Raw genomic sequence first — 144,179 nt, forward strand, 5'->3', positions numbered from 1 at the left:
TAGTGCAGAGCCGCTAACTGGCTGGCAGCTGAGCACATCTGGGAGCCCAGTGATGGCAGTAGAATAGGCTGGCTCCAACCAGCCCAAATGGAAATGTGCAGAATAGAAGCTAAATGAGCAGTAGTTGTCTCAGGCCATAAACTTTGGGGTCATCAAAAGTTAAAACTACTGCTATAGTCAGTATGTTTGGTCAGAACTCAGAAAAGCGGTTGTATTCATGGTTATTATAGTTCATTAAAGAAAATGGATTGAGAATTTAAACCTGCCAATGAGAGAGTACATAGGGAGGGGCCCAGGAGAGACCAGGCATGAGCTTCCAGTCATCCCTGCCCAGATATTGGCACAGACAGCGCTTAGTTCCTCCAGCTATGCCATGTGACCACGAGAGCAAACGGCTGTCAACCAGGCTGGTTGCCTCAGTGCCCAGGATTTTTACTGGGAGTTGGCCATGGAGGCAGGATGTACCTGTCAGCTTCTGGACCTCACTTGCTGGAGGTCAGACTGACTGAGTACAACCTGAAGCCTCAGGCAGACGCAGTCATTAACAATAAACCCCACCGCTAGCACGAGCCATGTGGCAGGCCCAAAGCCCAAGGCATGCCGAGACACTCTTATAAGGCCAGGTCTTATAAGACCTTGGCCATGCCAGAGTCTTGGTAGCCACGTCTGCCCTTCCCTGCACAAGGACCCAGGTAAGATGTGTCCTGGTTAATGGCAAAAACACTTCACTAGCAGGAGAATAACTTGCACACAGCTCAGCAGAGGCAGGTGCATGCATATGCCTGGACATGGTGGCTGGGCACAGGTCTCAGGCCACATCGCCCTTGGCCTTGGTCTCCAGTGCTGAGTGAGAAAATCAAATGAAACCACTTCTGTGGCTTCTTTAGGTTCATGGTGCTATGACCTTCTGTATCTGATAATGTCACATGCAAGAGGCATTGACTTGGGGCCCAGACTCCTGACAGTGCCCTTTAAATGTCATAGATTGAATTTCTTAGTCATTACTCTAATGATCTTCTTGTCTTCTCGTTCATTCTAAATGGAGATACAATCTTATTCCCAGGTCTCCAGATAACCAGGTTTTTAACGTAATTGTGGAAGAATGACCCAGAAGCACTAATTCCTCCGCAGCTCTGCCATCCCTTGATGGTGGGAGAGATGTGATCAGCATGTTCATATATTCATTCTTTCATTAAATGAATAAATAAATATTTAGTACCTGCTGTGTGCCAGACACAGAGTTGTATGAATGTGGATGAAGGGACAGGACTCCAGGTTGCTCATGAGATAAAGGAGAGAAGAGCGAGTGTGTAGCTAGGGCACAGGGTGGTCAGTGCTCAGCTCAAGTTAGCATTGGGTGCACTGAAGAGCCCAGAATAGCTGGCCACCCATGCTGGGTACCAGGAAAGGCTCCCTGGGAGAACGAGCTGAGGGTGAAGAACAGGGTGCCCCAGTGGGGCAGATGGTAGAGGTGGGCAGGAGGGGACACCAGACAGGCAGGAGACATCAACAGCACCACTGATCACACTGAAGTGTGTTGGGCTGATGCTGCGCATTGCAACGCTCTCTTCTCCTCACTCACCCTCTCTAATGTACTTGCAAGAGTCCCCCGTGACCAGAGCTCTTGTTAGCCCATCTTTTTTTTTTTTTTTTTTTTCAGCTCTGGGGATGTAACCCAGGGGCACTCAACCTCTGACCCCTTGCCCTATTTTTAATTTTTTTTTGAAACTGGGTCTCACTGAGTTGTGGAGGGCCTCACTAAGTAGCTGAGGCTGTCCGCGAATCGCGATCCTCCGGTCTCAGCCTCCCGAATGCTGGGATTACAAGCGTGCGCCACCACGCCCGGCTGTTAGCCCCTTCTTACAGAACCATCAACTGAGCTTGGTGATGTACAACACAGAGCCCCTAGAGACCAGCTAACATAAGTTAAACGTGGAACTTGATACTAGGCCTCCTGACTTCAAGTAGGAGCAAGGTAGTGAAGTTCTTGCAGGAGACCAGAGATGGACTGGGAAGAGAGAATAAATCTGGAGGAGCTGTGGTCTAAAGACACAGCAATGTTTGGGGCTCCTGGAGAAGCCAAGTGCAATGTTTAGTTTCATGTAAATGAGAAGGAAGCTGGGTCCACCTGCAGCCCCATCTGGAGCCCTTTGGGCTGGAGTCTCACTATGGCCTTGCACAGGTCACGGCCCAGAAAACAGAGGATTCCTGGAGGAGTCTAGTCATCTCTCAAAATGTGTGGGCTTTCTGAGCTTCAGAAAGAGCTAATTTGAACCCTTCATGCCTCCATTTCATCATGGATCAATGAAGTAGAGTAGGATCTCCATAGAGTTTTTGAGGTTTACTCTAGCTGAGCTGTTCAGCAGGGGATCTGTTGAACAGTGGAAGGATGATAGAGGACAACTGAATGAATTCATAAGCTTGTGAGGAATGAGTCAATAAGTGAACATTGTTAAGGGAAAAGGACTAAAGATAGTCTCTGGGCCACACTACTAGAGACCTCTCTCCAGGTCACCACCGGTACATTGTTCAATATTTTACTACTATTATTTTTTCTTAAATTTTACTTGCAATATAAAAAGGATGCCTTGGTATTGTGTATTGTAGGCCAAGAGGCTTCCGTTTCTTTCTTTTTGTGTGTGTGTGTGGTACTGGAGATGAAACCCAGGGCATTCTACCTCCAAGATACCCCCAGCCCTATTTTTTTATTCTTGATTTTGTAACGGTCTCACTGAGTTGCAAAGTAGCTGAGCCTCCCAAATGCTGGGATTGTAAGCTTATGCCACCATGCTCAGCTGAAACTTCCATTTCTTTCAAACTTACCTAATAGGTTCAGGGTCAGATTTACCTACTGATTCTTGGGAAGTGGTAGGATACGTGTGAAGTGTAGAGCACAGTGGAGCCCAGAAATTCCACGTCTTTTGAGGACATAAAAATGCTTTCCCTGACACGAACTCATGTGGTTTTTTTTATAGGTTCTCTTTGCTGTGTGTGAATCAAAAGTTTTCATAGATGAAGAAAAACCCAGAAACTAGATATTTGGGATTTTGGGGGGGGGGGTGAGGGTTACTGGGGATGAAACACATAGGCATTCTACCTCCAAGTTATACCCCAGTTATTTTTTGTTTGTTCATTTTGTTTTGAGAAGGGGTCTTAATAAGTTGCTGAGAGGGTCACTATCTTGCTAGGTTGTTCTCCAACCTGCTATCCTGCTATCCCAGCCTTCCAAGTCCTGGGATTTCAGGCATGCACCACCATGCCCGGCCATAAGGTCTTTGGTTCTCTGATTCCACCTCAGTGTGCCTTTTGCATTCTTTTCCAGATGGGCAATGCACACACCCTGCCCTTCATTTCAGACAGATCCCTCCTCATCTTCTAAGATTAAAGGTCTAGAGTATTTGTTTTATGAAGCCTCCCATGACATCTCAGAAACAATTAAGTGATTTGTCCAAAGTTCACACAGATAAGCTGGGGCACCAGGCATGGAATTCACATTGTATTCCTCTGTAATCAGTGCACTTTTAACAACACACACAGAAACATTTCAAAAGGCTTGGAAATGGGCAATTGGGCAATTGGGTATTCCTTTAGTGGAACACTGAAGGTCATCTATCAAATACCTGTGGGATTTAAAAAAATTTTATAGGCCGGGCGTGGTGGCGCACGTTCATAATCCCCGTGCTTGGGAGGCAGAGACAGGGGGATCGTGCAGGTTCGAAGCCAGCCGCGCTGGCTTGAGACCCTGTTTCCAAATAAAAATATAAAAAAATAGGTCTGGGAGTGTATCCTGGAGGTAGAAGGGTTTCCAGGAACCCCAGTACCACCAAAAAAAAAAAAAATTATAACATAATTTCACTAGGGTCTTTAACTGGGCTATTTCACGATGTTATAAGTTATTTTGAAAAGAGTAAAAAATGTTTTTCTATGGAGAAATAAATGGATTTCCTCTGGTGGTGAAAACAGCTGATTTCCCTACCCTCATCCTGGAGAAGACCTTACTTCAGATATGATTTTTTTTGGTATTTTGATAGTGGCCAATTTTATGTCTATTAGCAAATTCACTTAAGCATTCCTAATTCCCTATTAGAGGTATTTCTTCTTGGAAACATTTTAACGTCTTGTTGATTCTTTCATTAAGTAATGAATGTATTAAAATCTTGATGTGTTCAATCCATATTTATAGAAAAGCCACAATTTGTATCATTTTGAAAATCATCCTTTAACATATCATACCTTTCTAGGGAGAGAATAATGGAAATAAATGTATATAGGTCATCTCTGTTGAGGTATGGGTCATGTCAGAGACCTGTACTGAGACAGAAACACTTATACACGTAAATTATTGCAAAAGGAACGTATTTATTTGTGTATAGTACTAAATGTGTTTCTTAGATTGAAGTATATCTCTCTAAATATATGAGCATACTAAATTTCTGCTTATTATACTTTGTAATTTAAACATATATGCATATATGTGTGTGTTCTCAGTTGAAAATTATCAATCTCAGAAAACATAGAAACATTTAGATTATGTTTTTAAATATATTAATTTTGGAGCTTTTCTTCCCTTGATGTCAATAATTCTACTACTTATCAATAAATTTATTTCCTTAAAAATTGTATATATTTTAACATAAAAGTGATATTGATTTAAGGGGGGGCCTCTTTATATTAGGATAGCAATGGAAAAAATGCCTGCTTTCTTGCACCTTTCAACATTGATTTTTGTAATTAAAATGATGTTTTCTGTGTGTCTGTTTCGTTTTTTCAGCTCTATTTAAGAGCCCAGAAGCTTTAGCTTGCAGGCTCTTTACTGGTGATGTATTTGGAAACACCTGCAGATAGTCATCTCCCGTCGGCCTCATTTATTTCCCTGTTCTGAGACTTCACGAAGACTCTTCCTGCCTTTCAGGTCAGGAGCTGCTCTCAATTCCTGCAGCTCGTGTCCATTGGAACTCACCTCCTGGCCTAGCTCCTGGCCTAGCTGCCCCTGAGGAAAGCAATTAGATGTAACTAACACTGTGGTCCAATTAAATTCTGAGTGAAGTCATGAGACAAGGAGACACGGAAGGGCAGGTCTGTCTCCATCCGTTCTGTCTTTATGGCTGCTCAACTCCACCCACAGGTGAGGGGGAGTGTATCTGTCCACACAGGGGCTTCCACAGCCTCTGGACTACTAAAGGCAGGCATCCTAGCTCTTTAGGACACAGATGTACAGACCGAGTGTTGAAACTTTGACAAGCATCTGACTATGTTAGAGATAAAGTGCAACTAGAAAGAAACCTCTTTTATTGTCCGGCCTCTGAGGCCAGCCTAATTGCAGATACCAGCAAAAGCCACGCCCTCTCAGCATCTCCATGTAAATTCTTATTCATGCAGTCCACAGGCAATATCTCAACGTGAGAAATAAGCCCCGAGAGAAGGTGTGGTCGCTGGCCAAAAGCATTCTCCACTTTTAGATATTCTTTCATAACTATTATTCTTCTAGTATTCTTTTAACTCTCCACATGAATTGCTCCGGTGGTGTAAGATCAGGACTGTGAGAGAAACTGAGTCCATGGAAAATAAAATTTCTGGTAATTTGTCCAAACCTCTAAATGTCCTTGGCTTTGTTCAGATGGAAAAAAAAACTTAGTTAGAGATTAGATGCAGTGGTAGCGGTCCAGTCAGTAATTACAAATACAGATTTCCTCTCAATCTCTGACCTTCAACCTAATTACTAACTAACCTAGAGGGGGAGGCGACCCAATGCCTCCATTTACCTCTCTTTGTGATCCTGCCCAGATACGGGAAGACAAACGTTGGGTGTAACATCAAAGCAACCCAGTTTATGAGCAACTGATACTGCAACTGATACTGCCTGATACAATGGAGCTGAAGGCTGGGAAGATTCTTGACCTTTACACCCAGTATGAGCCCTGCCCGAGATGGGAGGGGCACCACATGGCCCAGGAAAGGATATTGCAAAGGGTCTGGGACAGGAATATGGATTATTTATAAGATGAATAGGTTTCTAATAAGCCTATCATTTGGGGAAAAGTGTTTCACAGCTAAGGAAGTATATCTGACAACTAAATCTAAAAACTACATGGTATTTTTGGTGTTTGTCTGCCAAACTGTGTTGTGAGTTTGCTTAAGCTTTCAGATTTAGAAGGTAAGATGGCAACACCTGAAGAAACTCTATCACATCCACCTGAATCACCACATCTCCCCGCACTTGCCATACAGACTGAGCCCAAAAGATGGAAAGTTCCAAGAAAGTTAAAGAAGATTCCCCGAGAAGCCTCCAAGCCTTGGGAGTGCCCGTTCCCTCTGGAAGATTGACCTTTGGAACTGCCTCTCTGCAAGATCTGGGAGAAGATCGGAGTTAATCTCTTGAAAGCCAAAAGCCCAGACCAGTCCTTTTTACCTTTGTTTACATGTTATTCACTATTGTTTCACAGTGATTGCATTCACCTCCTTTTCTCTTATTATTAACTTTACTGGTGAAGGGTATACATTTTTCGGGGTTCTTGTAATAAAGTGTCATTAGCTCAAAAGGCTCTTGTCCATATCAGGTTCTTTCCAAAAGCGTCGTCACTAGGGACTTAAAGAAATTTAGTCCCTAGAAGGGAAAGAATCGCTGCAGATAAGAGGCTGCAGTATTTCACTCTATCCTTCCCCATCTTTGATGAGATTCTCGACCACGAGTGGACTTGCGCCCCGATTGGACTAAGTTGGCTTACGGCACCTAATTCTTATATATCTTCCCAGCACACCCTCTCACCACTTAGAGATGGGACACTCCAGTCCCTGTTACATAGATGATGGTGTATCCATGTAATACAGCATTAGACAGCCATGAAGAAGTCCAGATTGTAAAAGCTACTTAGTGATATCTGAATGCCCATGAAATTGTGGATGGCAAATAAATTCATGATGTAAGAGTGATAGCTATAATTTTCATGTTATAAAATATGAGTAAACAAATAAAGACCAATCCCCCTTCATTCCTCTTTTACATCCTTTTACAGGACTGAGAGAAGGAAGGCTTTTTAAACTACCCCTGTCTAATACACTCTCCCCTCTGGCCAAGCCTAAATGGTGGGGAGGAGATAGAATTTTAGAAAAAATTTTAAGAGTGAAACACTCCAATTTCGGTTAATGAAATACAAATAAGATCATATGGAAATTTTGAACAAAGCTTTCTCAAGAAAATATCCTAGCTGATAAGGGTATTATTAGGGTGAGTTATCATTTTTTCCTAGGTGAAAGCTATTACCTCTTAGGTCTGTGTTCCTTTCCCTAATCTAACAGGAAAGGGCAAACTCAGGAAACAGAGAAAAATAAGTTAGTCTAAAGGAATGTTTTTATTTGTATGCACACTTAGCTTTTCTTTAATTCAGCTAATATTGTCTCAGCACCTGAGATAAACCGGGCATTAGATTTGAAACTGAGAACATAAGAGTTGAACTTCATGGTGACCACCTCTTGTGCATCTCAGAAGCTACTGGGGCACAGAGAAGGATTAGGAAAATTGAGCACACCTGGTGAATGTCAAGACAAGGTTGGGAGCAGAGAAGATTCTTTATCACTCTGGAGAGGAGAGCAAAACATGCTCCAATAAGATGTCACATACACAGAGACCAGAAGAACAGTCATTCACAAGTGCAGTGTGAGTGGGCTAGAGCGTGTGTACCAGATTTATAGAATAGCATGAGCAAATACCTATGCACGATAAATCGGACTTCATTTCTTACCATATAAATAAACCCCTAGAGTTGTTAGCAGAGAGCATTGTAGGGGAGGCAGAAAGAAAGGGAATTGTAGAAATGAGGACATTCATTGACTCTGCATTGTGAGAGACTGAACCATCCATGGGACTTTTCTGGATATGTGGCTGAATATGGCAGAAGAAACATCTTCATTTAGCTCTCCTCCAAAGGGAGGCGGCAGTGAAAAGGATAATAAGGGTCTAAAATGCTATAAGCCCATAAAAACAGGTGACTGAGCAGGGATTACAATCAAGAAATTTCTGGAGGAAGAAAACCAGACAGTTGAGTGGTAGCTGATGTGGCAAGATATGGACACCCAAGGAAACACGGCCCCAAAGGGTACAACCTGCCCCTTCAGAAGAGCACAGGGAATTGTGATACTGAGGTGACAGATGTGGAGAAAGTCAGGGTGAGACAAGATATGAAGTCAAATAGTATTCCTCGGCATGGACACCCAGACAGTTTGTTTCCTTTTCATAGGAAGTTGCTCAAGTTTGCCAGACAGAGATGCAGGGAAGAAAGCGAAGAATCTGGGAAACTGGTCCTAAACACAGGAGCAATCAGGAGAGCTACGGGAGCAAACCGCACAACCCAACAGGGAACAGGAGCCAGCCTCCAGCGGGGCAGACTCTTGAAAGAGGAGTCTTATTTAGAAGGATGCTAAATGAAAGAACCAAAAAGATATGGTTTGGGAGAATCATCAAAAGGAGATTCAATAGAAAGAACAAATTTCAAGAAAAAATGTAAAAATGGCTAAATGAAAAGGAAGCATTATCACAGTACACTCTCCAGTTCTGCTGTGAGCAGCATTGCAAGTATAAACATAGACACGCTGGGAGTGGCGACACACAACTGCAATTCTAGTACTTGGGAGGCTTATGCAGGAGGATCACAAGTTTGAGGCCAGTTTCATCAACTTAGAAATACACTCAGCAACTTAACAAGACTGTATTTCAAAATAAAAAATAAAAAATGCTGAGAGTATAGCTGGTATAGAACACTCTTGTGTTGAATCCCCAGTACCAAATAATAACAGTGATAAATAATAGCAATAAGAGCACCATTCAGCAACTTAACAATAGTACTAAAGAACTGTTAAAGGAGCAGAGAGAGTGATGTGGTGTACCGTAAGAGCCAAACACAAACTCATCTAGAGTTTCTCCTCTGACCCGTTTGCTCCCTAGCTTCCACATGTTAGTAAGAGTATCTGATTTTTTACTTTTGGTGACTGGCTAATCTCAGTTCGCCAGTTCTCTAGACGAAAAAGGAGAAACCATAAATGAGCAAATAAGGTGACATAACTGAGAGGAAAGGGAGGTGGAAGAGGGAAATTCCCTAATGCCCATGATGTACATTCACAGCCCCCTCAAAGTCAATCACTAAGCCAAACATGAGGAGGAAGGAGGGGGAGGGAATGGGAATGACTGGGAGAAGGGCTAATGAGTGATCGTCCATGTATGCCTAGTCTACCGTCTTATACCCTGTGAAGATGTATGACTATAAAGCACCAATTAAAACGAAGAGAACCAGCCGGGCATGGCAGCGCGCGCTTGTAATCCCTGCACTTGGGAGGCTGAGACAGGAGGATCACACAGGTTCAAAGCCAGCCTCAGCTACTTAGTGAGGCTCTCAGCAACTTAGTGAGACTCTGTTTCCAAATAAAATATAAAATAGGTCTGGGAGTGTAGCCCAGAGGTAGAAAAACTCTGGGTTCCACCTCGAGTACCACAAGAGAGAGAGAGAGAGAGAGAGAGAGAGAGAGAGAGAGAGAGAGAGAGAGAGAGAGAAAGAGAAAGCGAGCCAGCCAAATACTTAATGAATATTGGGGCAGACATCTCATCATCTCGTTTGTATAAATCAAGGGAGAATAAGCAGTTTATTATAGGTGAGTGCACATTTATCACATGATCCTGCAGTCCCACTTCCAATTATCTATATCTAAGAGAAATGGCAACATGTGTCATTAGTAGCAGTCAAAGACTTGACAATGGCCCAAATGTTCATAACTGATGAGTGAGTGAACACCCATGTTGTGCTTATTCAGTGAAAAAATTATTAGAAATTAAAAGCATGGGTTATCGACACATTCAACAATAACAGGTAAATCTCCAAAGAATTATGCTAATTGCCAAGTTCAGATGCAGGTGGCCATGTCTTGCATGATTTTTTTATGTTAAATTCCAGCTAAGGCAGACCCGGGTGGTACAAAGCTTATTCATACAGCCAGTTGGTGGGGAGGGTAGAGGTCTTGATCACAAAATGACAGATGGGGACTTGCTGGAGCAGTGGTGGTGAGACGTTCTAGATCTTGAGGACCTGCTGGAGCAGTGGCGGTGAGATGCTCTAGATCTTGATTGTGGTGGTGACTCTATAACAATAAACTTTTGTCAAAATATATGGAGTCATACACTTAATATTTATTAATAAATGATTTTTAAGATCACCATTAACTCAACAAAATTTACAATGGAATGATCAGGGATGAAAAGACACTTTCTAAAATTAAATGACAGATTAGGCACCACTAAAATAAACTAAGAGACTTGGATTAGAGATTTGATGGAATGGAGCCACAGGAAGGAGGGAGAAAATATAAAAGGAGTTCCTACTCTGAAAGGTAATTAGAAATTCTAGTGCACATCTAGTCAGATTCCCTGGGCAAAGAAAAATGTCAAAAAAAAACATAATCTGGAGGCAAAATTACTGAAAACGTTTCTACAGTTTAACCACAATGACATACACATACAGAAAGTATAATTTACAAGAAATAGAAAGAAACTCATATTGAAGCACCTTGCATTAAAGTCACACAAGAGCAACTATGAGATTCATGCCTACAGGACACGCAAGTTACAAAGAGATGACAATAAGGTTCACAGCAGCAAAACTGAAAGCAAGAGGAGGTGATAAAGTCGGCTGAGAGGAGAAATAAAGCCTTCCGACTGAGGACCCAGTCCTGACACAGCTGCCTGTCAAGGGCAGGCACAAAATACAGATGTTCTTGGCTCTTAGGAGTTGAAGAGTTCATCTCTACTCAAACTTATAAAGCAAATACAAAAGCACATATTTCAGAAAAGAAGAAAAACTGACCCCTGAAAGACAGTTTAAGATATGAGAGAATACTGAATATATAAATAATGAACATATAAATAACTTTCAATTAACATTCTTTATGATAAATAACAATCATGAAGATATATATGGTTAAAGGGGACATAGTAAAATACCATCATACTTGGATGTAAGCCAGTAGGGGTCAGTGAGAATCAAACTGTTACAAAGCACTTGTATTTAGGAAATGAGGGTGTGCTTTTGATTAATTTTAGCATTTTAAAGTAATTTTAAGAGCCTAATGTAACGAATAACCTTGAAAGAACAGAACACATAGAAAAAGTGTGAACAAGTTTCAAGGAAACTTAAAGAAAGTTGCTGTGTGCCTCTATGTTTCTATAAACATGATTTCCATTATGATGTGAGACTGTAGTGCACCGGTAAAAGCATGTTAAAAAGTAAAAAATAAGATATATTTTAGGGGAAAAGCAATAAAGGACAGGTTTAGTAAGCAAAGAAATAACAGACAAAAATATTTGAGGCAAAAGTGAGTCTTAGGGATGAGTCTTCCATGGAGCAATATGAAAGCCCACTGGGTGGTAACTCAGCAATTGCAGTCCTAATTGTGCCCAACAAAATAGCTGCCAAGTATCTGCAGTGACCATGGCTATTCTTCTGGGGGTGTCCAGGGATTCCTCTGACTGACATGCCAGAGGCTGCTTCCTTCCCATGGCCATTTAGGTTATGCTGCATTCTTATTCCTGTTCAGGACTAAGTATGTTTAATTTCGATTTATTAGGATCTTTATCTTAGCCAGGACCTCATTTGCCCACAAGAGTGTGGTACTGATTATATATATATATATATATATTTATAATCAGATATATATATATAGGTATATAAAGACTGATTTTTCAGTGAAACATTACTGAACATCCAGAAATAAGCCTTTACATTTATGATAAAACCACAAAACTCTTGGACTAACATATAGGAGTAAATCTGTGATGGTGGGTTAGGTACAATATCAGGATCTTCTTAGATACAATATCAAGAGCTCAAGTGAAAATACTGAATTAGACTTTATTCAAATTAAAAAATGCAAGAAAAATTTTGCTTCAGAGGATGCCATAAAAACAGTTAAAAGATAATCTACAGAATGAAAGATGCTTACAAATCATTCAGATATATATGTTCTATATTCTCTATATATTATATATAATATAGTCTATAGTCTATGTGTATTATGTTATACATCCTATATTCTATGTATATTCTATATTCTCTCTATATACATGGTATGCAGTAAGGCTAAGTATTATGTAGCATCATTTCCATCAGATGGCTCTATAGGTACAATGGTATCCATTATGGCCACAGCATTTCTTATAATAGGCATGCCTACGGCTCTCAGCAGACAGTTCTGTTATAGCACCTGGCCGCCTTGCATGATGGGCCATAGTTCATGATTTCTCTTGTATAGTATTTTTAAAGGCTTCTGAGGCTGCCTCTGGTGGGACGGCAGAGGCATCCGTGGTTGGATGGTGCCGTCTGGCAAGGCAGAGTGGGGAGCAGCCGCATGTGCTGAGGTGCAGAGCTCCTGGCTCATCGGTGCCTCCCTCTCTCCCTTCCACAGGTGACCTCACCAGCTGCTGCCTGAGCGGTAAAGGGCAGCTCCTTGCTCAGCCACGCTCAGAAGACTGACGACGGGAGCCTAATTAACTGCAAGATGTAACTTCTGAACATCCAACTGACAAAAATTAATAGGACCTATGAAATTCATGGTTGGTAAGGGATTAGAGAAAAAGGACTTTTTCAATACAGCTGATGGGATGATAAATGACTATAGTCAGATCAGAATGTAATCTGTTCCAGGAACATTAAAAATGCATCTAACTTTTGACCCGGTAATCCACTTTAGGCAATATATACTATGGAAATAAAATCATCAGCATTAAGAATACAACTTCCAGCCAAAAATTTCCTATCCAGCAAAACTTTCTATCAAATTAGATGGAGAAATAAGAAGCTTCCATGACAAACAGAAACTGAAGGAATTTATGTCTTCAAAACCAGCGCTAGAGAAAATACTCAAAGAGATTAACTACAAAGAAGAAATAGGTAACACTCACCAGAACCAGAGAAACAAGAGTTTCCATCCAACAGACAACTAAGATTGGTTATCTGTGGAGATTCATTATTTATGTTAGTCTTTTACCTATCTCTAAATTGTATTGTTTGCCTTTATTGTTGTTAATTTTTAGGATTTCTAGTTGGAATATTAATATACCTTCAGATATAGCATTTGGAAATATTTTATCCAATTCTATTAGTAACTTTTAACTCTGTTTACATTGTCTTTGGATATACAATATTTTCTTTTATTTTTTAGGGAGTTTGTATATTCTTCTGTTGCCTGTGCCATTGAAATCATATCCAAGAAATCACTGCCAATTTCAGTGTTGTGAGGTTTTATGACCCAGATTTTCTCCTAAAAGTTTATAGTCTTAAGATTTATATTTAGGTCTTTTATCTAGTTTGAGTTAATACTTGTATGTGGGATTAGGTAAGGGTCCAATTTTATTCTTTTCCATGTAATTATTATTTTTCAACAATATTTAGTTAAAAGATTATTATTTCCACCACCAAATCTTCGTGGAAACCTTGTCAAAAATAACTTGACAATATAGGGAAGAAGTTAGCTCTAGGCTTGTATTTAACTCCAATGGTCTATATATCTGTCTTTAGAATAGTACTACACTGTTTCAATTATTGTAGCTTTATATGGTTTGAAATCAGAAAATATACATCTTCTAGCTTTGTTTTTGCTTCGAGATTGTTTTGGGTATCTAGAGTCCATATTCCATATCAGGATAGATTTTTTTCTGAAAAATAAATATATGATAGTTTCACCTAAAAAAAAGAAAAAAATATTCTCTGGTAAGAAAGAAAGCAAAAAGAAATATTGAAATGTTATCTTTAAGTCATCAAAAGCTTGGTATCAGACAAATGAAACTGTTATGTGAGATTATCATTTTTAATTTTGGATAAATTGCTATAATACTAGATGTCAACCACTAAGCCAAGCATGGGAGGGAGGGATGGGGAGAGAATGGGGTGGGGATCGGGTGGGGGCTGACTGGGCGATGTGTGCATGTATGTCTACAAAAGTTTGTATCCCACTATGATGTATGAATACAGTGCACCAATAAAATAAAATTAAAAAAAAAAAAAAAAAAAAAAAAAAAAAAAAGAATATATGCACAAGGATGTCTTTGAAGAATTTTTGTGGCAGAAAAAGATTATCCCTGGAAAAATGAGATTTCAAGACACTTGTTACATTGCAACTTACTTATCTTGGTAGAAAGCAATGGAAAAATTGCAAAAGAAAAAAGTGTGTATCATAACATATTGTGATTATAGGTCAGTTATGTAATTATGGAGAAGCCTAGAAGGTGCACAGACATCTACCTGTCAAAACTGGGCACCAGAAGACAGTGCTCTTGGGTTGACTGTAATGAGTTTTTCCTACCAGAGGTTCGATGGCAAGTTCAACCCCGTGTATGCGATTGAGGAACGTGTACTCATCCCAGGAGCCTCCGAAAGAGAATATGATAGGTAGAGTAAAATTCTTGGCAACAAGACGTGGGTAAAATCCTAAGTCAGTTGCTCAGTAAAAGATGTGCCACCTACTCTCCTATAATACCCTTATGGGTTCACCAATGAAAACTCAAATTCATCCTTGGAGACCCAGCCTAAGGACACCTTTCCTTGTCAACACCCCCAATGACCTGTCCCAGACAGAGATTGTGTGTCCCACAGGAGGCTCCCTTCAATGCAGTACTCAGTCAAAGCCCTGGATTCAGGACAAATCTTTTAGGCCAATCTATGAGGTATTTTGCAAGATATATTATTTCTTTAGTAAGAAAAATACCAGATACATTATTTGTAAGATACGTTATTATTATCATTATTATTTTTTGTGGTAATGGAGATTGAACCCAAGGACATTCTATCTTCAAGCTACACCCCCAGCCCTATTTTTTATTCTTATTTTTGAAACAGGGCCTCACTGAATTGCCAAGGGCCTCACTAAGTAGCTGAGGCTGGCCTCGAACTGCAATCCTCTGTCTCAGCCTCCCAAATGCTGGTATTACAAGTGTGCACCACCATGCCCAGCCAGATATATTATTTTTAAAAGATATTTGGAGGAATAAAATTATACCTACCCCCCAAAATAAAAATAAATCAGTTTGGAAGTAGGAACTTTCCTCTCCTTTCTGGATCAGGATCTTCTTCCCTGTGTGGCTGCAGATATAAGGAGGGTGCATTATTTTTCAGATATAAGTGCAGAAATTAAAACAAAAATTAACAAATGGGATGGCATCAAACCATTAAACCAAGAGCATTTGCTTTTATCCTTAAAGGAAGCATTTGATGGCTTCTCTTTGGCTGCCCAATTGCCAAGTTTGCAACTCGCGTGCACTGGGTCCATTATTAAATAAAATAAGGTTCACTGGAATGCAAGCAGGCCCATTCTGCAACAGTAAGTCTACAAACCAAGATGGCTACTAAGTGACTGATGGGAGGGTAACATATACAGTGTGGATACACTGGACAGAGGGATAATCCACATCCTGGGTATGAAGGTAAATGCTTTCATCACACTACTTAGAAAAGTGCATGATTTAAAAATCTATGAATTTTTTTATATCTGGAGTTTCTATTTCATATATAACTTTTTAAACAACAGTTTAATGTGGAGAACTGAAACTGAAAAGCAAAATGCTGTGTGAGAGGGGGTGTTGTACTCCCACTGTGGCCAAATGCAAGCTCCTTGTGGGCTATGGTTGCTGACTGTGGGACTGTGAAGAGCTGCACACAATCAATCAGTGCTCCGGAGCCCAGGGAGCTGGCTCATCTCACCTCTGCTTTCCACAGCCCATCTCGGTTCTTCTCCATGCTGCAAGTGTTTGTCAAGAGCCTTTCCCTATCCTGGAAAAAGTGAGTGGGCAAAAATCCAGGCAGGCTTATGCAATTTGTCAAAATGATTGATAGCGCCCAGCCAAAGGGCCAGGGCAAAGGATGCTTGCACAGCAAATGGGAGAAAGAGTGATATCTATAATACGAAGAGAGACGTGCAATTTAAGAAAGGAGATTTATTGTTTTCTTAAACAAGAGTGATGAGTAATGCCACTCCATAGCCTGGGACCTCTCTGAAAACCCCAGGCATTCTTATTATTTTTTCTCAGAGCTCACTCTAGAGAACTTCATCACAGGGGCAGCTCTGCAGAGAAGCCCCGACTCCCCTCCAGCCCTGGGTTCTTTACTCAGACCTGTCCTACAGGTGGGGGCATGAAGTTCTGGGCAGCTGCCCTCTCATGGCAGGCTGCAGGGGATTGAGGTTTTAACTTGTTGGCTTTGGGGTTCTCACCTGCAGGATGGAGATGGAAACATCTCTCTCACCTTCACCAACTGGAAAATATCCCTGATACCTGTTGTGCTGCTTCCTGAGCTTCCCAGTTGTGAACAGGAAACTATCTGATGACCTATGGCACATACCAAGCACATAGTTGGTGCTCATTACACAGTGCTCTCTTTCCTTCTCTACTTTGCTATGATAAAGATCAATTTCATTGTTTTACAGCCCCTGTTGGCTTCTTCTCCCATACAGGGAAAGTCTCTGCTGCTCTATTGATTGGATACTGATAGCTAAGATACTCTAAACAAAAAGCTGTCAAAATGGAAGCTGTGCTTACCCTCCGACCAAGTAATGTCATTTTTTTAGTAATTTATCTCAGAGACACACAACAGAACAATACATACATGGATCTTGACATAGTATCATTTGTAACAGAAAAAAATCCATGGGCATAGTAATGATGAAATAAATAAAATTATATTAAACTGTATGAGAGCAGCTTCCGCGTGTTGAGTGCAGTAGTTTGCATGTAATAGAAAGTGTTCAATAATTGTTGGATAAATAAATGTGCAAATAAATAAGCAAACTACAATGTGACCGTTTCGAACAATAAGATAGATTTTAAACCAAGCAAAATAGAGGCCTAAGATTGTTAAGTGAAAAGGCAAATCGCAGAAGAGTATGTGTAATTTGTTTGTGATTTATAAAATAAATTACTTCTCTCTCCCTTCACTTTCATTCTTCTTCAGGGTCTGTGTCTAAATACCTTCAAATATACTGAAAGTATCTGTAAAGCTGCAGAAAAAGAAACACAATGGTGCTCACTTCTGGATGGTGGTGGGGGAGACCTGCCCCATAATCTGTCTTTTTCATTCAGTGAAACGCATCAGGAAAATTTACATGAGAATAAGCACAACTCTCCATTACCAGTCCTCATGACTGCCTAATACATCACTGTAGGAATTTTCATTATTTGTGTGGAATTTAGGCTATTGCCAATTTTTCACAATTATAAATAGTGCCAAGATGAACACGCTGTGCATATATCTTTGTCTTTGGAGACTGTTTAGTAGGTGCTAACTGACAGGAGAGTTTTTTGTGTTTCCATTTGACGCTTTGTGTTTCTTTATTAGTTTCCAAACAGTGAAACAGTTCAGATGCTTAGCCAGCCACGGGACTGCGGGCCAGGCCGCCTTCACAATAGTTCTTTTCCTCTTTGGAAATAGGAATGTCCATCCTAAGGGGCTATCTTGAGAAGAAAATATGTGTAATGAGGTGAACTGCTAAGTTTGCAGAAGGGTCAATGTAGTCATATTGGGACCAGAACCAGGTGAGAGGCGGATCACAGGGAGCTCTGGGCTCACGAAACAAGCTCATGCATGCAGCATATGAGCAGAGAGCAGAGCGGGTGGGGGCACTCCTCCTCCTGCCCCCTAGACAGCCTTTCCTTTACACACTTCTGCGGAGGCCTGGGGGTCACAGGGATGAGCTTATCACATGTGGGGATGATCTTGTCACAGTGTGGGGATGACCTCATTACAGTGGGGGATGACGTCATTACAGTGGGGGATGATCTCATCACAGTGTGGGGATGACCTCATCACAGTGAGGAATGATCTCATCACAGAATAAAGATGGTTTGATCATAGCATGAGGATAACTTCATCACAGAATGGGGTTGACCTCATTATAGCATGGGATGACTTCATCACAATGTGGGATGACCTCATTGCAATGTGGGGATGATTTGATCACAGCATGGGGATGACCTCATCACAATGTTGGATGACCTCATTGCAGCATGAGGATGATGTCATAGAAATGCTGGACAACCTCATTGTAGTGTGAGGGTGGCCCCATAAAAATGCTGGATGACCTCAATGCAGTGTGGGGATGACCTAATCACAATGTTGGATGACCTCATCACAGTGTGGGGATGACCTCATCACATCATTTGGATGACATCATCTCAATGTGGGATAATCTCATCACAGCATGGACATGACCTCATCGCAGCATGGGGTTGACCTCATTGTAGGAGGGGATGATCTGATTGCAGCATAGGGGTGAATCCCCCATTTGAGATCTTGGCCATTGGAAGTCACACTGCAGCCAGACTGGCCCCCGGTGCAGACTACAGCCGACAATGAGAACACTACACTGACCCATGGACATGGGTAGGTCACCGTCTCAATTCCTTCTGTGCTGGTATAACAGAGACTGCAGGCTAGGTGATTAATAGTGAACCTCAGGTTATTTGGCTCCAGTCTGGAGGCTGGAAGCCCAAGACTGAGGGGCTACATCTGGCAAGGATATTCCTGCTGTGTTGTACCATGGCAGGGGGCACTGCATAGAAAGAGAGCCAGAAAGTGTTAAACTCGCTTTCCTAACAAACTCACTCTTGGAGTAAAGACCCCATGTGATAACAACATTGACACATTGAGGGGGATCTGTCACCTGCCCCTGGAACCTGTCACCTCACAATGCTGTTGCACTGGGAATTGGGTTTCCAACATGTGAGTTTTGGAGGACAGGTTCATACCCCTGCAGCTGCCTTCTGGAAGTAGGCAGGGAATTAGATAAATGGAGTGGGGAGGGGGTACAGGAAGTGTGAGCCATTTACTGATATTGAAGTCACTGTTTCCTTCTCCCAACGCATCCAGGTGGTATAGGAACAAAAAGACCAGTGTGAGTGTGTCTGGGTGTCTGTGAGCAGGCTGAGGCAGGGAGTCTTTTTGGCTCACTTGAATAGAATGGGCAAGAGGAAGAGACTGCATCTTCTTGTGTTCGCCAACTGCTGACTCTTCTGCATCCTGTCTCCACGAGCCTTTTGAAAACTAAAGCCTCCAGAACAGAAAGAAGACTTGTCACACATTGCTCACAGGGGGTGCAGTGGTGCAAATCTTTTGGCAGCTGAAGGACCAGAGCTGGCCTCTGCCCCTCCATGGACAAGCTGCCAAAGGTCTTAGCCTCAGTGTCCTCTTGTATAGAGCACAGCGCACTGTCAATCTGCCAGGGATACCATGAGTACTGGTAAGAGAGCAGAGAGACAAGAGTCCCTGGGGTGTTCCTGTGATTGTCCTTATTAGTTTCTCCCCCTTGGAGACTCTCAGAAGGACACAGGCAGACACTCCATCAACTCCATTTATTCTACAAGTATTTACTTAGTGCCCTCCACATGTCAGGTAGCATCTAGGCCCTGAATGGCCAGTGCCATCTCTCACGGATTTTGCATTCAGCAGGAGACATCCAGTGCTTTCAAAATGGATGGCAAAGGGTATTTTCTTCCTAGAAATCATCACCTCTTTCCTACTATACTTATTTTTGCAGAGTTTACTTACTTAGTTTACAGAGTAAGGAGATAAGAGTGTGTTATGGGCATTTGTGGAAAAGGCCGCAGCAGAAGGACTAGGAAGGTGGATCTGTGCAGATGTGAGTGAGGTGAGGACCAAGGATATTTGAAGAGTTCAGCGTGAGGTACCCCTGGGTGGGGGGAGTGTACCAGAAGAAGAATGTGGGTGGGATGGGGTGCGAAGGGCTGGTGGAGGAATCAGCAGGATTCCTTGGGATCTGATTCTCTGGTAAAGAAAAGGCTTTGTGGGGTGTCCAGGAAGCATGATGCTATTTGATTTGGATTTTGAAAGGACCCTTCTGCTGGGGGAGGTGGGAACAGAGCTTGGGGTAGGGTGAGGCTTGTCCAGAATCCCAATGAGGCCATCATCACTCCAAACACTCCTCACTCACCCCTCCAGAAGAAAGTGAAACACAGGGATCCTTTTACCCTTTAGGCAGAAAGGATGGCATCTCAGCTCCCTGGAAGAAAGCACTGCTATTCAATCTGCAGCCATGACTGCTTATGCCTCGCCCTGACCTCACAGAAGACACAGGTGTGTCTGCTCTCATGTGGGGCTCCCTTGGCACAGTGATGGAGCTTCCCCAGAGCCAGGCTTGGACATTGTCACCATGGGTGGCCGCCATGCTGCTCTAGCCTGGATATGGAACTAAGGCCCGAGCAGGTGCTGGGTGGCTGCACAGGACACCAATGACCCCAGGCAACTGATAGTAAACTCAAACAGGGAGAGTCTGAATTTTAGGAGCCAGGAGGCATTGCACACTAGACTCTGTTTTGCTAGACACAGAGGATACTTCTTCAAAGAGAAGTTTGTGATTTTATGGCAAGAAACACATAGATTCTGACCCCACATCTCATTTTTGTGTGTAATTTTTTGTACTCTTGAAATGATAACAGAGAAAAGAAGAAGTTGTTTACTTTGTAGAGTATTGAAATAATGGTTCTTTGAGGGCTTTGTAAAGGCCTCTGTATTATGCCTGTTGTATGAAAGCATAATTGCCAAAGCCTCCACAGAAAGACCACCGTGAACACAGGTGGGTGGAAGCCAGGCTTTGGGTCATTGCCACGTGGCTGACATGTCTGAACTCTCTGAGGGCAGGGCCGAATCTGCAGATCTGGGTATAGAGGGCTTGGCTATAAAGGGTTTGGTTGTTGAGTGGTTTAGACATGTATTGGTTGGACTTAGCAAAGTAGGCAAGCAGTTGATCAGTGGTCTTAACTTTTGAATACACAAGACCAAGGAGAGCAGTGGTACCTGTGGTCTTGAAGCATATGGGATTGTAGGTGTTGATAATAAAACAATTCACGCATGCTTTGTGTATGTATGTATGTATGTATGTCCCTCGCCTCCTTCCACTTGTTCTCTCTCTGCTTTGTCCCCCATGATGTGAGAGCGGCATCCTTCTACCTGCCCTGCAGCTTCCACCATGTATGCTTTTGAACCAACCCCATGGACTGGAACCTTTGGAACTGTGAACCCCATAAAGACTTCCCCACCTGAGTTCTGCTGTTGGGTATTTAGGTTAAAGCAGGCAGAATGCCCACTGGAACACTAAGTAACATGGGCCTAGGCTCCTCTCTTCTCCTACCTAGATCTCAAGTTCTGCAAAATGAGAGAAACTAAAGGATTTCCGGGGCCCCCTCAGCTTGGCTGTGCTTAGCTCTCTGAGGGGGTTTATGGGATCCATTCTTAGATAATGGGGCAGAGTTCCTGCTTTAGAAGCTGTCTCCTGCTGGGCGTGGTGGTGCACGCTTGGAATCCTGGCGCTTGGGAGGCAGAGACAGGAGGATCACGCAGGTCAAAGCCAGCTGTGCTGGTTTAAGAGACCCTGTATGAAATAGGTCTGGGAGTGTAGCCTGGAGGTAGAAGGGCTTCCACAAACCCCAGTACCACCAAAAAAAAAAAGAAGAAGAAGAAGCTGTCTCCTGATGGTCTCCCAATGAACACTTCCAGGGGGCATGAACCTGTCTCCTCTGCTTAATTCTAATACGATTTTTATTTCTATTGTTTCCTTCCCTAAGAAACTCATTAGGTGTCTTAGATCCATCTAAGAAATGCATTCCTACAAAATTTCAAATGGCTGAAAAGCGAGGCTCTGTAACAACCAGAATTTTAAAGAGGTTGTCTGTCTCCAAACACACATGGTGAAAAACAAGCCCTGCAGTGTAGAGAGGCTGGATACAGCAGTAGGACAAAGTCCATCTGTGTCATTAAACATTTATTAATATATGAAAATTGTCCAAAAGCCTATTCTACAAGCCAAAACAAAGCTTTACTCTTGGGTAACGGGATCAGGGTGGGCAGCTCTTTTTCATTTCTCAGAGTTGTTTAATTTTTCTATGATCCATACATATCATTTGTAAATAGACCAATGAGTTAAGATAATTTTAGAAATTTCACATGTCTAAGTTTTATTGCTGACAAAACAAAAAGCTTAGCCATGCCACTCGCACATACACACCCATACATCCCACCGCTCCACACGGGCAGCGTGACTTGCCACCAGCACAGGTCCCCTGAGGCTCTCTGGGGCTTTCGTCTCGCGATGAAGTGTTTCAATAATACTAATTTTGCTTCCTGTTTCTACTATTTTAAAATGAATCTAAAAAGTGTTTACCTTGGAACCTGGAGGAAACAGAAAAAAACTAATTTGCGCTTCTTTTAAAAATATGACATATACTTTTAAAATATACTTTTAAATATAACATATTATAGTGAGCTTTGGTGGCACATGCTTGGAATCCCAGCATTTGGGAGGCTGAGACAGGAGGAACTGGGTGTGCAGCCTGCCTCAGCTACTTAGTGAGGCCCTCCCAACTCAGTGAGACCTTGTTTCAAAATAAAGAATTGAAAATAGGGCTGGGGGTGTAGCTCAGAGGTAGAATGCCCCTGGGCTCCATCCCCAGTACAGCAAAAAAAAAAAAAAAAAAAAAAAAAAAAAAAAAAAAAAAAAGAATTTAGGCTACTTAGAAATGTACCTGTACACAGCACTTGCTGTTTCCCTCTGGATCCCACGCTGCTGCCCCAGCCCTCCCTGTACAGGTTAGCGAGGTTAGTACCGAGTGAAACCCTCATGTATGGATGTTGTCTTTGAAAACGGTTTCCTTTATCAAACACTCACTTCCCTCCCCAACCCCCTTCCACTCTTCTACTGGTCTCTCTCCTCATTTATCTGAAGTCCATTTTCTTTTAAGAATAAATAGTGGGGGTTTTTTGGTACTGAAGATGGAACCCAGGGGCATTCTACCTCTGAGCTTCATCTCCAACCCTACATTTTATTCTTTATTTTGAAACAGAGTCTTACTAAGTTGCGGATGGCCTCACTAAGTAGCTGAGGCTGGCCGCGAACCTGCAATCCTCCTCTCAGCCTCCCCAGTACTGAGATTATAAGAGAGTGCCACCATGCCTGAAAAGAATAGGCCTTAAGTGTGCAGAAATACATCTGTGTAAATGATATTGTTGTGTTTTTCTTTATGGCTGAGTAACATTCCATTGTGTACATATCACAGTTTCATAATCTGTTTATCTGTGGATGGACATCGTGGCAGTCACAAAAAATAAGAAATCAGATGCTCTCCCTAATATGCAGAAGCTAGGGAGAAAATGGGTCATGGGAAGAACTCTAGATGAAGAAGGAGATACTATAAATGAGCAAATAAGGTGACCTAAAAGAGAGTATGGGAGGGGGAAGAGGAACATTCTCTACTGTTCATGATGTACATTGATAAACATATCAAAGTCAATCACTTCGTCAAACATGAGAAGGAGGGAGGGGGACGGAATGGGGAGAGAATTGGGCAAGGGCTAATTGGGTGATGTGTGCATGTATGCCTCCACCATCTTGTTCCCCATTAAGATCTGTGACTACACTGCATCAATAAAAAGTAATGAAAAGAAATACATCTATGTATCAGTGTGTGCGCATGTGTGTGTGGGTAAGTGCGCGCTTGCAAGAAAAAAACACTACTGGTTTTTTAACTGGAAGCCACCTGGGAGGAGGAATGAGGTGCTGAGGCTGGCAGGAGGGCATGTGGCTGTGCTCCTTGTGGTGTTTCTCAGACACAGACACACACCTGCCCTCCACACCAGCAGGAGGCTCCCGGGCACCATCAGGCTGGAGGCTTCTCATCTCAGCTTCCTGTCTTACCACCTCTCATCTGGGAAAGACTAAGGCGAATAAAACAGATGTCTCCGACAGCTGCTGGGCCCTTTCAGACCCGTGGCTTCATTTTTGCCGAGACCTGGGGCTCTACCCAGAGCTGAGCTGTTTGTGCCTCCTTTGCAGTTCAGGTAAGGTGGAGCTGAGTTAACAGAAATGCATCTGAGCATCTTGTAAATGGTTACCAGGTTGGAAATCTCCTCCAAATTTCCAGTAAGAAATGTTCAGTAAAATTTGAGAGATGTGCCAAAAGCACTGGGCTCTTCCAGGTTTTGTTTTCTTAATGTGCTTTGTGCAGTTTCTCTAACTCGTCCCCCAAAGAGATACTCCCGACCGTGTCCAGGCCCAAGGTCTTGCCTGTCCTTTCTCTAAATTGCCTTTTTGTGTGTCTGATCATTCTGTCAACCAGTGTCACTCACAGGCACAACACACCTGCTCTGCTGTTCCCTTCCCACTCAAGGTAAGACTTCTGGAATGACCCGCAGGTGCTGGCCCTAGGAGTCCCCAGGATGGGATGGTACAACCTTGCTTGCAAATTAATTCTTAAAGAGGCTGAAAAGTCATAGTGCAGTAAGAAATGTCCTTAGTGACCCTCTCCCCAACCATGGCCTGCCTTTCTCCCCACCCCAGATTCTTACTCTTCCTTTAATAATAATAAAATGTGAGCATACACACTGTGCCCTTCCCACATGCCAGACCCATAGCTTCAGCCCATGGCAGCTTTATGGCATCACGGAGGTGGACATTGGTACCCGCACTTTTTAGATGTTGATACTAAGGTTCCAACGGGTTACCTCTCTTGCCAAAGAGCATTCTGTGGGTGTAGGGAATGAAGGCAGAATCAGTTTTGAGTAATACTGATTGCTTGCCCAGAAAATCCTGTGCTTAAACAAAATAGCAAGCAAAGAGATATATAAGTTTATTAAAGAGAATAGTGGACTGCCATGGTGGAAAAAGCCATGAAGATGATCAAAGGTAAAGGAAAAAAACAAATCATCATCAACAACAAAACAAAATGACCACACTAACCAAAATCTAACAATAAATACAAAGCTGTGATTATATATATATGTGCAATACTCAGGATTGACCCAGGGGGCATTCTACCTCCAATCTACAACCCCAGCCCTTTTTTTATTCTTTATTTTGAAACAGGGGATCACTGAGTTGCAAAGGGCCTCACTAAATAGTTAAGGCTGGCCTCGAACCACTATCCTCCTGTCTCAGCCTCCCAAATGCTGGGATGGATTACAAGCATGGGCCACCATGCCCGGCTCTGAGAGAAATATCCTGATGAAGATGTCACTTGACAAAAAGCCAGATGCCTGGATAATCCTGCACAAAACAGGGAAAGGACGGCAGGTATCAGGGAAGTCTCTGGAAAATGGCGCCACCTCCACCATGTCCACGAAGCTGTGCTTCACCTACGTCAGTCGGGATGACATGGGTACAATATTCTTTAATCTCCTAGATTCCAGCTCTGTCACTTGACCTATAATGTCCCCTGCAGCAATTTCTCTCTCCAGTCCAGGCCGGGAAGTGTACAATGTTATCAGCCCTTGGCTTCTCTGGGCTTAGTAGATTGAAAACAGCCTTGCTGGCTGCCTGTGCATCTTTACCCATGTTCTGAGAACCATCTTTGTAGCTCTCCTGGGTCAAAGTCTGTGGCTTGCTACTTATCCTGAACATTGTTTTGTGCCACCTTTCTGTGGCTGCTGAGCACTGCCCCTATTATTCAGCATCTGGCTTCTATTAGTTAAGAATCTTAAGGGTTTTCTTTCTTCAATATACCAGCTTTCCTACTATCATTCTGGATTTAGAGGCCAGAAAAAAGCTCCTCAGTGACACTGGGCCCTCTCTGCCAGTTCATATTTCAGTGGTGGACAAAGGGACTGTCCTCTGAAACAGTGAGTTTTACAAACTTACACTGTATATTCACTCCAGCCCTTCTACTTCATGTCTGAGTCCTCATTTGTTTAAGGTCCAAGAGCATGCAGAGGGCAGGGTCCTTGACAGTGTTCAGTGCCACATCCTGAACATGTTGGTTTCTCCTATGTAGCAGTCCTCTTACCCAGCCTGCCATTCCACCCTCCTTGATCCGGTACCCTCAGCACCCAGTTCCGTAATACTCTCCTGCTTCCCACCTGTGAAAATCAACAGATCCTGCGGCTTCTTTGGGGATACAGCTTCTCTCCTCTCCTATCCAACTCAAAGGTTTTCCAGCTGTGTCATGCTGCGACTTAATCTTAGATGTTGGTCTAATTGTCATCAGGGCAGTGAAGTGCCCATTTTCTTGCAATGTAGAGGTTCCCGAGCCATATTCAAGCCTTAATAGGAAGGAGGAAGGCACTTCTGGCAACTCCAAGATTTTGAGCAATTTTGAGATTAAAGGTTTTCAAGGTATTAACCAAATTCTTCATATCCTATATCACACTGCAGTCGCCTACCTGTTAATCTTGGCCCTGGCATTGACGCAGAAGACTTCCCCAGGGGGAAATGCCTCTGGAGCTCTACTGCCCTTGTAATTAGGTCCTGTGCTTGATCCTTAGCATTTATTCTCATGTCTGCAGGAGAAGAGAATCTATCTACATATTGTCAAGGAAGCCCACTGGATTTCAAACTCAGCATTTGATTATTGACTGCTTATCTTCAGCCTTTCATTTTCTTTCTCTAGGGAAGTCACACAAGAGGGCCTGGAAGAATTCAAGAGATGAAAAGGTAGTCTGGCAGACGCTTCCCTGCTGTGCACCCTATCCCTGTGATTTCAGCACCAGCTGAGCTGGACAGGGCCATGTGAGCTTGACTCACCCTCTTCCAGCAGCAACCCACCTCAAGTGGACATCTAGCATCTTTCTGCTTTCTCTTTCCTGACTCCTTGTTTGAGACCTCCTGTGGAAGAAGCCATAATAATGCAGGTAGTGTATGTCCAGAGTCCATTGTATAAAAGTAGTGCCTGCCTTAGGTGGACTCTGGAGTTGGCATGATGTTGGTTAAAAGGAACAGAAAGCAATTAAACCAATATAAAATGTTATTTTGCTGCCAGGCATGGTGGTACATGGCTGACATTCCAGTACTTGGGAGACTGAGACAGGCAGGTTTCAGGTTTGAAGCCAGTATCAGCAACTTAGTAAGATCCTCCGCAACGTAGTGAGACTTTTTTTGAAATAAACAATAAAAAGGGCTGAGGGTGTAGCTTGGAGGTAAAATGCTCCTGGGTTTTTATCCCTAATAGATACAGATGCATGTGCACACACACACCACACACACACACCATGCATCCACATCCATCTCTCCAGCCAGCCAAAGCTCGTGTAATTCCAAAGTCCCATTGGGCTGCTGCGTTCAGGCAGATGTCGTTAAGGTGCACAAACGATCAGTCTCGTTTCTCTCAGTCTCGGCTTTGTCCTAGAGTTGACGTTTCCCTTAGGGTGGAAAGGTGACCACCAACATCGACAGCCTTAGGAACTTAGTAAATATATCTCTTTTCCTGAATTCCCCAGCAAATGATCAGAAATGTCTCTGACTGGCCCAGCACGGGGTTAGTAAATCCTAGTGTATAGGGGATAAATGTGCTTATCTGGTCTGTCCAGAGTCATATGCCCCCTGCCACAGAGGCGGGTCTACATATCCTGAATCACATAGTAAATAGGTGCAATATGGCTTTCCAAAAGAAGGTTGGTATCTATTACTCAAAAACAAATATCAGATTGGCAAAAATAGTGAGAAATGGAGAAGGCAGACTGTGATGTACAAGAACAAAATGGAAAATAGCTGTGAGCCATTTCCAAATGCTCTGGGTATTCCAGTCTTAAGATGCCTTAATAATCCAGTTGCATACATATTACACAGCCCACTGTTAACTCAAGATCATCTTTAAAGTCCAAAGGGCCCCACATCTCCACAGGTGGAATGTTTCTATATTCATGTCACAGAGTCAGGAACTAAAGGTCAGAGCTGCCACGTAAATCATGCAGTGATGGAGCATTGAAATAAGATTACTCAGGATGGAGATGTGCTGTCAGTATAAGATGCACAGATACTTAAAGGACTGAGTGCAAAAAAGTATATGAAATAAATTATTAATGACATTTATATTGAATACATATTCACATAATATACTAGGTATATTGAGTTAAATAAACTATATTGCTAAAATTAATTCCTCCTGCTTCTTCTTAGTTTTAAAATATGGCTTCTATCCTGGCAACTCAGGAGACTGAGGCAAAAAGACTGAAAGTTCAAGAATAGCCTCAGCAACTTAGCTAGACACTATCTCAAAATTTAAAAAATGAGCTAGGTGTGGCAACACACACTTGTAATCCAAGCACTTGAAAGGCTGAGACAGGAGGATCGTGGAGGTTTGAAGCCAGCCTCAGCTACTTAGTGAGACTCTCCACAACTTAGTGAGACTCTGTTTCCAGATAAAATGTAAAATAGGTCTGGGAGTATTGCCTGGAAGAAGAAAGCACCTGGTTTCCATCCCCAGTACCACAATAAATAAATAAATAAATAAATAAATATAAAGGCTGTGAGTATAACTCTGGTAGAGCATCCATGTATTACAAAGAAGCATATATATGCATATATATTATATACATTATATATGTATATATGTATACATAACATACATAAAGCATATATGTCACATATCTAAAGCATAAATGTCACATATCCTACATAGTATTTTTTGAATGGTGCTGGCTTCAGAGAGCAGAAATAGTTTGTCCAGGTATGCACAACCATTAAGTGGTAGAGACTGGGTTGACCCAGGCATATTTACTTCCTGGGCCGCCATATCAAAGTTCCACAAATCAAGTGTTCAAAGAAGAAGCTCATTGTCTCACAGCTCTGGGGGCTGCAAGTGTGTCCATCATCAGATCCAGACTCGGGTGTTAGCAGGGCTGGGTTCTGCTGCACACTGCAAGGAGAGCCTGTTGCATGCCTGTCCCCGAGCTCCTGCTGGCCTCCTGGCAACCTTTGCCAATCCATGGCTTGTAAAATACAACCCTAATATAACATTCTTCCTGTGTCTCTTCATGTCATATTCTCTTTGCATATTTTTCTGTTTACAGACTTTGCCTTTTCATAATGACTCCAGCCCTAATCATAGTAAATGGGCCAACCTAAAGACCCCACTTTAACTTGATGACCTCTGTAAAGACCCTACTTCCATGACTGGGATTTCCAATGCTTGGGGATAGCATTTCAACATATGAGTCAGAAGGACACAATTTATCCCATAGAACCAGGCTTCTGTGACCCCAAAGCCCATGCTTTGAGAAAGTGCTTGACACTGAGGAGAAGAGAGAAAGGACAAGGTCAGGGACATCAGAGCTGAGGAAATGAGGCTTAACAAGGGCCTCGTGCAACACGGGAGAGCCCCCAGCTCTGCTCATCTCCTGAGCAGCCAGCCTGCTGCTGCTCTCCAGATGTCCCCACTGTCATGGTCCTTTCGGACCACTATAACAAATACCATAAACGGGGTGACTTATAAATGACAATTTTTTATTTCTTATGGAGCTGGAGGCTGGAAAGCCCAAGACCAAGGCTCCAGCTGGTTAGGGGTCTGGGGAAGGCCACTTTCTGGCTCCTGGATGTACCTTTTGGCTGTGTCCTGTGTCCAATTCCTAATTATGTCACCTTGGAGCTAGAATTTCAGCATCTACATTTTGGGGAAGGTAAGCATTCAGTCGTTCGCACTTTCTTCTTGTGGCCTCTGTCTTCCACATGACTCTAGAGCCCAACACATTCTGGAACCCCAATCAGTCTGGAACTCATTAAAATGCTCATCCAATCCTCTCTCTGTAAACAGATGGATGGACATTCAAGGCAAGATGATCTGGTCACATTGAATTCCAAAGAGGAAAAACTTTCCTTAAATAAAATTAAATACCCTCATGATGACTTGCCTCCTTCCTGAATGCTTCCTAGCACGAATTCATTTCCACGCTTACTAAATGACAGAGGGACTGTTGGGTTGTTGCTATTTTGGGGCAAGATAGAGATGTGCGAGGGAACCCTGGAAAACAGACAATGCTATCTTTACTCCATTCAGACATTGTTCATTACGTACATGCTACAAATGATGAGCCTGCTGCAAAGCAACTTAGTTCCCACAGACAATTCGACTGTATTTTTTCCTGAATGGTGACAGGGTTTATGGCTCAAAAATCTTGTGGTTTTTCTTCCTGCTGTATCTGCTCTTTGAGTTATTCATTCATTTCATTCAGCAGGGCCGTGGGCTGCTGTAGTAGACTATAGATATACAGTGGATGTCAGAAAAGCACAAACTCTGCCCATGGGGATCTCCAAGTGACTTTTCCTCCTTGGGGGGGACCCTGCAGGTTGAATGATAGACACCTGTTCTGTCTTCCTCACCTCTTCTCCTGCCCACCCCCCAGAATTCCAAACCTTACCTCTGTTGCTAGATGGTTCTGTGATCTAGAAATTACTTGCTATCTCTGAGTGTCGGGTGTTTTTTAATTTAATTTAATTTTTGGTGCATTACAATTATATAGCATAGTGGGATTCTATATTACATATATGTGTACATGCACAGAACGTAATTTGGTCAACTTGATTCTGCAATGCCTTTCCTTTCCTCTCTCTTACCTCCCCCTGAATCCTTTACTGCTCTTCCTTATAAGCTGGACAGAAAGAAGGTTCTGGTGCCAGCTGTCCTGCGGGGCACTCCTAAGGTCTTAGACAGGGTCACCCATGGGCGCCACCTGAGGTGGTAAAGACCAGAACCAGCACAAGTGGAATGGCTCACCAGCACGCAACGCCCTCACAGCAGTTTTTGCAGTTTCGTTCACTGCTTCATCTCTTCTCCCTGAGAGCCAAGGGACTCCTACCTTCCTCTTCTATTGTTTCCTGCTCCACTGTTCCCATCACCCATTGCTTTCCTTATGCTTATGACCCCCCCCCCAGTGCCTCTGTCCAGGCCAGATCCTTCCTCCTGAGCTCCATATGCATTTATTTCTTCTATGGGATGTCCCATAAACACCTGGAACTCAGAGTGTCTGCACTCATTACGGCCTCTAACCTATCCCAGTGCCAACAGCCCACCTCAGTACTTGTTCCTCAGTCACCCAACCAGGTGTCCCAGCTTCACCCTGGGCATCTCTCTCAACCTGCTTCTCAGCACCTGGATGGTCACTATGTCCCAGATCTTCTATTGGAACCGGGTGCCTCACCCCCACCTGCCAAGTGTCTGTCTTAGGGCAGTTTTTCCTCTCCCTTGGAGACCATAGCACCTGATTTTCCCTGCAGTAGTCTGTCTTCTGTTAGGTTGCCATGGTCCTCTTTCTGGCAGCAAATCAAAGCAACCTCTGTGTGCTGCTTCCATGCCCACAGACTTCCTTCTCCTGATGTTAGGGATATGCCTGATAAGGTTTGAGCTTTTCTTTAGGTCCCCAAATAAGGCCCAGGCTTCCTTTACAAATGTCCTTTCCCACACATAAATGCTTTCTTCTCCTCCCACCCGGCCTCTTATTCCCATCACCCCCCAACTTTGAAACACTTTGCCTTTCTTTGCGTGCAGCTGCTTACAGGTTGCCTGTCCCCTGGCTAGCCTTCCCTCGGAGCTCGGCATGTGTGGCTCCACCCTCTTGGCTCCATTCCACCAGGTGCTGCTCTCTAGCAGAAAGTGGACGCGGCCATCGTTAATGATCTCCTTGCTCATCTGCCTCCCCTGCTGGACCTCATACCCGATGCAGGCAGCACCTTACACACCAGGCCTAGCAGAGGGCAAGTGCCTGGTCTGCATTGAGTATATGAGTAAATGACTGAAAAGCAAGATACTGCGAAAACCCAGTACCATGCCTGTATCCACAGGGCAGTGCAGATATATCCCTCTTTTTAATGTCATGCTATGATGTGACAGGAAGCCATCGTGTAACGAATCTTGTTTTATAAAGTCTCCTACCCCATTTGTCTCCTGTCATCCCCAGGCACCTGGGAGGCCGACTGAGTCCACTTTGTAGTGAAGAAAGTAAAGTTTGGAGAATAATGAAAATAATGGTCTGAACACCTAGATGAACACTTGGGTCCTATCTAAGCTCATGTCGTAGGACACTTCGTTGAATTCTCCCAACGGTCCTACGAGTGAGCCATCACCACCCTCCTCTTCAGAGAGTACACCCAGGAATGGTGCTTGTTTTACACACCCAGTTTGTCTCCCGAGTCAGTGTGTCAAATGCACTGGAAAGAAGCCATGCTTCTGGAATGCCATTTATGTTTGCTGAGTTAGTGCGGCTTGCTCAGAGTCACAAAAAGCTTTCCCTTAAATCCAGCCTTCCTTCCCCAACTCCTCAGCTCTTCCCAAGTAGAGGGGTCTGCCCACCCAAACTGAGCTCTGCTGGCTTGGTCTCCTCTTTCCCTCTCCAAAATAGCATGGGCAGTTTGCATCATGCTGGCACGGCTGGGCCGAGGCGATGCTCAGAGCCAGGGTCTGTGACAAGACTCAGCTCAGTAGTCTGGCTGCAGACAAATGAGGCATTCACATCTCAAAGTGCTCACTCTGACACCGCCCCTGTCCTAGCAGCACATCAGCAGTGCCTCATTGCTCACAGCATCCATATGCATGGTAGGACCAGACCTGAAACAGACAGAGCTCCTGGTCTGCCTGGTGGTCCTCCCCATGTGCTGCAGCTCATTGTCTCTCAATTGCTTTATGTTCATCTTTCCTTCTTACCCGGTTGATGGACTATGACAGTGGGCTGGGGATGACTTCTCTGCCTTTGAAAGGCAAGTGCCAGTGCTCTGCCTCCCAAGATTCCAAGGTGCAGTCTTCTGTATGCCCGCCTTAGCCCCCACTTCATTGGGAACAGCTCAGGGCCTGGCTGCAAGGGGATGCAACGTGGAGCCCGTCCTTGCTGGGCTGCAACTCAAGGATGGGAGGACAGAGGGTAGGCTGAGGATCTGACAATCAGCTCTTATTTGCCGAGCACCTAGTTTGGGCCAGGATTGTTGCTGCCTCCTTCCAGTACATTATTTTGTGCACCATTGAAACATCTCTGAGTCAGAATTATCTAGTTGCCCTCATTTTTCACATTAAGGAACCAAAGCTCAAAAACACATAATCACATAGCTAAGTAGCAGAGGTATGACTCATTCCCAGGCTTTTCTAACTCCAACTCATGGTTGTTACGGGAACGCTGATTATTCTTGAGTTGAATGCCCATTTTTTTTTAAATTTGGATGCTCTTCTTCGTGACTCTGGTGCTTTCCCTGTACACCGACCTCCTTTGATCTTTTACTGTCTTGTCCAAAACTGTCTTCTCCAGAGAGCCTCCTTTAGGGAACTAAGATTCCCAGTATCTGACTGCATTCCCTGACCATTGTCCCTGTGCCTGCCCAGGGGGTGTGGTGCTCGGCATGTGCTTTATCTGAAGTGTTGATATCATGGTAGTTCCACTTGCATTCAAAATTCAGCTCTTGCCTTCGTTCTTGGGCCACTTCTTCATGACTCAAGGTCATTATGGTGCAATGCTCAGCTCTTTGGGTTGTTGAAATGATAGAAATAACCTATAACATCACAGAAGTTTCCCACCTATGGGGGGGCTTCCCAGATACAGGGCTTGAATTCCCTCCTGTGAATCTGGAATCAACCAAATCTGAGTTCCAGCCCTCACTCTGGTTCTCATTAGTTCCATATATTTTTTTTAGCAATTTACTTAATCTTTCTGAGGCACTATGTCCTCTTCAAAATCTAGATTATAGTATTTAACATGTAGAGTAATTCATTAAATGAAGACTAAAGAAAATTGTCTCCACCACCCCAACCCCTGAAAATCAAGGATTCTATCTCATAACCTTGTCATTTCAAAAGCACGATATATATGGAATCATACAATAAAAGATCTTCTGAGGATTTTTTTTTCACTCAGCCTAACAACCCAAGTTCTTACATGTACCACTAGCGTGCTTTATTAGTAATGAGAACATTTTCAAAGTGTGGATATGCTACAGTTTGTCAAACCATTCATCTACTGAAGGACATTTTGGTTCTTTCCAGTTTAAGGGTATTACAAACAAATCTTCTATGAACACAGCATATAGATTTTTGTACGTGCATACATTTTCAATTCCCTAGAGTACAATTGTCAGGTTGTGACCAAAACTTAGCACTTGCCCCAATTTGCCAAATCAAATAATTGGGACAAGTGTTTGGGAGGAAGTAAAAATAAATTTTAGTTATTTCCTAGCAAATCAAAGAAACCAGTAAGTTTATGTTCAGGGCCAAAAGAAACCCAATTCTCCTCAAACAAAGAAAAAAAATGTCCCATTTATCTTTTTTTATTGGTGCATTATGATTATACATAATAGTGAGATTCATTGTGACCTAATTGTACATGCCCATAACAAAATTTATAAACATTATTCAATCATTATTGCCAGGCAATTTTCTTTAAATTGAGTAATATACAAAGTATGGGCTTAAGATACTGATTAGGAAAATAAAAGTATTCTAATTATGATTCTAGATGTATAATGAGTTGTTACAATTTTCCTTTACCATTTATTTTATATACTTTTATTAAAAATCAAGCTCTTCAGGGTCAAGCAGGTGTGTTTCTCAAAAACACACAATTCTAGTACCATGATCATAATCGGACTTCAGTTCCTTTGGAAAGAAACCCAGCACAATACACAATAGCCAAATTAGAGAACCGGCCTAGGTTCCATCAGCAGATGACTGAGTTACAAAACTGTGATGTGTGTGTGTGTGTGTGTGTGTGTGTGTGTGTGTGTATACAGTAGAATTTTAATCAGCCACAAAGAACAAAATTATGTCATTAGTAGGAAAATGGATGAAACTAAAGAATATCATGTTAAGAGATATTAGCCAGTGTCAGAAAAGGGTCATCTATATTCTGTCTCACAGGGGGATTTGGGGAGGGAGGTGAGAATCTCCCTCCTTAATGAAGGAATCTCAGTTCATGGAATCCCATGTACACTTGTGAAGTTATCAATACCAGTTTCAATATTATACCTAGACAGGGAGAGGAAGCAGGACATGATCCAGAGGGCAATACAATGGGTGCAGTGTACATGTATGTTATATCATGCTAAACCTCAATATGTTATGTGGTTATCATGCACCAATGAAAGTATATTAAAGAAAGAAAGCCACAACTCGTGTCTATTTCTTCCGTGAGTTGGCTCTCTCTCAGACACATGGGTCGTATCTATTTCTTCCGTGAGTTGGCTCTCTCTCAGACACATGGGTAGCTGTTCTTTATTGCTTAAGTCAGTAAACTAATAAGAGCATGTTATTTACTAACATGGGGAGAAAGGCAGGTGGGGAAGAGCAAAAAGAAGAAGGACAGAAAATGTTCATCGTTTTGAAACAGACCATCTGTCAGCTGCCAAAGTCAGAAGTCCCAAAGTGGGCCCCCATTACAAGGCCCTGACTGCCCTAATGGTGGCTCCACTTTATCTTTACTTCAGCGGTTTTGAAAGAGTCGCTTTCTCTGTGTCCTTCTAGCATTTAGCATCGCCACTTCTTAAAAAACGATCTAGCAAGTGTGTTGTGATATCTCAACATGTTCCCAATGGCTAGTGATGTTGAACATTTTTCATGTGTCCATTTGCCATCTGTATATCCTCCTCGGTAATGTTTCATTTTCTTCTTGTTTCTAATTGGATCGCTTATTTGCTTGTTTTTCATGATGAGGTTTGAGAGTTCTGTATAGACTCTAGATATGAGTCTGTTTTCAGATATGTGACTAATAAATATTTTCCCAGTTTGACTATTCATCTTTTTTTTATTGGTGCATTGTAGCCATACATCTTAATGGGGTACAAGATGGTGGAGACATACATGCACACATCACTCATTTAAGCCTTCCCCAATTCCCACCCATTTCCTCCCCTTCCCTCCTTATCATGCTCAGCTTAGCGATTGACTTTGATATGTTTGATATCATGTGCATTAGAGAGTTTTCCTCTCCCACCACCCTCATTGGAGAGCCTTATTCATCTTTTAATAGGGCCCCTTGCAGAATAAACACTTTACATTTTTATAAAGTCTATATCAATTTGTTCTCTTATGGATTCTGCTTTTGGAGTCATGTCTGAAACCTCTTTGTGAAGTCCCCTCAGTATTACCAGCATGGTGGAAGTCTATACTCCCCATAGCATCTCCATTTCTGTCTTGGGGCTCCTTACTGTCAGGGGGATCAGAGTCCTGGCTTCCTTCTGGATCCTCTTGACCCCACTCTGGTGGGAATGGGTAATTTGAACTGCTTCCTGATGTTCTGGCAAAGGAGGACAGTCAAGCCCTCCTTGGCTGGTGAAGGTTGAGGGGGCTGCAGTGTTTGGCTCCAATAAAGTAGTTTTATGTCTTCCTAGTCTCCCACACATGTATGCTTATAACTACTTCTTTGCTTAAAGAGGTCAGGTTTTCATAGGACTTTTTTTTCCTATTGATGGGCATTTTTGGGTTGTTAGTTTGTCTAGGATCCACTGTTTTGCATATAAAATTCAGGGTTTTCAGCTCTACTCAGAGGGAGGAAAACAGAAACATTCATTCTGCCTTTCTCAGAGTAGAAGTCTACCAGAGAAATTTTTGTCAAACAAATGGCTCAAAATGAAAAGTTTAGAAGACAAACATAACTGTGTACAAAATTATTCTGTGTACCTAATTTTCAGATAAGACAACATCCAATGAAATCATCTGATAAAAGGTATTGGCTTTGGTTCGCAATTCTCTCCATTTGCACCATGGCACTTCTACTGCTGACCATGTTTCTTTGGCCTAATTATTTTCTCCATGTTAAACAATTAAATGATCTCTAGCTATCAAATTGAGATCATAGTGTCTTCTGACCATAGAGTGGAAAGAAGAATTAACTTTGAGGTTCCATGTCAATCAAAAAAAGGTAAAAATATGTAGTTTGTCTTTTATTAAAACAGTGAACAACTATTTTTACCAAAATAATAAAATATAGCAATGGAACATGAGGTGCCTAGGAGATGCAGGACCCCTGATTTTGTATTTCTCTGGATTATATAGCCTTCTTTTCTCCTTCCCTTCTATCAATACCTTCCCTTCATTATTACAAATTAGCTGAGCAATTGCTCTGTGTTGGACCTTGGAGCTAGACATACCAGTGGAGCACAGTATCTATCCTCAAGGAGACAAGGGGCTGCAAAGGACCACGGAAATATGAATAGGCGTTTGCCACAGGTGTTATAATTTCCACAGATGCCTGCATCAGTACCAGATATGACAGTAGCTGTGTCTATGTGCATGCATGTGTGTGTTTGTGTTACCGGGGATAACACCCAAGGGCATTCCACCTCTAAGCTGTACCCCAAACACCATTTTATTTTTTTTTTTTTGTTTTTAAACAGGGTCTCACTAAGTTTCTGAGGGTCTCACTAAGTTGCTGAGGCTTGCCTCAAGCCTACAATCCTCCTGTCTCAGTCACCGACATACTGCGATTGCAGGTATGAGCCACCATACCCAGCTAGTATCTAAGAAAGAAACAAATGCTATAGTGAATTCAAGCCTGAAATGACTTTGCTTTATTTAGGTACATTCTTTTTCAAGAGGACATTAGGAATAATCTCTCAATATAATATTGACAGTCAAGTCCGTAAAAACGTGAGGAGGTAGAAAAAGATGGATTTTCAATAGGCAGAGTTCAGCCCTCTGACTTAGGCTTCCAGGCAGATGGGGTTGGGGCCCTTAGCTTGGATCCATTAGATGTCTGTTGCACCACCCAGCCAATTGTGTAAATGTGGATTTGAGGGAGAGCTTAGAAAAAACAAAACAAAGCCCAAACCAAATGTGTTTTGTTAAGGGCTGTGCTACAAATCAGAGTCTGGCAAACACACAGGGTGGATTTGGGCAGCAGGCTTTCATCTAATGCTGAGTAGGAGGGATTCATGGACTTGCTAGGAGAAAGAGGCATCTCCCTGCACTTGGCATGAATATTTTATATGGCTGTAATTCTATGTACTTCAGGCATATAAGACAAGAGTTTCCTATTTCCTATAGTTCTGTGGGTTGGCTTGGTTCATATATGTGGCTGTGTCAGCTGGAGGACCAGCTGGGCTGGACAGGCCAAGAGATTCCATGTCTGAAAGTCTGTGCTGTCTGCTGGGCATGTTGGTTCTCCTCCATGTCGTTTCCCATCCTCCTGCAAGCTGACCTGTTTATTACAATGTGGCCTCAGGCCCCAGTTTCAAGACAGTAGATGCAATACCTGCACTGGTTCAGACAGGCTCTGGGTGTGACCCATCCCTCTGCTACACCTCTCTGGTTCATTCTACAGGTCTGTAAAGGCAGCCAAAACTCACCACGGGAGAAACTGTCAAGCAAAAGACTGGAAAGGCTTGACTCCTGGGACAACTTCCTAAGACTGTCACCATACTAACAAACATTCTAAGATTGTTTTACTGATGTGCAGAGATGGTTAGTTATTTACCTGCTGCGGTCAGTATCCTCACCACTGTCAGCCAAATACCTGACACACATACAAACTAGAGAAAGAATGATTTCTTCACTCACAGCTCTGAGAAAGTTTAGAGGTCACAGTCTATTCGCTGTCACCTTCTGTCGTAGCTACACTTCCTCAGCGCACCCCAGCGTGGAGGAGAGAACTAGGGGAGGGGAAAGTGACATGTATAGTCTCCAGTGCCACACCCCCAGGGACCTCTCCCCAGCAACCAAGTTCTGTTTTCAACATGGCTGCCCCCAACTTGGCTGCCTCGGCAGACATGAGGTCTGGGGTGTATTCTAAATCAAGACCATTAACACTGCCCAGAGATACATAGCAAACTCGGCAAAAACTCCAGGTGCTATTTCTCTAAGTCCAAGCTTCCTCATTTGAATACTAAAATAAAATACAAAGTTCTTAGTTTGTGCGTGTTTTACAACTTATAACCTTTTTTATACTAATGCCATGATACAAGACACACTTCATAGAAGCCTAGGTAGTCACATATTATAAATATCTCTCTGCATCTGTTTGTTGGGATTACTAAAACAATGTCCCACAAAATTAGCTGGATTAACAAACAAATTTGTCGTCTTCCTGGAGGCTAGAAATCCAAGACCAAGACTACTTCCTTGGGAGGCAGGATCTGTCCCTTGTCTCCTAAGCTCCTGCTGGTTTGCTGACAATCTCTGATGTTCCTTGGATTGTAAAGTGTTACCTGGTCTCTGCCCTTATCTGTGGACTTCTTCCTATGTGTGTCCGTGTATAGGTTTTCCCTCCAGTCATGTTAGACAGGGTCCCATCCTACTCCAGCATGAGCTCAGCCTGACCAAGTGCCTCTCAACTGCTCTGCTTCCAGATTGGGCCATTACATCCCGAGGTGCTGGGTGCAAGGGCTTCCACATAGGTCCTGGGGGCTTCAATTCAGTTGATAATACCCTTTTATACTTGTGTGGGAAAGAAAGCTTTGCATTTGGTTTTGTGAGTAAGTTTTTCCTCACCCCTGATGCACAGGCACAGTGATACATAATCTTCAAAGCTACAAAGTCGGCTTTATTTGTAGAGGGAACAGTGGAGCCCTAGGGCACCTGTGGAGTGGCTGAAAGTCACACGCCCTTAAAGTTGAAAAAGGAACCACAAATCAGGGTACTTGATGGTCTTTTTGAGAGAGAGAGATGGTTCTTCTATATCACACTTATTCTCACATACAGTTTTTAAAATTGATAAGGGGCTCCTTAGTAAGACCTCTTGAACTCATAAACCCTCTGCAGCCTTATAACACATTTGCTCTAAGATTATAGCCACTGAGCCTAAAAGCTGCCTGGCTCTCATTCTCAATTATCCTGAAAGCACTGGAGATGTTTGTGTCCCTAACACACACACGCATACACACACAATAGCTTTTAGAGTAAAAAATAAAAATCCTCAAGAATGTTCTCCTAGTTCCACAACTGAACAAACACATTGAAAGTACTCTAATTCTCTTGGCAAACCAACTCTGCTAGGGTGGGGATTTGCTTTTGCTCTGTAGCATGTATGTAGATGTTAACATGGATTTGAAAATATTTACTTTCCACTGTAACTGAAAAAATGAACCTACACATGAATATAAAGGGGAAAGGGAGAAAGAGAAATTGCAAAGGAACTCAGCAGTTATGCTGAGTTGAAAAGACAGGGATGAGAGTTTTGGAGGTCCAGGGAATAGAATTTTGGAGACAAACTACCTAAAGAAAGGGAACTGTAGAAGGAGAGCCATTGCTTTGTGGGGGCAACCTCTTAATTTTTGGGCTGAATTCTGGGCTATGAAGGCATTTGAGGTCACTTCCAAGACAAGTGGCAGAACCTAGGGAATCAGAAGGTTCAAAAATACCAGAGCTCACGTGGGGTGTGGCGGTGCACGCTCATAATCCCCGCGCTTGGGAGACGGAGACAGAAGGATCGCTCAGGTTCGAAGCCAGCCGCACTGGCTTAAGAGACCCTGTTTCCAAATAAAAAAGTATAAAATAGGTCTGGGAGTGTAGCCCAGAGGTAGAAGGGCTTCCAGGAACCCCAGTACCACCAAAAAAAAAAAAAATACCAGAGCTCAAATACGGCTGGGGACAGGTCCAGTTTCTACTAGCACATGTGGAAGGGTTTTGTAATTCCTGGGGCATTTGGTATGGTAAACGTCATGGCACTGATTTAGCAGCATGGCTAAACCAGCTGTGCTATAAAGGCTGCTTTGAGCTTTCCCTGATAAAAAGCAAGCCAGATATGGTGGTGCACACTTGTAATCCAGTATTTGGGAGGTTGAGACAGAAGGTTTGCAATGTGGAGGCCAGCCTCAACAACCTAGTGAGGTCAAATATAGAATGCTGCTGGGTTCAGTTTCCAATAAAAACAAATAAAAGTATCGAATTGATCTCTAACTTAACTGCATCCCAGAAAAAAAGCCAAACATCATTTAAAGGAATACGCCGAAATCCAGCACCTAAACAGTGTCTAGAATTCAGTCAAACTTATCAACCTGGTAAAGAAGCAGGAAAATAGAACTGAAAACCAGGAGGAAAGTAACAGAGGATGTTGATGGAATTGGCAGATAAGGCCATTCAAATAGCAGTGACGAATATGTCCCCAATAATTCAACAGAGAATTATATGAATATCGGGAAAGAAATGGAAGATACACAGAGTTTTTTCTTTTAAAAAAATGCATACGGAGTTAAATGGAATGTCAGAAGTGAAAAATCTGAGTTGGAATTAACAACAGACACTGAACAAGAAAATCTTGAACACGCAGCAGCAGTGACTATTGAAAATGAAGCAGACGGAAGAAAAAGACATTGAGAGAATCAACAGCTCTTTATGTTGCACAAACTCAACATACATGTAATTAGCATCCTTAGAAAGGAGGGACCAGATAAGGTATTCGAAACAATTATTGCTGGAAATTTTCTAAATTGATGAAAACCATAGATCTAAAGAAGAAAGAGGTTCCCAAGTTTCAAGCAACAACAACAAAAAATTATATATATACATAGTCACAATAGGGGTAAGGGAATGGGGTGGGAATTGTGTAAGGACTAAATGAGTGATGTGTGCATGTTCACCTCCACCATCTTGTATTCCATTAAGATGTGTGACTACAATGCACCAATACAAATTAATAAAATTATATTAATAAAATTAATAAAATTAATAAATAAAATTAATAAAATTAATAAAATTATATAGGGATGAAGTGAAAACCTTCAGGCACCCAAGGAAATAAAGGGAATATTACCCATATCATACAAGTGAATGAAGAATCACAGAAGACTTTGTTTTTTTAATCAGGAGCTAAACAAACCCGATGACAACTGAGACCTTCATGAATGGAAAGAAGCCAGGTGTGCACGTCTGAAATGCCAGCGCTTCAGGGGCTGAGGCCGGAGAACTGCAGGCTCAAGGCCAGCTCACAGTTTAGCATGACTCTCAGCAATTTAGCAAGATGCCGTTTCAAAGGAAAAAGGGCCGAGTGAAGATGTAACTCAGATGTATCAATGCCTCTGGGCTCAGTTCCTAGTATTGAACTTTATTTTCTGAAAATAAAGTGCAGAAAAAGAATAAACAACATGAAACATCAGCTGGAAATGGTGGCGCACGCTTGTAATCACAGTACTTGGGAGGCTGAGACAGAAGGATCACAGGTTTGCAGTCAGCCTCAGCTACTTAGTGAGGCCCTCTGCAACTTGGTGAGATCCTGTTTCAAAATAAAGAGTTGAAAATAGGGCCGGGGGTATAGCTTGGAGGTAGAATGCCCCTGGGTTCAATCCCTGTACAAAAAAAGAAAAAAAAAAGGAACACCAAGAAACCTTGCCGACTTGAAATTATCCAAGGCAAATATATTTAAAAAGTAAAATAAAAACTTTTTTTCAGACATTTCACCAGAATGGCACTACAATAAGTGCTAAAAATTTTCAAGCAGCAGAAAAATGATAATAAGCAAAATCTGCATCTACACAAAAGAATGAAAGGATCACAGGTAGAGACTAGGTGGTGAAAACACCTGTTCCTATCTCAATACCTTTTAAAGATAACAGAACTGTAAAGCAAGAGTACTTTCAGTTATGAGACTTAAGTGTTGAAGTTAAATATATCAGAACCATGGCATACAGGCCCGGGAATGCATGTGGAGAAATGCCATCTCAAGGTTTTCAAATTATGTGTGGAGCCTTAGTGTAACCACTTAAAACATACAAACAACAACAAAGGGAAGGAGTCAAGTCACTCGTGGAGATAAAATGAAATAACAAATTATTCCCAAAGAAGGCATTCAGAGAAAACATAAAATAAAAAATAACCAGAGGGAACAAATAGAAAACCAATAGCCAGCTGGTTGATTTAGCCAGAGCACACTGGTGACCAGTGCCAGTGTCAAGGGCAGACAAGAGGTAGGCGGGTGCTCCTGTGGTAAATGGAAGCATCCTACACCAGGACGCCAAGGCTGCGTGACTGTAGAGATTCGCCACGGCTCATCAGATTGTTCAATTACACCAGTGGATTTTACTTGATGCAAATTATATCTCGATAGAGCTGTTAAGAAAAATCAGCAAAATGGGATGATGAAGAGGGTGAGTGAAGAATGAAATGGGCTCTAGACAAAATTGGAAATTCTAAGCACACATGCACACGCTTACGTACATTAACACACACTCACAGACACACACTCACATAGACACACTCCTAAACACACTCACATAGTACATATATGCACAGATACACACCTGTACACACACTCACACACATGTATGCATGCATGCACACAGACAAGTAAACAGAAATATGTACACATGTACACCCATACATACAGGAATACACACATCGTGTGTGCTAAGAGATTGCTTTTTCTTTTTTAAAGCAAGGTTAGTTGCATGACAAAATGGAAAATGTTAATGAGTATGAAAAAAATCTACTTTGTAGAATCCTACTTTTCTAGATAATAGCACTATTTTTCTCCTGCATATTCTTTTAAGCATAAAAACATGTGTACCCACAAAGATATATACATCTTTCCTAATAAAAATATTATATCTCATGCTGATCAATATAGAAATATAGATCACCATTTTAAAAGCTGTCTGGAATTCTGCTGTATAAATGGACTTGTGTGTGAGGTATGTATATGTGATATGTGGCCATGTGTATGTGGCTATGTAGATGTATGTGGCATGAATATCTGTGTGTATGTGTTGCATTTGTGTTATGTGGATATATTTGTGCCTACATGTTTATGTGTAGGTATGTGTTGTATGTGTGTGGCATATATGCATAATGTATATGAATGTATGTGGCATATGTGTGGATATGTATTGTGTGCATATGTGTGGTGTGTATGTGTGTGTGGAATGTGGATATATGTTGTATGTATGCACGTGCTGTGTGTACATATTTTTATGTGTGCTGTGTGTGGAAATGTGTTGCATGTATGGTGTTTATGTGTGTCACATGTATATGCGTTATGTGCATATGTGGTATATATGTGTGATGTGGACGTATGTGTGTATGCTATGTGAACATGTGTTATGTGCATACATGTGATGTGTGTACATGATGTGTATGTATATGTTTGTGCTGTGTAGTTATGTTTTGTGTATGAATGCATGCATGTATGTGTGTAGATGCATAACTCATGTATGTGTGTATGGTATATGTGGATGTGTATTGTGTGCATGCATGATATGCATGTATGCATGCATGTGTGTGTGATGTGTATAGCAGCTTTCATGAGGCATCTGCAAAAGCTTTTCAGCTGCTGTCATGAGTTTCAGCGAGGGCAAGGCCCAGGGAAATAGAGGGCTGATTTCCCTATGAGAACCTTCAGGATGTGTCTCTGTCATACCTCGTGGCTATGACATACTTTCCACTATATAATCTGTAAAGCAAGCATGATAAGGTCCACCTTGTGGGTTTTTGGATGAGTACAAAAATATTCTAATAGAAAACCCAGGAAGTACATCCATGGCTGACAGCTGGGGATGAGCTAAGTGATGCTACTTGGAAATGGGACATCTGCAGCCAGCATCCTGGCAATGCAGGCGTGGGTCCAGTGAGCTGGGAAAATAGTCACAAGAGATTGTTAACTGGAGAAAAATCAGGTTACATAGAAGCATGCATGGGTAATTCCAATTTTTAAAGTAACCTCTATGCCAAAATCAAATGATATAAAAACATATTTGTAATCCTGCTATTGTTTCAGGGTAGGTAGGTATACTTTGTAGCTTGTATGTTTCTCCAGAATGTTCTGCAGCAGACACTGTGCTGTTATAACAAGCAAAAGCTGATGTTCTATCCACAACCTTTGATGCCACAGTTACTAGCAGTGCCTCCAGGCATCCCGCTGATGCTCATTAATTGTCCTTTGACACTGTCAGCGTCTCTCAGTAGACACCTTTATTTTGTCTGTGCTCCATGTATGGCCAGGGAAGCTGAGGCTCCAGGGATTCACAAAATTGCCCCTCATTGGCTAGTGGATGGAAGGCAGTGCAGACATTTTAACCCACTTCTCTGACCCTAAAGTGCATGGCTTTTGGTTTGTCTGTCATTGCACAACCCATTTTTCATTAGTCTTAAGTCTTTTTTCTTCCACCAGCACCTGCTTGATTGCTTCTAGTGACAGGGCACTCACTCCTGCAGAGGCATCTTTCACTTGGAGGATTCTAGGAGGACTTTAGTCACACGAGATCTGTGGGGAACTAAAGCATGTGAACAGAGACAATGAGGCTCTAGGAAGAGATCCTTCCCCATGGCCGGCCTTGTGGAAAGCACTACTTTCCTTTTCTATCTTTTGTATTTGAAGGAGAAAACCATCCCAAGAACTGATTAGATCAAGTTGGATTCTGCTAACTACTCCATATCTTGGCAAAAGGAATATTTCTGCCAGTTCCCCACTGGCTGCCCACTGAGTCAGTGGCTGTTGGATGGCAGTGTTCCAGTTGCCCTAGAAAAGGAAGCATTTCTCTAAAGAATCAAAACACAAGAGAAAACCTGACAGGCTCTTTTGCTCACCTTGGAAATGGGGTTCCCAGGAAGCAAAGGGGCAGGGAGCTGCCTGAACACACACCTCAACTTCAGTGACTAACACAGTGGGGTTGGTTTGTTCTCTTACATAACAAAAGCCCAGGGAGAGGTGGTTGCTGATAGGGATTCACGTCAGGGGCCACACCTTTCTGAATCTCTTGATGTGTCTCCTGTGGTGAGGAGATGGCTGCTGGAGCTCCAGATGTCACATCTGCTTGTAATGCCTAGAAAGTGGAGTAGGTGCTGTGCCCAATCACTTCTGTTTATTTTTCATCAAAAAGGTAAGCATTCTCAGTACTGCTCTAGCTAATTAATCTCTGCTTATGTCTTATAGATCACATGGTCTCTCTTTTTTTTTAAGCTTCAAGAGAGGCTGAGAATGTGAGGAAGGGGTTACTGTGACTAGAAGAGACATATATTAACCATTTTGAAGAACTTCCAGTTCAGCGGAAGAGCCAGTTCCCATATGTCTCTTTAAAAAGTACTGATATTCAGAGCAGAGGGAGGTCTTCTACCTAGCTTGAGGTGAGGTGAGGTGGGAAGGGTCTTGGGGCCCTGAATTGAGTCTGTGAGGCAGAGAAGGAAAAATTTCATGCAGAATACCCTGTCCATCCCTGTGGGGATAGGATGTTGTAACAGCTGGACGTTATACTGCCCTTACATTTCCTGGGTCCATTGTCCTGCCAGCCCTCCTAGGGGACTGGCACTGAGGCTCCTGTATTAGCCACTCTACACCAGACAGGATGTGTCCGTGTATCTTGTAACCCTGCATCCTCGGTCCCATGGCAGGCATATAACTGAAACTCCATATTTTTTTGTTTGTTTGGATAAATGAATTAACAAATAAGAAATTTAAGAGTATATTATCTAAGTGTTAGCAATCTTATTTTCACTCTCAAAGTTTTAGCCAAGATATGTAGGAAAATAATATATAATTACAGAATGAGAGAGGCTTTAGTTATTGTATTAAAGTTACCAGAAAAACAGAAAAAAGATATATATACACACAAACATATACAAATATACATTAATGACACATATATAGACATGTATATGTATATATACACATATGACACATACACATATATAACCTATATATGACATATTTATATTACATATATTTATATACATGTATAATTTAATTGCATATACAATCTAAATAATTATATTTATATATAGCTACCTCTATTTATATGTAAGAAATTTTTTTGTGTGTGGTGCTGGGGATTGAACCCAGGGGCATTCTGCTTCTGAGCTATACCCCCAGCCCTATTTTTTATTCTTTATTTTGAAATGGGGTCTCACTAAGTTGTGGAGGGCTTCACTAAGTAGCTGAGGCTGTCCATGAACTGTGATGCTCCTGTCTTAGCTTCCCAAGTACTGGGATTACAAGTGTGTGCCACCTCACCTAGCAGAAATTTCTTGTAAGTATCTGGCTCCTGTGATTGCAGAGGACGAAGAGTCCTTGGGATGCTACATGTAGACTGGGGATCCAGAGAAGTTGATGGTGTTAAGTTCAAGCCTGAGAACAGAAGACCCAAGTCCCAGCTCTGCAGCTGGGCAAAGAAGTAAATTCTCCTTTCCTCTGCCCTATTTTTCCATTCAGATGGGATGGAGCCCACCCTATTGTGTGGAGCCAGAAGCTTGTGTTCTCCAGTTTAGATGATCAATGTGTCTCAGAACTCCCTCACACAAACACCCATCAATAACATTTGGCTAGGTATCTGGGTGTCCCCTGGCCCAGTCAAGTGGACAGACAAAATTAGCCATCACAGGCATTAACTAACTCTAACTTCCAGCCAAACAGCAGAATATCTGGAAACTTTGAAGATGTATCTCATGAGGCATTTGTTGTCACTTGTGAAAATGAATTGTAAGCTGTCTTTCCAGCTACATGAAGTTGAGAAATTTTTGCAAAGTGCTAGAAAAAAACTTGCAGGTTGACACAGGACTGAAACCCTACACGCCGTATGAGAGAGGTCCGGGAATGCCCGGTGGATCTTCCATCTCCTTCACTTTCCTGGAATGTGGGTTGAAGCCTCTGCATGAGAGTGTGGAGACAGCACGGGCTTCTTGGGGTGCGGGCAGAGCTGGGCCTCCCTGGTTTATCGCAGAACCAAATATCTAGCTAAAGGCTCTAAGGCTTTCTTTATGGTCAAGTCAAAGGACTTTCCAATGAAATGACTTTAAGTGACACCCGACCCCAAATCATTTTGTCATCCAGGCTTGGACTTTCACCATCAAACAACCAAATCCATTGGTTTGCCGGGCCCACGGTTTAAATATTGCTCTATATGTCTGAACCGTTGGCCCTGGACAAGCAGCTCGTTGCTGTTTTAAAACTGTGTTGGTTTGCGAGGGCTGCCAGGACAAAGTGAACTGGGCTAGTGGTGTAAACAAGGAAATTTCCTGTTTCAGGGCCCTGGAGGCACACATCAGGTCAAGGTGTCCAGCAGGTCTGGGCTTCCCAGGGGTGCTGGGAAAGGTCTGCCCCAGGCCTCTCTCCTGGCTCCTGCCAGCTCCTTGGCTTGCGGCAGCAGACGCCAGTCCTCAGTGGCTTTTTCCCTGTGTCCCTGTATCCATAGCCATGTTTTCTAAGGACATGAGTACTGGTGGGTGAGGGGCCCATCCTATTTGAAGACAAACTAATATGAGCTTGACTAAGTACCTGCAATGACTCCATTTTCCAATAAGGCCACATTCAGAGGTGCTGGGCGGTGGGACCTCAATAGATAGATTTGGGGGAGGCACAACTCAACTTTTAAGACAAACAAACTAGCCTATTTCTTGGTTCATCATACCTAGTGTTACTGTTTAGAGCAAAAGATGAAGATACCATTTAAAACATAAAAATGACCTGATCTGCTTTGTTTCTATTTATTTATTTAGGTACTGGAAATTGAACACAGGAGCATTCTACCTCCAAGATATACCCCAAGCTCTAAGTACTGGGATTATAGGCATGTGACATCATGCCTGGCTGACCTCATCTACTTTATCTGTATATTTATAAAGAGGTCCCAAACAGGTCTGCAGTAAAATAAAAATAGCCCAAAATAGTGGCCAAAGAAGGCCATTCCATGGGATGGACCTCTCTGAGAAGAGTAGACCGCTTCAGTTGCATCTGCTCACCTACTCTCCTGTCCCCAGATTGTGTTCTTTTTTACTTTTTTCCAGAGACCATCACTTCACTGATAGCAAGACAAAGGCTTACTCAGAGGTCCAGAGACTTGTCCAGGCTGCGTGTCCAGAATGAGGAGAATCAGGTCTTAATAGAACACCTTGAGCTCCAGAGTTAACACTGCTTCTGATTTTCTTGTATGCCAGGTGAAAAAGATTATGACTTATTTATTTTTTTAAGAGGAGAAGACACATAGAAGTGAAATTATGTCCTGGTAAATTCAGTGTGCATGGCTGTGGTTTTGACTTGTTCTATTGGTCTTCCTATAATTTAGAACCTTTTATGTAGCATAGAATATGAGAACATGAATTTCAGTGGATTAAAGTCTCACTGGTGGCCCTAAGTCTACAATATTTGTTATTAGCTTTCAAATAAGAATGTAATTTACTATTCCAACCTTTTATCTAATGAAAAGTCCTGATCGATTTGGATCAGCTTAGCTTATAGCACTTTTTTCTTGGAAAGGCAGCTGCCATAGACAAGAATCTTATCTACACCATGAATAATGAGGAGCTCTCAAATTGCCCCAGGCAAAAGTTTGTCTCAGCTCCCTCAAAGATTCTAATAGCAATTCTAATTACACTCATGATCTACAATGATGGATTTCCCACCCATTCTTCCAGGATGGTACAGAAAACTCCTTGTGGTATATAAAGCAGTTTCATGATCCAACTCTGAGTTACCCCTTTAGCCTCATCAACAACTCCAGCTTGAGTTGGAACTCTCATAGTCTGTATCTTTTCTTGAAACATCTCTATCCCCTTTCTTATCCTTGGGCTGCTGCTTATTCATCCTTTCAAACACATGCAGATGTGGCCTCCTGGGGAGGATGGCACTTTCTCCCCTCTCTGCACACTCTGTCTTCTTGATACTTAACCAGAGCACGTAGAATAGGTGGCAGCGTCCTCCATTTATATCACTGGGTTCTTGTGGGGCAGACTTTAGACTGAGACTTGCTGCCCACTAACTCTGAGACCTGACCTTAGTGCAATATTATTGATGTCGATGAGCCTCAGTTTCTCTATGGCCAAGAGCTGACCCTCTAGGCAGATGACTTGTCTGTGCTCAGAACTCCCTGTTTCTGGTTTTACTCTCTGTTGTTGCTATCTTGGAGTTCTTTTTTTTTTTTTCAGTACTGGGGATAGAACCCAGGGGCATTCTACCTTCAAGCTATATCTCCAGCCCTATTTTTTATTCTTTATTTGGAAAAAGGGTCTCACTGAGTTACAAAGGGCCTCACTAAGTAGCTGAGGCTGTCCTTGAACTCCAATCCTCCTGTCTCAGCCTCTCAAATGTTGGGATTACAAACAGGCACCACCATGCCAGACTGAAGTTCTTTTTGTAAGCCTGTGTTTGCAGCTAATGTCTCCTAGAAAGGCATGTGGAGTCCTAAACCCCAGCTCCTCAGTGTGTGATGGTTTTGGACACTTTGTGCTTACAGAAGCCATCAAATTCAGGTGAGGGCCCTGGGCAGATCTTATTCCAATATGACCAGTGTCCTGTGTAAAGGAGGGACTTGGACAGAGACAGATAGGCCTGAGAGAAGACAGTATGAGGAGACATAGGGAGAAGACAGCCACCCACCACTCTAGGAGAATGAGTCCTCAGAAGAAAGTGAAGGGGCCGAGAATGGATCTCTCCCCTCTGCCTTCAGAGGCCCCACTGGATGTTTAGGTTTCAGACTCAAGCCTTCAGAACCAGGAGAACACGTCCTATAAAGCCCCCTTTGTGAACCCTCATTATGCAGTCCTAGGAAATGGATGGTGCTCCAGTGGCCTAGGGCACAGTAAAGGATTGACTGGGCAGTTCTGCTTGCCCATACTCGAGATGGGCTCAGCCCTGGCCTGGTGTGAGTTAAATCCTGAACACACATGTGTATGTCCATAGCAGTTCTAAATCTCATTTAACACGGGCCAGAATTTTTCCCAGCACCCAAGTGGCATTCAAGGAATACATTAGAAGCAGGCCCCCAAATCCTCACAGGCTCTTATTTTTATTTATTTATTTTTTAATTTACTTTTATAAGTGGAACATATTGGGAGTGGTGTACATTTACATTGTGCTTCATGCCCTTCCCCTTCCATTTCACTTCCCCCCTCCCAATAGAGAGTGTCCAGGTTAATCATGTTGTATTTATGCTATTACACATATTTGTATGTAGCTCCTCCATTGAACAACCTCAGCCTTCTTCCTCTCCTATCCTTCCATTCAAGCTTTGCTGAGATTTCCCCTCCATCATCTGGAGTCCCTCTGGTATTACCACTACCCCCTAGCTTAGACATATTAGAGAAAACATATGTCCCTTCTCTTTCTGTGCTTGACTAATCTCACTTAACATAATGTTCTCCAGTTCCTTCCATCTTCTTGCAAATGCTATTATTTTATTCTTCTTTATAGCCGAATAGAATTCCATTGTGTGTATTTCCCATAATTTTGCAATCCATTCATCTGTTGATGGAGATCTAGGTTGGTTCCATATTTTGGCTATTACAAACTGTGCTGTTATGAACATAGGTATGCATATAGTAATGTAGTTCTCTGATTTCAACCCCTTTGGAAAGATACCCAGGAGTGGTATAGCTGGATCAAATGGTGGATCTATTCCCAGTTTTATAAGGAATCTCCATACTGATCTCCATAGTGGCTGAACTACTCTGCACTCTCATCAACAGTGTAAATCCCATTTTGACAAATTCCTTGTGTCCAGGAGCAGTAGTGAGGCTGCTTTTGGAGGGGGGCCCATATCCTCTAGGGCACTTTCCTATGGCCATTTCTTAGGTGAGAGTCCCCATGGCATCTGGGGCACAAGTACTTCTGCACAGACATGTCCCCATGCCAGTTTCAGGCCCAGTTTCTAGAGGACTGTTGAGGTGATTGCTTAGGTCTCCCTGAAGTTATCTCATTCACAATGAACTCCTATGTGTGGCCATCAGCTAGGCTGGTCTCTAGCCGCACAAAGGATGATGTAGTTAAATGCTACCAGGAGTTCCTCTGATGTTCCTGCTCGGCCTTGCATTGGTGACCCTCAGGCCAGACCCTGCTGCTTCCTCATCAGTCCATCCTTTGCTCCTGGGGGAACCATGCAGGTTTGTAGACTTTCTTGTGACTCTTCCTTCTGGGCCATGCAGCCCTCCCACCTGCCCTCCATCCTTACTCAGCATCGGTGGGCACCATGGGGTTCGTACAGGGCACTAGCATGCCAGGTACCAAGCTCCTCCTCAATGGACCAGGGGTCCCCTTGTAATCTCAGTGCTGTGCATCCTAGACCCCACAGCCCTGTCTTGATCTGTCTCCTGGGACCACTCCTGCTACAACCAGCTTGGTTAGGCTGCACTAGAAGCAGAGCCGAATGTAGGGATCGATTGAGGAAGAGCCCTTCAGGAGAAAACAACAGGTAACTGGGGCCTGAGCTGAGCAAGGATCCAAGGTAGAGCACAAGGGAAGAGCCCCAGACTTCTGTCTAGGAAAATGACCTTGAGGGCCGCACTGGAACTAGAGGTTTATCTCATGTGCCCTCTTGTCTGGATTTTTCTCCCCAGCTGCGTCTACTGTCATGCTCGTGATACCACGACTTCTCCTAGCACAATCTTCCTCCCAGCCTTCCTTCTCAGATGTGCCACTGGTTTTCTTGAAAATACAATTTAGGATAAAGCTGTGGCAGTTTCCCAGGATTCTTAACACCTTACTCCCCATGCTCCTCAGCCCAGCATTGAGGTTCCGCTGCTGCTAGTGAGCCGTGGTACTAAAACCAAAAGATAAGACTTGCTTTTATATTTCCTTTGTTATGTATTCTCTTCCTCTGTCCCTCACCTTGTCAATTTGGTGAATTCATACTCACACCTCAAAGCCCCTCTTGATAATCCCCATCAGACCATATTATGTTATTTTCTTCCCTGTCTCATGATCCAACCTGTAAGATAAGAACAGCATCTGCTCAGATATGAGCATTTGTTTTTGTGAACTGAAGATCTAGTAGAGCATTTTGCACTTGAGAAATGTTTATTTTTAAATGCATGCATGAATAAATAGACGGAGACACAGATGAATGGCTTCAAGGATGGTGTGGGAATAATCTCAATCATGAGTGAATGATAGAATGCATGATTCACCTGCTACATTTCTAGGTTTCAAATTTACCACCTTTGTTTCCCAGATCCTACACAAAGGTCTGGGGTTTGTGAAGACCCTGGTATAGATTTTTTTGGTGACTGTTTAGCAATGGGACTCTGAAGTTCCCCTTTATTCCCATCTGGAGGGGGGTCCTGTCTGTACAATGCTAGGCACACAAGGAAACTTCCATATCCACAATCTTCTCTCATTATAATCTAGGGAGAGAAAGCTCCAGGCTAGGGCTGGAGACCACTCCCTGACAATTTAAAAACAACTGAGTAATAGGTACAGTTTGTAGATATCAGGTAGGATTTGGTGCCCAGAAACATTCACATTTAGTTGTTTCCAGTAAATACCTGAAGTTGTATTTAGAGTGCATCTGGCCTGGAACAGAAAGATAAGATCCGTCTACTATAAAGGAAAATGCTGGATGCAATAATTGGTAGAAACAGGCCCAAGACTGGGCCCTGCTGACATTGTTCTTACTACTCAAAGTAGAACAAGCAATGTTCTCTTACTACTTAGTTCAATGAAATCCCCATCAAAGCACTAAAGACATTATTTACATAACTAGAAGAAATTATCCTAAAATTTGTATGAAATTACAGAACAATAATGAGCAGCCAAAGCCATCTTGAGGAAAAAGGACAGCAGAGAAGGCCTTACCCTACTTGATTTCAAAGCTACAGTAATCAAAAATGATACTGTATTAGCATAAAAACAGACAGATCGATGGAACAGAAGAAAGACCTGGAAGAAAGAACCTCACATCTACAGATGACTGATTTTCACTAAAGGGGCTAAGAACATACATTGAAGAAAGGATAATGATTTCAATAAACAGTGCTTAAAAAATTGGATTGGATATCCAGAAGTAGAAAAATGAAACTAGACCTCTGCTTCTCACCACTTATAAAAATTAACTCAAGATAGATTAAAGTCTTAAACATAAAACTTAAAACTATGAAACTACTAGAAGAAAACATCAGGGGAAATGCTTTAGGAAATCAGAACTGACATGTATTTTTTATGTACAAGACCCCAAAACACAAGAACAAAAGCAAAAACAAGTAAATGGGATCATATCATGCCTAAAACTTTCTCCCAAGCAAAACAAACAACAACAATAACAAAAAACAACCAGAGTAGAGAGATAAGCTAATTTATATTCAATAGAGTGAGAACCACTGGTGTGCTAGTGTACCATGGGTGATTACAGAGAACAGTGGTGTTCTCTATACCTAAAAATAGGTTTGATATATAATAAAAACTAAAAGCTGACATTGCACATTATGAAAATGAAAATGAAAATTGATGCTAATAACATATATATTTGTTTACCTAGAACAAAATTGCATAGCAAGTAAAAGACCCCAAAATATGTCAAAGGACCTCAGAAGAAAAAAATAGGACCGAGAAAGGCGGGGCTTAAGAGCCCCGCTAACAACCAATCTCCATTACCACAAAATCAGCGCCTTTCATAGCCAGAAAACACCATCACCAGAGAAACAAAAAAATCACCAGGCTCCAGAGAGTAAGCGGTCTGAGAACAGAGCTCAGAGCCACAGAGGAGATACACCGGCCTCACGCCAGAGGCCGCGGCAGCAGCACCATACTGCCAGCAGCAGCTGCGACTTCACCGGACGGCTACAGCAAGCCGAGGTGAGCCGCTGCGGAACAGCCAGGCGGGATTTTTCACCGCAGGTAAATTCTAAAGCTCCCAGTGGCTGAGCTCAGCACAGGCCGCAGGGATTCAGAATGGAAATCAAAACCAAGAAGAAATACGCCAGCCTCATGGCCTAGTGTGTAGCAGCGGCGCCATATTGCCATCGGCAGCAGCAGCAGAGAATTCACTGAATCCAGTACAGCTACATCTGCGTACTCAAGAACAGTGAGTCAAATTGCGGGCCACAGAGGAGAAATCCCAGTACTGTACTCCCTGGGACTTGACCCAGTGGGGGAGGGGTGGTGGCAGAGATATCACACCATAGGAAAACATGCAACCTGGCATCCCCCACAGTCTAAAGCAGCCTCTATGGACTCTCTGGGTCGGAGACTCTGTGATACAACCCAGTAAAGGAGTAGTGGGGTCTGAGATACTACTGACTCGAGATCCAGAACACCTTAAGTGAAGTCATAGTGACCCAAGGGAAGAACCCAGAGAAGGCACAAACTTCCGAAATCATGGGAAAGAGGAATAATACTGGAGCAATGAATGCCCACAACCCCACAACATCAGAACCCGATAAAACAGAAAATCAGAGATTTCTAGAAGATCAAATCAGGAAAATAACTGTAGAAATAATAGAGGTGCTTCGAAAAGAACTCAGAGAGAGCCAATAAGAGATAAAAGATGCAATTAATGAAGTAAAGCCCTCAATTCAAAGCACAAACAACCGATTAGACCACATGGAGAACAGAATCTCACTCTTAGAAGATGATCATTCCAAAAATGAACGCATAGTTTCTAATCTGGGAAAAAATATCTGACAGCAGGAATCTGATATTGAAGAAATATGGGCCCATTTTAAGAGAGCTAACCTAAGAATAATTGGAATAGAGGAGGGAAAAGAAAGTGATACCAAAGGGATCAACAATCTCTTCAAGGAAGTAATAGCAGAAAATTTTCCAAACATAGAGCAAGAGGTTGATACACAGGTCCAGGAAACTTATAGAACTCCCTTTAGACAGGATCGGAGAAGAGGATCCCCACGCCACATCATTGTCAAAATGACCAATGTGGAAGCCAAGCAGAGAATCTTAAAGGCAACAAAAACAAAGGGCCAAGTGACGTTCAGAGGCAAACCTATTAGAATCACTCCTGACTTCCCAAACCAAGTCATGAGAGCCAGAAGGGCTTGGAGTAACATATTCCAAACTCTAAAAGAAAACAACTTCCAGCCAAAAATTTCCTACCCAGCAAAACTTTCTTTCAAATTAGATGGAGAAATAAGAAGCTTCCACGACAAACAGAAACTGAAGGAATTTATGTCTTCAAAACCAGCGCTAGAGAAAATACTCGAAGAGATTAACTACAAAGAAGAAATAGGTAACACACACCAGAACCAGAGAAAAAAAGAGTTTCCATCCAACAGACAACTAAGATTGGTTATCTGTGGAGATTCATTACTTATGTTAGTCTTTTACCTATCTCTAAATGGTATTGTTTGCTTTTATTGTTGTTAATTTTTAGGATTTCTACTTGGAATATTAATATACCTTCAGATATAGCATTTGGAAATATTTTATCCCATTCTATTAGTAACTGTTAACTCTGTTTACATTGTCTTTGGATATACAGTATCTTTTTTATTTTTTAGGGAGTTTGTATACTCTTCTGTTGCCTGTGCCATTGAAATCATATCCAAGAAATCACTGCCAATTTCAATGTTGTGAGGTTTTATGACCCAGATTTTCTCCTAAAAGTTTATAGTCTTAAGATTTATATTTAGGTCTTTTATCTATTTTGAGTTAATATTTGTATATGGGATTAGGTAAGGGTCCAACTTTATTCTTTTCCATGTAATTATTATGTTTCAACAATATTTAGTTAAAAGATTATTATTTCCACCACCAAATGTTCGTGGATACCTTGTCAAAAATAACTTGACAATATATGGAAGAATTTATCTCTAGGCTTTTATTTAACTCCAGTGGTTTATATATCTGCCTTTAGAATAGTACTACACTGTTTCAATTATTGTAGCTTTATATGGTTTGAAATCAGAAAATATATATCTTCTAGCTTTGTTCTTTTTCAAGATCGTTGTGGGTACCTAGAGTCCATATTCCATATTAGGATAGATTTTTTTTCCCTGAAAAATAAATATATAAATATATGATAGTTTCACCTAAAAAAAATAGAAAAATAAATATTCTCTGGTAAGAAAGAAAGTAAAAGGAAATATTGAAATGTTATCTTTAAGTCATCAAAAGCTTGGTATCAGACAAATGAAACTATTATGTGAGATTATCATTTTTAATTTTGGATAAATTGCTATAATACTAGATGTCAACCACTAAGCCAAGCATGAGAGGGAGGGATGGGGAGAGAATGGGGTGGGGATCGGGTGGGGGCTGACTGGGCGATGTGTGCATGTATGTCTACAAAAGTTTGTATCCCACTATGATGTATGAATACAGTGCACCAATAAAAATAATAATAATAATAATAATAATAATAATAATAATAATAAAATAACCAGTTAATTTGAAAAAAAAGAAAAAAATAGCTTCAAATTTATATATTTTTACTGGATTTTTTTTTCAGGTTTTTACTTTTCTAACAAGAGGCCCATATTTACATTTTAAATAAGGAGCCATATTGGGTCCTGCCATTCTGCATCTCTTCCTGGGGCTGGGACAGATAGGAGAGCAGGTTAGAGGAGTCCACTGTAACTATTCATATGTGTATGGCTTGCCACCAATCATCTTGCACAACTGGCATAGAATGGCAGTGACTAAGTGCGATTGTAAGGTGGTGGGTCTTCAATCAGCTGCAGATATTCTGAGCTCCTCTCTACCTTTCCTGTCAAGTCTTTCCAATTTAACTTCTTGTTTCCACTCCCACCTATGCTCAGGAGAAAACCATCTTTATTTCACTACAAACTACTGCTATGGTGTTGGTGGTCCACCATGCTTCCCGCCTGGCCCTGTTGTCTCCATAACTGGTTCACTGGATGGCATCTTAAAAATGTCTCTCTGATCATACCCCTGCCCCTCTTGTGCTCACAATCCTTCCATGGCTCTCCAGTACCTGTGGTGGGAAGGGCTTGAGCACACCAATGTGGCCAGCAGCCAGCGCTGATCCGGCCTCACATGCCATCTGCTCCTTTTCTCCCAGAGGCAGTCCTGCCAGCTTCCGCAGCCTCCGCACCAGCTCCTGAAGTCACTGATTTCCAGGAGCCCATGAAAGTTTACTTTACCTGATCTACCGTCACCAGCCCCTCCAGATTCAGAAGCCTCCCTGACTTTGTGGCTGCGTGAGGACAATAACCCAGGTGCACTCTCAGCATCTTGGACATCCCCCACCTCCCCACGGGCATGTCCTGAAATGACATCTCATGGGTCTTGTTTCGCCTGTTGAGCTCATGATGGGCAGAGTTTTGTGTAGTATTATTGAAATCTACACAAATAGCAGAAGGTGCCAAGTAAGTGTCGGTCAGGTTCCCTTCTTCTGTCTCTACCTGCCTTCTCTCTCTAACTTGCTTTTAGCAAAGAGTGTCTCCATTGAAGAAACAGGAGCAAAGGTGTGCAGGTGTTTCTAGAGGTGAATGAGAGCTCTGGGCCTGCCTGTGCCTCCAGGAGCAAGCCGCCTAGTAAGAGGAAGAAGACCGGTCACCTTCCAGGGCACCTTATGCTGAGCCACCGTACATCCAGAACTGTGGATCCTGTCTGGACAGTCAGAATAGATGGATTTCCAGGTCAGCCCTGCAAAGGATGCTTAGAAAAGCGCATAGTAGGTGCCAGGAGCACAGTGGGCACAGCTGGTCAACTAGAGATTAAGAGTCCTCATCACCCCTCCCGGTGACTTTGAGGATTGAGTGAGATACCTCTTTTCTTTGTTCTTGCATTAAACAATTGCTTTTTTATCTTGCAGTGCCTGGCACTGCAGTCCACTTACCTCTGGAACATTTTTCATTTTCCTTCCCAGCCCTTATATATTTCAGGCAATTCATCTTTTCTCTGGGTGCCCTTTGCTGCCACCTAGTTAATTGCTTGTTGTTCAAAGTTTTTCATATTCAAGCTTACTTTTTTATTCTGTACCCAGGAAGTATGGTCTTTTTATTGTAGTAAAAAAAAAACCCACTAAAAATACAGCTTTTCTTAACTTTCCTTCCCTCTCCATAAAGATGTTGAAAGGAAACCCAGAACCAGGCTGCAGAAGAGCCCCGTGGCTCTCCTCTCACCCACACCCAGATCTGGGAGAAATGAACTCAGCTCCTATTTTGTGTTGCACTGGGTCTTTGAAGACATTAAATGCTATTTAGCTTGCTGTAATGAGTTTCATTTGGAAACACAGCAACCTGGAAACAGAATGTTCAAAAGGATGCTGATTAGTCATTTTCAGAGAATCAGATGTCTCTGACAGGGAGAGTCCACAGTCTCACCCACCGCTCTGGCCCGCCTTCCCCACCACCCTCTCCCAGGGACAAGTGCCCTGGCCACCCTCCCCTGGCCAGCCTCAAAGCCATCCTACTGAGTTGCACTTCATAGGTCTTATCCCGGCCTGAGACTATTGAGTTGTTACTTTATGTTTTACTCCTTCACATTGAATACAGTTCTGTAAATTTCATGAAAGCAGGTATTTTGTATTGCTGACTTTATCTCCCTGGCAGAAACTCAGAAACATTTGGAAGTAAAAGAATTCTTCCTAATGTGAAACTGTGAGCGTGACATTGAAAGTAGTAAAATAATGATTATTTTAAAAAACCATGACCCCTTGGCTACTAACAAAGCCTTTGGTACTACAGAAAGGGGCTTTTGCATGCCATGTGGCTGCAGTTTCATGACAGTCCTGTGGGTTTTATATCAGGATAATTATCCCCACTTTACAGATGAGGAAACCAAGGCTCAGAAAAACTTGTGAGGAGGCGACAGGTAGGGAATACCCCGGCTCGAATTCTTCACCACAATGCCAGTGCCAGGGGCTCTCTGTTGGCCATTTCTTCCAGTCAGCATAGCTGGAGTTCTGAGCCTGGGACCAGTCTCAAATGAGACCTGAGCTTCACAGGACTGTTCACTGGAAAGGACAAATTTTACTGCAAAAACGATGGCTCAAGGGTCTCTAACACACACACACACACACACACACACACACACACACACACACACACACACTAAAAACCAGCAGAAGGGAATTTTGTAGAGAAAAAGCACCCAAGGACTGAGAGATAATGAACTTCAGTTCCTTCTGAGAGTGGCTCACCCAGCCTTGCCTTGGAGAGGTGCAGTTTGGCTTAGAAAACTATAGTATCTCTTCGTTTTCTTTTTTGGTACTGGGGATTGAATGTGAGGGCATTCTACCTCCAAGCTACATACTTTTCCCTTTTTATTTTGAAATAGGGTCTTGCTAAGTTCCTGAGGGTCTCACTAAGTTGCTGTGACTGACCTTAAGCCTGAAATCTTCCTGTATTGGCCTTCAGAGTACTAGGATTCTAGTTACGTGTGACCACATCTGGCACATCATTTTATTTGAGGGTAAACAATGGTGAGGACAGCAAGTAACGACAGAGAGGATGATCATGATGATAATGGCAGCGCGGGTTGAACCCTCTATGTGCTGTTCTATACCTTTGTACCTTATTCTGTTTAATTCTCTACACAGCCCCGTATGGGGGGTAGGCAGCTCTTGATGAGCAAGGCACAGCTCCGAGCTGTTACATAAGCAATGCCACGCAGCCGCACTCGTAGGAGACATGGCTTGATTCAGACCCTGCCAACCTCTGCAAAGCCTCCGATGCTCCAATTACTCCACTCTCCCAAAGCACATAATGTCCCCGATTAGCATTTTTTGAAATTACCTTTCATTTTATGCAGAACTCTGAGCCCAGTTCTTTCTCGTGTTCCTCTGTTTAATATAAAATAATGACTCTAAACTCTGCCAAACAATAAGAGAAACATTCAGACGAGGTTTCTCTTTTTTATTTTGTTAAAAGTATCAAAAGAAAAAGTGGCTATGGAGAGGAAGGCCACAGATTGTTGGATGGCCAGCTCGGAGGTGTGAAGGTGAACAGGACGGAGCCTGCCGTGGTGACAGGGCCTTGAAGCTAATGCTCCACCTCCAGTGCTGCTCAGAGGCTTTGGAAAGGGCAGTGTCTGCATCCCTCCCTCGTGACTTCCTAGAGGAGAAGTGTGTCTTCTTACTGTGTTGTCCATTTTTCCCACTCAGTGTGCATTGGAAGGCATCTGTTGGTTTTCTACAGCTCAGATTCCATTCTCTGCAGAGTGAGGGGTGGGGAGGCTGCTCTTAGAAGAGAGTTAAGGGCATCTTGCTTTCCTAGTTCTTCTTCCCCACCAAACTCATTTCTGATGCGTTGTATAGGTCACCTGGTAGGGTCCCCATAGGCACAGTGACATTTACTTGTTTTGTTGAACAGTTCTGCAAGGTTCAGCAAATATAAAGAAAAAAGTATAATCACCAACCAAAACTCAAGCCAGGAAAGTCCCATCCTCTGTAATGCTCTGAGTTGCCCCTTTGGAACTTATTCATCCCCCTCTGCAAACCCGGACAATAATGGACTTGTTTCCATTTCCATATTTTTGCTTTTGAGAGAATGTCGTGTGAAGCTGGGCATGGTGCCACACACTGCAAATGCCTGTACTTGGGAGGCTGAGACAGGAATATCAAAGTTTGGAGGCCAGCACCAGCAACTTAGCAGAACCCTCAGTAACTTAGTGAGACACTGTTTTAAAATAAAAATATAAAAAGCAAAAGAGGTGTGTGTGTGTGTGTGTGTGTGTGTGTGTGTGTGTGTGTGTGTGTGTTGCTATAAGGTAGAATGCCCCTGGGGGTTCAATCCCTAGGATGAACGCTAAAACAAGAATATCATGAAAATAGACTATTGCAAGGAGCTGCCCAGCAAGTCTAGTATCTTGCCTTAGCATGATATGTTTGGGACCCATTTGTGTTGTTGAGGGTAGTAGAGGTTCCTTCCTTTCTTATTTCTGATTAAAATTCCTTTCATTGTGTTTTTTTCCCATTCAGTTGTTGAAGGATTGTTGTTTTCACTTATGGGTGATTATGGACAGAGTCAGCATAAACATTCAGTTATAAGCTTTCCTATGAACATAATTTTCACTTTACCTGCGTAAATGCTTAGCAGTGAGATTGCTCGGTTTTATAAGTAAGTGCATGTTTAACTTTATAAGAAACTGACCAGCTATTTTCCCCACTAGCTTTATCATTTTAAATTCCAACCAACAGTAAATTTGAGTTTCAAATGAACCACATCTTAACAAGAAATATCTCCACTGTGGCTTTAATTTGCAGTTCCTTAATGACCAATGAGACTCATAATAAGCCTCTTCATTTTTATTTGCTGTAGATATATCTTCTCTGGATAAATCTACTTGGTTTAATATCATTTTTATATTGCAAGGAAATATTTGCTATTACTTAAAATTTGGGAGAGTTTTCTTGAAGTGTTTAATTTTTGCACTGGGGTAATTCTGGTCTTGTTAAATTATTTGGGAAGTGTTCCCTCTTCTTCTAATTTCTCCAAGAGGTTGTATAGAAGTTGTATTATCCATTCTTTACATGTTTGGTAGAATCTACCAGTAAACTAATCTCAGCTTGATGCTTTAGTCTTTGAAATTATCTCTTCAATAGATATTAGATTATTCAGGTTATCTGTTTCCTCTGGAATGAACTTGATAGTTTGGCTCTAAGGATTAAGTTCACTTCATCTAAGTTGTCAAATTTATGAGCACAGACTCTCATGATGTTTCCTTCTTATCGTTTTACTCTCCATGGGGTCAGTAGCAACGTCCTCTCCTTCCTGATACTGGTAATTTGTATCTTCTTTCTCTTTTTATTTTTGCTGGCTATAGGTTTATCAATTTTATTGAACTTTTTAATGAATCGACTTTTGATTTTTCTATTGCTTTTCTGCTTAAATTTTATTATTTTGATTATATATTTTTACTGCTCCCTTTCTTCTATTTGTTTTAGGTTTAATGTGCTCTTCTTTTTCTAATTTTCTAAGGTGCAAACTTAGGTTACTGATTTAGATCTTTCTTCTTTTCTAACAAATGCATTTAATGCTATAAATTTTCCCATAAGTACTTCTTTTGCTACATCTAATAAGTGTTTGGGTAATTGCATTTTCATTGTAATTAGCTTAAAAAATATCTTTATGACTTCCCTTAAGACTTTCCTGGGTAATGTCAATACTTTGTTTTTGTTTAGTTTTCTCGGTTGGAACATTGTCTTCCTAGGCATTTTTGTTTGTTTTCTGGGTTTCTTGTGTTTCTGTCACCTATTCTGTAATATCTCTAGCCATATTTCTTCAACTCTTTCTTAGGCCTTCTTTTCTCTTTTCTGGTTTTCCAGTTGCCTGTATGTTTTACCATCTTGTATTGCCTCAGAGTTCTCAACTGTTTTTTGTTGGTGGTTTATTTTGTGATACTGGAGCTTGAACCCAGGGGTATTCTATCTCTGAACTACATCCCAGCCCCATTTTATTTTTAATTTTGAAACAGGGTCTCACTAAATTGTGGAGGGCCTCATTAAGTAAGTTGCTGAGGTTGGCCATGAACCTAAAATCCTCTTGTTTCAGGCTCTCAAGTCTTGGAGTATGTGTACCACCATACCCAGCTTCAACTGTAATGTTTTAAATGATTAAATTATTTTCCCCTTCACATTTTAGTTGGAGTAATTTCTCTTGACTTCAAGATTACTAAATCTCTCCTTTGCTGTATGGATGCTACTGTCAAATATATTATTTGCCTCTATTTGAGTGTTTTGATTTCTAGAATTTTCTCTGGATTTTTTCATATAATTATGTCTCTTTCAACATTATTTATCTTGTATGCTGTAAATCTCTTACACTATTGCTTTTAAAATATTAATAGTGCTTAATTTTTTTGATAATTTCAACATCTATATCATGCTCGTATCTGGTTATGATGACTGCTTGGCTCCTGTAGTCTGATTTTTCCTGCCTTCTGGCCTGCTTGCATTCTTTGCTGTACACCAAGCATCCTGTGTGGGGTAGTGGACACTGAGTCAATCCCTTTATTGTGACTGTTATGCTAACATTCTCAGAATCTGGGCTTATGTCATGCACTTGTATCAATGAGCACAAGGGCTTTAAATCCCCCTACAAGATTTTTTTTTTGCCTTACTCTCAGCTTTGAGCTTTCCTGGATGCTGCTCTTTAGTTATTATCAACTCTTGTGATGAATTCTCAGTTTTGGAGTGAAAGGTGGGGCTGTGCATCAGGTTGGGGTCTCCATGCACATTTCTATCCTTCCTTAGGGATGAAGTGCCTTCCTTGATCCATAATCCTTCCCCTATCTTCCATGGTGCTCGGTCCTCATTTTTGAGACCCTGTCCCCCCATAATTATGGTTTGATGTTTTCTTAGATTAGATGGGAAGGTAAAGGATGCATGTGTTTTTCATTTCCCAGCTGGGATCCTGTGATATTTTTGCCCCTGCTGATGAAGTCTCTTGTCTAGGTAGGGAGATGGGTCTGGGTAGACTTTACATCATGTGCCCTTCCCTTCCCTCAACAAGACTAGGATTTCCCAGGCCCTCATTAGAGTGTTCTGCTAAGATTCCTAGAGGGAAAAACATAAGAAATGTGATGATTCTACCCATGACTATCGACCCCGTGAATTTCACACTAGTCCACACCAGGTCTCCAGACACACATCAGAAATTCTAATCTATTCCTACTGCTTCATATGGTATTCTGCTCTAGGGGAGCAGATTTCAGGGCTCATGTACCCCTATAGATGCAAATATTTCCAGACGTTTGAGTGCCAGTTTGTCTTGTGAACTTAGCTCTCTCTTGGGTCCAGGACAAGGTATGACTTGTCCATTTGTTCATCATTTTCTTATTTATGGAGAGGAGCTAGCACTGCCTAGCTGTTCTACATCTCTCAGCTGAAGCTGAGAAGTCTTATTGGCATTCATCTCACATGGGCTCTGCAGAGCATGATGATTCTCTAGCTGACGGCCTTTCATCACTTTTCATAACTCAGCCTCATTAGCTATTCTGTCATTACAGGTCCTCCAAGAAGGAGATGCTGAGAATGGACACTTCAGAGATTTATGGGGAGAAATGCCCGTGAAGAATACACGCAGAGGTAAGAAGTATAGAAAAGAAATCCTGAGATAACACATGGGAAAGAAAATCTCATACCATCTCAGGAGAGAGAAAAGTCCTGTGGAAGGGCTGCTTGGGCTGATGGGCAATCCCTAGACACTGTTTGTATGCTGGAAGGCTCATGCTAGGGGGGGATGAACCATCCTGGTGACTCCCTCTGCTCAGTCAGGAGGGTAAGCACAGCTTCTGCTCTGTAGGACCCAAAAGTTCATCAGAAGGTCCAGCTACTACATGTTTATACACATAGAAACTCTTCTCTTGCCTTTTTGCTGATCCCAGCCCCACCTGTTAGACCTAAACACTGTGCCACACGTCTCCTGCCCTGTTTTTTTTTTTTTTTAGTTCTGCATTTATTCTTCCTGTCCACAAATCCTATCTGCTTTGCTAGATTTGTGGTTGACTCATCCACTGTGTGTCTAATTTTTGCATTTCTGAATTGCCAAATTTCACGCTTATTCCTTGTTCTCAGTCCAACTGTCTCATGAAACTCTACCTTAGACACAGCAATGACAGCTCTTTTAAAGCTCTTGTCTGAGGATTCCAATCACTGAGCCTCTGAGTCAGTATCTGTTGTCTCTTCCCTTCTGCTGCTGTTTCTTGGCATACCTGATATTTTAAAACAGATGTCTGAAATTGCATGTGGAATCTTTAGAAACCGAGGCTGTCAGCCTCTACCAGTTAAAGTAGAAGGGACTCGCCCTAAACCAGTCAGAAGCTGAGATTTCCTGCAGTGTTTGAAAAGCTGTTTTGACTTTAGATTCATCCCTAGTCCCAAGTCACACCTGATAACCTGGTGGTTTTAGTAAAATCTCTCCTCTCTCGCTGGTTGTCAACTCAAAGTGTTGTCTTTTCAGCCTTTGGGGATTATGCTCGGCATTATTCTATTTTTCAGTGGCTTTTTGTTGAATTTCAGTGTTGTACAGCTTACTTTAAGGATATCCGTGCTTTGCAGAACAACCAGCTGAGTATTAGATCTACCTCACTTTCCTAGCTTTTTACCAAGATCTTGGATCTTAAGTCCTGGCTACCCTGTTGACCCCAAACTCCACTTTATTTCTTTTGTCTCTCCTGCCCTGTGCAGTTTCTGTTCTGGCTTCTCCTAGCAGGGGCCCTGTGCCTGTTTCTTTATGTGGATTTTTCATATCCTTACCCTGAAGTATGAATCAGCAGGTATACCTGAAGGAAATCAGGCTAAGAATGTGGGCTTATTTTTTTCCTTCTCTCAAGTCTCTTGCTTCTCAAAACCTTGCATTCTGCCACAGCTATTGGTGCCTTCACGCAACTCTCTTAGCATGTTACCAGGCTTTCCTGTTTGTTCTCAGTGGTAGCTTTTCTCTGTTTCTAGCCACGTCATCCTGGCTGGAAATGGAAGTCCTAGGGAAGAGTTTGGTGTAGAAAATGGCATTCCTGATGAAGTCCAAAGAACACAAGCAGGTCATTCGGCAGCTGCAGAAGTGGGGCTTCGACAGGCAGGTTGTGGGTGGAGTCAAAAGCATAAATGAAATAGGGAGGGGAAAATATTGTGAGAACTGAGTGGCTCAGAATGGTTGGAGAAGATTGTATTCTGTTATGATAATCAAAAAGCATGAGAAATGAAACTAGGGATGGAGTTTGGTGGCTAACCTGGAAGGACCTTGACTAATGATACAGTCTGGGCTTTTTGCTCCTGCCACAATGAGAAGCTACTTGAGGGATTTGGTGAGGGCTGAACTTTCTGATAAACATGTTTGCAGTAGGCAGTTCTGATAGTGAAACACCCAACAGGGCTGAGATGGAAGAGGCCAGGGGCATTTGGGAAATGGTTGAAAGATTAACAGGAGTACAGAGACTCAATGAGGTAACCTGGAGGGGCGTGTAGCAGGACAGGCAGAAAGAGGCCCTACATAATCCTAAAAGTTTTTCCTGAGCTTAAAGATGGCATTTCTTCTATCTACTGCCACCCAATAGTCATATGAATCTTGGAACACATGTAACTCCTTCTAAATGAGAAAAGATCTTCTGGGTTTGTGTCCAGAAGTGTTTATAAAGGGCAGAGGTACACTAAGAACTCCTTTTTCATTCATTCTGTTGTAATGATCAATGTTTGCTTTCCATTGGAATGGCATTCCATGTTTGAAGGTGATTGTCTGGTGAACGTACATCTTTCTCTACAGTGCAGTGCACCACAGGGCAGGCAGCAAGCCTTCTGGGAGGATTCACCTTGATTAATTCTCCAGCATCCAAAGGCTTGCAGGCTCAGAAAGATGATTTTGAGAGCCCCCAGGGGGTCTGCTTTTCTTGAAGGCTGCTCACATTAGCTAATCACACAGGAGTGGATAAGTGAACCAAATGTCTCTTTATTAAATTCCAGGGAGTAGCAGCCCATCACAGGAGCAGATTTCTGTTGCTGTGTCAATACTATGATCTCCCTACAGTCAGACCTCTCAGAGGCTTTAAACATGCCTCAACCCTTTGAATAAATCTATAGAAGCTGAGTGACTAATTCAGGAAAATAATCAGAGATATGCACACAATGTTTACAGACAGTAATGTTTGTCATAGCCTAATTCATGAGTGCAGCTGGAAACAATGAAAATGTCCATAATTGGGGGACCGATGACATAAGCCACGGCATACTCAAATCATAAACTAGCATGCTATGATTTAACCTTAGGCTGGGAACAACACAATTAATGATATGCAAGATATAGACAATGTATTCATTTTACAAAGCCGATTGAAAAAGTATGTATCCTCATTGAAGGAGTGTGCATGATGGTTCACATTTGAATTTCCTGTATTCTCTGCAACACACATTATGCTTATACAGAAGTGTGTGCATACATGTTTATACTTCAACATGGATGCTCACACCTTCCCTATTACAGTGTGATATGTAGCTGTGGAAGAGGCCTGATACAGCAGAATGTCTTAGCAAAGGCCTTCTGGAGTCTAGCAGACCTGGCTGAAATTGAGACTCTGCCAATTTCTAGTTCTGGGATCTCTGATTATTAAACAGAATGCAGCCAAACAAAAAGGAAGACAGCTTTGCCTTTCTTTGGATTCGTTTATTTATAATGAAGACTACCTTACCTTATGCTATTTTCTAAGTTAAAATGTAATATAAAAGCTTTCAAATAAGGAAATTACTTTTATTATTATGGAAGGAGACCACAGAAGAACCCCAACTTTCTTCCATGAGCTCTCCTGCAGAAGTGATTTTGTGCTTCAGAGCAAAGGATACTGATTGGAGAAATTGAACGTGTCTTGGCTCAAGGGCCTGAGAACACCTGGGATCTTCGGGGTGAAGGCACCTGGGCCCTGGACAGCACTTACTAGATGCAGCTAAGGTTTGCCTCTGTGGTCTTCAACTGTCCTTCTCTGCAAGTTCTTTTCTGTTCATAACAAAGGCAGGACAATGAGGCTGGTCATCTTTTCTCCTTTGCATGAATAGGGAGGTCTGGTTGGAGGCCTTTGTCTTTTCTCTTCCTTCCTGGGGCCAACTCCCTAATGACCTCAAATGTGCTTTATCAACACATTCAAACCACAGAAACATGGCCACACACACCTGGACTCCCTCTGCAGGAAGCACATTCTACTTCAGGACCCACAGAAGAGCAGCCGCTATAACTTCCAGCTCAGGCCTTGCTGACACTCTTTTGCCATTGAGCATATTTTTTTAAAGCGACGTTTAAACTCAAGCTCTGCACAGTCTTCCTAGCTGATGATTTGGGGTGAATCACTTCCTTTCTCTGGGCCTCTGCCAAATTTCAGCTCTCCCCACCTGGGAAGGCCTCCATGCCTCATCTCGTCCAGCCGCCTCATTTTTTTCAGATGACCAAATGATCATTCCACCCCAGCCCGACCACTCCATGGCCTCCTTGATCAATCTTAGCCACCCTCACCCCAGGCAGGCAGGAGGCAGCCGATGACTCATGGAGGAGACTTCTAATGAGCTCCCTCGTTGAATTGTCTCGGCAGTGCAGTTGCTATGCACTGAGGAAATTTACCAGGATGGAGGCTAATGCCCTGAGGAGTTGCTCTTTTGAGTTTAGTTTTCTGGTACCAACCTTTATTTTGCTAAATTATACTTGTGACTGTCATGTATTGGGTCCCTCTTCTACACTAAGCAAATGCAAACTATGCTAATGCTTGCTGTCTAATTCTGATGCCAATACTTCAAAGACAGGAATATGATCCCCATTTCAGGAATCAGGATATTGCAGAATAGAGATTAGATTTTGAGATATGAAGATGATTAGCTGTCATACAGCTCATAGTGGGCTGTACAAAGCAGTTGATTATTATTAAAATAAGAGTAAGCTGTAAAGCTCATTAAATCCCATTATGTCTTTCCAAGTGTGTGTTGGGTGGGTGAAGGGAGCACTGAGGTTTTGAGAAGGTGCATAGCAGACCCATGTTCACATGACAGAATACCAGCTCAAGAATTCAGACCTCCTGCCTCTGGAACCGAGATGCAGCCTCTTCCTGGGGTTTTCATCTCTGCCTCCAAGACTATTGCTTGGCGTCCTGAGACTGCCTCTGTCTCTCATTTTGGGAACAAGCCTCTCTTATTTTCAGTGCTGTTCACTGTATGGGGCATATCCATCCATATTCCCAATCCTTTGCAGGGTGAATAGGTGGGGGATCAGGGTGGATAGGATGCTCTAATACAGATAAGATCATGCCTGCAAAGACCTGACTGCAGCCTGAGCTGAGGAATGACCAGAGAGGGAGAGTGAGAGAGAACGAGAGAGAGAAATTGAGAGAAATTGAGAGAGAGAGAGAGAGAGAGAGAGAGAGAGAGAGAGAGAGAGAGAGAGAGAGGAGGAGAGAAGAGAGAGAAGAGAGAGAGAAGAGAGAGAAGAGAGAGAAGAGATGGACCAGCCATAGGTCCAGATGGCCTTGGTGAGAGGGAGCCGAGGTAAGGCTCTTTCCCTAGTTCTGATGATGCACATTGTAAGATTTGGCTTGTTGGCCTTTTTTTCCCGAAGCCTGAGGTTTTTGGTCACCCTGCTCACTGTGGTCATCTTTCTCTCCTTCCTCACATCTCTTGGGGAGATAACTCACTATCCTTGTGGTTTCTGCATAGAGAACCATGAGCATCCCATCCCTAGGTTGAGATTTGCCATGCTGTAGGTGAGATGCTGTCATATTGTGTCATATGTATATTCAAAATACATGGATGTTTAGTAGGTGCTTAATATTTGATAAATAAAGGAACAAATGAGTGCAAATTCTGACTTCCATAGGGGACGAATGCAGACTCAAGGTGATCAGAGAGATAAAAGGAAGCTCAGGTCTGTGGAAGGACCAGATTCTGCATCAACAGACTCAAATGTTGGCTACAACTTGCTTGGTTTTGTTTTTGTTTATTGTGTGTGTGTGTTTGTTTTTGGTGGGGGCGGGAGGGTACTGGAGATCAAATACAGGGACATTCTATTTCTGAGCTATATCCCCAACCCCTTTTAAACTTTTTTCTCTTGAAAAAGAATCTCACTGGGTTGCTGAGATTCTCACTAAATTGCTGAGGCTGGTCTCAAAACTGCAATTCTTCTGTCTCAGCTTCCCAAGTACTGTCATCTCAGTACTTTAGAAGCCACCATGCCCAGCTAATTTATCTATTTTTTTGAGTCCCAGTTTTTTCTCCCCTAAAAGAGGTTAGTAATGGTTCTAACATATAGGGTTGTTGGAAGGGCTGAAATGAATGTCACAGCACCCTGCATAAACATTAACTCTTGCTGATTATGACTGGCATCTTGACAGACATGAATACAAGGATAGCCTGCTCAGAAGTTCTGACTGTGTTGACAGCTCTATCAGAGGGTTATAATGGCTTCTGATAGGGCCTTTCCAGATTGTAAGTGTTTGGTCATAAAGTAAGCTCAGGTGGAGGTTGGGGTTCAGCTGCCCCGTGGGTGGCTGAGTCATCCCAGACTGAGGTAGAGGGTGGACTCCACTGGACTCTAAAGTCTAAGAATGGAAAAAGATGTGGGCTGGTTTTGTTGCTTTTTCTAAATTGAGCTGTTTCCACTGAGTTCTGTTTCAGCGAATCCTGAGACCCTCTGCACTGGAGAGCAGAGCCTGGCTTGGTAGAATTGTATCTGGCGCAGGCTGGCCACCTCTTCCTGGACCTGCACCGCCCTCTTGTGGCCAGGGGCCTGAGCATCCACTCTGGCTTTCCCCAACACAGGTGTGCCTGCGGGAAGATGCTACTGAGCTTTCCTCTTCCCTCTGGAACCTGGAGCACTGACAGGAAAGAAGGGGAGACCTCCTGTTGTGCTCAAATGTGGGTTCATTTGATGAGTCCCAGGTGTGTCACTGACTTTCTGGGTGATCTTGATTTCTTGCCTGGGCTCCCTGAATCAGCTTCCTTTTAGCTGTGTTGTAAGATTAAAGGGAAAAAAAATAGTGCATGTGGCAGAACCCTGAACATTTTGTGACATCCGGTAGATTCGCATTAAAAATTAGTGATGTTTCCTTCAATAATTTTCTTTCTCTGCTAGATGAATTTTCTAGAGTCCAAGAAGAGTGAAGCTTTTATTTTTTAATAGATGTTATAGTCTAGTGTGAAAGGTAGTGGTTCATGGATCTCTAAAATCTATGTTTTACTCCCCAGGAGCTCATAAACCCAACTGAGAGAAGGAGTTAGTCAAGAAAATCATTGTTTTAAAGATTGCTGCATGACATTTCATCTTTTTAAGTTTATTCTATCCTTGGTTGACACACAGTAATTGTACATGTTTAGGGGGTACAACGTGATGTCTTGATTTATCTCTGTGGTGTGTAATGATCAAGTAAGAGTAATTGGCATCCCCACCACCTCTAACATTGATCATCTCTTTGTTTCAAAAGTCCTCTCCTCTAACTATTCTGTATTCCTCTAAATGAGCCAGGCACTGTTCTCATTATTATTCTATCCTCGCATCACAGACAGAAAAGGAGCGGATGGTTTTAATAACCACACCCAGTCCATAGGGCACCTTAGAGAGGGAGGTGGGCGGAGGGCAAGAGCAGAACACCTCAGGGGATAACGGGAATATGCATGAATCTGCTTCACTTCAAAAAGGACAATTAGGAGCCGGAGCTAAGTATGTCACAGCCTTTGGCCCAGTATTGTACCCACCCCAAAAGATTCCAAGCAGACAACTTGGATGAACATTTTAAAAATAAAAATTTAAATTACATACGGAATATATTGTTATTAATAGGACTTTGTAAATGACACAAGAAGATGGAAATAACCTAATGGTAAATAGAATTATATGAGCCAGATGGATAATTATGCAGCTATTTAAAATTTAGAATTAGGAAGACAATAAAAAGTAGAGACTGGTATGCAATTACAATTTAAATATATGAGCAGAATACAAAGTTGCCCGTATTTATACTGAGAAAAAATGTATGAACTATTGAAGGCATTATTAAGATAATGTGGTTTGGGATATTTATGTTTTGTTCTATCATAAAAATAAAAAGAAAGTTTAAATATTTATATAAGGATATAAGTAAATTTTATGTAACAATATTAATCTTAATGCAAAGCAAACAACTGAAAACTATAGATTATACTCATTGTGTAAGAGTGAAGACAAAATGTGATATGGCTTCAAAATGTTTAGGATCTCTTCCAGGGGAGGTGGCCAGTGACCACGTCTCATAGTTGTTGATGCATTTGCTGTATAGCACAAGCTAGAAAAGTCCTAGTAGTCACTGGAGATCAAACACCCAGGAGACAGGAGCATGGGCTTTGGAGTCAAAGGCTTACATGTAAAGTTACACCTGTATTGCTGTTTGGCTTTCGTCAAGTTACTTAAATGCTTTGTGTTTCAGTGTCCACACTGGTAAAGTTAGAAGAGCGATCAGACCTGTCCTAAATGGCTCATGTGAGCATTTCATTAGCCAGAGTTTGGAGAAAGTTCTGAATATGACCTAGAGCTAGCATTTCTGAATCATCATCAGTGTGATCCCTTTTCATACCCATCCTCACCGCAGTTAGGCAAGGGAAGGAGGTGGAAGAAGAGTCTTTTGGCAAAAATGGAGATCACAGGATCAGGGCAGCACATGTTCCCGAGCAGTCCCGATTCCCTTGAAGTGAGAATAATAGATAAGGTTAAGGGGAAATCTCGCAGGGTGTAGGTGCCCATGTGGACTTTGGATTTTATCCTACATGGGCAAACTTTGAGGCTTATGGAAGATGTAAGAACAGCGCAATGTCCCTTAAAGACATGTATATGTCAGTGATATAAACCTCAAATTCAGCACTTGACAAAATCTAATACTCGTTGATGTTAAAAACACTGAAGAAATTAGAGAAAGAATTTATCTCTATACTATAGCAGGAATATATAACAGATTCAAAGCTAGCATTATGCTGAATGATGAAAACTGAAAATATTTCCTATAAAATCAGAAATAAGAGAAAGATGCCCACCATCACTACTTCTTTTCAATATAGCACTTGAAATTCTAGCTAGAGCAGTAGGACAAGAGAAGGAAATTAAAGGGATACAAATAAAGAAAGAACTGAAATATCTATTTGCAGATGTCATGAACCCATATTTAAGGGACCCAAAAAGATCAGAGACTTCTAGAGCTGATAAAAAAATTTCTGCACAGTAGCCAGATACAAAATCAATAGCTTTTATATAAACCAACCTTGAATTTATTGAAAAAGAAATTTAGAAAATAATCCCATTCACAGTGGCCTACAAAAATTAAAATACTTAAGAACAAGTCTAACCAAGGAGGTAAAAGATCTCTACATCTGGGTGTGGTGGAGCAGGCTTGTAATCCCAGCGCTTGGGAGGCTGAGACAGGAGGATTGTACAGGTTCAAAGCCAGCCTCAGCTACTTAGTGAGGTTATCAGAAACTTACTGAGACCCTGTTTCCAAATAAAGTATAAAATAGGTCTGGGAGTATAGCCTGGAGGTAAAAAAGAAAAAAAGGCACCTGGGTTCCACCCCCCAGTACCATACACAAAAAAAGATCTCTACACTGAAAAGTTATAGAACACTGAAGAAAGAAATTGAAGATGACCTTAGATCATAAAAAAATTTCTTATGTTCTTAGAAAGGCAGAATAAATGTTGTCAAATATGGCCATACAATCTCTATCATAATACCAATGTCATTCTTCACAGAGCTAGAAAAAAATGGTCCTAAAATTTATATATAAAATGCAAAAGGTCCAGAATAGCCAAAAAAATATTTTTTGTGGTACTGGGGTTCCTGGAAACCCTTCTACCTCCAGGTTACACTCTCAGACCTATTTTTTAATACTTTTAAAATTTGGAAACAGGGTCTCTTAAGCCAGTGCGGCTGGCTCTGAACCTGCGCGATCCTCCTGTCTCTGCCTCCCAAGCGTGAGGATTATAAGTGTGCACCACCATGCCTGGCTAGCCAAAGAAATTTGAACAATAAAAACCATGCTGAGGGCATCATATGGTGTACCTTATTTCAGATTATACTAAAGATTTATAATAACAAAACCAGCATGGGATTGGCACCAAAACAGACCAGACACAAAAGGCAATGAAATAAAAGATATAGAGACAAATCCTCACATTTAGAGCTTTGATTTTTGACAAACATGCCCCAAAAATACACTGGAGAAAAGATGGCCTTTTCAACAAATGGTGCCTGAAAAACTGGAGGTCCATATGCAGAAGAATTAAATTAGATCCCTATCTCTCACCTTGCACAAAAGTCAATGTAATATAGGTCAAGGACTTAGAAATTAGACCAGAAACTATTCAATTATTGAAAGAAAACATAGAACCAACTCTCCAACATATAGGCATTGGTAGAGACTTCCTCAATAAGATTCTAAAGCTTAGGAATAAAATGGAGAGTCAATAAATGGGATACCACCAGATTAAAAACTTTTACAACAAAGGAAACAATCAAGAGTCTTAAGAGAGAGACTACAGAATGAGATAAAACATTTGCCAAATATGCCTCTGATAGAGGAGCGGTATCCAGAATATACAAAGAAATTTAGAAGCCTAACATTATAAAAACAAATGACCCTATCAAAATATGGACAACTGAACTGTACAGAGAGTAATACAAAATAAGAAATACAAATATCTGTTTTCAACACCATTATCAGTCAAGGAAATACAAATAAAAATATACTGAAATTCAATTTAACTGCAGTTATCAAGGATATAAACAAAAATAAACGCTAGTAAAGAAATGAGGGATCAGAAATTCTGTTGATGAAATTGCAATTCAATACAAACAGTATAGAGATCAGTATGGAGCTTCCTCCAAAGACAAGGAATAGAACCACCATATGATCTAGGCATACCGCATCTTCATGGCTTTCCAAAAGAATTAAAGTTATAATACTATTGTGATACATGCATATCCATGCTTATAGCAGCAGGGTTCACAATAGAAAGATTATGGTACCAACCTAGGTGTCCATCATCAGATGAATGAATGAGGAAAATGTGATGGATATACATAATGAGATTTTACTAAGCCATAATGAAGAAAAAAATGTTATCTTCAGGAAAATAGATGGAACTGGAGAATATTATGCTAAGTGAGGTCAGCTAGTCTCAGAGAATAAAGGATCATAGGTTTTCTAATATGGAAGTGAGAGAGAAAATAGGAGACAAAAGGGGCCACAGATAAATGAGGAGAGAAATGATTAAAATAGTGGAGGGAGTTGGGTGAGGGCAGTGGGAAGGCAAAGGGAGAACTGAGGAAGGAGACAGTTCAAATAATGCTATGTCCACAGATGAAGGTATCACCAATCTCACTGACATGTGCAGGAAGGATGAAGGGGTGAACGGGATGGGATGTGGGCAGAAACACACCAAGAAAAATATGCATGTATGCTTGGTGCACCTCATCATGATGTTTTAGCTTCAATTTGATGTATAATTACAATATACCAAAAAGTAAATAAAGCTCTTCAGATTTGGTCAGGAGCTGGCTTTAGCAAGAAATAATTTCTTCAGAATTTATCACAATGCATATGGCAATAATTAAAACTGAATATGAATTTTATGCTTTCATCTTACACTGGTGACACTGAAAAAAAGTTCAGCAAGCAAATAAAAGAAATTCGGCTGAATTTTATTGAGTTAGTTGAGTCAGCAGCAGACAGAATTTTAGATCATACCACCACAAGTCCATTGTCTTTTATGGTTTGCATCATTTTTTACCAGGCAAGACCATAAACCCTGGTAGAGACTGAGCACTGTGAAAAAGTCTCTAAGCTGAAAAGTAGCCAGAGCTGTTCTGCATCTCACTTGGTGCTGCATTCTTATGTCCTCTCCGAATGATTTACAATGGAATGGCAGGTGTGTAGTGAGTGTTCTATAGCTGAGACCAGAGATACATGCATGACACCCAACACAGGGAAACAAGTAAGAATCCAGGGGAAAGGTATGCCAAGTCCCAAAGTAAAGATGGTTGTGCAAAACATAGGTTCCCATCAACCAATTGAGGATGTGTGCCTACCCAAAGGCCTGAGACAAGAACATTTGTCCAAAATCCAAGTCCTCCAATGTTATTAAGATAGCTTTTTCTGACCTCCAAATATCATTTGCTGTCTTGAAGTCATCAAAGTATCATCCTTCTCGCCTGAATACATTACTGCAGACAACCTTTCAGAAACTGGTGGCTCCAGTATGGCCATTGGCATCAACAGAGAAGACAGTGACCTGAGGTGCTAGGATTTCACATCTCCTAATCTTGCCACACACCCACCGTCCACTATGGGTTGGAGGGACACATTTCCTGCAGGTCCTTATGTCTTCTTAAGGATTATTTTTCATGCTAAGACAGTATAGCAGGAAGATAAAAGTAACTTATGGTCTATAGATGTATCATTGATTGGACAGTTTTTATTGAACATACATTGTGTATCAACCCATTGTAAATGCTGCACAGGACAAGGAAGATAAGTTTATTAATTAGTCATCAAGACAAATTCAATGTGCTGTACCTATGGTTAAAATATAGGAAGGAGAAGCTAGTCCCGGCTCTTTCCTGGAATGGCTGACTTCCTCCTCATCTAGTAGACCAAGAAATGGCAAATTAATTAATTTAGTGGTGTGAATGCCCTGGTGTCCCTTTAGATAAACTTGACTAATGCTATGGGAGCCCAGATCAAGAGGTGCTTGAGTTCAGCAGAATTTAGCTCAAGGATTTTTAATCTCAGTACTGTTGACATTTTGCATTGGATAATTGTTTTGGGTTTTTTTTTTCCTGTGCATTGGAGGAAGATTAGCAGCATTTCTCATCTCAAAACTATTGTTTTTCCTCCACATTGCTGGGAATCAAGCCGAGGCCCTCCCACATCTTGGGCTAGTGCACTGCCACTGATATACACCCTCAGGTGCAAAACCAAAAGTATTTTCAGATATTGCAAAATGTCCCTTAAAGAAAGGTCAAAATTGACACTCTTAAACCATGTTAATTACCACTGATTTAACTTAGTTAATTCAGGAGGAGAAACAGGAGAATTTTGCTTCTGGGAAACAGGAGAATTTTGGATCTTCAGGTAGCTGGGGGTTCTCCTAGGAACAACTGTATTTTAGAAAGGCTATCCCACTTCTATGTAGTAACAGGCAGTAACTAGTGATGATGCTCCCACTTCATTCAACTCATAATGAGATAGGGGATCTTTTTTGGTGGTACTGAGGTTCCTGGAAACCCTTCTACCTCTGGGCTACACTCCCAGATCTATTTTTAATATTTTTATTTGAAAACAGGGTCTCAAGCCAGAAAGGCTGGCTTCAAACCAGTGCGATCCTCCTGTCTCCATCTCCCAAGTGTGGGGATAGCAAGCTTGTGCTACCACACCCGGCCACTTGTTGATTTTAGGTGTGTAAAATAGTTATTTATTTCTTAAAACAAGATATCATGTGCAAGAGAGAATTACTGTCTTTCATTGAGCCATTACTATTTGCATTCTAGTTTCTCCATAGTATTAGTAAACTCCTTCCAAGCTTCCAACAATGTTCTAGGGAAGTTCCATCTTGTCAAAGGCCACACAATGACCAGCTGATGGGGAATGAGCCCACACTGGGCCTGATTCTGAATTCCTCCCTCTGACCAATGGCTCTCCTCTCCTATTTTGGGGGACACATTTTCAAGGTCTAGTTAAATTATTCTTCTTTGAAGTAACTTTTTAAGATAAAATTTATGATTCTTAAAGATAGCATCAGAATCACCTGAATGGCTTGTTAAAATAGATTGTCTGATGCCACCCACAGAACGTTGATTCAGTTGAGATTGATGTGGCTTGTCTGGGGATTTTAAGCCTATTCAAGGTGTAGTGTGGCATCTTCTTGTAAAGACAGGGATCATGAGTGTGTGCAGATAAGTATCTCTTAAAAGTTTGCATAGAGTTTACCCCATCCTAGTGCTTGGGGCTGGTTTAATCAGTACCCCATCTCCTATTCTTAGTCTGTGCATTAATGTGCATTATTCATGGTTATCGAGTTGGATAACTGTGGTTGAGTGCCTTCTATTTTTACAATAATTAAAGGGCTTAGCGGAAAATAAGTTTAGCTGCTATGTGCCCTCACATACCCTTATAGATTGGGGGCAAAATGCTGAGAACATAAAGCCATGTGGTCTGTGCCCTGTCCGCGGTGCTGAAGAATACATGGAGGACACCCTGTGGTCTGTGCCCTATCCATGGTGCTGAAGGATGAACGGAGGACACTATGTGGTCTGTTTCCTGTCCATGGTTCTGAAGGATACATGGAGGAGGACATGTGGTTTTGTGTTATGTCTGTGGTGCTGAAGGATACATGGAGAAAGCCATATGGTCTGTTCTATCCATGGTGCTGAAGAATGCATGGGTGAAGTTCTGATTTTAGAGGATCTCTCAATCCCAAAAAGAGCTGAATAAAGAAGTCTGAACCTTTCTCTCTCCAGCTTTGTATGATACTGAGGAGCTCACTGGTCTAATGGGCCAGTGAGGGAGGGGGGGAAGAGACTGAAACCAGGCCCTAGGAGGCATAATTTCAGCTCTTCAGCTTCAAGCTCAATATGGGGAACAAAAAGAAGTAGAAGAGATAGGTGACACAGAGATCCCAGGACTCAGGTTGACACAGTCAGTGACAATCAAGCTCATGATGAAGACTCCTCTGCTTCTGTTAGAGTGATATACTAGGAGGAAATGACATCCAATATCTGTGGACTCCAAACATGAGAAGTCTCTTCAAATTTAAACATATAACCCAGGAGACCTGCCTCAGCTTGATAAGCCTTAGCGTCCTCATCTGTAAGTTGTGAATTATAATAGTTCTTGCCTCAGAGGGTTAACATGAGGATCACATTAATATAAAGAATTGTAACATGTGAACTTACCCAAGAAATGGTCACTGAACTATCACCCCAGTGAACTATCAAAATTTGCATATACCAAAGCACATCCTCTATACCAAGTCACTGCCCCTTATTCATAGTTTTTATAGATTCACCTCAAAGGGTCATTTTTAGGACACAATTTCTTGAGATACAGCCATGAGTTTCAGATTTTTATGTGCATTCAAGTCACGTGTGTATATTGCTAAAACAATTTTACTATTCAGAGCATGCTCCATGAACCAGTAGCACTGACATTATCTGAGAGCTTGTTAGAAATGTAAAATCTCAAGCCTTGCCTCAGACCTGTTGAATTGGAATTGTTCCACAGGTTATTTGTATGCATATTAAAAATGGAGAGGCACTGGCCCAGAGAATACTACTAGATGATATGTTCCAGTTGGACTGCTTAGTCATTTCTTGGCTCAGACATTGCCTAATCCTTTTTCTGTTATGATCATTTAATTTATATCTAATAATGGAAAATTCTGTTTCTTTGTGCTTACTGCTAGCTGCATATGTAATCATGAATTTAATTCTTGTAGCAACTCCATAAGGTAGAAATTGCATTCTATCAATGAGTAAACTGGAGACTGACAAATCTAGGGCCTGATGCAAGTGGCATAAACTCTCCAAGTAGCAGGAATGGGATTCAATCCCAGATCTTCTTACTGTCAGTGCTTTATGGTGTGCTTTAGTGCTTTGTAACATAGCAGTTACCAAGTAGAATACCTTAACATTTGCACAAGGCTTGCCTTGAGTCTTCCAACAGATGGAGAAAGCTCTAGCATTACATAATTGTATACTAACAGCCAAGTGATCCCTTTGTGAATACTCAATTATGTGAGCAGATTTTAACTTAGAGAAACCAAGTCTTCATCTGTCTCTTTTCTCTGGTTCATTCTCTGAAGGTTGTTATGGGTTCAGACAGTCCTTAGAGCCCTAGGTGCTGGGAAGTGGGATGGGTGGTGAGTTTTTTCTTGATATGGACCCTTCATGAGGAGCGCATGTTCACACATATGCATGAATCTATATGTTTCAGATAAGGACTCATCCCTAGACGGTGGACTTTTTAAAGACAAGCACAGCAGAGTAAAAAAAAACAGTGTCTAGCAGATAGCACATGCTGCCTATTTTTATTGGTAATAAAATAGAATCTGTTCCCAATTCTGCTAAAATTGCCTATTTTTGTCATACAGAAGAAGAAACCAACACAGAACAGAAAAGCATGACTTTTCTCAGGCTATCTACCCTTCTCTGTTTGGGAAATGAAACCAATTTTGTAACCCCCTGAAGCTGTGTATGCTCTGGTGCCTAAATCCAACTGCCCATCAGAAATGAGTGGCATTTATTTACAATATCTCATGAGCATGTCCTGCCCATGTCTTACTGGATGGAGATAGGCCTAGTGGGAAATGTCAGGTTAAACCCAGCAATTTGTATGTTTCAAACCTTTCCAAGAAATCCCAACCCTAGGCCAAGTTAGAAAATACTGGGTTAACTATTTCACTCCCTGATGGGAAGTTCAAGTCAATAACATAAATAGTAATACTGGGGAGATCCATGGAGCAACACTGAGATTAGTGGGCCTATGCAGGTGGTAACTCATACTAATTTAGGCTAGGTAAATTTTTTTGAGGGGGCACAATTTTCATGCAAGTAGGGAGAAATTCACCTGGTAAAGTATCCAGATCCCACAATGATTTGAAAATGGAATTTTTACTCTTCAAATGTATATGTAAATTTGAAGAACAGGACTAAATACTCCAGCCATGTATAGGAAGATTCAATATTAGACATCTCTTTCTCTGAATGTGATGGAATTAAACTATAAATCAATAGTAGAAAGATCTGAAAAAATCTTATGCATTTTTTTCTGGGGTTTTTTTTTTTTTTGGTGGTACTGGGGGTGGAACCCAGAGTTTTTCTACCTCCGGGCTATACTCCCAGACCTATTTTATACTTTATTTGGAAACAGGGTCTCACTAAGTTGCTGAAAGCCTCACTAAATAGCTGAGGCTGGCTTCGAACCTGTGCGATCCTCCTGTCTCAGCCTCCCAAGTGCGGGGATTACAAGCATGCGCCACCACGCCCAGCCAAATCTTATGCATTGAAAACTAAAAAAGTCCAAATATCCCATGACTAAGTAAATAACTAAAATGTGATATTCAGTTCCATCCATTCTATAGATGATCAAATAAGGCGACCTAACTAAAGGGATGGGAGTGGGAAGAGGGAAACTCTCTAAAGCACATGATGTACTTAGGCATATCAAAGTCAATCACTAAGCCAAGTATGGGGAGGAGGGAGGTAAAGGGAATTGGGCAGGAATTGGGTAAGGCCTAATTGGGAGATGTGTGCATGTATGTCTCCACCATCTTCTATCCCATCAAGATATGAAGATGTATGACTACAATGCAGCAATAAAATTTTTTATAAAAATTGTAAATTAAACAAAAAATAAAATATCAAAATGTGATATTTAAAAGTACAAGCTGTATAAAGATGAAGTGTGTCATATGAATTCATGTGTGTGTGTGTGTGTGTGTGTGTGTGTGTGTGTGTATACATGCATGTGCCTGATTCATTCTGCTTGATTACTCAGACTTTCCCCGAGACCAACCATGTTCTGGAGAGATGTCACTAGCTAAGACGAAAGGACTCAGAGACCACATCCTGCAAGCGCCAGGCCCAGCCAGCAAGGAGGTCAAGGTGACACAGGCAAGCAGAAATGGGAAATACTACATTTGTCCCATGATGGCTCAGAGGCAATTCTGGCTATTCCTTGGGGTCAGGAGGTCTAGTTGTAAATTACTGGGCAGGAGATGACATGGGCTCTGGCAGAGAGGGATAGAGTGGTGGAGGCAGGGCAGGGATGAAGAGGCTTGGGTGAGATTTGATGGAAACGAAAGTTGCATATTTGATTATCAAAGGCATCCTTTCACAAGTATCTTCCTTGTCTTTATTTCTAACATTTTTTCCTGATTGATACTAGTTAGTGAGGCCTGAAGAAATAACTGGGACTCTAAGACCCCTGGGCATGTTGGGGATTCTGAAATATAGGTGCTTAAGTAGGCAAATGGTCTGAAGAAGAAATCCTGGAGGAAAAATGGCAGCATTAGTGGCAGATAGAAACAAAGTTCTGTTAGAAGCCCATGGGTGTCCTCTCTTTCCTCTCTCTAGTAAACAACACATTACCTCACCAAGACAGCCTTAGACCTTAGGGTATATCATCACTTCCCAGGGCACATGTCAAAATGCACTTTCTTGGAGGCCCACCTATCACAGTGTTAGAAGTGCTCAGTTCAGCTGCATTTGTTTTGGTGGTACTGGGGATGGAACCCTCTACCTCTGGGCTACACTTCCAGACTTATTTTATATTTTTATTGGGGAAACAGGGTCTCTTAAAGCCAGCGAGGCTGGCTTCGAACCCGTGCGATCCTAATCCTTCTGTCTCTGCCTCCCAAGCACAGGGATTACAAGCATAAGCCACCATGCCCGGCAATTCAGCTGTAGTTTAACCAGCATTACATGTAAGTCTAATCGTTCTCGGGTTCATTTGGGGATCAAATCTTATTTTCTTTCCTTAAGGAGTCAAGCCAGAGAGTGTTCTAGATTTCCCTACTCAGCTAATACAGAAAAGTAGCTAACAAATATTAGTCAACCTATATATTATTAATACTACTAATTTAATAGAATTTATACCACCGATTTAATAGTGATTTCCCATAACCAATATGTTAATTAACATATGTTTGGCATTGACCAAAGATGGAGGTAACCAAGAATCCACCCTAGAGATCAAATTTATGAGTGGAATGCCACCTGACAACTTCTGAGATACATAGGCAATTATTCTTTCTTATCTCTTGGCACTGCTGATTAAAACTAGGGGCCTTTTACCTTCAAGTTAACTCTCTAGTACTTTTCATTTATTTATTAATTTTGAAACTGGGTATCAAAGTAAAAAATTAAAGTTCCCGAGGGTCTCCTTGCTAAGTTATTAAAGCTGTCCTCAAAACTGCAAATGATTTCCTTTTGAGTCATTACTTAAACCAACCAACAATTTATATTGCTTTATGATGAGGTATTATAAATAAACTATATATGTCATAACTTCAATTGGTAGTCATAGGTACTTGGTTGTAAAAACAAAGTGAAACAATATTTATATTATATCTATTTAATAGAAACCAACCCAGTGATGAGGGATTAAGCAACTTGCAATGGACACAGTTAATCAACTGTAGAGGAAGAGTTGAGATGCAGTCCATCAATCCAAATCTGCCACAGGACCAAGTCATTTAAGGATGGAGAAGGACTGCCTTGCTGTATGGTCAAGTAATGTTGGTCAGGCCACTTGCCTTCTTTCAGTTTTAGAATCCACAATAGGACCAAGACCGAGGAGCTGTGCTCTGTCAGGTATCTGACAGGTTAGTGGAGAAATTCCCAGAACCTCTAAGGTGAAAGAGACATACCCTGAGAGACAAGCTGGGGATATTATTTTCAGAATGATCAGTGGTCCCCTTCAGTCTCTCAGCAGGTACAAAAGCAAGTACGAAAGAATGAGAGGTTTGGGACTAACAATCATCCTCCCTGTAGCTTGAGGAGGTGTAGTGGAAATGGTATATTTTTGGCATTGGAGATTAAACCTAGGGGCATTATATCTCTGTGCTATACTCCCAGTCCTTTTGAGTTTTTTTATTTGAAACAGGATCTTGCTAGGTTACTGAGTCTCACGAAGTTGCTGAGGATGTCTCTTCCAGCCTCAGCCTACCAAGTATTGAGATTATAGGAATATACCACCATGCCTAGCTATAAATGGTGTTTTAAGCATGGTCTTCTAGCTGAGTCTGATAAAAGAATTTTTTGAGGCTAGGAAGGTTTTTATGGGGCCATCTTTTAGCCAGGATGTGTGTCTTCCGGTATAGCAAACCCTGCCCTCTACTCAGGAGAGGCATAATAAGCACTCTTCATACTTTCCAGACATTTCTCCATAGAGTGAAAATGTCCTCTTATCCCCGCAGTAATCCTTCCTTCAATAAATACTTCTAAATCTAATTGCAAGAATTATTTAGACCACTTTACTTTAATATAGCAATGTGCCAAGTTCTTGGAAATTATGACAATAACCTATAATGTCCTTCCCCTACCATATCGAAATACTTATTTGTATTGGTTGAGACAGTCTTACATTATCTCCATTTTCACATGGATAAAATCATGCTTATGTTTACTTTTTTCAGTACTGGGGATTTAACTGAAGAACATCCTACCTCTGAGCTATACCCTAGCATTTTTGTTTAGTAAGTGTTGAAACAGGGTCCCACTAGGTAGCTGAAAGTCTCATTGACTTTAGGCTATCCTAAAACCTGCAATCCTGTCTCAGCCTCCCAAGTACTGGGAGGCCTAAGTTTAATTTTTCTATCCTGCCTTTTCTCCCACTTATTCCATTCTGTAAGTATTTTTCCACATTGCTCTGAAGTTTTCTTAACTCATTTAAAAATAGTGTTCAGTCCATTGAGTGGATACACTATAATTTATATACCTATTTTTCTAGTTATTGATTATTTAAGGCTCTTTCCAGTTTTTTCTATTAAAATAATGCTTCAGGGAATATATTTATACATAGAGGCTGCTTTTCTTTCTGAGATATAGAATTATATCTTTGGGCTCAGTTCCCAGAAGTGAATTATTGAGCTCAAGAATATGAATATTTCCATGGCTCTGAAAGTGCATTGCTAAATTGCTTTCCAAAATATTCATTACAATTAAGAGGCAGGGAGAGAGTGATCATCCCTCCAGTGATATTGTATTTTTGCAATTTTTCTTATTCTGCTGATATTATAGCGAATAAGAAAAAAGTTTCACTGTTTGCATTTGGATTTCTTTGTTCATCAGTAATATCTTCCATTTATGTATATGTACTTTCTACTATAATTTTGTACATCTTGTTCTCCTTCACATATAGGGACCTCTACCTGGTCTTTGGCATATCTGAAGACTCAGGAACAGAGCAGGCCAATGTATTGAACAGACATGAGGTGTGTGCATTAGGAGAAAGACTCAAGTTTCATGTTCTTTCATGAAAAGGGCGTGGGGTACTGATGAGCTACAGAGACAAGAGTCTGCAGAGTGATGTTTTAAGTGACATTCACATTCCAATGGAAAGAAAGTCTTGGAAGTAGAACTTAGATACCAGCCACTGTCAGAAGCAGCAGGCTCATCCTGTAACCTGGTCGAAAAAGGGGCCTGGTCATTCACTTGCCATCTCAGGTATGCACTGAATCACCTGACTCCAACACTAGGTATTTGAGCATGACCCCTGAATTCTACCAATGTTTCTGAGGCATATGATCTGCCATGAGGGCCTGGTGGCTTAGCAGTAGAGACTGATATCCACAAAGCTAATACCACAGGTAGTTGTAGCAGCTATGTCTCAAATGCCTAGTGCCTAGTGCAGTGCATGTCACATGGAGCTCTCTCAATGAATAGTTGTCAAGTTAATTAGCAGGCTAACTAATGGCTAGTTGGATGGTTAATGTGTGCAAAGTTAAATGCCCTAGAACCAGATATGTAGGTGAAGGGTAAAAAGGAGCCCAGGATGTGAAGATCAGAAGGAGGCCCATGATGTGACCTTAGATGAGGCAGTCTCAGAAGCTCAGGTAGGTTCAAAGCAGATAGCAGTTAAAACCAACTGCTGGTAGGATGGCTGGTAGTTGAGGATACAAATTCTTCACCAAAGGAAGAACAGAGTGGCATTTTCCAATGCATAATGCAGATTACAGCAGTTGAACAAACATGCCTTCTGTTTTCTCTCTTATCTTTCAGTGGAAACTTAATTGAAATTGCTTATACAGTTAATTAGTGTAGCCAAAATATTTTGAAGTCATGAATCTGAGCATGATAGACCTGATAGGATTGTTAGAGACAACCAAATTAAATACTGTATCTTAGAGATGAAAGAACTGAGGTCCAGAGAGTTCTGATGTTGAGAGCCAGGGCATGAGTGAGAAGGAAAACCAGGGTGGTATGCACATTCAAGTCTCTTATTTTCCAGCCCTGGCTGTTTCCTTCTGTGGTCCATTAGCCCAGGGATTTCTAGATTGGCCTCAGATGACATCTATGCTCTCAGACTGGTTTGTCTGCCTTCTCTGCCAACCCCATTTATTATCTACATTTGGCTTCAGCATCTACTGTGGTTCTAGGCAAGCCAAGACTCACTCCAAGATACTCTGGCACTGACATGCAGAAGAGCTGTGCCTGGCCATGGCTCACAGACACAGTTTTGCCCAGTGGCCCTCACAGCACATGGACATTTTGCAGTTCTGATGCTCCCATATGTACCTTGCAACCTTCAGATCTGTAATTAATGAAATGGTTAATTAAGAAACATTTATATAACTCTTAGTACCTTAGTTTCCCTACCTGTCCAGTGAGGAACCTGAAATGGACACTCCCCAGTCCTCTTCCAAGCTCTGACATGCTGTGATCTGATCTTCTTGGTAGCAGTTCTGGTTGCTCATAGTACAGAAAGAATGAAGGTTTCATCTTTCCCTGAGGTGTTGGGAAGGTGTTCAGGTGCTACTTTGCAGAGAACACTGGTGTGCAACCATCTCTGCATCTTCTCTGGGTATTCTTTCCAACAATGACCTTTTAAAATGTTAACTTCAAAAGTAGCAGAGTCTAACTATTGTGTAGGCTTAGATCCAGGCATACCAAGATGAGCAGTGGTCCCCCTTGGATCAGGTGATCCCAATTTGAGGGATAGTCAAATAGGCAGGTAGAACATGGAAGACCAAATTGTGAAGTACCACAAAAGCCAACTCTGACTCCAAATGCAGCTGATAGTGAAGAGTCTTCTCATTGTCTCTGGTTTCTCTAGGAAGATATACTCTATTTTTTTGTGGTACTGAGGATGGAACCCTTCTGCCTCTGGGCTACCCTCACAGACCTATTATATTTTTTATTTGGAAACATGGTCTCTTAAGCCGGCAAGGCTGGCTTTGAACCTGAGTGATCCTCCTGTCTCTGCCTCCCAAGCATGGAGATTACAAGTGTATGCCACCACGCCCATCAAAGATATACTCTTTAAGAAAAAGTTTTACAAGAAACAAGACTTGCTTATTTTTGTTTCTTGTACTAGAAATTGAATTCATGGGAATTTTACCTCTGAGCTATATCTTCCAGCCTTTTTTTTATAAAACAGGGTCTCACTAAGTTTTTGAGGGACCTCACTGAGTTGATGAGGTTGCAATCTCTCTGTCTCAACCTCTCAAGTATTTGAGTGACAGGCATGCTTCACAATACTTGGCTAGAAACAAGATTTTGCAAGGCATTTGACATCTAACTTGGTGACAGGAAGCTCAGGTAAAAGGAAGCTCTACTGAGACTGTATGACCATTGACTTTGGAGTTAGTACAACTGGATTTCTGCTCTTCTAGTATTTCCTGTATCTTGGTTTAAAAAAAATAAACTTAATGTCTCCAGCTCCCCTCTTGAAATTAAGAATAATAATATCTCTGAGAGATATTCTGAAGAATTAAATGAGTATAAAAATAATGTAGCTGGTACCTAGATGTTCCATTAATATTTAATCAAGTTTGTATTTTGAAGGGATTATAGTTCTGATCCTTCTGCTACTGATGTGAACATCCTCAAAATTTCCATCTTTTTTCCAAGGCTGTTTCATGTCATCAGAAAGGCAGTTCTCTCAAAGTAGTAGCAGCCTAGAAGTCATGGCAGAAAGTTATTTATTTTTGTTTTTTTGAATTTATGCATTGTAATCATACATCTTAATGGAGTACACAATGATAGAGGCATACATGTACACATCACCATGGCAGAGATTTAAAATAAGTCTTAATTCATATTTACTATGAACTTTTTGTCTGCTGGGTGATTGATTTAATGCTGAGGAAAGATATTTCACCTGTCTTACAACATATGCATATCAATATACATATATATGCGTACATATCATATATGTATGTATTAACACAATGCATATATATGTGTATATATATATGCGTATATAAAACATATGCATATATATTGCATTGCTAGGGATCAAACACAGAGCCCCATGCATATGAGGCAAGAGCTATACCAGCAGCTCAATTTATTAAACACTGAGTGATCAAAGAACCTGTAATCCTAAACATGACTAGTGGAATCTAATGAGCTCATTGTCTCTTCAGCAAGGAATTCACATCTCGAGAATCACCTCGAAGTCTATAACCACTTGAGACCTCAAATGCTAGATTTTTAAACCCTCCTATATTTTCAGGAAAATTACTGTTACAACTAGCTAGCTGTACTATCTCAACTGAGCATGACAATGTATTTCTTATGACACTGTATCTTATCCAAGGCTATGAGACGTGGCTATGGTTTGCTTGGTGATCTATGAAGAGCAAGAACCAACCAACATCACCCTGGTTCATAAAAGTACTCTTTAAAAGAGTAATTGGAATTACTCCTTGCAACACTCAGTAAGAGCATACTTTTTTTATTGTGTGCTTGGAATGAATTGTAATTGGGTTTGTATAAACTAAAAATAGGGCTGTCTAATTTATCTTACTGACCTCTCAGAAATTTTATGGGACCTAGAAAAAGTAGTTGCTTAACATATATATTTGCGAATTGATTCTACACTTGTTTTAGAATCAATATACTTATTTATTTCATACATGTGGATCAAATCCTTCTGCCTGTCATACTCTATGGCAGATAGCAAAGGAAAGACATGCCAAGTGCCAGACAGTGAATGAAAAAACCTGAGAGAAGAGTCCATTAAAATTATATCTTAAGGAAGGGTTTTTTCCTGGATAAAACAAGGGGATGTAGCAGGATGTAGCAGTGTGACAATTGTGTTGAGTTGTAATATATATTATACAAAGGCTGGAGGGACAAAAAAGGCTGGAGGTAGAGCTCAGATGTATAAGCAATGCATTGTTAGCTAACTGGTAACTATGTTATATCAATATTATGGCCAAGAAACACTTGGGTAAGTAAATAACTTCCAATTAACAAATAAACATTGCTTTGAAGTATCAGGCACCTTGTCCAAGAGCCTGGAGCTCATGAAATAGGATGAAGTTTGAACCAAAATTTATCTGTCTCCAGCACAGGGGTTCCTCCCAGCACACTATATTTCTTTTCTGTTCTGCTTGGCTTATATGAGACTGAAAAATGAGAGTGGGTCAAACAGGCAGGCAGGGAGGGCAAGGTGTGTTTGGCTGATGGGGAACATTGGCATTTGAGGCCAAGCATGTCAGCAGTGGAGCAGGTGCGTGGTGTCCTCGAGAGAACCTGCAAAGCCAGGCTGGGAGGCTTGGACTTGCCTCATAGGGTAGAAGGGGAAAGACTGGGGCAGTACTGTGGTAGAAAATTTGTGGAACAGAAGTATAGGTTTGGAGGATGCTGCCATGATCTTTTTCAAGACAAAGAGAGGCCTGGGAAAGAGGAACAAGGAGACAAAACATGGCTTCCTGCGCTGGGGAAGCCTAGGTTAGGGCAACGTGAGAGCAGCTCATTGCTGGAGGAGAAGATGGAAGGAATGATTTCTAATTGCTAAAGGTTGTTAAACACCCATTAATTCCTCTAAATTAGATTTACATGAGCTGGGAATGAGGAAGGAGGCACACAGACACTCTGACAGTCTCACACACATGGCACATGCATGCACATATGATGCTTGACCACACACAGGGTGTTCACTTACCTGCCCACTCAGTGCTCATTCAGAGGCCTGGCATGAGCTCAATGTGCAGCTCAAAGTGGTCTTCAAGTTCTCTCTAACTGACAGGGAAAATGATTTGGCCAGTGGACTTAGTGTACCTATGCTGGTGGAAGGCACTGGGCACTTCACTCAGCAGCCTTGGGGTCCGAGGCACAAAGGAGCTAAGTGATTTTCTCAAATCTACACAGCTAGCAAGAGGCAGAGCCTGGAACTATTGCTCTAGTTTTGTCAGTTTCTTTTTTCTATAAAACAGAATTTATTCTTCATAAGATTGCTGGGAGAATTCAGTGGAATAATGCATGCACATTTCTTGTCCAACCAATACGTAGCAGGTAGTCTGTCAAGGTATTTTCTTTAACTCACTACATAAATACAGTTTCCCATTAATTATATAAGGTTAGGATTGATGAGATACCATATTGATCTTGTAAACTGACACCTTTGCTTTACAAATGATGACCCCAAGGCTCATAGATGTCTCAGGGACTGTTCTGGTAGGTTTAGTAATTGGCCAGCTTACAATCATTGCTCAGGGCTCCTGACTCAGGATTTACTGCTGCTTCTGTTGAGGCATACTCTTTCCTGTTCTGTTTCTTTTCTCCACATCTTGCCCCACACAATAACAATCTCCAGTTTTCTTGGCTAAAACTCTCTCCATCATCTTCTCTTTTCTACATTTATTCACTGGTTTATTCTTCTAGTCATTTACCTAACCTTCAATGAGTAAGGTACTGTGCACCAGGCTCTGGATATGCAGTTATATAATGCAATTTTAAACTTTTGCCAAGTTATCAAGCATTTTGTGTGACACTACAGGACTTCATACACAGTGGAGTTTTAGTGTTTTCTTGCAGGGCATGTTCTTTATATTTTGGCCTCAAATTTTATTTCTTTTTGGTCCTATCTACTGATTCAGGACCCTGTAGGCATTTTATTTGATTTCTGTCTTTTATCTTATCCCTATCCCTTCTCCATGTGGTAGACCCCTGAAGTCATTCTTCATATGAAGGATCATGGATCCTGGAGTAGCAAATAGTCAATTGAATCCTGGGATTTTACACTTGAGTGCAAGGAGGCTACACATGGCTAGTGGGTAAGATGAAAGGGCATGGGAACCAAGGCATAGGGACTCTCTTTGGCCAAAGCTGGAAATTTTCATAAGTGACTATAAACCACAAAATCCCCCATTAACTGAATTCATAATGGTGCACATGCACACAAAACAAAGAAAACCAATTAAAAACAACAGCACAAATAAATAAATAAAAACAACAGCACAAACAACCATTGGCTTCTAAGACATTAACAGCTAAAAGGATGTGGAGGGAAATACACCAAGGGCCGTGTGCAGGTATGTTAATCACTTCAAATCTCACTAACTTGTATGGTTACAATGTCCCAGTAAAAATATAAAATAAAAAGAAAAAAATTAAAAGGAGTGAATTTAGAATGCTTCCTGAAATTCCTGAAAAACAACTATTACAGTGAAGCCAAGCAGTCCTAGTTGATAAAGAAACTCTTTTATAAAGCCTTTGAAGAGTACATTTGAAAAGAACAGTAGATGCAAACATCTGTACCAGATAATAATCATCTATTGATGAAACCATTAGATGGTGTATTGACAAGGAACTTTCTATTGCAGGAATCAGGTGGCTTTGCCTGAGTCAGTAATCAGAGAAATTAGCAGACATTCATGCTTCCCAGTAGGTTGTCAGGTGAAACTCCCAGGAGCACCTATACAGTGTATAGGCCAAAAAGTTAAACTCCAACACACCCAAGGGTGCCAATCCTCAGAATCCTTCCTAATGCAGATTCCACACACTCAACTCCTCCCAAGAGTCCAGATGATGGAGAACCCGCTTGGAAACATTCTTAATTCAGTATTACTAGGGAGTTTGTTTTTATTCTTTATTTTATTACTGCTGCATTGTAGTCATATCTTTTTTAATTTTTTATTTAATATGTCTACAAAAACATACACTGGAAAAAAGATAGTCATACATCTTAATGGGGTACAAGATGGTAGAGTCAAACATGCACACATCACTCATTTAGCCCTTCTCCAGTTCCTACCCTTCTCCTCCCCCTTTCTCCTTCTCATGTTTGGCTTAGTGATGGGCCTTGCCATGTTTGTGAATGTACATCATGAACATTTGTAGGGAATCACATGTTCCTCTTTATTACTTTGGTTACACATTAAGATATCCAATAGTGATTTACTGAAGTCATGTTATAATTACATTTTAACAAAAAACTCAAGAAATAGACACCTAATTCTCCATTAATCTGAAAGCTGAAGGAAATTGCCCAAGTATCAAGTGAGATTTGTAGCTGAAAAACTAGGGCCATTTGAAAGAAAATCCCCAAACCATTTTTTTTCTCTGTAAAGATGGTTGTTAGCTGTTAAGAAGCCTTTTATGTGTGGATTTTTTTACTCTGTGATCTTCAGTCTAGGATGAAAATAAACAATTATATTTCACATTTCTGTACTCACTCAACTAAAGTCTTATTTAGCTAGCTCTCATACTTATCCCTCACCATCTTTTATTAAATGTAGAAGCATCATCAAAAGACTTTACTTAGATTAATTCAACAACTTAAAATCCTTGTTTTCCAGTGCTAGTTTTAGAACAGTTACAAACTTGGAGATTGTTTGTGCTATTCTATAAGAAATGACTTAGTCTATTCATAAGTTTAACTGTGTGAGGCAAAAAAGATTCCATATTTCAATCACAGATGCAAATGAGGAGACTGCAGCTCACATTGATTTTCCTTTGTCCTGCTCCTCCTTCAGTTTATCCTCTGCCTTCTGACAACCTATACCATTTTAAAAAAATCATTGATCAAAAAGTTAACTTTAAAACCTTACCAGATTCTTAGTAGACTAAATAAAACATGTGTTTCATCACTTTCTTAGTAGACTAAATAAAACATGTGTTTCATCACAATGGTCTACATTTTAGAACATTTCAATGTTCTAAATAAATGAATAAGTGAACGAGCTATTTAGAAGTACTGAACCTCAGTCACAATAGCTGCATGTGAAATTACAAATGTACTGGAAAGCACTGTACACATTCATTGACAAGAAAGAAAACCTGAAAATATAGGGTCATTGCTAGGCATTCTGAAATGCCTAAGTAATCTCAAGTTTTAGGGTTTCTTATGGAGGCATAAGAAATTGTCATATTTTGTTTAGTATTATAGGGGGAGTAGGGGAGAGGCAGTCTTGTGTTTGAGAACAAAGAAAATTATTTTCATCTAGAATCATATGCAGGCACTGTAAGGAAGACTCTGCACCGCTGAATCAGAGAACAGAGAGGCCAGTGAGGAGAATTCAGGTAAGCAGAGAGGATCAAGACCTGGGAGCCTGGCTTGCACTCAAAGTGGCTCACATCAGAGCCACAGGGAGGTGACTATCACACTTAGACAAGTCTCCAATGTATGCTCAAAATAAAGAAGAAAGGTCTGCTCTGGCTTTCTGGAAGCAGACAGGACACGAATTATAAATAAACAAGAATTCTGCTCATGTCACAAGCATCAGCTTAGGAATAAGGACTGGAGCTGCTAACATCCTCCCAGACCCCTGCCTCTCATCCCACCCCTGGGGAAGTCACTGTTCTCTCTCCTGGTAGCTATTTTCAGTATTGCAGTTTACAGTACTGTTTTTAAAACAGCCCTTAAGCCAAAATACTCATGGTACATCTACAAATGAGTGTCAGGATTTTAATGTTCTTTGTCTACTAAGGACAGAGGAAAGTGGTGGGAAATCTAAGATTCCCTTAACGTTATATGAAAATGATGTTTTATATTACTACTGTCAACTGTGCATGTGTTTATGTACATGCATCTATGTGTAAATACGGTCTTTATCCATTTATCCACTTTCCTTAATTTATTGACTTCCATGTTTCTTGATATTTGAGAAGCAATGAATAAATATTTCATAAGGAGGGGACAGAGATGGAAATGGGGGTAGATGGGACTTTCCTTTCTAGGAAAGTCATGAGAAAAATTAGAAGTGTCCCTCCTAAGCTGGCTGTGGTAGTACATGCCTGTAATCCCAGTACTTGGGAGGCTGGGGCAGGATGATTGAAGGTTTGTGGCCAGCCTCAGCAACTTAGTCAGAATCTTCGCAACTTAATAATATCCTTTTTCAGAATTAACAAAAAAATAGGGCTGGAGATGCAGCTCAGGTAGCATGTCCCTTGGTTCAAACCCAAGTACCATAAACAGGATAGAAAGAAAAAAGAAAAAAAAGGGAAAGAAAAAGAGAAAGGAAGGAAGGGAAAATGAAATAAATGCCCATATTCATTTCTGAGAGAGAATGAGAAAGATCTCAGAAGTCACAAAATATAAAAATAATAGGTACTTGTCAGCCAAGCTGTTCAAATTGCCTTCATTTTAACATGTGAGATGACCAAGATGACTTTCCCGGATATCCCTATGGGTGAATTTATAAATGAAAACAAAGGATTTGGGTAATTTCCACCTGGAAAAGGTAGAAAAGCACAAATTTGAATGTTGTGCAGTTTTGTGGTGGTAAGATACTATCTCTGCAGCTAACTCTGATCACTATGGAGACCTATCTTCTAGGTCAGAGGAAGACAGTGATTCAAGGAAAACATATGACCTCAACTCCTATTAGCCCCTTGATGCAGAATCCTAGTGACTCAGCTTCTCTGCACCTGCCTTTTCCCCATCTCTGAAATGAAGCTGATGGTGTTCTCTCTCAATGAGGAATGAGTTCATACACATATTAGGCGCTTCTTTAGAGAGAAGCCCCAGCATAGACAGATGAGATGCATGGTGAGACGATATGCTTTTGGCTTCTCACTGCATGAGAGTAATGCCTACCAGGTCTGAAGCAAAATGGCCCAGGAGGGTGGACATGGGTTTGTAATCCTTAGCACATGTCAGTCATTGGTTTTGGTCACCCTGGGAAGATGTCAGCTTCCGGAAACCTCCAGCTATCTGAGAAAGAGTCAGAGAAGCCCTGGCAGCCTGAGGTTGTTTACTTTGGAAACACTTTTATAGCTTCATATGTGGTGGCCTTGGTTCCTGTGGGACGAGAAAACTATGGGGCACTATGATGAACTTAGTACCTTCCTTTATATTTTAGAGTGACTCTCATTTCTTCCATTCCAACAGACTTGTTTTTGACTATCTAGCTAGAGGCGAGATTGATTTTGTGGGCTCCAGGGGGCCTTTTCTACTGCAATGGTCTATTGGCCATCAGGAAAGGTCGCTGGTTGGCACTGTGGCTTGGCTGTCTAATACAGTGATTACATCAGCCTTGTTTCTGATAGTTAATTGTTATCCTCTCAGCCTTTGCTGCTTTGTTGACTGTTAGCCTATTGACTCCAGGGGACCCAAGTCTGACAGCATCTGCTGACATCAGCGTCTGCCTGGAGATGACAGCCACTGCTGAGTTTCTACACAATATCAGCTGCTTCCTCACCAGGAGGTTTCACTTAAACAGCATTCTATGTTATCCTTAGAGAAACACAACCAGCTGATGGGTTTTCTGGCTGTATCCAGTAGATCCATTCTGGTATGTCTTCTTGGCTAAGCCTGGGGGTTGCTCCCTTCACTTCGAGCCAGTTCTAAAACCTCTGCTTCATGTGAGATATATTTTCTTTCTCAAAGCTTACAAAATCTCTACTAGCAGGGTATGGGACTGTCTGTCTCTCAGGACTCTGCCAAGACATTCAATCCCAAGTTATGAGATAGTACCATAATTCACTAGTTCTCATTCAGCCTTATCTTTCTCCTTCTCCTCATGCCTGGTGCTCTAAAGATCTCCCAGTTACACTCCTGGCTTCTGATGACACATTTTGGTGAGATTTGCAGTTTCCTTGATAAATAATTATGCTGTTTTCTTAATAATAGAATGATTATCCCAATTCAGTTATCATGAGACTTGGCAATGTGTTGGCCTAGAGTCCAGGAGCAGAAGTAGGGCACATCTAGGGCTTGCAAGCTACCTTCCTCCAATGAACTTCTGCAGAGACATCAGTAAATGGAGGAGGAATGATACACTCTAGCAGGGCAGGTGGGCCAATGCTGCTTGTCTAGAGGCCTCAGGAGATCTGAGTTCTAAATGCCACAGTACAGTAGTATAAGCTCCCGTTTCAATTAATTCTTGACTTTGGCATGGAAAGCTTTTTGAGACTGTAAAAACAGCCTTCTCTGGAGTTCTATTGCCTTTACATTGTGTTCTATGTCTTTTCTTCAGCAGTCTACCCTGAAGTCAAAAGAAATATTTTTGTTTGTTTTTATTTCTTTTGTAATCTTTTATATTCTTTTTTGAATTTATTTATTTATTTATTTATTTATTTATTTATTTCTGTGGCACTGGGAATTGAACCCAGGGGAATTCTACCTCCAATCAGTACCCCTAGACCTATTTTTATTTGGAAATAGGATCTCACTAAGGTTTTGAGACCCTAAGTTTCTAAGGCTGGCTTTGAACCTGTTATCCTCTTGTCTCTGCCTCCCAAGTGCTAGGATTACAGGTGTGTGCCACCATGCCTGGCCAAATGAGATTCTTTCAGATGGCATCAGAAGGTCACATCTTATGTTTGCTCTTGGCTGATTATCTCTATCAATGTCTCTATTTAGCCCCAGGATCCTTATTGTTACTATTTACCCTAAATCTTCTGAGTGCCAGAAGTAATGAACAAACCAACACAAATCCTTTACCGCTATCTCACCCATAGGTGAAACCTTTCAGTACACTGCTATGGTATGACAAGAAGACTCAGCACTTCAGTCACCACTGTTAGTAAGACCATCTTGACATCCATTCAAGGAGGGATGTGGCTCCTAGATTCCATCATTGGAATTTATTTCCTTGATCCACTTCCAGAACCTACTGCCTTCCATTTGGTTTCCCAAGATGAAGGTTTGTGTGCCAACAAATAATTTAAGTATGCAAATTGATAATAGAGTAGAGAAAACAGGACAGAAAAAGCAAAAAAATCCACTGAGAAGAATTTTCAGATGAAGTAGATGAAGTCCTATAGGGGTTGCTTCAGATGGTGCTAGAGACACGTTGGCAGGCTTTAAATCTTAGATGGATACCCAAGGCAAAGAACCTGGAGGTCCATACTGCTAGACCCCTTAGAGTCTAAGAGCAACTCGAAGGGATATAAACTCATAAGAACTTTAAGTTCTAGCCCAAGTGGCCCAAGGAGCCCCCAGCTAGCACCTTAAGAAGAGATGTAACTGCATGTTGAAGGAAAAAATAAAGAACTTCAAAGCTTGGCCAGAGGCACACAGAGAAAGCTGATGCACCAGATGTCCAAAAGGATCTTATATATAAAGTTATATGCTTTAAAGATCTTTAGAGAAATGAAAGGACAGGTTGAAACCAGTTAACCAGTTACCCTTAGCTCAGAGAAAGCTATAAAGATCATTTAAAACTAAATAAAGGGCATGGTGTCACAAGTTTGTAATCCTGCTTGTAATCCCAGTACTTGGGAGGCTGAGACAGAGGATTGCAGATTCCAGCCCACCCTCAGTTACTTGGTGAGGCCTTCTGCAACTTAGTGAGACCTTGTTTCACAACAAAGAATACAAAATAGGGCTAGGGGCGTAGTTCGGAGGTAGAATGTCCCTGGGTCCAATCCCCAGTTCCACAAAAAAGTAAATAAAATGATAAAGTTTTAATTTTAGAGTAGTTTTATATTTGACAGAATTAAGGCAAAGATAGTGTCTACCATGAAGATTTTGGACTTGCCATCCTCCATGGTCATGTTAGCCAATTTTAAAAAATAAAGTCTCTATTTATATGCAAACATACACTCCAGTTTCTCTGGAGAATCTTGGGTAATACATTTACTATACTCACTTGTTAGCTACCAGGAATCCTTTGGAACTTTCTACATAGATAACCATGTCATATGTGAATAGAGATGAGTTATCTTCTTTTCCTTTCTGTGTGCTTTTAATGATCTCTTTTTGTCATACTGCTGAACAAAGACTTTCTAGTACAATGTTGAACTGAAGTGGTAAGAGGGCGTTTGCTCCGAGCCCACGTACAGGGAAAATGTTCAGTTTTCCATCACTAATCATAATTTTGCTAACTGGCGTTTTGTAGATATACTATATGAAATTGAGGAAGTTCTCTTATGTCCATTGATTATGGAAAGTTGTTATCACTAATAGGTGCTGGGTTGTGTCAAATAATTTTTCTGCATTGATTTTCATAATCCTGATGTTTTTGCTGCTATTCAGGTCAACTTTATCCTTTTCGATTTTTGGCCTAATTAATTTTCAAGTTCTGTCTTTTATGTATTTTGAAGCTTTTCTTAGGTGAACTCATTTAAGATTATTTGTCTTCTTAATAATTGATCCATTTACCACTGTGCAGTACCCTATTCTGATAAATTTCTTTGTTCTGAAACCTGCTTTGTCTGAAATTAACAGCCATTTTGGCTTTCTTTTGGTTAGTGTTAACATATTTTTCTCTATCCCTTTTACTCTATTAGTCGTATGTTTATAAAGTATTTTTTCTTGTAGGTGACATATAGTTCAATTTTTTATTTTCATTCTCCCAATCTGTCTTTTAATTGGTGTATTTAGACCTACATTTAAGAAAAATTGATATATTTGGGTGAATGTCTCAATCTGCTTTGGCTACTCTAACAAAATACCATAAACTTGGGGGCTTAAACAGTGTTTCATTTTCTCAGTTTTAGAGGATGAGAATTGTAAGATCCAGGTGCCAGGAAATTTGGTTCCTGACTGGTGGATGGCCAGTGTTTGCTTGGACACTATGGTGTTTCTTTTTACAAGGACATTGATCTTACTGGATCACTGCCTATTTTATGACTTCATTGAGCCTTAAATACCTTCTTATGGGCCCCATATCCAAATACAGCCATGCTGAGGGTTAGGGCTTCCACATATAAGTTTTAGGGAAACAATCCATTCCACAGAAAGTTTCTACCATATTTGTACCTGTTTTGTATTTATGGCCTGAATACTTCTTCTGTTTCCTCTGGATTAAAATAGACATTTTAACCCAGGCGTGGTAGTGTACACTTGTAATCCCTGCACTTAGGAGGCTGAGACAAGAGGATGGGCACAGATTCGAAGCCAGCCTTAGATACTTAGTGAGGCTCTCAGTAACTTAGTGAGACCCTATTTTCAAATAAAATATGAAAATAGGTCTGGGAGTATAGCCCGGAAGTAGAAAGCCCCTGAGTTCCACCTCCAGTACCATGCCAAAAAAAAAGTAGAAATAAATAAAATGTTTACCTAAGAGTTTATAATGAACAGTTTTGGGGTCTATATGGGAAACCCATGGGAATTTTACCTCTAAGCTAAACCCTCAGTCCCACTTTACTTATTTTGAAACAGGATCTTGCTAGGTTTCTGAGGGCCTCCCGCAGATGCTAAGGATGGCCTTCAACCTGTGATCCTTCTGTCTCAGCCTTCCAAGTAGCGGGATACAATAGGTACTTGAAACAAGCTAAACTCACCTCTGAATGGAAGTATATTCTTTCCACACAGTGCATTACCTCATAATTTCAATGGCCACCCTAACAAATTTAGCATCAACTTGATTGATGGTTTCATGCAAAAATATATTCCCACTGCTCAGAAGGCCAAGACCTCTGAAATGAAGGTGTTGGAAATGCAGGGTTGGCAGGGCAGAGCTCCCTCTGAAGCCCAGTGGGGCAAATTCCTCTTTGTCTTGTCCAGGTTCTCATGGCTCCAGACGTTCTTTATCTTTTGGCTGCATAAAACTAGTCTTGTCCCATCTATACATAGTCCTCTCCTTGGTGTCTGCTTTTTCCAATGATAAATTTACTTAGAAAAGATTCACGACCCAGCTTACCTGGAAAACTGTAGACAATCTTATTTCAAGATTATTAGTAAAATCTACAAAGATCTTTTTCTTAAGTAAGATAACATTCGTGGTCTACTCGAGGAGACATTGTAGCTATTGAGTAGCTACAGAACCAGGCAGCTGCCATTGTGTGTTATTTAGCCATTTGATGGACCTGGCATGAGGATTTCTAGGAGACAAAGCACACTCAGCATAGATGCAACTAACAGACCTTAGAACAAAGCTTGAATTTTATGAATAATGAGCTTTACTTGGTGCATTATAGTCTCACATCGTAATGTAAATCATGTGGACAGTGACATACATGCACATAGCACTTGGAGCCCCCAACTCCTCACTTCCCCCCTTCCCAATACAGAGTACTGAGATTGACATTGGCATATTTACATAATGGTGGTAGTTTCATTAATGAGCCTCACTCTTTGCTTCCCCTTACCTTAGGCCACTTCAGTGAAGTTCACTGAGGTTTCTCCTCCATTATCTGGAGTCCCTCTGGTATCCCACTTACTCCCTAGCTTGCACATTAGAGAAAACACATGATCCTTCACTTTCTGTGACTGACTAATCTCACTTAACATAATGTTTTCCAGGTCCTTCAATTTTCTTGCAAATGACATAATTTTGTTCTTTATTGCCAAGTATAATTCTATTGTGCATATTTTCATAATTTTTAATCCATTCATCTGTTGATGGACAATTAGATTGGTTCTGTAATTTAGCTATTGTGAATTGTGCTGCTATGAACATGGGTATGCATATGTTACTGTGGTTCTCTGGTTTCAAGCACTTTAGGAAGATACCCAGGAGTGGTATAACCCATAGCAAGCAAAGAGATAGAAACTGCAATAAAAAGTCTATCATCAAAGAAAATCTCAGGTTAAGACAGGTTTTCAGCTGAATAAATAACCTTTACAGAAGAACTAAACCCAATACTTCACAAAAAATCTTGTGAAATTGAGAGATGGAATTATTTCAAACTCCTTAGAAAGAGGCCAGGATCACATTAATGCCAAAACCAAATAAAATTTCAATCATTCAAAACACAAACAACAACAAATTCTGGCAAGGATGTGGAAAAGTGGGGACTCTAAAACATTGTTGGTGGGATTGCAAATTAGTGCAACCACTTTTGAAAACAGTATGGAGGATCCTCAGAAGAATGGGGACAAATCTACCATTCGATCCAGCAATACCATGTCTGGGTATCTACCCAAAAGATAGGAAACCAAACTACCAAACTAATGCATGTGTATCTATGTTCATACCTGCACAATTCACCATTGCTAAACTATAAAACCAGCCAAAATGTCCATCAAAAGATGAATGGATTACAAAACTATGGGATATATACACAATGTAATTTTACTCAGCCATAAAGAAAAACACAATTACATCATTTACAGGGAAATTGATGGAACTGGAGGACATTGTGTTAAGTGAGATTAGTCAGTCACATAAAAGAAGAAATTGGATGCTTCCCCTAATATGTGAAAGCTAAGAAGAAATGGGTGATAGGAGGAACTCTAGATGAAGGAGATTCTATAGAGGAGCAAATAAAGCAACCTAACTTAGGGGACTGGAGGGGAGAAGAGGGAAACTCTCTAAAGCACACGATGCACTTAAACATATCAAACTCAATCACTAAGCCAAGCATGAGAAGGAGGAATGGGGAGGGAATGGGGTGGGGATTGGGTAAGGGCTAATCGGGTTATGTGTGAATGTATGTCTCCACAAACCTTTTATCGTATTAAGATGTATGACCCAATGCACCAATAAAAAATTTAAAAAACAAATAAAGATACTTCAAGAAAAGAAAATTACAGACCAATATCATTAATGAAGATAGATGCAAAAATTCTAAGCAAAATATTAGCCATGTACATTCAGAACCACATCAAGAAAATTATACACCATAACCAAGTTGATTTCATCTCAAGAAAGCAAGGCTGATTCAATACATGTAAATCAATATATGTTATTCACCACATAAAGAAAAGTAAGAACAAAAGTCACATAATCATCAAGAGATGCTGAAAAGGTATCTGACAAAATACAACATTCATTCATTTTTAAAACATTGCAAAATATTGTAATATAAGGAACATACCCCAACATTATTAAGGCAATACACAAAAAAAACCAAAGCCAAAATTATAATGAATAAGGAAAAACTGTGGAAATTTTCTTTAAAATAGGAAAGAAGTCAAGTGTGCCAACTATCCCCACTCCTTTTCATTATAGACTTCAAGACTCTTGCTGGATCAATAAGACAAGAGAAGGATATCAAAGAAATTAAAATAGAAAAATAATTAAATTATCCTTATTTCCAGATGGCATAAAACTATATCTAGAAGATCCCAAAACTCAGCCAAAAGACTACTAAAGCTCATTAACAAATTCAGCAAAGTAGCAAGATACAAAATCAACCTAAAATATTAGTAGCTTTTCTATATGCCAACCATGAATCCACTGAAAAAGAAATCCAGAAAACATTTTATTTACTATAACCTCAAAACCAATTAAATACCCAGGAATAAACCTAACCAAGGAGGAGAAAGGTCTCTGGACAGATGTCCTCTGCTTGGGTGGTCATTTGATTACTCTCTATATTCAGCCCAGGCCACCAGCCTTCTCCACTTTGTTTCTGTACAAAAGACCTGTACAATGAAAATTATAAAAGAATAAAGAAAGAGATTGAAGAAGATCTTGGAAGATAGAGATATCTCCCTTGCTCCTGGCAGAATACATATTATCAAAATGGCCATTCTACCAAAAGCTACCTGAAGAGTCATCACTATCAAAATACCAATGTCATTCTTCATAGACCTAGGAAAATCAGTTAAAAATTTCAAATGGAGAAATAAAAGACCCAGAATAGTCAAAGCAATTTTCAGCAATAATAACCATGTAGGAGGCATTATAATCCTTGACTTAAAATTATATTACAGAGCTATAGAAACCATCATGGTATTGGCACAAAACCCCATACCAAAAAAACCCATAGACCAATGGAACAGAAAACCATCATGGTATTGGCACAAAACCCAATACCAAAAAACCCCATAGACCAATGGAATAGAAAATACAGAAACAGACACATAGACCAATGGAATAAAAGATACAAGTTCACACATTTAGTCAAATGATTTTCAACAAATATGCTAAATACATATTGCTGGAGAAAAGATAGCCTTTTCAACAAATGGTGTTGGGAAAACTGCTTATTCATTTGTTTGTGTTTTGTTTTAGTGATGCATTGTAGCATACCTCATAATGGAGTACAAGATGGTGGAGGCACACATGTGCACATCGCCAATTAGCCCTTCCCCAATTCCCACCCCATTCCCTTCCTCTCCCTCCTTCTCATGTTTTTCTTAGTGATTGACTTTGATATGTTTGTCAATGTACATCATGTACATGAGGGAATTTCCCTTTTCCCATCACCCTCAGGTCATCTTATTTGCTCATCTATGTTTTCTTCTTCATCTAGCATTCCTCTTTATCTATTTGTAGAAAAATGGAACTAAATCTTTACCTCTCACCCTGCATGGAAATCAACTCGAGATGGATCAAAGACCTGGAATTCAGATCAGAGGCTGTGAAGATACAAAAGGAGGGCCTAGGTTCAACACTCCAATATATAGGCACAGGTAGAAACTTCCCCAATAAGATCTCAAAATCTCAGGAAATTAAAATGAGAATTGATAAGTGGAATAACATTAAACTAAAAAAGTTTCTGCACATTAAAGGAAACTATCAAGAGGCTAAAGAGAAAGCCCAAAGGAATGAGAGATCTTTGCCAGCTAACCCTCTGACAGAGGACTAATATCTAGAATATACGAAGCTTGGCTTTTTAAGAATACTTTAAAATCCCTTTAGGAGAGGCTTGGTAACCTCTCAGAATGAATGAAAGGGAAATGATTTCCCTGAACTCGGAGAAAGGTCTCTGGACAGATGTCCTCTGCTTGGGTGGTCATTTGATTACTCTCTATATTTGGCCCAGGCCACCAGCCTTCTCCACTTTGTGTCTTGGAGGAGAGCTAGTAGACCTGAGACAATCATTCTAAGATGCATCTTTGATGCAAATTAGACCAAAGGGGCAGAGTCATCTCTTCAGAAGGGGATGGAGGAGGATAGCCCTAAAGTCATGAACATCTAAGTGTTGGGATACGGACATTTCCTTTTGGGAGAAATCATCCAACTCACTCCATATAGTGCTCTTAATTTCCTTCTCCATCCATTGTGACATTAGCTCATTTCACTTATCCATGGGATATAAACCCCAAATGCATTATGACTATCATTAAAACAGACATCTGTCTTATTTTATTTTTTTAATATTTTTATTGGTGCATTGTAATCATACATGACATGTGTCTTTTAGATCAACTATGAAAAAAAGATGCTATTTTATTTATTTTATTCCTTCTGACATTCCTCATTCATATAGATTCAAGTTCAGGACCAACTCACCTCCTCTTTGAGACATTTTAAAAGTTTATTTCTGATTGACAGGTATCAATTTTACATATTAATGCATTTTGTTGTGATGTCATTCCTTACAGGCAGTTCTTGTGTAGTCAATTCCCTGGGGTTCTGTTGGTAGGAGAAATATTTCACTTTTAGAGGATGGTTCTACTCAATATTGAATTTTAGGTTTTTTTCTTTTCTGCACTTTATTTTACTATATTCTTTGTTTTTATAATTTCTCACATGAGATTTTTTGGTAGCTACCTGGTTTCTCTTTCTCTGTAAGTTCTCACTTATACCTTCCCTCAGAATCTCTGTCTTGCTTGCTTTCTTTCAGGATTCTCTCTAGCTTTCAACAGTTGGAATATGCCTAGGCAAGTTTTTTGGAGTGTGTGTGTGTGTGTGTGTGTGTGTGTGTGTGTGTGTGTGTTTCTCTCAGCTTGCTATATTTTTTAGACCTATGGATTGAACCCAGGGTCATTCTCCCAGTCACAGCCCTATCCCTTTTATTTTTTGAAACAGGATCATACAAGGTTGCTGAGGGTCTGGCTAAGTTTCTGAGGCTAGTCTCAAAATTGCTATCCTATCTCAGCCTCCTGAGGATTGTGATTACAGGTCTGTGTTGCCACACCTGGCTGTATTTGTGTTTTGATGTTTATCTTTATCTCGAGGAGTCTTTTAGGAATTATCCAAATATTTACTCACTCTATTCTCTCTTCTTCAGGCATTTCAGTGATACATACCTTATGGAAACTGTCCCACATTTCTTTTAATTTTATTTGTGCATTGTAGTCAAACATCTTAGTGGGGTACAGGATAGTAGATGCATACATGCACACATCACTCATTTAGCCCTTCGCGACTCGTACCCCATTGCCTTCCCCTTCTCATGTTTGGTTTAGTGATTGACTTTGATATGTTTTATGAATATATACATCAGGTACATTATGAAATATTCCTCTTCCCCCTCCCATAAGTTAGCTTGCCTTATTTGCTCTAATATGGTTTCTCCTTCATCTAGAATTTCTTCTATGACAACTTTTTCTTCCTAGCTTCAACATATTAGGGAGTGCATCCAATTCTGTACTGTTTTTTATTTGTCTCTTTTTGAATTTCCATTTCTCAGCATATATTACCCATCTGTTCTAAAATTTGTCTACATTTTTATTATATTTTATATTAGTGTTCTTGGGCTGTCCAAACAAGATACTATACACAAGATAGCTTGAGAAGTAGACATTTATTTTCTTAGTTCTCGAGGATAGAAATCCAATACCAAGGTTCCAGGCAATTTCATTTCTGGTAAGGGTTCTTTCTTTCTGATTTATCATCATGTGGGCATACTTGAGTAGAAAAAGGGGCAAGGAGAGGAGAGAGACCATACTTTAGTATCTCTTATAAGAATACTAATCCTAGTCAACTAGGCCCACCCTTCTGAACTCATTTAAACTTAAGTACAGATACTATCACAAAAGAGTGCTATACTAATGCTCATTATGGCTTTAATATTTGCCCTTTGGGATCAAAAACCTCTGGCATATAACTGAGCCCTTAATATATTGAATGATGTTAGAAAAAATTTAAAACAATTATCAGAGGACCCAAGTCTGGACCCAATTCTTATTTTGTCTTTTCAGACTATGATTTATTCTTGGCTTTTAGCCTGTATTTTCATTATTGTTGTAGAGAGCTTGATATATTATATCAGATAACAGAAATGGAGGCAAATAAATCTCTAATGCAAGTGCAAGGACTATGTTAATCTGTGTAGCATTTGGGTTTTATTGTGATATATGATATTGCTAGAAGTGTCAGAGACCCAATTCTTCCAATGTCCCTGTTTCTGTCCCTTCTTTTGACTTTGGGATTTCCTTACTCTTCTTCACAGATAGTTCATTATTATACTAGAACTATGTCAATTTCATGGTCCTATGTGGAAAAGGGAGCCTGCTCTCAATATCTCAGCTAAACTGAATCCAGTTGGTGGCTTTGTTTCTCTGACCTGTGACCTCCACAGGCATTTCTTCTAGTTCAATTCCCCACCTGATGGCCAACTGGACAACTGAGTGAGCTTTTGTGAGAATACCCTTTTCCCAACTCTATAGAGAGAGGCCTTTGCTATAGAGAATTCTCTGGGCTTATTTCAGTGATTACTAGCCAGGACCAAGAAGGGAATTTCCCTTGATCCTCACTGTGAGAGTCTGGTGGAGTTCCCAGAGGCAGAACCCTCCAAAATATACACCTCCATGAGATGGCAGCCCTCAGGAATTTGGCCATCTCATCATAGTCCATACTCAGCCCCAGCAACTTGTGAGGATCACCACGTTAGTGTTCCTACCACCTGGGCTTCAGCAGCTTTCACACTATGTAGGCAGACCTTGGCTGAGATGGGTTTTACACTCTCCATATTTCAGAGTGGTGGTTGTTTTGCAAAGTTAGTTCTCAGACAAGTATGAGATAAGTCATTGTTTTTCACATTCTTATAATGTTAGAATATAATTTTCAAAATTTTTACATGTGGGAGCTAAAACCAGAAGTGACGGTTGTCCTTTTTAGTTTGGGTCTCCACTAAAGCAGAGATGAGGATGAGTCCTCTAGTACAAACAATTGATTTGGCTCATGATCAAAAGTAGGGAGCAGAAACAGTGAGTGACTGAGAAGCAGGCAAAGACATTTAAGTATATGGCATCAATGCTACTGTCATAGGCAGTAGAGTTAGCTTTTGTTATGACCACTTTGATAACTGCATAAGGTTTTCCAGAATTGTCTTTCAGAAGGACCAAAGGCTGGACATTTTGCCAATCTCTTGTTTTAGGGTTAACCAGAAAGGAGTTAACCATAAAATGCTTTCAGTTGGATGAGTTTGAAGACTTAGTGTGACCTAGCATCTGGGTATGAAGCATCTGGTATGAGGCTCATGGCTGACTTGGGCAAAGTCACCCTCAATCTGATCTTGAGGTTTTGATAAAAAGAAGTTGAAATCCTAGGTCTACCAAGAAAAGGTAGCATGGGGTACTGAGTCTTCTAGCAAAAGCTTCTGAAATTCCCTAATATTGTTTCTTCATCAGAAGACTTTCTACTAGAAGTCTTTCTTGTTGTAAGATGCACAATAAACAATTCTGGAAATGAAATATGTTCTCAATATATGGCTTTTCTAAGCTAGAAAGCTAGCTGTAATTCCATCATTAGACACCAAACATATCTATCTATGTTTATGTCTGCCTCTGATCTGAAAATGACAAATACTGACACCAGTCCTATCTTTGCATTTATGATCTCATTTTGCCCAAGTATGCAAGGCAGTATGCTATTGATGTTGAGAGAATCAAGTTGTAATATCAGAATGAGTGACTTTCTCAAGGAAACAGGAGCAGTGTGGGGAGAGCCAGAGATAAAAGCTTTGCCAGCTTCACTACAGGCTCTGCAGAAATGAAGTGTTGCTCTTCCCAATTCTATAAAGCTATATAGAACTACGGTTTTTTCTAGTAGCCCTATTAAATTAGGACTGTGGCATATGTTTGTATGTTTGGCCACTTTTTATGAAATACTAGGTAGCGCTGAATTTTCCTGGTCCCTCCCCATCCTAAGAGAGGATATTTCTTTTAAGTTCATCCACCCACGTGGTCAGTACTTTCAAGTAAATCTCCATAGAAGAAATGTCTTTCTATAGTTTCCATAAAGATACCTTGTGTTATATATCAGATATAGAATATTCCCTGGAAGAGCTTGTGTATTGGCAAAAATGTTTTGAAGTGATATAATTGAATCATGATGGTTATAATCTCATCAGTGGATCAAACCAATGATGGATTGATAAATTTATTGGGTGTTAAGGTAAACAGGTAGTGTCTCACTGGAGGAGGTAGGTCGCTGGGGGTGTGGCTTTGGAGACTATATACATGCCCCTTGTTCTCTGTCGCCTTCACATTACCATGTCCTGAGCTCCACAGACATGGCCTGGTCTAATATGGACTGAAACATCTGAAACCTCCATAACTGTGAGCAAATAAGTCTTCCTTCCTTCAAAGACATGGAAGTCAGGCATTTAAGGTCACAGGAGTGAGAATGCTAACTGAAATAGTGTGCAATCTCATATCAATAGGCAGAAACTCCCAAGTTCCTCCCTTATTTAAGCATGAGTCTGGCTTCCAGACATGGGATTGAGTCATTCCATCTCACATTTGAACTATGGTTGTGTTGTTTAGAAACCAATTGGAATATAACATTGGTTATTTTCTCTGAAATTCACTTACTCAACTAAGATATCAAAGTTAGGAATATGTTAGGGATAGTCTTAGAAACTGGGATAGGAAGAATATCTGTGAGTATAATATGATCTCAACTCAAGAGCATTTGAAACAAAATGATCAGTAAAGATTCCCGTAGTATCAAAATCAATACAGTTTGAGACATATCTTCATATCTTGTCTTTGTGACCTACTGTGTAGGCTATGATGAGTGAGAAGTGCTGAACTCTCACACAAGAGTGCCTGGATTTTGCATTTCATGACTCTGAAGAAGTCCCGTGGGCTAGAACTTTATTTTATTGCAGAATAAAATCCAGTATATGAATACAATTTCATATGAACATATTTGAAGAAAGAGTGTTTTAATTGGAAAATTGTTTCCAAACATACATTGGCCAAATAATCCATAAACCTTGATATAACTGTGGAGGCATATGTTTACCTCCAAACCCTTAGTCCCACAATGGAATTCTATTCAGCTATAAAAAAAAATAATAGCATTTGCAAGAAGATGGAAGGAACTGGAGAACATTATGTTAAGTGAGATTAGTCAAGCACAGAAAGAGAAGGGACATATGTTTTCTCTAATATGTCCAAGCTAGGGAGCAGTGGTAATACCAGAGGGACTCCAGATGATGGAGGGGAAATCTCAGCAAAGCTTGAATGGAAGGATAGGAGAGGAAAAAGGCTGAGGTTGTTCAATGGAGGAGCTACAAACGAATATGTGTAATAGCACAATACAACATGATTAACCTGGACACACTCTATTGGGTGGGGAGGGAAAAGGAGGGGGAAGGGCATGAAGCACAGTGTAAATATACACCACTCTCAACACGTTCCACTTATAATTTTTAAAAATCCTTAGTACCTCTCACATACTGCAAGTCAACATAGGCCATGGATTGGTAACCCCATCATGGAAATGCGAAGTGCCATATGGGGTTACCGTGAAACAGAATTATGGTATGAGCTCTAAAGAGATGCATGGGTAGTGAAATGTATTTAGGATTAAGAGTTAGAGTGTCTGTGCTCAAGATTCAATTAATTTACTAGATAGTACATTTGAGTGAAATATTTGATCTCTATTTGTATTATCCTTGATTTTTACTTTAACACTGAACCTAACACTGGTGATTACTGCAGTATCATTTAAAAATGCATACAATAACACAGCCACATAGTATCATGATCTCCTTTTGAGTGCCCTGCAAAGCTCAGCTTTCACAAAATAGAAGCTCCTAAAATATCTACCAGGTTTAATTGTGAAATTGGTATAATTTCTTCTGAGAATAAAATATTTCAATCTTATTTTGTAAACCAGGAAAAAAAAAGGTGATTCCATTCTCTTAATGGAATCTCTGTGTTGAGATCTGCCTTAGATTCTAAAGAATGGGAAACCTGTGATTTTCATTCTGTACCAAAATTGAAACACTCTGTTACAGGCAAGGAAGCAGGGGCGGCTTCATCAGATTGCTGAATGCAGTGAAGAAAGGCCAGCTGTATGACCCAGGATAAAGTATCTCCTATGCATAAGGGAAGCCAGATTGTGCAGACTCTTCCCAAACTGTCCTGAACTCAACAACACTTATTCCTTATGAGGATGAGGAAACTGAGAGCTTTATTTACTACCCTACAACACTAATTCATTTGTTCTTTATGGGATAGAGAAAAAAAATTCCATCTGGTCCTCATCCCCATTCTGACACTTACAAGCTATGTGAACTCTGGGGCCATATTTCACATTAAAGGCCTACTGTCCATGTACGGTCGCTGGGAGCATTTTACATAATAAATAAATAACACCTTACCAGTGGTTGGCATATAGCAAGAGAAAATATAAGCCTCAATCTCACTGTCTGTAATAGTTAGAATCATTAAAGTCTCTCAAATATTTATTGGCACGTCCATAATTAGGGATCTGGGCTTTGTTTACTCATTTTTATGTCTTAGCCTAGGCACTATAATTTGGAATACTAGATCAGCTTTCTATAATTAGATACAGGTTGTATTTCCAAGGGTCTTTGTTCTTATAGTCTCCTTAAAACCATTGGTGGTATGTTACTACCCCTTTCCCATTGAAGATAAGAGAACAGAGGCTTAAGAGATAAGGTAAATTGTACACATTTAAACAGCTCTTACAGGGCTGAGGTGGATTTTAATTAGGTTTTATTCCCAATCCACACACCTGCAACTGCACTGAATTTCCCCCTTGGAACAAAGACGGCTCTCTTAATTAAAATTGATCTTCAGGCAATTTCTTACATTTGACTAAACTGTAAAAGACAAGTAAATTTACAAGACAATTAAATTCGAGCTATTTTTTTTCTGAACCAGTAAGCCACAGAAAAGGGCATTAGGCTTAGAACTGAAGATGTTTGGGATCTGATGCACTGATGTAAGCTTCATGCTAAATATATACACAAGGTCCTAATTGTTAATGCTTTTACGTATGGAATGAGAATGATGTTATCTAGATTTGGAAGGATTTAGTTAGATCTAGAAGATATGTGCTTTAAGAAATCCAAGATGTTTTAAAGGTAGAAAATGAGATGGTTCTTTTTTTGCTCTCACCTTAATTTCTCCATAAAAGAATGGAAATGTATATACAGGTCTATTGTTAGTATTGACGTGTTAGGCCAGGAGTAAAATACAGGGTCAATGACTGCAATTGATATTTTTTTATTCTTCCTCTTTGGTTTCTGATTCGGAAGGCATTCAGAAGGCAAGAGCAGGCCTCCTGGTTTGTAGGATGTAACTCAAAGTGTGTAGAGTGTCTTTTCTTCCAGATGCTCCAATACATGTGTACTAGTTTCTACTTCAGAAGCTCAGAGGAGATGGCGTCAGCCTCAAGAGGCTGGAAAATCTAGCAGAATCAGAGTGAGGTTTGAAGTTATATGAAGTAAACACATGACAAGGACCCTACTATTTTCATCAGAAAACTGCAATTGAGTTGAGGTGACATGTCTATTGACAGGTAACTATAATGTGATATCAGGAAACTCACCATGGTTTGACCTCCAAAAGGAGGAGGATGAGCATCTGGTCATGGCTCAGATCCTCAATACTGAGCTGAAAAAATTGGTCTCCTACCTATCATAAACATCTGGAGAGCTGCTTTATTCTTTGGTTTTCAGGATATCTTTTCTCTTTTAAGATCATATTAAAGTTAATGAACAGATATTAATATCTGGCTTCCTGCCAGCATTCTTTTTAAGATCCAACTGAGGCACTGAAATAAGGTCCATTAGTTACTAGATAATGCTATTTTATGGGATACTTGTTCTGTATGGATGGAGTGACTTGAGAACAGTCATTGACTCCAAGAGCCAGGCTTTGGTACCAGCTTTAGTTTGCTAACTGGAGCAGAAGAGCTTCATATAGGAGCTGCTGTTAACAGGCTGCTGGCCAGCAACCCTCCAATCTGATGCCAGGATCTATGTCTCCTGAGCTTACATGTTTCCCATTGTAGAACCCCCTCATCTAGAATGTCTGTCTGGAAAACTCAAATTTGAATCACAAAGTTCCTAGGAAGCCTTCCCTAAGTTCTATTCACCTGTGTGTCCTTTCAGTGTAGGACTGATCAGACTTGACTGCAATGGTTTGTTACATGCCTTATGACTCCTCTAGAATAGAGACCCCTTAAAACAAGATCACACTTTCGTACTCAGTCCTTGGTTAACATCAGAGGCTCAAACATTACTTAATGAAACAAGGAATGACCATGAGAAACTGGTTTTAAGTGTTCTGACCTACAGACTTAACCCAATTCACTTCCCTATAGGTTTGAACCCTAGTTTTTATACCTGTTATGGGAGAGTATAAAAACCTCCAAAGAGGCATCAAAGTTGGATTCAGATTTTGACTCAGCAACTGTCTGCTAAGAGGCATGTTTATATTGATCCTATAAATCTCATGATGTTCATCTGATGAACTTGATATTGGTACTCACTACCACGAAAGAGACACATATTAGAGTGGAATAATTACAGTTGAGTATCTAAATTACCTGGTTCATAGCTTGTGATATAGTTAGGACCTATATAATACCATCCCTCAACTCATGCACACTGAGTTTAAAGATAAGGGAGGATTTAGTTAGTAAGATTAAAACTATTTTTTTTTGCAAGAGAATTTTGTTCCCATGATCAGTAATGCAAAATTTTCTCCAAGCATCGATAGTATAAAGGTATGCAGTGTTGGAAAGAATTGTACTGATAGTTTCTAAAATTCAATTCACATAGACACTCCCATGATCTGACTCATATTGAGCATCTCCATTGTCTGGACCCCTTTAGAGGAAAGCGAGTCCTGTACTTGGGAAAAAGGCTCAAACGGTGAAGTTCCCCATGGTGAATAGGAGAAAGGAGGCGTGGAACATATTGGAAATCAAACCAGAACAATAGTTACATAATTGAGACTGTTTAGCTGGCCAAACTCAGAAGTACTGATGTGTAATTTTAAAGATATATATACATGTAAGCATAGAGTTAAATGCTGAGGCTATTTAAGGGGAGAGAAAAGCACCCTGATTCTTTGGACTTTAGATTTCAGATTTACATAGTGAAGAAGCTACTGCAACACTCAGTCATGAGACTATGTGGGAATCAGTCTCCATATCCTCAAGTGGAAGGAGAAAAAAATGCTCACACCGCACATACAAATACAGAGAATATTAGCTTAAGTGTTAACATATTCTATATGTTTAAACGTTATGACATGGATATACATTCTTTTGTTTTATATTCAGTTATAATTGTGTTACTTAAGACATTCATGTGAAAAATGGTTCAAATAGAACTTGAATGGACATGTTAATGTATGAAATAAAAATTATAACAGATGAGATTAACTGCATAGTAGATATTAGAGAAAATATTAGCAAAATAAAAATAAAGACAATATACAAAATAAAACTTTTCAGAAAAAATTGAAATACAGAATACCAAGCTGTGGGCAAACTCTCAGTGGCCCAAGACATACATAAAGGAACTACCTAAAGGTAGGAGGCAGAAAAATCCTTAAACATTGACTCAGATGCTTCCATATTTGAAGATAAGTATAAATCAACATACTCAGAATACAACCACTGATGTTTAGGAGATTATATAGATATATATATAAAATCTTCAGCACACATGGAATAACTAAATCAATTATGTGACCGATAAAATTAGCTTTGTAAGATTTTGATACCCCTATTTATTCAGAAAATGTCTCTTTGATGTGGCCGTTGAATGTCTCATTGTATATGATACTTTATCTGACTTTTTTTTTTTTGGTGGTACTGGGGTTCCTGAAAGCCCTTCTACCTCTGGGCTACACTCCCAGACCTATTTTATATATTTTTTATTTGGAAACAGGGTCTCCTAAGCCAGAACACGTGGCTGGCTTCGAACCTGCGCGATCCTCCTGTCTCCGCCTCCCAAGCGTGGGGATTACAAGTGTGCGCCACCATGCCCGGCCTTTAGTTGACCGTTAAGCAAAGAGACCAAGCAGACAATCCCAGTAGTTTCTAGACTGAATAGCAAAAATAACCAAAAACATTTATAAGATTCCCATGGAAGGTAAACTGTTTCCAGGAAAAAAAGTGGCTCTACTCTTCAACAAACCAGCCCTAAGTTAACTCCACAGCTTTCAGTTCTATAACCACCCCATTGATGATGAGATTGGCAGTCTGGAGAACTGTCTTACTATAGTCCCTTGGTTGAAGAATTTTCAGGATGCACCCTTTTTATATTGTTCCTTGCCTGAGTGGAAGTTTTTGGCTCCTGCCCACATGGATGCCTCATTGGGAACAGGTCTCTTCCATTAGGTAAGCACGTGGCTCAGAAAGCCTTCCTAATTCCCAAGCTCCTGATTTCAGGATTCTTTCTTCCAGGCCTATCATTAGGTGAACAAACAGATGATTTAGGGACTTCCACATTCTCTAAAAATAAATAAACTCTGTCTGAAGACTGCCCAGCAATGTCTCTTTTGGGGAGATATCCTTTGTATCATGGAAAGAAGCCCCTTTTCTGAAGTATCTCAAGCATCAGAAACACTTTTCCCCCACAGGAGCTCTAGTCTTTGCGAGATATCTGTGGACAGTGTCCTGTCTTATCCCATCTGGCTTATTAAGTACCATGTCAACTTCACAACCTCAGCTTCAGAATAGTGACTGTCATGAGCAAAATTAAGAGGCTGAGTGAAATGCATGGCTCTTTTTCTCCCCACAATATGTTACTCAAAGAGGAAGCCAGTGATGTTGCTGCAGTCTCAAATCATATTCTCCTCAGCAATCTTGATTTAAAACACACTAGGGACACAAAGGTTGAAGAGAACAGGAAAGTCTCCCATGAGCTTCTGTCCAGGTCCTGTGTGAGGCTATAAAAGAGTTTAGGAAGATGTAAAACAAGAGAAAATTGCAGAAGCCAAAGCCAAAATTAGATAAATCTAAAGGAGTGTACGTCTTTAGGTCTTACTACATCTGTTTACTTCAGATGATCAGCCAGGATACTTGAAGTTTCTCTTTTAGGCAAAGATGCCAGTTGGTGATTGATAGAAGTCCCAGTAGACTTATCTTGGAGCCACATGCTGCCTTAGTTCTAGGGTCTGGAAAATGTCACCACAACCATTGAGTTTGTTCCTGAAGGGACACTGGGACCGTCATTACCTCTGGTTTCTAGAAGCTTTGCCCTTTCTTCTCCCTTTTGCTTGCCACCATCTTGGGGAGTTAACAGATCTATGACAGATAGATGCTTGGAAATCCATCTCATTTTGATAGCTACTATCAGTGTTTTGATGGTAAGGCAAATGTTTGCCCTTCTGAAACAAAGCTTGTTTAGGATTCTTTCCAGTACAACATAGGCTTTGTTTTCCTTTCTTTGTGGTATCAGAGTTAAGTATCTCCAGTGACTGCTTGTCCTTTCATTCACTAAATTAGTTTTTACCTGCACCCATTATATTTATGAAAACACTTATGGTTTTATAAAATTATATTGGCCCTTCACTTCTACTTGGATCCACATGTATATTGTTATTCTCATTTCATAGTATTACAATCTTTCTATTTTGCCCTTAGTATACTGATTTTGCTTATATAAACATCTTATTTCTTAACTATCTGGAGGTATTTAGATCCCTATGAACTCTAATGAGTGCTTTTTTTATTCAAGAAACTTTCTTACATCATTTAAAGCCCTGTAATTAAAGAGTATGCATATACATGTCTATCAGATGTATTTGAATATTTTACTTTTAAAATTTTTGCAGGCACTGGGTGTGGTGGCACACGCCTATAATCTCAGCATTCGGGGGGGCTGAGACCGGAGGATCGTGGTTTGCCAACAACCTCAGCTACTTAGTGAGGCCTTCCACAACTCAGTGAGACCTTGTTTTAAAATAAAGAATAAAAAATAGGGCAGGGGATATAGCTTGGAGGTCGAATGTCCCCAGGTTCCATCCCCAGACCCACCAAAAATATGTGCAGACTTAACCCAGATATTATTCTAGAGTAATTTGAAATCTAAGGACTTTTGTGAAATTGAAAATTATGAGTTCAATTTCAGGCACACAAGGGTATGGGATTTTCCAGGAGGAACAGTGAAGCACCACTAGGGAAAGGTATTTTGAGTTTCAGGAAGGATTTTCTCAGTATTTGAGGTTTTGAGCTGAGAGATATTTCCAGGAAAAGATCATTCCTCTCATCAAAACGGCATGTCCTGTCACCACCCAGGAAACATTTCCTTCTCTATTTTTCTTCATCATAAACACACAACTCCTGACCTTGCCTGGAACAGGCCGTAGAAACCACACAGAAGTGCACAGCTGTGTCCATCTGGTAATTTCCCTTCCCAGCTTCATGCATCTGTACCTCATCCTGCCATGTAACTGCTTCTAGCAAATCCATGCTTGATTTAGGGAAGAAATGTGAAAAAGGCCGAGTTCCTAATCTCAATTCCCTCAGCCACATTTTTAAGTACAGATAAGCATTATCTAACCCTTTAGCTCATCAAAAGCTTGAGAATGAAGAAAACTGGTGGAGTTAATATATTTCATATCGTTTGAGTAAACCAAAAGTCAGTCAGCTTGAGGGCGTGTGAACAGGGCAGGGTCTGCTTGTGAGCAGTGACAAATAGGGACTTCTCAGATAATGGAAAGGAAAGCTCATCTCATCCTTGAGATTCAGATACAAAATTTGACAGTTTGGGAGTATTAGGTACTATTGTGAGCTAACTCAGAGACCGGAATTCAAATGTATGGCTCAGATACAAGGATTCCCAAAGACATGTAAGGCAGAGAGAAACAGGAGCATACATGTGATGTTTGACCATGGCCATGGGTATCATGAAAAGCAGAGTCAGCCAGGAAGGGGGCCAAGAAGACCAATGGAAGGGAGGCTTATCAAGGCGACGCAGCTGTGTGGTGATTCTCTGAAGTTTGTTGAATTTTGATAGGCAAATTGATAGCAGATTTTTCCATTTTTTGACAGTGGACAGTCTGAGAGAATACTCAGTCTGTTTTTTTATATAGAACCTATGACAACCATAAAGTAAAGCAGAACATATGTAGACTGTGTACTTATAAATAATGGTAGAAAAACTATAGATCAGAGTATATAATATCCTGTGATAATGTGTGGGTTGAACATGGTCTGAGGAGTAGACAAAGATGGTGGTCATTCTGAGGGCAAATGTGTTCTATGAAGTTACACAGAGTGCCAAATGGCCCCAAACCATAGAGATATATGCTATGGACCAGGGGGTGAGGAGCCCTGTTGGGTATCAGTGAGAATGATATAGAAGGATTTGAGTATTTCAGACTGTAATGAGAGGGAACTTTGGTGCAACTCATCTGGAAGTTCGCCCTTCAGGGGGGCATTAAATAAGACTTTTCATTTACCCTATAACCTACAGAGCAATAAACTCTTCCTGCAAATTCAGGGAGAGGATTAGGAGATGACAATAGAGAAAAGCCTATCTAAAGCAGAAATGATAAGTAGAAGAGGCATGTTGGGTGTTGGTCTCCCAGAGAGGAGTATGAGCCCAGGGAACGTGGAGAGGAAGCACAGAGGCCACTCAGGCCCTGAGGGTAGGTGCAGGCATGATCCTGAAGCTGTGTCAGAACAAGTTAGCATATGAACTGCCCAGAGTGAGTGACCTCCAAACCACCTACCAGGGCCTCCAGAATAGAAAAGATGGGTGTGATCAGGGAAACCCCTAAGAGGACCGAGAAAGGTTTCAGGTGGGAAATTCCAGAAGACCTTTGGAACAAGAGTTTGGGTGGGTTCAGCTCTTGTGGCCCCATACCTGGGGAGGTTTGTCTCATTAGGGTGGTGAGCTAGCACCCAGAACCATGGGTAAAACCCACTAGACCTCTAGTTCTCATCTCCTGCTAATTGTCCCAATTTAGTTACTCTGTGCACCTTCACATTGGCACAGTTGACCATGTTGAAGATAGATTGGATTACTAATCTGTGGGATACGTACACAATGGAATTTTACTCACCCATAAAGAAAAACACAATTACATCATTTATAGGAAAATGGATGGAACTGGAGGACATTATGCTAAGTGAGATTAGTTAGTCACAAAAAAGAATAAATCAGCTGCTTTACTTAATATGTGAAAGCTAGGGAGAAATGGGTAACAGGAGGAACTCTAGATGAAGAAGGATATCCTATAGAGGAGCAAATAAGGTGACCTAACTGAGGGGATGGGCGGGGGGAAGAGGGAAACTCTCTAAAGCATATGATGTACTTAAACATATCAAAGTCAATCACTAAGCCAAGCATGGGGAGGAGGGATGGGTAGGGAATGGGGTGGGGATTGGGTATGGGATAATTGGATGATGTGTGCATGTATGTCTCCACAAGTCTTATCCCATTAAGATGTATGACTACAATGCACCAATAAAAATTTTTTAAAGCTGCAAGCTAAACCCCATGCAAACCCTAACCCTAATTCTCACTCTAAAACTAATAAGGACTTTGAAGGTCAAAATTTTTTCCTAAAAGCAACAATACTTTTTAACATTTGTCCAAACCTTTATAACCAGGCCTAATTATAATGCACATGAAAGCTTTAAGCTAAACCCCAAGCAAACCCTAACCCTTAACACTAATACTAACTCTAACCCTAACGAAAACACTGAAGATAAACATCTACTTTTCCTAACAGCAACGATGATTTGGCTGCACATCTATAGGAATAGCTGCATTCTACATAAAACTATAGAACTGGTTCTATGGAGCCAGCCTCATCCTTGATAAGGTGCTTCAGGGATGGGCATCTGGGCTGTTGCTGCAGCGGACAGGGTTGTCCCTGTAACTGGCACTCACCATTGAGGGATAATGACAGAAGCAACACAAGTGTCTTAAACTCCTATGACAGGTATTCATCTTCCCAGTCTACCTCTCAAATATGACTTTAGTAAGTGATCCTACTTAATGCTGTCCATTGAAGTGGAATGAAAAAACTCAGAGATCATGCTTTGAGTTCCCCAAATCAGCTGTGCTCAAATTGTCTTGCTTAACAGCTGGAGAACAGAGCTCATACACTTCATTCAAGGAGGCTGCTTAAGAGTAGGTGCCTATAACCAAGGTTTAACTTCTATAGCACAGCTCCAGGGAGGGAGCACATTCACCAATAGAAGTTTATAGATCCATGAACACAAGAAACTTAGACTTTAATGAAATCAGTGGAAAGTATAAAACCTATAAAATACTTCTTGAACATGTTGATGATCAAAAAAGAAGGGCAACTTAATAGTGAAATTTAGAATTAAGCATACTCAAGTACTCAGGACATTTATCCTGGCACTCATCCTCACTGGGGTGTGAGAATCCCTGTTCTGAGCATAAACAAAGGTTCTAGAAATAGCAGTCACCAGGTTAGACAATGAGCAGTAGGAAAGCCTGTATAAACAGAGATGGAAAACCTGGAGTAACTGAGGGCACTTCTGGCTTAGCACAGGACTGGGAATTTTAACTATGGTATATGCCTGTCTATGATGGAGTATTAGATACAGCAGCCATTATTGCAGGATATCATCTACACAAACTAGGAAATAGGTGAACACCCTCCAGGCTACCACTCTGCCATGGGCTGCACACCAAGGTCCATACTGAGTTTCCCTGCACTTGTTATGTCTTGCCATCAACATCAATAGCACCCACATAGGCTGGTGGCTTGACTCTTTGGAACAGCTTCAGATGCTGCCATGACAGGCCACTCAGAAGACCTTTCCCCAAAGGAGGCACATGTGAGACCTAGAGGAAGACAGCACCTGAAGATATATGCTCATTCAAGGAATCTCAGAGGAGCCTCAGTATTCACCGGCCTGCCTCACTGCAGAAAGTAATGCTGTCAAATCAGAGGCAGTAGTGAAACAGGAAAACTCATTCTTCTGTTTGCAGGCAGCAGAGCACTGCAGGTAGCAGCCTGAATCAGAATCAGCGTCAAAGTCCTTCTACACCAACATCACGTGTGCTCCTATTTTGAGCGAATCTAAAACCAGGCACCCCAGATTCACTCTTCTTAAAAGGTCATATATGGCATTTAACACAGAATTAAGCATGGTAGCATTTTTTTTTTGGTGGTACTGGGATTCCTGGAAGTTCTTCTACCTCCGGGCTACACTCCCAGACCTATTTTATACTTTATTTTTGGAAACGGGGTCTCTTACTTCGAACCTGCACGATCCTCCTGTCTCTGCCTCCCAGGCGTGGGGATTACAAGCATGCGCCATCACGCCTGGCCAAGCATGGTAGCATTTTTAATAAACTTCTCAGAGTTACTGGATCATGGGCTTCTGCCTAGTGGTGCTATACCATGCCATACTGGAATTAAGGAAAACTGTTGACCATTTTCCAGTTGCCTAAAATGTAGCTTTTTCCAGGTCTTGTAGAGATAGTGTGCATTATTGAAAATACCTGAAGGAAGGCTTGCCACATCTGATATGTATGTAGAATTAGATTGCAGGACCAGGGCTCCTTGATCTCAAGTTGATGCTAAGTACCTGAAGGCATCTGCAACTCTACCTATGCAATTGTAGAAGATTTTAGCCACATGGGTTTGTGAAGGATTGGAATACTTACTAGTAGCCACCTGCATGCCCACAGGTGCCCCTTATAGGCTTTGCATCCATCTGTGGGTACCATTCTCTTACTTGTAAGATGATTTAAAAGAGAACATATCAAAGCCAATCACTAAGCCAAACATGAGAAGCAAGGAGGGGGAGGGAATGGGATGGGAATTGGGTAAGGACTAATTGGGTGATGTTTGCATGTATGGCTCCACCATCTTGTAACCCATGAAGATGTATGACTACAATGTACCAATAAAGCATTCAAAAATATGTTAATCATGATAAATTTATTAAATTCATCATTACAAAATACACCAGCTAAATGGTGCTTGAGTTATATTAGTCATAAAAAAATAAAAGGTCACCAGTCTCCTCTGAGAGAACTTCACTTCCCCATTAGCTAAGTGGTGGATAAACAGCTGCGAAACCAGATGAGCTGCTGCGTGGCAGGCGCTCTGGGGTTACATCCAAGCTCACCTGGCCTCACCAATATAAAGCCCATGCAAAGAGTTAGTCTGAGCAGGTCCTACAACCCAGCCTCTCAATCCTTTACCATGGCAGGCATCACACGATAATGCAGATGATATGATGCTCATTGGGCAGCTACTATCTCATCATGCAAAAGAGGGTGAAGTCAAAGGCTTCCCAAAATCTTTGAAATGAGGACCTATTGCTGTTATTAACCTTTTATATACAATTCTTGTAGATTTCCCTTCCCCTTTTGCTTCTCAAACAGCATTTCAGAGCTGGATATGGCAATGCACACCCATAATCTGTAGGGAGATATTAAGGCTTTCCCCTAGATTAATGTTTCTGACTCAGCTGACTATCCTTTGCCCAGAGTCAACAAGGTTAGGGGTCATGGAAAGTTCAGAATAAAAGGTCTGGGAGAAGATCAGATGGTGATGGCACGAGGGTACTGATGAACCTATCTGTAATGTATGTGCTTTGGATTTGGTCTTTATTGTATTCTGGTGGTGGTAGCACGAGGATGTTGATAGACCTGCGACTGTATAAATACCTCTTGAAAGACAAGCCCAGCATTGGCGCAATAGAGAATGCTGACCCAGGCATGGTCATCGACCAGTAGGAAATATTGACTCAAGAACAGGGGTCGGCCAGTAGAAATAGGCTGGCGCCCCCCTCCCACATTAAAATAAATTAAATATTCTGAGAACTAAATTCTTAAATTCTTCATCCTCCCACCTCTCTTCAGAACCCGTACCTTTGCCAGCTGGCTCTGGCAATAATCCCAATACTTAGAAGGCTGAGACAAGGCCTCCCTCAGGAACTTAGACCCTCAGCACCTTAGTGAGACCTTATTTCAAAATTCAAAAGAAGGCTGGGGGTGTAGCTCAGAGGTAGAATGTCCTAGGTTCAACTTCTAATCTCTCTCTCTCTCTCTCTCTCTCTCTCACCATTTAAGAAACTTTCTCTCTCACCTTCCCCACAGATTTATCCTACTGAGTCCCCAAACCTTGTTCTCTGGTCTCCAGCAGCTGTGCCCCCCTGACACAGCCTCTGCTTCCCTGGTGAACTGAAGCCTCCTGCACTCCTGGTCTCTTTCTCCCTAGGATGTTAGGTGGGACTAGGTCTTCCTGCATGTTTTTTTTTTTTAAAGTAATCTGGACTCAAGATTCTCCCAAAGACATTCCCCAAAAGACAATGAGGAAATTCAGAATAGAGGAAGCCTTCCTGTGAGGTAGTGGTCAGAATTGAAGCTTACGGAGGCAAAGCACTACAGATAGAGGTGGGGAGGTGTTTTGGTGTCTGTTCTTACACAGGTCACCATGAGAGTAGACACAAGAGGAGATGGAGAGCAGGCAGAGGAGAGAATTAGGAAAGGGCTCAAAACTGCCTTAAGTAAAAATAAAGCCATGCAGGACCACTGTCCCTGGACACTTGGAAAGCCATTCAACCCCAAAGCTGAGATAACTGCACTTGAAGCCCCCAGTGCAGACCCAGGGTCAGGCGGAGCAAGAAGGGCTGCCTTGGTCCCCCCTTTATGGACCCTCTTGTTCCTCCCCCACAGTTACTAGGACAATCCCCACCTGGGCCGGGAGTAGATCCTTGCCCTCTCTCTGCTAGGGGCAGCTGGGCCTTTCACGTGCTCAGAAGGACCAGGCTTCAGCTGGGCATGGTGGCACACACTTATAATCCAAGTACTTGGGAGGCTGAGACAGGAGGATTGCAGGTTTAAGGCCTCTCTCAACTACTTAGGCCTTCTGCAACTTAGTGAGACCCTGTTTCAAAAATAAAAGTGGATGTATCACAGAGGTAGAATGCCCCTGGGTTCAATCAACAGTTCTGAAAAAGAAGTTCATAGCCGCACAATTCACAATTGCCAAATTATAAAACCAGCCAAGATGTCCACCAACAGATGAATAGGTTATAAAACCATGGGATATGTACACAATGGGATTTTACTCAGTCAAAAAATGAGCAAAATTTGTCTGATACCAAGCTTTTGATGACTTAAAGATAACATTTCAATATTTCTTTTTGCTTTCTTTCTTACCAGAGAATCTATTTTGGGGATAGGGAGAGAACGGGGTGGGGATCGGGTGGGGGCTGACTGGGCAATGTGTGCATGTATGTCTACAAAAGTATGTATCCCACTATGATGTATGAATACAGTGCACCAATTAAAAATAAATATAAAAAAATGAGCAAAATTAAGCCGGGCAAGGTGGCGCATGCTTGTAATCCCAGCATTCAGGAGGCCAAAACCGGAGAATCACGGTTTGCAGACAGCCTCAGCTACTTAGTGAGGGCCTCCGCAACTTAGTTAGACCCTGTTTCCAAATAAAGAATAAAAATAGGGCAGGGGATGTGGCTTGGAGGTCAAATGCCCCTGGGTTCCATCCCCAGACCCACAAAAACAAAAACAAAACAAAAAAACAAAAGTATGTAATTTACAGGAAAATAAATAGACCTGGAAGAACATTATGCTTAGTGAGATTAGTCACAAAAAGTAAATCAGATGCTCTCCCTAATATGTGAAATCTAGGAGGGAAAAGTGGTCATAGGAGGAACTCTAGATGAGGAAATGAGAAACCATAGATGAGCAAATAAGGTGACCCAACTGAGGAGGATGGAGGGGGTGGAGGGAAATTCCCTAATGTACATGATGTACATTCACAAACATATCCAAGTCAATCACTAGGCCAAACACGAGAAGGAGGGAGAGGGAGGGGAAAGGCTAAATGAGTGATGTGTGTGGTTATGTATCTACCATCCTCTACCCCATTAAGAGGTATTACTACAATGCACCATTAAATTGTTTTTCATTGTCAGGTTTCGCCACTTTGGTTAACAAATAAAGGCAATAAAGATGCATAAGCGGTGAAGTCAAGCCAGCCAGCGTGGGGAAACTGTCAGCTGGACCTAAACCTCAAATCTTCATGATCAGGAAGGGACCTCAAGACAGTGTGATTAGGGGGTAATCCCCACATGAGGCAGGAGCTGGAAGCGGTGAAATGCACTTTCTCCTAGGATGCACACAGAACCCCAGGGGCTTGCCTGCAACTGCAGAATCCCAGCCAGAACATGGCCACCTGTCCATACAAGCTGGTAGCTCTTCTTATGCCGCGTTTTAGCTTATCGCAGGGGCTGCTGAGATTGCCTTTCCTAAAAAGGAGGTCCATGTGTGACTGGAGCCCGGTAACTAGCATCTTAACACAAGCATACTCCAGTGATTTCGGGAGAACCTCATGTATCTGCCTCTATGGCTTACAATGGACAGAAATCAGGATAAGGTATTAAAGAGCCTTTAACAGGTCTACAGGATGTTACTGGAAGTAAGGAGGATCATTCCGACCAGCTTTTCCCCTGGTTAAAGATTCCTGATACCTATCACCTGATGTAATGTTTACCAAGTCTACTGTCAATTGACAACTAGGAACAGGAGCATTGCACTCTGGGTCCCGGGCTGATCTTAAAGTAACAAAAGGCATTTGCTGCTCTATTTAAGGAATTTGAAGATTTTAGTTAGAGTTTGAAGGACAGCAACATTCTTAGCCACTTGCCTCCCCTGGCCAGTGAATTAGTATCTCCTCACAAAGGTGCCACACCCAGAGGAAGAGGAACCAAGAGCTTAAATTAAGCACCCAAATCCTTGCGAAGGTTGCCCTTCTGTCCCAGGGGCACATGGCCACATTGATGGTCACTTGTTACCTTGGTAGCTCCGTTTAAATGATTCCTTACCTTGCTTAGTGCCTGCCTTGTGAAGGCTCGGTCTGGGAAGGCTCCGATCCCATCCGCCCTTCAGCCCTCAAGGACAAACTCAGGGGTGATTTTAAAAAGGATAAGTCCTAGTGGCCTCTGAGCTCAGAACTGAAGCTTCCAGCCTGTCATGAAGAACAAGAGAGAATATGATTCAATACTTCCCAAACCTGTCAGATAAGAAATCCATTACTGCTCCTCTTTTAAACCAAAAGCTTTTATAGAAGCAGCGTGGTCCCATTTGCTTCTTCACTGAACACAGGAAAAGAACACTAAACATCTTCCCTGGGGCTGGGATGCAGCTCAGTAGTAAAATGCTTGTTGGCATGCAGGAGACCCTGTTCCTATCTCAGAACAGCAAAAGAAAAGAAACACCTCTCTTTTGGGACTGTCCACTTCTGCACACAGCTCTTCTATGCCACATTCCCAAATCCCATTCTCCAGGGCCTTGAGCAGCTGTGTACCCCCAGCCCAGCCTTTGCTCCCATGGAGAATCAGGGCTTCCTATGTCCCTGGTCGGTTTTTCCTTAGTGGCTTAGGAGGAAATCGGTCTTTCCTGCCCTCCTTTTTATAATAAGTTGAATTAGTTTCTTCCCTATGTAATTCTCAGGAACTTTTTCCAAAAGACAACAAGGAAATCTGGAAGAAGGGAAGCCTTTCTGTGTGGAAGTGGCCAGAATCGAAGTCCATAGAGCCAGGGTACTTGGGGTCGAGGGGAGCTGGGAGTTTCCTCCTTCATGGATCACAGTGTGAAGTGGCAGTGACAGGAAACAGCTGCTTAGATCAGCTTGAGAGAGAGACAGGCAGAGGAGTGTTGAGAAGAAAGGAGCAACTGATAGTAGCTAGCCTACTGTTCCTGGCCACCCTGAGAAGCCATCCAACCCCAAAGCAGAGCTGAGTGCACCCAAAGCCCCCAGTGCAGGCCCTGTAATCAGGGCTCACCAGAGTGACAAGGACTGCCTCAGCCTTCCTAGTTTGGACCCTCTTGCCCCTCCCCACAGCAACCAGGAGCAGTCTCCATCTGGGGCCGGAGCACATTCTCGCCCTCCCTCTGCTAGGAGTAGCGGGGGCCTTTCACGTATTCAGAAGAACTGGGCTTCTTCACGGTGGTCAACATGGAGAGCTGAGGCTACCAAGCAGGTCCTGGAAGCTCAGCCACTGACTCCAGAAAGAACCTTGCTCATCTGTGAAGCCAGCAGCTGGATTAGAGAGGAGGGAAAGTGAGTGGTTCAGTCCATTCTTTGCTGCTGGACAAGAGTTGAGAGGACCAAGAACATCTCCTTGATTTCAAGAAAAAAAGCCCTCCTATGTGGACTTTGTGCAGCATGGTGTCACTAGGATGACTGCATTTGGTGGTGTGACCTGCTCATCCATCACTTTAGCAAGGGAGGTGTCCACTGAGGTATCCATTGCCATTTGAAAATTACCCTTAAAATATGCTACAACTCATCAGAAATGTGAACTGAATTCCCACACCTTTCCACTGAAGTCAGCTTTCTCTTGTCAAACCAAGGTAATATATCCATGAAATTTAAATTTTATAATCCCCCCCTGAGAATTACATAGACAGTTTGATGTATTAGGGTAGGTTTTACAAAACAGGTTATCATGCATTTTATTTCTGGCTTACTTTTATTAAGGTGCCGAAACCAATTTACTTCTTTTTTTTTTTTTTTACTTTCAATAGATATAACCATTGCATAATATCAACTGGGTGACAGTTTACATTGCCGGTCATTTTGCATAGCCACATAAGCTCGTGTTTCTGTCCATGGCAGTGATGTGACCAAGGCATTGGCCCTGTGATTCCACAGGAAAGCCTCTGTGATTACTGAGCTCCAGCTCAATTCAGGCCTCATTAGTTGGCCTTGTTTCCTCGGCGGGATTCTGAGCACAGGCTCCTGGTGGGCTCCTGGAGCTTCTCCCCTGCTGCAAGTAGCAGGAGACAAGCAAAGGCAGAATGACCTTGCCACTCCAACTTTGCTAACTTGGGGTCCTTAAGTCATTTCAATATTTTTTTTAAACCTGGACTGGCAACTTATACAATATGTTCTCATAGTAGCTCTTGAGGCAACCAACATGCAGGTTTTTTTATTACATATATTTTATCTTAAAAAGTATTATTTAAATTCATAAACATATCAAAATCAGTGAGCTAAACATGAGAAGAGGGAGGGGGAAGGAATGGAGTGGGAACTGGGGAAGAGCTAAATGAAGTATGCATGTATGCCTCTACCATCTTGTATACCATGAAGATGTATGCCTACAATACACCAATGAACACATAAATAAATTATATAAATTTACGTGGTCCATGTGACAGTTTGATATACATCGAGTACAATAATCAAGTCAGAAAAATTAACATTTTCATCACCTTAAATACTTTTAATGTTTTGATCAGGTAATATATAGATTTATGGGGTACAATGTGATGTCTTATTTATTGGGGATTGAAACCAGGGGCCACCTCCGAGCACTTTTTATTATTTTGCCTGAAAACTGTCTTACTTGGTTGTTGAGAGTCTTCCTAGGTTGTTGAGGATGTCCTCGAACCTTCAATCATCCTGGCTCAGCCGCCCAAGTACTAGGATTACAGGCACAGACCACATATTACATTTAAGTGTGATGTTTTATACATGCCTATAATATTTATATATCAAATCTGAGTAATATGCATGCCCATATTCTTAGCACTTATTTACTTTCATAAAATGCATAGTAGACTACTGTGAACTATAGTCACCCTTCTGGGCTGTAGAACACTAGAACTTCTTCTATCTATCTAACTTAATTTAGGCACCATTATCAAACTTTCCATTACCTTACTTTTTTTAGCCTCTAGTAATCACTATTATACATTCTGGTCACCTTTTATTTATTTTCTTTCTTTTTTATTTGTGTGTATGGTACTGAGGATTGAATCCAGGCTGATTCTACCTCTGATATGTACCCTCATCCCTATTTTATTTTTTATTTTGAAACAAGGTCTAACTAAGTTGCTGAGGCTGGCCACGAACCTGTGATCCCCCTGCTCAGCTTCCCAAGTACTGGGATTGTAAGTGTATGCCACCACCATGCCCAGCTCTGGTTACCTTTTTTTGTTTTTAAACAAAATCCACAGATGAGAGAGAACATATAGAATTTGTCTTTCTGCATCTGATTTATTTCACTTGCCATAATGCCCTCCAGTTCCATTCATTTTGTTTCAAATAATAGAATATCATTCTTCTTATCAATGAATATATTCCATTGTGTATGTGTACCACATATTAAAATTCATTCTTTTCTTGATAAGCATCTAGAATGATTCCATATCTTAGCCATTTTGCATAGTGCAGCAATGAACATGGGCATTTAGAAGCCAAGGACTGTGTCCTTGCTGGGGGAGAAATCTGCACCATCTTTGCCTGAGGTCTTGCCCCGTGTGTCTATGGAGGGTGAAACAAGGCACATTTTAATTTCACAAATTTCTGATTGAACTCATCTATTTAGTGCTAGAAGAATTTAGAAGTGATTTGCTTGGAAGTTTTGAGGGTCACTCTACATTTAAAAACAGAATTGTGTAAAGAAGGGTTAGGGTCAGTTTAGGTCAAATGTGATGTGACATATTTTAACTATGATAGGTACCTTAGGAAAGTGTTAATCTCATCCTGCCCACTCTCACTTCACACCAAAGTACCTGAGTTTACAGAGGGTTTACACTTGGGGATTTGATGAAAACCATGTATTTGGGGTTGTGTAGCCTTTCTTTCTAACTCAATATAATCCATGCTTCAATGTCACTTAACATTTTTTAACCACCTTTCCATTCTCACTGCATCCATACTGGGACCCCCAAATGACCCCAAGACAGCCCAGGAGTGGCCGCCGGTCTCAGATTCCCCTGGTTGACAAAAAGAACCAAAGCCATGTACGATGAGTTGTGAAGAGCTCAACCTAAGAAGCAGGAACCACAGATTCTATCCTCGGCTCCCTAGTTAGCAGCATGGCTTTTTTTTTTTAAATAAATCATTTAAACTCTCTGGTCTTCAGATTTCTTATGTATCAAATGGGTTTCTTAATTTCAGCTGTTAGAGTCTGTGAGGATTGAGGTTTAAAAGTTTGGAATCACACGTTTTGGTCAGCATTCTTAGCTCTTTTACCCAAACACATGGCACAAAATTTAGAGGAAGAAAGGTTTATCTGCTCACAGTGCTGGAGATTTCAGTCCATGATAGACTGGCTTCCAAGCTGGAGCCAGGGTTGCAGGTAATCAGGGGACAGTGACAGGAAGCAGAAAGAGAAGGTAAGAACTAATTATCGGGTCATGGTGGCAGGGGAGAGAGAAGAGGGCAGCAAGTTGCAACACTGGCCCAGAAAAACCTTGTTTCTGTCCATAACTCCAGAAACCCTTCCTCAGCAACCAGGCTTCTTCCTCATGGTTGTCTCTAGCCCATGAAGTCTGGGGGAAATTTTAAATCCAAACTAACACACATGATTAGGGGAAAAATCACTCTCCTTTATAAAGATATTGCTCATTTTCTGGATCAGGAGTAATTAGGAGACAGTTATTGTCCAGAAGAACAAAAACCCTGGATGTTCTGATTGTAGACCATATGCTTTCTAAAATTACCAATTTTCTTTAAAAAGGAAATTTTCTTTTAAAAGGAAATCAATTTCAGATAGACAACTTGTGGGAGGCATGAGGCATGTAGGTTATTTATACCTGAGTGTGATAATTGGCCTGTGATCTTGGACCTGGGCCACCCCAGCCCTGGCCTGTACACTGCTGCTCAGAAGGCCATCTTGGCTTTCTCCTTACCATCTGGGTCATCCACACTGTGGTCTCCTGGCTCTATGGCCCACAGTTCCTCCCTCTGTCCTATTGACTCACAGCTTCTTGTGGAGAGGGGGATGCTATCTGTTGCCAATAATCCCAGAAGTAATGGCACAGGGAGTAGGTGAGACTCTGCTGGAGCCAATAGGACCTAGAAGCAAATTTAGAATCTACCATTATTTATCAAGTGCCTGCTGGGCTGCAGCCCTTAGATCAAGCTTTAAATACATCGTCTCACACAACCCTGGGCTCCAGTCACACACTGCAGACTGATAATTGAGTATAATCATTCAGATAGTTAAAGCCAGTAGTTTACCAACTTATTTTTAATAGAACTTTTTTTGTTTCAAATGAAACCTTATGTAGACGCATCTTCATATATCTCATTAATTCACATACTTACATTTGATTTGTAGGTGGCTTATCAGCAATTACTAGCTCTCACTAACAGCAAAGTGCCTCAGGGCAAGCTAATCCTTCCCTGTATGGAGGGGGCTTTGGAACACTTCAGGTAGCCAAGGCTGACAGTCTTCTGGAATATGTTTTCCTCCTAGGAAATAAGTCTAATATGAGACATTGTCCCTGCTTCTCCTGGGTCTTGTGTTTGTGTGTGAAACACAGAATCACTGCAGCTTGTGAAGGAAGGCATGAATGCAGGGTATAGCACAGTGGAAAGAAAGAAAAAGTAACACATTGGTCTTTGGAGATGACTTTGGGTACTGAACCAAGCACCTGGGGAGGCTTAATTTTCAATTAAAATCACATGTCATAATGCAGTTCTTTCATGATAAAGTTATCTTACACTTGGAGCCTATTTACAAATATCTCAGAACAGCCTTATTGCAAAATATTCAGCTGAGTTACCTTCCAGTGGTGCATCTCCTTTAGGTTGGCCCCAGGCAACTCTGAGGACCACAGGACTCCAAGGTGTGAAGGTGGAATGCTTCTGAGATACTCAGGATCTTATTGCAACAGGATGATCAAGTGTTACTTAACATCATAATTCATAGCTTTGGTAAACTGAGCATATTCCACCTTTAGGTTATTAAAATGTTTATAAAGCTGGACATGATGGTGCATTCTTGTAATCCCAATACTGAGACAGGAGGATTACAGATTCAAGCCCAGCCTCAGTTACTTAGTGAGACCCTCCACAACTTAGTGAGACTCTGTTTCAAAATAAAGAATAAAAGATTGGGCTGTGGGTGTAGCTTGGAGGTGGACTATCCCTGGGTTCAATCCCCAACACCACAAATAAAATGTTTATTAATGTTCATATAATTAGTTTATTGTGGGTATTGATGGAAACTTTATAAATCATGTAATTGTGGGTATTTTTGTTTTGTTTTCTTTCCTGTAGGCGATTTTGTTCCATTTTAGTAGGGAACATAATTTAATTTTGGTGTATTCAGAGAATATAGACTACATTTTTATTCTTTCAAACTTCTTGAGGTTTCTTTATGATGTAGTACCTAGTCAAAATTACAAATATTTCATATGTATATAAAAGGGTGATTCATACCTATGAGAGAAAGAGTACAGTGAAAGAGTGCTTAGTTCTTGGTATAAAAGTATATAGTAAGGATTTACTTAATATATCTAACATTTCAAATAACTCCATGCTTTCAACAGTATTGATAAAACCTTTTTATTATGTTTCTTACTCTGTATCACAGTGAAAGGGTCAAAAATAAACAAGAAACAAACTATGTTGAAGGATCTTTCATTGCATAAAAGAAAAACTGATTCATGAAAGACAACCACAATATAATTGCAATCTCAAAGAGAGAGGAAGAGAAGAGAGAAGATAAATAGATGATAGATGAGAGAGAAAGAGAGGAGAGAGAAAGTGGAGGAAGGAGAGAGGCTAGAAGAGAAAGAGGGAGTGGTGTGCAAAGCATTGGAGCACAGGGAAGAAAGTGTGTAGGAACGAGGAAAGCCATAGTAGCTGCAGGGAGGAGGAGACACTGCCTGAATCTTATGGCAGGAGTAGATCTAGCTTCATGGTGACAGCCACTGGGGGATGAAGAGGAGAAATGAGCCCAGAGACAGACGGTACTTCTGCTTCTCTTCCTTTAAAATATATTTTAATGTCATATGTAAAATTTGTCAGAGTTTTTTTTTAAAGGAAGAATGATTAAAAAGGGAAACGAATGGAACTGGAGGACATTATGCTAAGTGAGAGTAGTCAGTCACAAAAAATAAGAAATCAGATGCTTTCCCCAATATGTGAAAGCTAAGGAGAAATGGGTCATAGGATGAACTCTAGATGAAAAAGGAAATCCCATAGAGGAGCAAACAAGATGGCCTAAATGAGGGTATGGGAGGGGAGAAGGAAATTCTCTAAAACACACAATGTACTTAAACATATCGAAGTCAACCACTAAGCCAAACAAGGGAAGGAGGGATGGGGAAGGAATGGGGTGGGAATTGGGTAGGGGCTAAATGGGTGATGTGTACATGCATGTACACACAAGTTTTTTTTACCCCAATATGATGTATGAATATAATGCATGAATAAAAAATTAAAAAATTAAAAATAAAAGACAAGCTACAGGTTGGGATAAAATAATTGCAAGGTACATAGATGATAAAGACTTATTCAAAATATACAAAGAACTGTTAAAATTAGAAACTACACAAGCACCCATAGTTTTTATTCTTTTATTGGTGCATTGTAATTACATATCATGAGAGGCTCGAGATGACAGAAACATATTCGGACAACACAAACATACATACACAAAGCACTTGGTTTGTGTTTCCCTCCCCGTTACACCCTTCCACTCACTCAAGCCCTACCCATGTTGATGAGATCAGGAGTGATACCTTTGTCTATAGTAGAGACATAGCATCATTGAGCTGTTTCCTTCATCCATCTTCTTTTCCTCTCCCTCACTTTCATTCCCTAATCCACTTTCACAATTCTATTGGTCTCTCCCCACACTTATATAAAATCCCCTTTGTTTTTTATTTTCTCTGTAGCTTCTATATATGCGAGAAAACATGACCTTTGACTTTCTGAGACCTGCTGATGTCACTTATCATAATGGTCTCTAGTCCCATCCATTTTTCTGCAAGTGACATAATCTTGTCTTTCTTTACGGCTGAGTAAGATTCCATTGAGTGAATATACCACAATTTCTTTATCCATTCCTCTATTGACAGACACCTAAGTTGGTTCTATAATTTGGCTACTGTGAATTGTGCCACCATAAACATATATGTGCATATTTCATTATGATATTATGACTTTAATTCTTTTGGAAAGATACTAAAAAGTGGTATAGCTGAATCATGTGGTGATGCCATTCCTACTTTTTTTGTGGTACTGGGGTTCCTGGAAGCCTTTCTACCTCCGGGCTACACTCCCAGACCTATTTTTATATTTTTATTTAGAAACAGGGTCTCTTAAGCCAGCATGGCTGGCTTCGAACCAGCGCGATCCTCCTGTCTCCACCTCCCAAGTGCGGGGATGACAAGCGTGCGCCACCATGCCCGGCCATCCCTACTTTTTGAGGAACCTCTATGTTGATCTCCACAGTGGTTATACTCATTTACAACTGCACCAACAGTGTATAAAAATTCCTATTTCCCCATTCTTTCTAGCATTTATTGTTGAAGAAAGCATTTACTCTTGAAGATTGCCGTTCAAAGTGGAGTTGGAATCTAATTTTCCTGTACTTTCCTAGAATTAACAGCCAAAATTATTTTGATGAAAAGATACAAGGACATTCCAAGGAGGAGTGAATTTGAGTTCAGAATAGGGGCAGAGAAGCATCAATGCTTAGGGGAAAGGAAGGGATCACTGAAGGCAGCTGTGATGGAGTAACGTCAGGCAAGTAGGGAGGGGAGATCACTAGTGACTCCACATGGCAGGACCATCAATCGTAAGGGATGGGAAGGGAGAGGCAAGTCCATAGAGTCATCTGCAGAACAAATCTTACCCTGTAGCTAATGCGGAGCTGTTGAGGGCTTTAAGCAAGGGAGATACAGCAATTTCCTCTTCTGATCTGTAAGATTGCTCTGCACATAGAACCAGATTTCACCTGTGGAAGTGCTTTCAAATCTGCTAAATGCTCACCTAGAGCAAATTGCTGATAAATATTCTGTGGCTTCTATATGAGAATCCGTGCCTCAGTGTTTCAGAGGAGGATCATAAAGTTACAATACTTAAACTTCCCATGGAGTTTCTGGATGTGATAACTTGGAGACCAGCTAAGTAACTTTCCTGTTGTAATCAGTAACAATCAGAGGTGAAAGTGATTTACTGTGGTTGTGGAGAAGACATGGAAGACATCCTCATCTAAGGAAGGTGACCTGGAGCAAAATTCCAGAAATTGAAAATCAGAGCACATAATTGTGTCAATCTCCAACTGTCTTATATAGGTATGCAGGAGCAAAATCACAATGTGTGTAGTCTTAGGGGACAAAACTCACAAGTGGACAAAAAAATAGTGTTTTAAGTGTCTATGCCAAAGAATAGTAATTTTATCAGACATGGCCAAAGTTAATTCTCATGAATATACTGGCAAAAACAATGGACGATGAATCTGGGTATAAAAACAACAATAAACATTTCTGAACACTTTCTACACACCAGGCACTTTGCCATCATTCCCCCGTTTGGTGTTGGGGTGGTAGAGAAACTACTGCTTAGAGAGTTTAACTAACTTGCTCATTGTTGATATCAACTATATAGGGGAGAACTCTGACAGATACAGTTCTGACCTCAGACTCCATCCTACAGGTTACAGTTCATTTCTGTCCTCTGCCCCGAAGCATGAAAGCTACCCTGACAATAATATGCAGCTCTTGACTAGTTCCAGGAATATTTTAAATGTTCAGAAGAGGGATTTTGTGGAAGTACCACAGCCTTCGGGTACACACAGAGGGGGAGGGAAATTCTGGCTCAATTGCCTTCCAGGTCTGGGAAAAACACAGAAATATCATTGGCATCATATATTTCATCTCACAGAGCCTTCTACGTGCATGAAATGCGGGGACACAAGCACAGTGTCCAGTGCCCGATGCGTCACCGATGCTGGAGTCACATAAGGCTGTCCCTTTTCGTCATTTCATTTCTTATGATTCAGTCCCCAGAATGGATTTTCCCAGCATGAGAGAATGAACTGATTATTTTGGCAGCCATGTCTCTCCATGAACACGAATAAATTGGTGCCCGATTTGATCTCATTAGTTTGGTAAATATGAGTCATTCTGCAGAGAGAAAATAACCTCTTGGAGAACTTTTAAGTGATGTTTTTCTGAAATCTAAAAATCTGCGGAACAGAGCTGTGGTTCATTAATCTCACCGAGGCCCTGTCTGAGCCAGCAGTCAGCCTCCCCTCTCTGATACCAAGAGATGCAAAATCCCTCTTTGATGACTTTGCTTTTATGGCTTCCATTGCTGACAGTATAATTACATGGTTATTAATATCCTAAGTGGCTTATCTGGCTGGCATATCAATGATAGTTCACTGAGAGAATAAAACAGGGTTTCTCAGTTGGCAAGCTCAGAGGTGGGCAGCCTACTGAGGGTTGATCCCAGTTGTACTTTTTATAATAAAATAGTACAAGGAAAGCGGTGACTATGTTCATAGAGGATAAGAACTCAGGAGTTAAAAACAGACAGGGTTATCATTTTATAGGACAATGTCCCAAATAAGTCTTCCTGACACTTATTTCTCTATTCTAGAGTACAAACCAATGTGTTTAGGCTACTTGACACATGTTTTGAAGAAGGAAAGTGACAGGTACTTAGAGATATCGCTCGAAAAGGTCAGGAGTCTTCTGTTTATTTCTTGATGTATCCAAAGTGTCTAAACCAGCGCTTGGCAATATCAGAGGCTCTGCCTGATAGGATACAATTCAAATGCCTGCCCTGTCTGTCACCAAAACTCTTTAATTCTGAAATCCAGGATCATTCTGTTCACCTACTGGAACTACCACAAAAATGAGCCCAGGACAGAGATGTTCAGTGTAGAACCTCTGTGCAGACGAGGTGCTTCTGTAACCTGAGAATTCTCATTCAAGGACACTGATAAAATATTCTTATTTGGTTTTGGTGTTAATGTGATGGTGGCACATGCTTGTCATCCCAGAATTTGGGAGGCTAAGATAGGAGGATGTGGTTCATAGCCAGCCTCAGCTACTTAATGAGGCCCTTTGCAACTTGGTCAGACCCTGTTTCAAAATAAAGAATAAAAAATAGTGTTGGGGTGCAGCTTGTAGGTAGAATACCCTGGATTCCATTCTCAGTACTGCAAAATCTATATTCTTATTAACTTGCACCATCAGCACATCTTTATCTATTAATCTTTTCTTCAGTGTCTGTTGCTCGGTCAAGAGAGATCCATACCCAGGAGTTCATGCAAGTGTTGGGAATTGATTCTACTAGGTCTTTTCCTAAACATACTTCTTCCATCCTCTTTTCCCCTACCACTACACTAGTTCAGTTTTTCTTCCTTTCTTACAAGGACCAATTTCAGAGCTTCCCTGTTGCTCACAATAGTTCTAATTTATTTCCCCCTCATGAAATGAGACCTCCTGGTTGACTTTCAAATGCTTGACTGATTGTACTATGTCTCCCTCCTGGGCTCAGCATTGGCTTCCCAATACAAACTCGACTTCCTGGGGGGCTCTGAAGGTCCTTTGTAATTTGGTTTCCCATCTTCTCTTTATCCTCCTCCTTCCTCTCTCGTCCATGCTCTGATTATGCCTCAGCTAATTAGTGATCCTTCTCTGAGCACCCACCTGCCTCTTTCACCCTTCTCTTCTACTGCAATGTCAACTACTTGGTGCTCAATATAGTCATTCTTTAAGAAGCAGTTCAAATACCACCACAGGCATCAAGAAGTTCTGTCTCTCTCCCCTTTGTTATTGAACACTGTCCTACCCTCATACCTTTTTGTACTTTTTGATGGTGCATCTCAATTTTACGTGGTAGTATAGTTATTCATAAATGTTTGTTCATGAATATTTCAGCCTACTGTTCATAACTATTTGAAGGTGTAGTATATTACAGACTTGCCCCCAATAGTTTCTACGTTTTTCCATCAAGAACTGAAGTCCAATGCCGGGCGTGGTGGCGCACGCTTGTAATCCCTGCGCTTGGGAGGCGGAGACAGGAGGATCGCGCTGGTTCGGAGCCAGCCTTGCTGGCTTAAGAGACCCTGTTTCCACATAAAAAGGTAAAAAAATAGGTCTGGGAGTGTAGCCCGTGGGAGTGTATCCCGGAGGTAGAAGGGCTTCCAGGAACCCCAGTACCACCACAAAACAAAACAAAACAAAACAAAAAAAGAACTGAAGCCCGGACTTGTTTCCAGTGCCCCAAAATGGAACAGTAAGCTTGAAGAGGTTTAAGTATGCATTTCAAGCCATGGGGAAGGTCAACTGTTTTTCTAAATTAGCCCAAATTCACTTCTGAGAAATGTAGTGTGAATTAATATTTTTGTGGCTATTACACATGTAATAGTTTAACCAAACTACAGGTGTCCTGGGGCCCTGGTCTCTGCCTCTACATACAGTGGCATAGTGTGCTGCGTATTGGACAGGAGATGCTGGCCAAAAGCTATGATTTTGGTTTTAAGTAGTAAAATGAAATCATGTGTGATGGCTCACACTTGTAATCTTAGAACTTGAAAAATTGAGACAGAATGAATTCAGGTCGAAGGCCAGTCTCAGCAATTTAGAGAGGTCCTCAGCAACTTAGCCAGACTTTTAATTAGCAACTTAGAAAGAATCTTTATTTCAAAATAAAAAGTAGATTAGGGTTTAAGGTATATAACAAAGCTAAAATGCCTCTGGGTTTGATCCTCAGAACCACAAGTGAGATAGCGAGTATACAGAGCATACACCATTGTTCTATAGATTCCAATTGCCCAGTGTTTAAAAAATAAAGATTCCTGGCATGGTAGTGGACACCTGTAATCCCAGTACTTGGGAGACTGATTCAGGAGCATCCCAGGTTCTAGGCCAGTCTCAGCAACTTAATGAGACTGTTTTGAAATAAAAGTAAAATTTGGCTGAGGTTGAGGCTCTGTGGTAGAGTGCCTTGGGTTCAATGTCCAGTACCAAAATCCAAAACAAAGCAAAAAACTAAAGACATATCACCTTCACGTTTTTGCTGCTAGCCCCTCTAGGTTGAAGAAATGTGTACTTCCTCCCCAAAGATAGGAAAATACCCACACTTGCGGCCGTGATCTTTGTGTCCTGACTTTTGGGGGAGAGGGCAGGCAGCACCTCATCAGTCAGAAGGTAGCGTAGCGGAGGCTGGAGGAGGCTGACAGGCATGCTGTGCAGGAAGCGGAAGTCGGGATGGTTTGGGGTAGGATCTGGGAACAACTTGCTTATCAAGCACTACTTTAACGAATGCATGTGCAGAATGAACCTGAAATACTCCATTGAAAGATTGTGGAAGAAGGCTGTTCACCCAGCACCTAGAAGGTTCAGCTGCCGTGGTAGGAACCCCCTTTTCTCACTGTCCTACCCCCATGCTGTACTTACAACAGCTGTTAGCACAGGAGAAAATTGGGAAGGAAAATGGGAACGGTAGAGGGAGGGATGTCGGAAATGTGAACCAAATAGCTTAAAAGCTCAAGGATGCCGGGCGTGGTGGCGCACGCTTGTAATCCCCGCGCTTGGGAGGCAGAGACAGGAGGATCGCACAGTTTCGAAGCCAGCCGCGCATGCTGGCTTAGGAGACCCTGTTTCCAAAATGAAAATGTAAAAAATAGGTCTGGGAGCGTAGCCTGGAGGTAGAAGGGCTTCCAGGAACCCCAGTACCACCAAAAAAAAAAAAAAAAAAAAAAAAAAAAAAAAAAAAAAAAAAAAGCTCAAGGATGCAGGGCTGTGCTTGTCTAACATTGGAGAGAATGTTTTTCTTTTCTACAGAAACAAAACAAAACATAGCATTTAGAACCGAATCAGAGCCGTACCATTTCTCTATTAGTTTTTCAGGTTCCTGTAACATGGTAAAATTAATAGCTTAAAACAACAGAAATATACTTTCTCACACTGGTGAAAGTTGGAAGCCTGAAACCAAGGTGTAGGAAGGGTGTGCTGCTTCTGAAGGCTCTCGGGCAGGAAAACCCAGGTTATTATCCCAGCTCTGCTGCTGTCGGCAGCCATCGACACTCCCAGCTTGCAGAACGTGACTTCATCATCCAGCAGCTTGTTCATCTCTGTGTCTGTCTCTTCTCCACTCCTTCAAGGGTGCCCAGCATATTGGACTGGGGCTCACCCTGATTCAGGATGTCCTCATCTTAAGTTGGCCACATCTGCAAAGAGTCCACTTTTAAGTAAGTTCATCTCCAGAGGTGCTGAAGGTTAGGACTACAGCATACCCTTTTATGTGACACAGCGCAACCAATGATAGCATCACAGAAGCAGCATATGATAACATTCACAAGCCGCCTCTCTGGTCATCAACAAAAACCACAGACAGACAGTGAAATGCCTTGTGGAACTAGACTGCTATTGGTTCTCTCCATCTGGTGTGTGGATAAAGGACCGATGCCTTTAGTTTGAAAATGTCATTGGCCTTTTTATGATAAGAACAGAATACGAGACTTGGAGGAATCTGGGTATGCAGAGAACACAAAAGCTTTTTAAACCTCTAGCTTCTGAAAAGCATCCTGTTATGCTATTTATATAATTGTGTTGCATTATAAACAATCCTACAAGTTACTGGTTGTTTCAAGTGTTTTTTTAAATCCAGGCTTGAATTTCTTCCATACACTTTTGGATCTTGCAGTACTATACAGGGTTAAAATTTATTACTAAAGCCCAGGGTAGAAGGAATAAGGTACACATATGTGTGTCATGGAAGCCTGGCTATTCCTAGAACAAATATGAGCAGATCGACACCTAAAGCCCTGCCATCGGGTTTATTCTGCCAAACCATGAGAAGGGCCGTATAGCTCACTTTAAGATAATTTTCTAACATCCAGGGTACAATTTATCCACTGAACTAGCCAACAAGAAAAGTCGTAATTGGCGGCGAGCTTGATGCAGAGAATTTGGCATCGGCACCTAATTTTTGCCACTGGAAGCAAGGACAGACTTTGCATGCTAATGATGCTTCTGCCAAACTCTTTAATACTTTGCAAATGATTTCTCAAACAATAGGCTCATCAGCCATATTTCTATGTATTTATATTTTCTCCAAGGTAGAACATTAAGTCTTCCTTTTTAGTTGCATAAATTAAAAATGTAAGGCAATCTTAAGAAGCTTTGCTATGTTTTCTTGTAGGAGTTCTGGAGCTCCTAGCCCATGTTTAGGTCTTTAACTCAGATTCCTTATGTCTTTGTTGGACAAATTAGAAATTTCAATCATGGTCTCTGGATAAGAATTCCTGTCTATATCTCTATTTTCAAGCTGCAAGAGCTTGAGCGTATTAATTAATCTTCCCTTGAATCATGTCCTTTTGGTGTAAAATGGGGGCAATAAATCTGATAAGAGAAATAGATAACATAATTCATGAAAAGCACTGGCATAAACTTGCCTCTCAGCAAGTCCTTAATAGATAAAAGCTTTTGTGAATGTTGCAGATACCCATTATTACACAAATAAAGGCATAATAAAATTAGCAGTGAGCCTTTATCTTCCATAGCAGGCTCACCGTGGTCAGTTCTCTGACCTTCAAATTAAGCTACCTCATTTTTTAAATGTGATTGTATTTTCCATCTCATGTGTAAGAAATATTTGAACAGGATAATATACTTAGAAATAGTTTCAAATATTAGCAAACCTTGTACATAAAATTTAACTTTATGGCTGGTTATACTTTATATTGACATCCTGATCTCTACATATCAGTTAGTATTCCAACCTCAGTATATTTTTTTTATGTTGAAAATGTAATTTTAATAGATAATTCTTCATCTTACATAGGAGCACAATAAAATACACCACATTCTGAAGAAACTCCAGAAGTTATGAGAATAAGAGTGAGGAAAATTCGGATGGGCTACAATATCCATTACCTTAAACTGCAAGAGACAAAAGATTCCAACCTGAAGGTTAACATTTACATATTTGTGACTGGCTACATTTATGATTCAAAAAGAAGAATTAGAAATTAGATGTAGAGAATTTAATAATATTATCTGATGATGGAATTCCTAGCCTTCTTCTGTAGTAGACAAAGTGATGAGCCATCTGGATTTTTTCTTCAAGGCTCAGGAACCTGCCCCACAGTTGCTGGTATTATCAGTTGCTGAAGATGCATAGACACACTTCTTACTGGGCCTGCTGAGCTGTCCACCCTAGTGGGATGGCCCCTCCAAAGGTGGCTAGGACCAATGACTGTTGATGGAGGGCTACTGATGCCTTAGTGAGGGCCATCCCCAATCCAGAACCTTCTTTAGGATTGGCTGAGATCTCCCTTACACCTACACTGCTGGTCACCTCACTCCTTTGTTATGTCTTCCCTTTTCATTTCTTACAGTACTTGCAGATGATGCCCTCTAATAAAACTGAGTGTGGCCGGGCGTGGTGGCACACGATTGTAATCCCTGCACTTGGGAGGCGGAGACAGGAGGATCACACAGGTTCGAAGCCAGCTGTGCTGGCTTAAGAGACCCTGTTTCCAAATTTAAAAATACATATATAAAAACAGGTCTGGGAGTGTAGCCCAGAGGTAGAAGGTTTTCCAGGAACCCCAGTACCACCAAAAAACAAACAAACAAAACAAACAAACAACAACAAAAAATAACTGAATGTGATTTTCTTCGATTTGTTAGTGGAGTAGAGACATGATGTATTTTTTTCTTTTTTTATGGTGGTAGTAGTACTGGAGATTGAATCTGAAGTTATTCTACCTCTGAGATACACCCCTAACCTTATTTCATTCTTATTTTTTTTTTTTTTGGTGGTACTGGTGTTCCTGGAAACCTTCTACCTCCGGACTACACTCTCAGACCTATTTTATATTTTTATTCGGAAACGGTACCTTAAGCCAGTGAGGCTGGCTTTGAACCTGCGCGATCCTCCTGTCTCCGCCTCCAAACGCAGGGATTACAAGCGTGCACCACCGTGCCCAGCAACTTTCTATGTGTTTTCAAACTGGGTTTGTGCTAGGTTGCTGAGGGCCTCCCTTCATTGCTGAGGCTGGTCTCGAACCTGTGATCCTCCTGTCTCCGCCTCACAGGGACTTGGATTACAGGAGTGTATCACCACTTCACAGGTACATTACTTCTTTTGATACAGGTGCTTTTCTTTTGCAAAGCTGGACCCTAGCAGACAGAGTGCCTAATCAGGAGACTGATGACTTTGTAACCTCTCCATCTGCTATTATCAGATCATCATAAAAGTGTTGCCTGAACCAGAAAATCTCAAACAGTTGTTTGGTGAAATGGAAATGATTTGTGACAGCTTTCCAAAGCCAATCCAGAAGGAGAAAGCCAGGAATTCTACATGAGGGAGTGGTTTCCACCCCACATCTACCTTCTTCTGTGCTCCACCTCTCCTTCCTCAACTAACATCTTCAGCCTTTCCCAGGTACCTATCCAGTGCTAATTAACACAATGGACAAGAATATATAGTTCTCCTTAAATAGATGCATACAGTATATTATTACTAGAAGTGGACGACTACTTCCAGATAGCCCCATGAGGGGGTGGCCCTGTAGGACAGCCATTAACTGAAGTGATCTTAGTGGAAACAATGTGGGTGGTATTTCTGTATGTTCATTTTGCAATGGAGAAAGACATAACTTATAATGATTACAAATGGATTGACTGCTCCAGGATTTTTAAAAAGTGGCTACCAGCAGTTAACAGACATACAGAGGAATTACATGTGGACAGATTTCTTCAAAAGAGTACATACAAGTAATGAAGATATTTGTGAGAAAACTAAATGTGTCCCATTGAGTATACCCCATGGAGAAAACTCCCCATAGCCTTGTGGATGAGAGGAGCACCCTGTGGTTTTAGTCAGGCCACTTTCCTTGACCATTCTGGTGCTTACTCTGGACACATCAGGGGTGAAGGCCATGCATGGGCTCTAAGTTGTAAATACTTCACCAAGATAAGGGACACTGCTGCTATCGAGCACCAGTGGTGCCTTGAGAAGAAGCTAAACTAAGTGCTCACTCTGTAGGGTGAACATGCATTAGATTTTCCCCAAGATTCTTGGTTCATATCTCTTGTCCTGCCACCCTATTAGCTATTTTCTTCCATCTCAAAAGTGTTTCACTTTAGATAATGAACTTTGTGGGCACTTTATTGATGTTGCTCCACTCAGACATGAATCATCTTGCCAGCAGGTGGTAGATGTAGTACATTTTCCCTTCCACAGTGGAGTGGGCAGCGATTTAATTTCACAGAAACACATACACATTCTGAATAAAGATTTATTTACCCTGCAGAAAATATTTCCGATGAACCATAGTTCAATGGCTTATAAAAAACCTATTCATCACCATGCTATCTCCATTTGCAGCGATACTAACCAAGGAAATCATTTTACTGTGAAGGAGAATTTGTAATGAGCTCAAACTTGCAGATTAATTTATTTTCACCATGTTCCTCGTAAAATAAAATTGCTGCTTGATAGATAGATGAAATGGACTCCTGGGACTCAGGTCATAGTTTTGAGGTAACATCCTGCAGTGTTGGGGTGCTGTGCCACAAAACAAAATATATGCTTTTAACCAATAACTATCTGTATCAGTCAGGATCCAAATAGGAGATAAAAACTGCACAGGATTTTAAAAGTGCAAAGTTTAATATAAAGAATTATTCATGGTAAGTGGGGATTGCTCAGTATGGAGCTGAGAAAAATAGAAGAAACACAGTGATGGCAGATATATAAAGCAGACACTACCGTTAAGGCTTTTACAGAACACTCAAAGGAGGCCGAAATCTTCAAGAGCCCCTCTTCTGGGTCAGGTTTAGATGCAGATGTCACTAGAAAGAATACGGTTGGGATCCATTGGGTGACAGCAATACCCCAGTTCAGTGGAATTTTCTGGGAATCTTCCTTCTGAAATAATTGGAAGGGACTGCTTACTACGTGATAGCAAGTCATAGAAATCACTCAGAAGCCACATTTCTGGGGTTGGTGGGAAAGCTCCATTAAAAGACCTTGCTGGAAAGCTTTCCTCTTGTGTCAGGGAAGTCTCACCCTTGGAATTCACAAGGAGGGTGCTTTTGTAGTGAGTGGCACTCTAGGAAGACACCCTTTATCAGATTGGGAAAGCCTTCCCATGAGAAGAAAGTACAGCAAGCTGTTACCATGTACTGCCAGCCCCTATGAAGAGGGGAACCAGAAACCAAAGCCCATCTAACCTGAAGTGTCCATCCAAGGCCATCTACTGACAAAGATTTTCACTGTGCTAGTGGAACACTAAGACATGTTTCTAGGATGTGTTTCCATTATCACAGAATGGACAATGAAAGGTAGGTTTGGAGTGGGAGACAATAAACTAGTAACCTGCATGTCCTCAGCTCTCCCTACTCATTCTGCATAGTCATGCCTGTACACACATTTTAACTTCTGTACAACAATTAAACCACTCCATGTTCTCACCAAGCTAGATACAGATATCCATCTTACTAGTGTTCAACTTCTCATGCACTCTCTAAAGAGTCTGGTTATTGTGTCCATAACTGATTATACATATATGTATAATCAGTTATGGACACAGTGACTATGTGTGTGTGTGTGTGTGTGTGTGTGTGTGTGTATTTGTTATTGAGAATTGAACTCAGAGGGATTTTACCTTTGAGATATAACAAACCCCCTATTTTTTTAAATTTTGAAACAGGATCTCACTAAGGTTCTCCTCAAACCTGAGCTCTTTCTGTCTCAGACTTCCAAGTACTGGGATTGCAGGCCTGTGCCACTATACCCACCCCATACCTATCTATAGTAATTGGTTCTCCATTCTGTCAAAGACGCACTATAACACTGTATATTCTGTTATTAGTTGATTCTATGGTTGAGCCCACCTTTACTGTGAAATAGTTCTCTTCATCACACACAAGGCTGTTTGGCATGCCATGATGATGGATCATGGTGCCAGCAGAATCATGAGCACAGAAGAAAAACCTACATCC

The sequence above is a fragment of the Muscardinus avellanarius genome (genome assembly GCF_963383645.1).
Source record: "Muscardinus avellanarius genome assembly, chromosome: 4".
NCBI lineage: Eukaryota > Metazoa > Chordata > Mammalia > Rodentia > Gliridae > Muscardinus > Muscardinus avellanarius.